The following is a 144,179-nucleotide window of genomic DNA, read 5'->3' on the forward strand; positions in this document are numbered from 1 at the left end:
CCTCCCTCTTATCATGGAATGAGCTCCAAGAGGGAAGTAGAGACCCTTAAAGGGTTGTCAAAACACAATCAATTGATGTGCAACAACTCTTGACATAATAGACTCGGCATAACGTCCGACCGAGCCTGAGTAACTTATTCCTTTTCTTTATGTTGGTTGATCCAATTTTATGCAAATTTCATTAGCCTTGCCATTCTTTAATCCATTTGTCCAAAGTGATGATTAAGTTACTAAATGAGAAGAACGTAAAGCGAGAGGTACTCCTAAACATGAAAAATGGACTATGCCATTGATGGTGAACCTTCGTAGAGATGAAGCCATTGAGCATAGGTCTCTAGCTCATGCTTTGAATAACCATCAACTGGTTGAAATAACTCTCAAACAAAAGAAGAAAAGAAGAAAAGAGAGAGTTTGCAGAAATGAAGGCTAAATTGATTATTAAAATGAAAACCAAGCAAAGAGAAGCCATGGACAACACAATACAAGAAGATGTAAGGAATTTCAATACAACAAGCAAGGCATTCAAAGTACACACTAATTAAATTAATTAGGGAAGCCCCAAAACAACCCCTCATATGTAAAAATCAGTGGCTAAAAGTGTATGAAAAGAGCCTAAAAAGTTGAACAAGAAACAAAGGATACAATACTAGTGAACTAGAACAAGGAGGGGTGGCTAACCCCTCCACTTTTGAGACCTCAAACCATACTTTGTAGCCTTTTTAAAACTCTAAAAATCAGTTTAAAAGTCAAAGAAAAGAAGTGTAAAAAACAAAGGGTTGAGCTATTAAAGTAGGCACAAGTATGGTTGTTAATCCTCACCACCTTTGGTAGCTTATTCAAACCGAAGTTTCAACACTTGACATGGATTCAAAACAGCTCAATAACACAAGAAATAACTAAAAATGAAGTGAAATGAAAGCAAGAAATCAAGGTTACAAGATTATACCTCTTAAATTGAGTAAGCTTTGATTGTTGAGCAAACTCAATCCTAACACACTCTTAAGGTTGAATTATGATTCTCAAGGTTCAACCAAGACCCCAAGGTTAAGGTTTAAAAGTGTGTATGGTGTATGGATATTAGTCAAGAGAGATAGGTTTGCTCAAAAGTCACTTGTATAGGAGGAAGGAGCTCTCTCTTGTGTGTATAGGCTCTTTCGAAATTGTTCAACCCTCAAAATAGAGGTATAACCTCGTTTTTATAGAATTTTAGCAAAAAAGGTCAAAAATATCTTCAAAAAATGACAGTTGGCGAGCTCTCGCCCATAACAGAGTATATCGCCAGCAAGGCACGACCGGGCCCAAATGGCCATGGCCGGCTCCCAATAAGGCACGGCTGGGCCTCAATGCACTCCCCTGTTCCTCTGCTTCAAGCTCAGTGTAAGGTGGCCCAATGGTAAAAAATGAACCTCTGAGGTAAGAATAAGGCAAATAGGAAGGTTTGGGGATTATTTCAGGACTCGACCTTGGATTCCTTCGTCGAGAACTTCAATTACATAATGCAATTTTCATTATCGAGTGCGCCAGATCGAGCGCCTAAGTCTTACGGGTGGTCAAAAATAGGGTGTCTACATGCTCGAGTGATCAAATCATGGCTCGAGCAAAGAAACCAAATTCCTAGAACCTTAACCCTATAGAGCAGATTGCTTGAGCGATATAATGCTCTCTCCAGCGAAGAATGGCCCTCTTTCAGAATCTCAAACCGGTAAAGAGACCGCTCGAGCAAATGAAATACCACTCGACCATTAGACACAAAATACCGCTCGAGCGACCAAACCATGGCTCAAGCGAAGAACACCGCACTCCCAGAAGTTCAAACTTGTAACACAAATTTTGAAAGCAATGAAAGACCACTCGAGTGAACTCAACAACAAATAGACAGAAATTCTTTTGACACACTAACTCCCAACTTGTTCAAAGCACGACCAACAACCCCAAACAACCAATCCCAAATAACAAAAAGACAATGAGGAGTACCGGATCCCAGATCAAACAACCAACCCAAGCCATTATATAAGAACAATGAATGGCGCACTTTATACTAAACAGAGTCGCAAAGACCACTCAAGCACACAGTTTATCGCTTGAGCGGTGTGAGTAAAGGTGGTGCAAACATATAGGCCAACCGCTTGATCGCAACATCCACCGCTCGAGGTAAAACTTGTTTTCCAAAAGTTCAAACTACTTGTAGAGATATTGGATGAATCACTTCACCTCTCAAGCGCATAAATGATTGTTCTATCCCTATACATAATCAACAAAGTGGCAAACAAGTATGCTCAAGTCAAGATACGAAATGTCAGTACAAACTCTCTGCACAGGCACAACTTGGGTTGGACTTATGTCTAAACTCACATAACCTCACAGATACAATAAAGTGAATAAAAATACAACTAAATGGAGTTTTGTCCAACGGGATTGCGAACTGAATGGATGAATGCAAAAACCCGGAATTTTAATTATTATTTAATAAGGTGAATTAAAATTTTATTGTTCTTGTTATTAAGAAAAAAAAATTAATAAGTACATTTTGATCTTATAGTTGTTTTTATTTTAATTATTAGAGTGTATTTTAATTAAGTTTAAATTTTAAATAAATTTATGGAGTTCTAGAATAAAAATATGAAGTTTTAATAACGTATGTATAAAAAAAATGTACTAAATATAATTGATCAAATGTAATGTTATTTTAATTAGATTCATAAGATCAAATATAATGTTATTTTAATTATATTCATAAGGCAAGGTATTAGAAAACAAAATAAAATAATCAAGGAATGGTTTTTTGGGAATTTGTTATATAGATGATAAAGCCCTAGTTGTAAGTATGTTTTCTTTTCTTATTATTTCTTTTCCTTTCTAAGCAACCGTGAAAGGGGAGAGAGAGAGAGAGAGAGAGAGAGAGAGAGAGAGAGAGAGAGAGAGAGAGAGAGAGAAGCAGAGAAAGAAAGGAGAATCGTTGAAGAATTTTGAGGGAAAGGAACTCTCATAAATAAATAAATATTTTATGTATATTACTTTATGTATGTTGGTATGTCCCTGTCGTGGATTTTATTTGAGAGTTGGAGATGGTGCCAAGGAGAGGGGTCAATATTCATCTTATATTTATTATTCATTGTTGATGTTATTTGGTACATAGTACAACCACGAATAGAGGTGTAGGAAATATAACAAATGAATGAATTTTAAGTTGAAATTCTAACAGTATCTTAATTACATATTGAATTCCGTACTTAAATTTTCTTATAATTTTGGGCTGTCAAAATCCATATAAATTTATGCGTTCAAATCTCTCCAAAAAAACAAGTGTATAATAGTAAATTCGGAAGTGTTGTTCTATTTGGGTATAAATCTAAAAACAATCAAATCAGTGCCATTAGAACTGGTTACAAGTCTAGTTTTTTGTATTTTTGGCCTTGCTTTGATTGCTCGTGTATACTAAGAGAACCGTCAATTTATTTAAGGTATAGTAGAAAACGAACTGTTTGTACATAATTAATGGTAAATAATTCTTTTGATAAGAAAATCGAGTGAAATCAATTGGGTTTGAAACTTAGAATTTAGTAGTTGATATCTAGACGGTTTTGGAATTTTTCGAACGACATAGAGTGGGTTTTTAATTTTCAACAAATAGGAAAAAACCTGTTTAAAATTCTATTTTGACTGGAACACATGTCTTGGTTAATTTTGGACCTCGAAGAACATGAATTTAAGTATTATTTAAGAGTAACGGTGAGTTGGTTTGAGCCGTATTATTGTGCTTTTAGCTTGGGGTTACTCAGTTTGTAATTCATTTTAGTATTTTTGAGTTAGTAGTGACATGTAGTTTTCGTGCTTGGCTCAAGGCACTAGTTGGACTTTCACATTCGATTCGAGGATTATATTATTCCGTTTTCAAGTAAGTAGTTACATGCTACATACTTTTACAAATGTTTCCTTTCCCTAAAACAATTTGAAAAGTACATTGTTGTTCCGTGATCAAACAACCTTGGTTAAATTATTATTATATTATTCGAATTGAACTATTTTTAAAACATGTGTAAACTTGGCATACTAAAAACTATTTGTTATGGCCTCATGTTTATAATGGTGAACTATTATGGTTTGCGAAACTGAATTGTATTGATTATTGGGACCATCTATATATAAAAGTCCAGGGAATTTATTCCAGTGTGGGTGGTGACTCTAGCCACTAGGGAATAGATCCGGGTTGGGTTGTGGTGATTCTAGTGCTCAAAGATTGTAAGGAATAGACCTGGGCTAGGCTAGGTGGCCTTCAATCAGTTCGTCTTAGAGAAAAGGCCCGAGTTACCACCCCAAGGATGACTGTTGGTTCCATATTGGATCTAATGGGCTTATTGCCTTGAGAACTCTGTGGGATGTTACATGTTATTCTTTGTACCCAGATTTTGATAGTGATTCTACTGTTGTTTATTTGAAGTGGAGATTGTCCTTTGTTATGTTCTTGAGAGACATTGATATATTTTTTTTTATTAAACTATAGAACCTTGTTTTTGAATCAAATCATCTTTGTCAAAACAGTATTGTAGAGACCTCATTTTGACCGCCCTTAAGACTTGGGCACCTCAATCCGAACACTCGATGATGAAAGTTACTTTATGCAAATTCTTCGAATCTTCAGCAAAAGAATTCAGTTTTGAGCTTCAAACCCAAGCCTTCAACCCCATTTGGACCAAAACCTCTTTTTTTAGCCTGACCACTCAGTGAGCAGCGAGGCCAATTAACGAGCAGTGGGGCCAAACACAATTGGTAGGACAACCAATTAAATTGGCAGGACGACCAATTAATGAGTGGGTTGTACAAAATATTGGCCGGCCGGCCGGCCATGTTCAACTACAACAAATATTTTGAGACAGCTAGCTATTCCCATGACCATGCCTTGCACCAGTTGTCTCATTACAGATATTTTTGACGTGAGAAGGTGTTTTTTATAAATACAAGGTCTCCCCTACGAGTTTGGGGTTAGAAAATTTTGCCAAGAGCCAAAACTTGTCCGACACACTACCTCTCTCTCTTACATACACATACACTATGCATACACTTCCTAAGCCTAAACTTGAGGCCTCTTGCTAAATTCCTGAACAAAAATTTTAGCTCTTGAGAGTGTTCAACTTGTGGTTTGTGAACTAGAAGAGCATCCTTTATTTGAAAGAGGTAAAATTTGAGCTTTTATACTATCTTTCCCATCTCTTTTCTTTGCTTTTTCATATTGTTTTTTAGAGTTTATTTTGGCTGAAAAATGTGATTTTAAATCACAAAAAAAGGAGGGGTTAGCCACCCATCCTTAAGCTTGTTGGTTGTTTGAAACCTCTTGCTTTTAGCCTCTTTTTCCTCACCTCTTCCACCTCAAAAACTCAATTTCCAGCACTATTTTTGTGCTATTTCAGTGTTGTTTTGTGTGTTAAATAATGTTTTGAATATTTGTGGATGTGTTGTTGTAAGTCCTCATGGATGTAGCTTTCAATCCATTTGAGTTGACAGTCTTTTCTTCAACTTTTTTGTAGCTTTCTTTACATATCTACACCATTGTAATCACCTTTGCATAATCATCTCTACAGCCTCCCTCCATTCTTGTTTTATTTTGACTAAAGAGTTGTGTTTAACAAAAGATTGTTGTTCAAACGTAAGAAAAAGACTTTCCATGCTTAATGGTTTAATCTCTTCAGAGGTTCATTACCAAGGCATCACATCTCTCTCATGATAAGCACAATCTCTTGTTTGACGCCTCTCTTTATCACCGGTGCATTAATTCTAAGGGACTAACTTTCTAGTTTAGACCCTTGGAAATCATAAAGAAAGGTTTCATTATAGCTTGTTATCTTTCAGGTTTGACGTCGAATTCATTATCGCTCAGAAATGAGTTTGATTCCTCCTTTATAATTTCCCCCATGGAAAAGGCTTGAAAAGCTCATTTCTCAGGTTAAGTCAATGTTTGATACTCTTTATCGTTTTTTGGACTTAGTGGACGTAATTATGAAGAAAAGATAAGAAATGAAAAGGTAATGAAAAAGGGCTAACAAAATTGGAGTAAAAAAAAGGTGAAAAAGGTAATAAAATTGAGTTGGGTTCAATCGGACGTTATATTGAACCTATTATGTCTTGATTCATTGCATACTCTTTAGTGATGTTTAATGATTCAAGAAGCAATGTCTACCCCTTTCCTTGAGGTAACTCCATGATAAAGAGGATGTGTTGTTGTCTTTCATTTCCTTTTATTGAGCTTTTGTATTCTCAGTTCTAAGATCATCACGCAATTGCGACAATTGATGATTTGTGAACCAAATTTACTTCTCCCTTGATCATATTCATGATAGAGAAGGGCAGAGAGGATAAACATATCTTGGAAACACCTTGTTTTTTCTTTGTTTCAACTCTGTGGCAGCAGGGTAATTCGTAGAAAATAGTGGCAGGCCGGCAATAATTTTGTATGGCCGACCACTTTCCAAGGCCGGTCGACCACCTATTTTATACAAGCAGTGGCATTTTTGTGGTAGAACAGAGTAGAACCTGGAGCCGAAACAAAACAATTTTCTGACTACAAACAGAGCAGATTCTGGCATCGAACATAGAGGTTTCCAGGAGGATGTTCTCGATTGTGCACATGTGGTTCCTTGCTTCCCATTCCATTAAATTTGTGCTTTAATATTAGTATGCTATAATTAATTAGTTGGCTTCATTTGAATTTGTAATAATTAGTTAATTTAGTTTATTCAATTATATTATAATAATTAGTTTAATTCGGACATTCATTCGGACCCTCTTGTGCGAGGGCAAATTTGTAACACTTGTAATATTTTGTATGTCTTCCAACCCCCATTTCTTTCTCCCTTTTATTTATATGCTTGTCGTGGTAGCATCATATTTTTGGTTTCATATCATTACCATGTGTTGTATCCATTTTTGTATGCATTGGGTTCGGCTCATCATTCTAACATTGTTGTTTTCCTACTTAAATATGTGTGCTACCGCATGCTTTGAGTTGATCCATATGACATGATAAATAAGCTGAACCTAGTAGTTGCATTTTGTATGTGTTACCTTAGTCACTTTTTATATTAGGAGTATGCATTTTTCTAATTAATTTCCTTTCTTTTTGCTTGCTTTGGTTGAGTACTAGGTGAGCATTTCTTACTTTGGGCATATTGCATGTGTATTTCGTATTGCCATATGAAGCATTCTGCCATGAGGCTAAATGCTTATTTTGATAAGTCGGTTTGAATGCAGGTGGATTAAGGCAAATTTGCTTAAGTTTGAATGATTTTGATTAATGTATATATGTGCTTGTGTTTTCAAGTAGCACATATTCAAAACTCTTTTCAAATAAACATGAAATCAAGTCATTTCCAAAGCAAGTGAAATAGTATATACTTGTATGCCTCATATAGTAAGTTAGCATAATAATTAAGAACAACAACATAAAATGTACATAAAAATCATCTCATGATTAGTAGAGACCGATCTTTGATTGGGTGAGAGGGGTGTTCAATTCATGACCTTCCCCTCTCATGCCTAACTTCCCGAGCCAAGACACTTTGGTTAAGAAAGGCAAGTGGCCTTTGGCACGAGTCATAGGTTCCCTAGATTTTCCAAAAGTATTTAGGTGGCGATTCTAAAATCTGGCAATGCAGTCCATTTCTAGCCTCTTTGATGATAAATGGATTTTCTAAAATGTTGTCGGATTTGGACTCTGATTTGTTTAATCTATTTAACATTGCACTTGTGACAACCCCGACCTTCGGACTATTATATTATATTATTGTAATAAGTTTAAGTGCATGATAGTGTGTTCAATTGTGTGATTACGTGCTTAATTTTGTAGCTATCTGTTGTTACATGGAATATCTGTTCAAATTGACAACTTAGAGATGGAAATTGAGAGCCTAGACGGCTTCAGAAACTAAAATTGATTAGCGTAATAGACTAATTAGAATGTTTAGAATTTTATGGCAACTTCAATTGAAAATTGATTTGGATCAAAATAATTAAAATAAACTTATTGAATTAGTTAGAATTAAGCCTAGCTAATTAACCTTAATCATACTTGATTAGGCTAACTTAATTATATCCTATATGAGGCTCTAATTAGGCCTCGAGCTCATAGATACATGATTTGGCTGAGATATTGAGGAAGGGAGAGGAAGAACTCAACACTTTAGAGAGAGGAAGAGGAGATTTGAAGAGAATTGCCAGGATTTTAGTGAATTGAGCTATGCCAACACTTTTATTCAACACTAGGTATGGAATCCATCTTTAATTCTTGGAAATATTGCATGGAGAAGTCTAACTCAACTAATTCTAGCACTCTTTTGCATGTAATTTGGGAGATATGTGTTAGATTTCCATGAATTGGTTGAAAAATAGTTGAATTGTACACATGCATGGGCATTTTGAGTTAGAATTCGTGAAATTCATGCATGCATGGCATTTCTACAACTTAACTTGAAGGCTTTCTTATGTTTTCATACTTATCATGTTTGTTGATCAAGTTTTTAAAAGATATAAGAAGATATGATTCAATGTGATGCTTGCATGGTTCATGACATAGATTTTCAAGCATTGGGTTGTCAAATGGATCACGATTTTTGAGTAAATGATTTCAAATTGGGAGTGTTTTCAAGTTTTATAATGATTTTCCATGTTTTTGCACCAGAAATACAAGTTTTGGGGCTTTGGTTATCATTTTGAACTTCAAACACAGTTCTGGAAATCCCAGAATTTTGCTTGTCAGCTCGAGCGAGGAAAGCTTCACTCAAGCGTGAAAATCGAGCTCTCAGAAGTTTTATAAAATTTTATAGATCGCTCAAGCGACCAAAGTGGCGCTCGAACAAGGACCCTTTTTACGTAGTCTTCTGCTCGAGCGATCATTGAGCGGAAATTTCATGCAACCAGTACTTTTGCTAAGCTTGTAGACCGCTCGAGCGACAGAAGTTACACTCGAGTGACCACTTTTATTTTTGAACCCCCTGCTCAAGCGAAGAAAGTTGCGCTCGAGTGGAGACACTGTTTTCAGTAAATTTTGACTAACTTTTTTAAGTGCATATTTGCATTCTCATGCTATTCCAAGTGTTCTTAGGCACCATTTGGACTCACATAGTCATGAAACAAGCTAGAAACACATAAAGAGAATTGAATTAAAATGAAAATGGTGCTTCATTTGTGCTTTTGTTATATGTTTTGTTTAGGTGGACGTCTGAGGCTTAGTGACAACACAAACCACTATAAGTAATAACTTTATAAAGATATGTTCAAATTATCTTTACATTTGAAAAGGTTATTGCTATCGAAATGGATATGTGATTGATTGAATGAATTATTGAAACGATATGATAATTGATAGCATGGCCTATTGAAACGTTATTTTCTTATAATGAATGAATTTATGTTTTGAAATGGTTTTGTGGCATCCATTAAATGTAGGCCCTTGCTTGGGGGAAACAATACCATGGCTAGGCCCTTGCCTGGGGGAGACAAAACCATGGCTAGGCCCTTGTCTGGGGGAAACAATACCATGGCTAGGCCCTTGCCTGGGGGAGACAAAACCATGGCTAGGCCCTTGTCTGGGGGAAACAATACCATGGCTAGGCCCTTGCCTGGGGGAACAATACCATGGCTTTTGAATTGATTGACACACAAAAATCTCTAGTGTTAGACCGTTATGGTTCGTTGCCTTTGGAATGTTGTTACTTCATGGATGTACCACATAAAACGACATTGAAAGATCTTAATGATGAAATTAATGAATTTTGAGAATAAAAAATGAAATTTGGTTTGACAATATTATTGAGCTTCATTCATATAATCTCTTTATTCTGTTGTTACTCACTGGGCTCTAGCTCACTATTTATTTATATATATGTAGGTGGGCAAGCTGAACATCACGGTTAAGAAAGCCTCAAGTCTACCTGGGTCAGCCTTTCGAGGAGCTTCCAAGAGAAGTAACTGGGCTTAGTTGGAGCCATGCTAGTTGAACCCCTTTGCCTGATAAATGTTTTTGTATGTGTATTTTTGGGGTTTTGTAATATTATAAGATGTGGATGTTGAAACTAATATGGTGTGTATATATATATAAAGAGTGAATCTTTACTTATGATATGAAATCCTTTTCATGTATGCACGACTCAATGGAAAAATATTATGTTATTTTAGACTTCCGCTGAGCCCCGTATCTTATATTCAAGAGTCTATTTGTATGGAGGCCATAAGTAATCTATGATTACTGGCCGGTCATGACGCTAAACCTATAGGGGCGGGTTTGGGTCGTGACAGCACTTGTCAAACCAAATTCAGAATCACGGGAGTCTAAACTATAGGGCTATCGTATCCAAGGAGACTAAACCCCTCCGAGGAGCACGAAAAGCTACCTAAAGTTTTTTGCGACTTTACTGAGGATTTAGAGAACTTGACTTGAACTTCATGATGTGAACTTTTATCTACATATATATGTTCTTTGCATTGCATTTGCATGGTACTCATAAATCATTATGTTTTCCATCTACTATTCATGGATGACTTGTCGGAGGCTTGCCTAAAAAGCTTGCCAAAAGTCTGGCCGGTAGTGGGCTCTGCCATGTTGGAAACACAACCCTTAGATCTGGATTATCATCGTACCGCTTGATCCTTATTTCACTTCTCGATGTTAGGTGTGAGTGGTATATTAGGTAATCTTGCCAAGGCACCCCTTTTGACTAATTGGCCTAGCACATATGGTAAAGCTCTAGTGACTGTTCTGACATAGGATAGGATGCTCTCCCTATTTAGGATATTGTGAAACCACTTGTTTGAGTAGTAAAACCCTAGATCATGCCAAAGCTACAACAGGGAAACCCTAACCTCTCATAGGGGTGTTTTGAATGCTTTTGTGCAAAAATGTGAAATCTTTCACAATGTGCGATGTAATTCTTGAAGAGTCTTAATCTTGAGTGATTCCTTTCAAACTTGAATGTCATATCTGAATCAGAATTTGGGTCAAAATCTAGGGGTGTGTGTTTGATATTGTGGAAAAATATCAGAATCCGGACCAGGGCCAAAAATTGTATCTTGCTTTGTTTTGGCCAGCAAACCCGGTATCCCGATCTAATGGGGCATTTGTTTTTAATGCTAGGTTAGTTTTAGCCAAATAAGGAGTCGTACCCAGCTTAACAAAGGCCCAGTCCATCCAATCTTAGAAAAAAAAACCCACCACGCAAAGGCCCAGTCCATTTAATCCCTAAAAGAAAAGATCTATCCAATGCCAAAAGACCCATTCTAAAAAGCCCAATCCAGTCAAACCTATCTAGACTAATCAAATCCAAATACGTCAAGTGCAATCGGGTCAAAATCCTTGTTAGTCAGATCTTAGGTTACACCCATCCATTTCCCCAATTGCCAACTTAGCAGCCCCGTGATGGCACAGAGTCCAAAAGAAGTTATGGCCATGATAACGGCCTTTCAATAAACCATGGATACAGTAAACTAGAGAATTACCCTGTAGGATGAGACCATCACTGAAATGCATCACCCATCTAGGGTATCTACCACACATCCAGTCCTAGGCCCCTAGTCGAACTTGGACTCACCTCTGTCAGCTGAAGATTTGCAGGGTACAGATCCTTGAGAAGGGTTGGCTCAAGCTTGAGTTTTCAGACCCCAGGTGCAACCTAATGGAGGGCTTTTTTCCCTTGATATTAATGACCTTGACCCAACCTTGTTAAAAATTGCTAACCTTGAGAAGCAATTCAAAAAGGCACAGGAAATTAACTCCATTCTTGACATTGAGGATGAGTACACGGAGGCTACCGTAAGGCTTCCAGATAGATTCAAAATTCCATTTATTGATCGTTTCGACGGGTCTGGAGATCCTATGGTACATATCTGGCTTTTCTCAGACGTCTTGAAATTGATGGGTCAGACTAAGCCTCAAAAACTCTCTTTATATAGAAAAACCGTGTCAGGTATAGCAGCCACACGGTAAACCAACTTGGAGGATAAAGTGAAGCAGAACTAGGAAGCTTTGGCTGAGGCATTTGTCAATCAATATTCTTACAATACCCAAATTGAAATGACCACCCAAGAGCTTGAAACAACCCACCAGAATCCTAAAGAACCTATTGTGGAATTTGTTGCAAGGTGAAGAGCAAAGGCAACACAAATGACAAATCGACCTTCTTAGAGGGACCAAGTGCGGATAGTGGTGTAAAACCTTGAGCCTGATATGTTACAAAAATTAATAGTTGCTCCACTGTTCACTTTCAAAAATTTACATGAATTAGGGGTTCAGATTGAGAGCGCATTTAACAAAGGGATTATTCCTAGAACAAGGAGGGTTTTTTCTAGTAGCACTATTCCCCAACCCACTGAAATCAATATCGTTGCCAGCGATCCCAAAACTGCCGACCCTTTGCCAATACCAACCCACAAACAACTCGCCCAACCCGAGCTCAAACAGAACTTTCATTCCCTCCATATGAGCCTAACTAGCGCACTAAAAGTCTTGATGGAAAGAGGGTATCTCAAACCCCTTGATCCCTAACCTCTTCCTGACCCACTCTCTGCTAGACATAACCCCACCAAATACTGTGCGTATCATCAGCAACACGGTCATGGCACTGATCGTTGCTACCGCCTTCATCAGGAGGTTCAGAATCTCATCGACAACCAGATGATAACACCACCTCAGGAACCCAATGTTACCACTAACCCACTTCCTATCCACGACCAAGTACCTTCTATTCACCTTAACATCATCCATACACTACTTCTTAAATTTGACCCTAGTATATATATATATATATACCACTCCATCGCATTTCCCAGGCCAGAGGTACTCATTTTAAAAAATACTGATTTGTGCATGATTGATACACCTAATCTAGTTTGGATGCACTAAGGGCGCCAAATGGCCAAACCCACTACAGCTAAGATGTTGGGAATGATCGAAGACCTTCAAGGAATGGTGACAGATTTAACCTTTGGGGTTTCGACCTCGTCCTTTACCACACCTCATGCTAGGGATTTTGTACCAAAGAATTCTCCAATCTTGGGACAAGCTAAAAGTGGAATGGGCTAATCAAAAGCAAACAGGGCCGAAACAAGTAGCAAATGAGTCTGGGGTGACCATTGATCCTTGTACACATCTTCGATGGGTTGTCAAAGCTCTAAGGACTAAAAGTCTGAACAAATGGCAAGTCCTTGTAATTGTTGAAAGGGTTGTGGATGAAACTTTCATCGCTCAACACACTAATGCTCGATTGGGGGTTACTATGGATGAATTCAATGAGAAAAGCCAGGTTGCGTGTACTTTGAATCACAAGTTGGCAAAGAAGGGCATGTTAAATAATGAAAAAGGGATGCTTTACCAGAAACACCTATCCTAATTCCAGTCCCAAGCCCATGAATACCGAGCCAACACCTGCCAACCCATTTGCCAATATTTCTAACACTGATGCTTCATCTTCCCAAAAATGAACTTTTGCCCATTTCCATATGAGCTTAACATGTGCATTCAAGCTATTAATAGAGAAAGGATATCTCAAACTGCTCAATCCTCGACCTCTCCCTAATCCTCCCCTACTTAGACATGACCCTACCCAATATTGCACATTCCATCAGTAGTACGGTCACCATACTAACCTTTGCTTTTGCCTTCACCATGAAATTCGGGACTTGATTGACAACAAGGTCATCACCCCACCTGAAAATCCCAAAGCTATCAATAACCCTCCCCCCGAGCGCAATAGTATTGCTTAATTGAAGGCAAGTCTGGACCTTCCCGTGGGCAACTTGATGTTTTTTTAAATTCCACAAATGGACTTGGAGAGTGAAAACCCCCTTTGTCTCAAGTATATTGATTTTGTTTTGAGTTGTTTTCCGGTAAATAGTTGAGTTATGAGTTTTATTTTCCTTATCATTTCTTGCATCGTTGTGTAAGTTGAGTCCCTTCCTTTGAGTCACTCTTGTGTACCCTTAGGTCTTTGTTTTTCTAAATAAGAAAGCATGAGTCAAGATTTTGATCATTTTGTTGTGTCTACAGTAATGCATGTCTGAATTTGTAAAAATAGAAAAGCTTTAAATTTGTTTTTGAATGAGATTTCATTAATAAGCTCGTGTGTTGAGAAGGATCTCCCAAATGGTTCAAGTGAATTCTAAATTATCGCCGCAAAGTCCTTCACGAGTTCAAAATTTTAAGTTGTTTCTTTTGCATAACTTGCGAGGATAAGTTCAGAATTGTTTGTGGTATTCTACACTTTCCTGGGGATTCTCTTCACCTTTAGCTGATCATTTTGGCAAACACAAGACGGCTTTTTGACCTCACAATCATAGAATTTCTCCCCTTGGTGTTTTCATTACTTCAAAAAGAAATGGAAAAAAGAAACAAAAAAAAAGGAAAAAAGGAAAAGAAATCAATCATCAAGCCAGGGATATTCATTAGAATGAAATTCAATCAACTGTGAGGAAGGAAACTTTTATTGAATTCGAGGAGGCCAATGCGAAAAAGTACCACATTGCGAGAAGAACTAACTCTGAAAATGGAGCAAAAGAAAAGACAGACACACATAAGAGAATGGAGAACCAAGCTCAAATTAAGGTGAAACCAGTTCCAATATTGGGGTAAGGATGACTATTGATCAAATTCATTGCAAGTGTTGTAACGCTATCCTTGAGGGGCTCGCTAGGTTGAAAACCCGAAAGGGTGACCTAGGGAAAAGTTAGAGCATGAAAAGTAAGAAATCAAATAAATAGAGCTTGCAAGGTTGAAAACCCGAAAGGATGACTTTGGCAAAAGTTAGAGCACAAAAGGAGAATGTCAGCACCCTAGTGAACCTTAACGATGAACTACGTTGACCTGATTCTGATTCTTGGGATATGTAGACAACTTTATCTTGAAGTTTGGTCTCAACCACATCCATCTCATCCATCTCGACCCAACAACCTTGCCCAATTCATGTTGTCAGCCTCACATCAATCCATGAGCTACACCGATTGCTAGACATATACGTTGGGTAACAAAGAACTAGCTGAATCAACAAGTGGTGAAATTTTCAATACTTAAACTTATCAGTAGAATCTCTAACTTGAGCAAAAAAAGAATCGAAACTTGGGTTTTGCAAAATTGAGTTCTGAAGGGAACATAAGTAGTACTAGGGGCACTATGAATGATCAGTTGCTTTGAGTCTTTTTCTGCTTTTGGGTCAGTTATGAGTTCTATTGTGTCGTGCCCATGTTTTTGCCTCAGTCTGCACTCTTCATCGTGTCACCATAGCGTGTATATCGCTCAAGTTCAACAGAGTGGCATGGTCAAAATTCCACACACAAATGCTCGCTCCAAACTCAAAAACAAGTCCATGTGTGAAATTTACAAACAAACTGAGAGTGCCCATATAAGGGGCATCGCATTCATGATCATTGCAAACTATTTGTGAGGAATCCGTCTCTACTTTGGAGGAGACTGGAATAAGTTCTCAACATTCCAGGATAGAAGAGAAGTAGAAGCCTAATTGGTTGGCAATCATTCTAGGACTTGATGATCCCCATCACACATGCATGCATAATGTTAAAGAGGGTGGCTAGTGACTGGACACTAGGGGCAATTTTCTGTACATCTGATCGGACCATCAATTGAACAAAGGCGCATGAACCCAACCTTTCTCTCAATTCGCTCAGAGCCATTTGTCGAGCACTTTTCCTTTAATTATGGTAGTTTACCCCCATGATAATTCTGATATGATTCAGCTTTTGAAAGTTGTCTCCTTCCATTTCAAAACTCTCTTGGGTTTGCCATATTCTCTCTGATTAATACATGTGCTTTGGATTATGCATGCATGCTTATACACTCTGGCTGATTTGAATGGCATGATTGGTTGCTCTTGCTCTTGAGTTTATTTTGTACGCAATAACAGAGTTTCGTTGAGTTACCTTTCGTAGTGTTTTTTCCAGTTACATTTCAATAAGTTGTGGTAAGTTTCCCTACACTCATTCCATAAGATACACGATGCACTGTCTTGTGCACATACACAACATTGTCTTGTGCACCTTGCATTGCACTATTTTGTGCATTCACCTCCCATAGCACTATTTTGTGCATTCATCCCATAGCACTGTTTTGTGTACCTTGAATAGCACTGTTATGTGCACCCACATAGCACTGTTTTGTGCACCTCCATCGCACTGTTTTGTGGACTTGCATCGCACTCTCTTGTGCACCTACATAGCATTGTTTTGTGCATTCACCTGCATCACACTATCTTGTGCACCTATACATCACTGTTTTGCACATCCACCCCTATATAGCACTATTTTGTGCACCCATATTGCACTATTTTGTGCATTCAACCTACACAACATTGTTTTGTGCATTCACTTACATTGCACTATTTTGTGTATTCACCCTGCATCGCACTATTTTGTGCACCTGTATCACACCATCTTGTGCACCTCACCTGCACTGTCTTGTGCACTCTATACAACATTGTTTTCTGAACCTCACTCGCACTATTTTGTGCACCTCACCCGCACTGTCGTGTGCACTCACCGGATCTGAGAGACCTTAAATCCTCTAAAGGTGCAATTCCTTTGGTGTTTGTCATGCTCGAACGAATTCAAGCGGTCTGGTATAGCCACCTAATTGTGTTTGTAGTGAGTTCTAAGAAGACCAACTGAGACGATGGAAACTAGAGTTCGAATGGCTGAGGCCTAGAGCACAAAGGTTTGGAATTTCCAAGACTAAAGTCTGGTTTAAATACCCAGAGGTGTGGAGATTATTTCAAAACATCCTCGGCTTGAAATCTGTATGGCAGCCCCATAGGTTGAGGTAGCTTGTATGTGCCTCAATGCTAGATACTCAACCAACCTAGTCTGTCACCTTGTTGGAGAATAGGGAAAGTTGCAAACATAGCCAGGGACTCGTGGTTTGGAAGCGGAAGATGAAGGAAAAAGTCAAAACAAAAAGAAGAGGAAGATCCCTAATAGTATAAGGTGAGTCATCGCTGATTGCCGGGTACTTTCTAAAAGCGCCATTTCCCAGCTGCTACATCATACTATTATCTAGTAGCTCCATCGCATTGCATATAGCATCTATCGCATGCATCTACTAAACTATCCATTATACCCATTACTTCATACCATTTTATTACCTGCATTATTTCCATGTTAAGCATAGTTTGGCATGTGTTCAAACTTTTCATGTTAAAATATAGCTCTATGTGTGTACGTACCTATTCTGCAAGAATTGTGGTTTCAGGGTTTCGACACCTTTTCTGTTTAGACGTGGTTTGTTTTGTGTCAATGCTTTTTCTAGTTAAAACGTTGTTTGGCCTGCACCCCCTATCCATTTTATTCATTGCATCCATTACATCGTACTCTATCTTGTTGCATTCATCCTTTTCGCGTAAACATGTTTAGGATCATTATCATCCCATTGCATTGTTATTTCCCAGTACATCTTTCCCCAGCAGATCATTCCCCACTTATATCATACCACCCAATTACTTGTACTCTTTTTGCGAGAGGCATAGTTCTACATGTGTATGCACCTATTCTACAAGAATTGTGGTTTGAGGGTGTCGACACCTTTTCTATGTTAAACGTAGTTTGATTTGCATTTCCCCCTCCTTTATGATATTTATGTAGAAGGCACTGCTCGTGGTTTGATTATTTCGTTACATTGTATATCATTTGCATTGTTTCATTACATTGTGTATCATTTGTATCTTGCCCCTGAACTACGCTGGTTTGATTCCTTGCAAAGGGATACGTAGGCAACTTTCGAGTTCAACCAACTGCATCTAAGTTGTATTTGTTTTCCCAAGTCTTACGGCCATGTCAAAATGGGTCATCTTTGGACTTTGACATTCACTCATGTCATTTTATGACAACAAGCACTATCAAAGAGGGGCAACTATAGACACTGCATTTTGACCGCCCTTAAGACTTTGGCCCCAAAATCTGAACACTCGATGTTGAAAGTTACATTATGCAAATTGTTTGAATCTTCAGTAAAAGAATTCGGTTCGAGCTTCAAACCGAAGCCTTTCACCCCATTTGGACGAAACCCTTTTTTTAGCCTAACAACTCAGTGAGCAGCGAGGCCAGAAACAATTGGCAGGCAGGCTAATTAATTGGTAGGCTAGCCAATTAATGAGTAGGCCATACAAAATATTAGTCAACCAGCCATGTTCAGGGACAACAGATATTTTGAGACAGCCAGCTGACCCCATGACCATGCCTTGCACCAACTGTCTCATCACAGATATTTCCGATGTGAGAAGGTGCTTTTCTATAAATACAAGGTCTCCCCTAAGGGTTTGGGGTTAGAAAATTTTACCAAGAGCCAAAAATTGTCCAACACACTACCTCTCTCCCTTGTAATATACATACACTATACATACACTTCCTAAGCCTAAACTTGAGGCTTGTTGCTAAATTCTTGAACACAAATTTCCGCTCTTGAGAGTGTTTAACTTGCAGTTTGTGAACTAAAAGAGCATCCTCTATTTGAAAGAGGAATACTTTGAGCTTTTATACAATCTTTCCCATCTCTTTTCTTTGCTTTTCCATACTGTTTTTCAGAGTTTATGTTAGCTCAAAAAAGGGGACATGTTAGCCATCATTCCTTAAGCTTGTTGGTTGTTTGAAACCTCTTGGCTTTACCTCTTTTCCCTCACATTTTGCACCTTAAAACTCAATTTTTAGAACTATTTTTGTGTTGTTTCAGTGCTTTTTGTGTGTTAAATAATGTTTTGAATATTGTGGATGTGTTGTTGTAAGTCCTCATGGAGGTACCTATCAATCCATTTGAGTTGATAGTCTTTTCTTCAACTTTTTTGTAGCTTTCTTTACATATCTACACCATTGTAATCACCTTTGCATAATCATCTCTGCAGCCTCCCTCCATTCTTTGTTTATTTTGATTAAAGAGTTGTGTTTAACAAAAGATTGTTGTTCAAATGTAAGAAAAAGACTTTCCATGCTTAATGGTTTAATCTCTTTGGAGGTTCATTACCAAGGCATCACATCTCTCTCATGATAAGCACAATCTCTTGTTTGACACCTCTCTTTATCACCGGTACATTACTTCTAAGGGACTAACTTTCTAGTTTAGACCCTTGGAAATCATAAAGGAAGGTTTCATTATAGCTTGTTATCTTAGTTGACGTAATTTTGAAGAAAAGATAAGAAATGGAAAGGTAATGAAAAAAGGCTAATAAAATTGGGGTAAAAAAGAAGTGAAAAAGGTAATAAAATTGAGTTGGGTTCAATCGGACGTTATATTGAACCTGTTGCGTCTTGACTCATTGCATACTCTTTAGTGATGTTTAATGATTCAAGAAGCAATGTCTACCCCATCCCTTGAGGTAACTCCATGATAGGGAGGACGTGTTGTTGGTCTTTCATTGCCTTTTATTGAGCTTTTGTCTTATCAGTTCTAAGATCATCACGCAATTACGACAATTGATGATTTGTGAACCGAATCTACTTCTCCATTGATCATCTTCATGATTGGGAAGGGAAGGGAGGATAGACATCTCCTGAAAATACTCTATTTTTGCTTTGTTTTAACTCTGTGGTAGTAGGGTAATCTGCAGAAAATAATGGCCGGCCATCATTTTGTACAGCCGACCACTTTCCAAGGCCGGCCGGCCACCTATTTTGTACAGGCAGTGGAATTCTTGTGGCAGAACAAAGTAAAACCTGGGACCAAAATAGAACTATTTTTTGACTGCAAACAGAGCAGATTCTGATAGCAAATAGAGAGGTTTCCGGGAGGATGTTCTCGGCTGCGCACCTATGGCTTCTCGCTTCCCATTCCATTAAATTATTGCTTTAATATTAGTATGTTGTAATTAATTAGTTGGTTTCATTTGAATTTGTAATAATTAGTTAATTTAGCTTATTCAATTATGTTTTCATAATTAGTTTAATTCGGACCCTCGTGTGCGAGGGCAAATTCGTAGCACTTATAATATTTTGTATGTCCTCCAACCCCCATTTATTTCTCCATTTTATTTATATGCTTATCATGCTAGCATCATATTTTTGGTTTCATATCATTACCATGTGTTGTATCCATTTTTGCATGCATTAGGTTCAGCTTATCATTCTAACATTGTTGTTTTCCTATTTACTTGAATACGTGTGCTACCACATGTTTTGAGTTGATTCATATGACATGATAAATAAGCCAAACCTAGTAGTTGCATTTTGTATGTGTTGTATAAGTCACTTTGCATATTAGGAGCATGCATTTTTCTAATTATTTTCCTTTCTTTTGGCTTGCCTTGGTTGAGTACTAGTTGAGCATTTCTTACTTTAGCATATTGCATGTGTGTTTCGTATTTCCATATCAAGCATGCTACCATGAGGCTAAATGCTTGTTTGATATATCTCTTTGAATGTTGGTGGATTAAGGCTAATTTGCTTAAGTTGGAATGATTTTAATTAATGTATATATGAGCTGGTGTTTTCAGGTAGCACATATTCCAAACTCTTTTCAAACAAACATGAAATCAAGTAATAAGCAAGCGAAATAGTCTATACTTGTATGCCTCACATAGTGAGTTAGCATAATAATCAAGAACAAGAGCATATAACGTACATAAATATCATATCATGATTAGTAGAGGCCGATCTTTGATCGAGTGAGGGGGTGCTCAATTCATGACCTTTCCCTCATATACCTAAGTTCCCGAGCCAAAACACTTTGGTTATGACAGGCAAGTGGCCTTTGGCACGAGTCACAGGTTTCCTAAATTTTTCAAAAATATTTAGGTGGCGACTCTGAATACTGGAAATGCAGTCTATTTCTGGCATCTTTGATGATAAATGGATTTTCTAAAAATTTCCCAGAGTGGACTTGCATTGGTTTAATCTATTTCACATTGTACTTGTGAAACCAAATTCAAAACTACGAGAGTCTGAACTGTAGGGCTATCGTATTCGAGGAGACTAAACCCCTCCGAGGAGCACCAAAAGGAAGCTACAATTATGTTAATCTAGTTTATGATATATCTATTTCTATATATATATATATATATATCTTATTTTGGAACTGAACCTTGTTTTGAAAATATATTTATTATATATGTTTCTACTCACTAAGCTATCAATTGACTTAGTTGTTAAATATTTTTAGATGAGAGAAAGACTTAGAGTGGACTCGTGGCTCAACGGGGACTCTATCTTATGGACGTCTAGGACATTCATTCATTATTTTTAGATTATTATGACAATTTTGTGCATACTTTTTTGCTTGAGATTCATTAAGATTATTTTGTTATATGGGTTGTTTGTGTCCCACTGGTTATATGGATGGTATTGACTAGGGTTGGTTTTTGTCGTTTATACTTATGACATGTCACTGGATTGAGTTTTGATTTATTTATTACTAGACTATTGTTACATTTATTCTATATGATTGTGGATTCGTGTTTAGGCTCATGTGCGGCTTGGGCTAAGGTCCTATGGGTCATGGCAGGTCATGCCGGGATTTAGGGTTTGACAATTGTGATATCAGAGCTGTAGTTTATTAAGTTACATATTTTGTATTTCTTAATTTAGATGAGGTCCGAGTCCTTACTGTCTTTAGAAGTAAGTAGTTGAATTAGTTTTGTTTAAACTTCTATTAAGCCTTTCTTGATTTCATTGGGAAGTTTAAGAGATGGCACCTAGAAAGAGAAATGTGAATGCTCTTGCAACAAGTTAACTAGCGTGTAACCATGGATTTCCCCCTGCTCCAATTCCTTCTTCAGTAGTGCCAACTATTGCTCCAGCTGCGAGTATTGTTCCCCTTGCAACTTTTAGGTTGAGGGGTCAAGCAGAACATTGGTGCACATGGTGAAGTTTTAATATGAGGGTAGAGAAACAAAGTTAGTATGGGGTAAGTTTCTAGAACTATTTAATGAGAAATACTTCCCTGAAGTGGTACAAAGGCAGAAACAACTAGAGTTTCTCAATTTGAAGCAGAATGACATGACAGTGGCTTTGTATGAAGCCAATTTTGTGGAGCTATCACGGTATGCTCCATATCAGGTAGCCTCATAAGAAGATAGAGTAATGCTGTTTAAGAATGGTTTGCGGTCAGAGATCTATGCAAAGGTAACTATATTAGAGATGAAAACATTATCAACATTGGTAGGCAAGGCATTACTAGCTACAAAAGGAGTAGAAGAGAAAAACAAAGCCGTGGAAGAGAAAACCAATGAATCACAAAACAAGAGGCTTAGGGAGGAGAGACAAGTAGAGTAGTGTGACAGTGGTAGCAGTCCTAACAAGAAGCCTTACATCCGCTGTCAGGCTAGCAATGGCATGAGACAACAAAACCAGAGAATTTGTGATAGATGTGGTAGGTCACACTTTGTAAGGTATAATTATGATGGCTCAGCCCGAGTGTGTTACAAGTGTGGAAAGCCTGGGCATCTCTCTGCACAGTGTAGGTCCAAAGAAATGAGAGGTCAGTCATCAACACAGCCATTTCTGGGATAAGGGCAAAGATGACCTTTTTATAGTGGTTGATCTAACCAGAAACAGAATAATGGAAGATGTGGGACTACTCAAGGTCAGGCATCTGGGAATAGGACTCAAAAAAAGAAGCCAGTAGCTACTTAGGGACGTGTTTATGCTCTCACCGAAGAAGAGGCTGAGGTGGCGCCATCTATGGTGTAAGGTACACTTTTTGTATCATCTATTCCTGCTGGAGTTTTATTTGATTCAGGATCTACACAATTCTTTTGTTGCACCTAGATTTTTATGTTGTTTAACAATTCCTCGTGAGCCTTTGGATGCATGTATTGCTGTGTCTACTCTATTATGATAAACGATAGTGTTGGTAGATTTTTGTATATCTTGTGAGGTAGAGTTGGATGGTAGGATTTTTCTAATGGATTTGATTTCCTTAGAGATAAAAGATTTTGATGCAATTTTTGGGATGGTTTGGTTGACGAAGCACTATGCCTCAGCTGATTGTTTTAGGAAAGGGGTAGTTTTTACTATACTAGGACAACCTAAGTTTTGTTTTTAATTTTTTTTTTAAAAAAATTCAAGGAGACTAAAAAGGGTCTTCTATCTATTTTATCTCTTCCATTTAGGCTAATCGAATGTTGAGGAAAGGGTGTCAGGGTTACTTAGCTTGTGTGGTTAGCACCGAAAAGTCCGAGTAGAAGTTAGAGGTGTTGCACGTCGTAAGGGAATATGTTGACGTTTTTCTAGAGGATCTACTTAGTCTTCCTCATGACCGTGAGGTAGAATTTTCCATTAACTTGGTCCCCAATACAGCACCTGTCTCTAAAGCGCCCTATAGAATAACATCGTTGAAGTTGAGGGAGTTACATACTCAGTTATAGGAATTGTTATACAAAGGTTTTATTAGGCCCAATGTTTCACCTTAGAGAGCACCTGTGTTGTTTGTGAAGAAGAATGATGGATCTATGAGGTTGTGTACTGACTATAGAGAACTGAACAAAGTCACTGTAAAGAATAGATACCTTTTGTCACGCATTGATGACCTATTTCATCAATCATAGGGAGTTCAGGTATTCTCTACGATTGACCCTAGGTTAGGCTATCACCAGTTAAAGGTGATGGAGGAGGATGTTCTAAGGCAGTTTTTAGGACTCGTTATGGGCATTTTGAGTTCTTGGTGATGCCTTTTGGTCTCACAAATGCACCAGCTGCATTCATGGATTTGATGAACAGAGTTTTTAAACCCCAACTGGATAAATTTGTGGTGGTGTTTATTGATGACATCTTAATTTATTCAAGGAGTAAAGAGAAGCATGAGCAATATTTGAGGGTAGTACTTTAGATCCTTAGGGAGAAAAGATTGTACGCAAAATTTAAGAAGTGTCAATTCTGGTTGAGTAGATCAGTTTTGGGTCATGTGGGGAGTAAAGATAGGGCATTTGTGGATAGCATGAAAGTGACAACAATTGTTGATTGGTCACGACCTACTTTGGTGACAAAGGTAAGCATTTTTCTAGGGCTTGCTGCATATTACAGATGCTTTGTGTACGAATTTTCCTGTATTACCTTGCCACTTACAAATCTCATCAAGAAATGGGTAAAGTTTGAGTGGAATGATGATTATGAGTGTAGTTTCCAAGAGTTGAAACAGAGATTGCTATCAGCTCTAATCCTTGCCTTGCCTACAGATAGGGGTGATTTTGTGATTTATAGTGTTGCTTCATGACAGGGTTTAAGATGTGTATGTATGCAGCATGGGAAGGTGATTGCTTATGCATCACGACAGCTGAAGATACATAAGAGAAATTACCCCATGAATGACTTGGATTTGGTAGCAGTGATTTTTGCTCCTAAGATCTGGAGACATTATTTATATGGAGAGTCATGTGAGATTTACACTGATCATAAAAGTTTGAAGTATATTTTCACACAAAAGGAGTTGAATTTGAGGCAAAGAAGATGACTTGAGTTGCTAAAAGATTATGATGTAAACATTTTGTATCAGCAGGGAAAGGCAAATGTGGGGAAAGATGCCTTAATTAGGAAAGTCACAGTTGGAGATGTAGCTTCTTTGTCTATTGAGAGGTGTTTGGTAGAAGACATGAGACATTTCAGGCTTCACCTAGTGATAGTGCTTATTGTAGTCAATTGAAGTTTAGCCGACCTTGAGGGAAAGAATTCGTTTAGCTCAAGAGATTGACCCTAGTGTGAGCGTATTAAAGGAGAGATGGCAGAGGGTAAGCATGTAGACTTTGTGGTTAGTGATGATCGACTGCTTAGATTCTGTAGCCGAGTCTGTCTTCCTGCTGGTGATGATTTGAGGTAGGAGATTATGACAGCCGTACATAGTTCAAGTTATAACATTAATCCTGGTGGCACCAAGATGTATCGGGATCTTCATGAACATTTTTGTTGAAATGGCATGGAGAAAGATATTGCAGAATTTGTGGCTCAATCTTTGATGTGTCAACAAGTTAATGTAGAACATCAGAAACCTGTAGGGAAACTACAACCGTTACTTATACCAGAGTGGAAGTAGGATCATATGACCATGGACCTTGTGTATGGATTACCTCGTACCAATAATAATCATGATGTAATTTGGATGATTGTTGATGGATTGATAAAGTTAGCTTTATTGTTGTATGGATGAACTATTCTCCAGCTCGATTTGCACAGTTGTATGTGAATGAGATTGTTACATTGCATGGTGCGCCTATGTCGATAGTGTCAAATCAGTACCCTCTTTTTGTATCTAAGTTTTGGGGTGCGTTACAGTCAACTATGGGTACTCAGTTAAATTTTGGTTTAGCTTATCACCCTCACACAGATGGGAAATCGAAGATGATTATTCAAACCCTTGAAGATATGTTGAGGGCTTGTACTTTGGAGTGGAAGGGTAATTGGGGTGATTATTCGCCGCTCATGGAGTTTGCTTATAATAATAACTATCATTCTAGTTTGTGAATAGCTCCTTTTGAGGCCTTGTATGGGAGGAAGTGTAGATCTCCTTTGTGTTGGTATGAGGTTGGTGAGAGGCAACTATTGGGACCTGACTTGGTGAAAAATGCTACATGGAAGATTGCTACCATTAGAGCAAGATTGTCGACTGCTCAGAGTAGACATAAATGTTATGCTGATCATCATAGGAGTGGTTTGGAGTTCCATGTAGGGGATATGGTATTCTTGAAAGTGTCACCATGGAAGGGAGTCATCGGGTTCAGAAAGAAAGGGAAGTTGAATCGTAGATACATTAGACCATTTGATGTATTGTAGAAGATTGGTGAGGTTGCTTATGGCTTTACACCCTAGGTTGGCCGGAGTGCATAATGTGTTTCTTGTGTCTATACTGAAGAAATATGTACATAATCCATCGCATGTGATAGAGTATGAGCCACTTCAGATTAGAGAGGATTTTTCGTATGAGGAGATGCATGTTCAGATATTGGATTCAAAAGAGAAGATGTTGTGTACAAAAGCTATTAAATTGATTAAGATACTGTGGTGTAATCATCTAGTTGAAGAGGCGACTTGAGAACGCGAGGACGAGATGCACGAGAAGTACCGACACCTATTCTTATGACTAATTCAAGTTAGTTTCTGGGATGATACTTTGTTTTTTTTTTAGGGAAAAGAATGTAACGTATATTTTGATCTTATAGTTGTACTTTATTTTAATTATTGGAGTCTATTTTAATTAAGTTTAAATTTTAAATAAATTTGTGATGCAGGTCTATAATGTGAATATAAGATTTTAATAATATATGTATAAAAAAAGGTGTACTACAGATAATTGATCAAATAATGTTATTTTAATTAAATTCATAAGGCAAGGTATTATAAAACAAAATAAAATAATTAAAGAGTGGTTCTTTGGGAATTTGTTATATAGATGATAAAATTCTAGTTGTAAATATTTTATTTTCTTATTATTTATTTTCGTCTCCAAGCAGTTGTGAGAGGGGAGAGAGATACAAAAGCAGAAAAGGGGAGGAGAATCATTGAAGAAATCTGAGGGAAAGGAACTCTCATAAATAAGTAAATATTTTATATATATTACTTTATGTATGTGGTATGTCCCTGCCGTAGATTGACTTTGAGAGTTGGAGATGGTGCCAAGGAGAGGGGTCAATATTCATCTTATATTTAATATTCATTTTTGATGTTATTTGCTACATAGTACAACCACGAATAGAGGTGTAGGAAATATATCAAACGAATGAATTTTAAGTTGAAATTTTAATGGTAGCATAATTACATATTGAATTTCATACTAGATTTTTTTTTTTGTAATTTTGGGGAGTCAAAATCCATATAAATTGATGCGTTCAAGTCTGTCCAAAAAAACTAGTGTATAGTAGTAAATTCGGAAGTGTCGTTGCCTTTGGATATAAATCTGAAAATTATCAAACTAGTGTCATTAGAACCGGTTTTTTTTTTGGGTGAGTAATTAGAACTGGTTACGAGTCTAGTTTCTTACATTTTTGGCCTTGCGTTGATTGCTCATGTATATTAAGAGAACCATCAATTTATTTAAAGTAATGCAGAAAACAACCTGTTTGTACATAATTAATGGTAAATAATTCTTTTGAGAAGCAAATCGAGTGAAACCAATTGGGTTTGAAAGTTAGGATATAGTAGTTCATATTTGGAGGGTTTTGGAATTTTTCAAACGGCATAGAGTAGGTTTTTAATTTTCAAATTTAGCGAATAGATTGGAAAAGTCTGTTTAAAATTCTATTTTATCTCAAAGCGTCATTTAATTAAGTTTCGACTGGAACTCATGTCTTGGTTAATTTTGGACCTTGAAGAACATGAATTTAAGTAATATTTAAAAGTAACAGTGAGTTAGGTTGAGTCGTGTTAGTGCGCTTTAGCTTGGGGTTACTTAGTTTATAATTCATTTTAGTATTTTTGAGTTAGCAGTGACGTGTTGTTTTCGTAATTGGTTCAAGTCACTAGTTGGACTTTCTTATTCGGTTTGATGCTTGTATTATTCTGTTATTAGGAGAGTAGTTGCATGCTACGTGTTTTTATAAATGTTCCATTTCCCTAAAACTATTTGAAAAGTAAATTGTTGTTTTGTGACCAAACAACCTTGGTTAAATTATTATTATATTATTAGAATTGGGATATTTCTAAAACATGTGTAAACTTGGCATACTGTAAACTATTTATTATGGTCTCATGTTTATAATGGTGAACTACCAAGGTTTGCAAAATTGAATTGTATTGATTATTGGGACCATATATATATATATATATAATGTTAGATATTGGGCACCCATGTGGCATGACCCATGAACCTTTTGAGCCTTATCCATGTAAGTTTCAATTTGAATTCAAAACTTATTTGGATAACCACTCATGATATCTATATCATATCAACTGAATGGATAGATTGATATATATGGTTATATATATGATTATGTATTTATCTAATATATTGAATCACATACGTGATGTGGTTTTTACCCATAACCTTTTTTCCCAGACTCTATCTCTAACTCTCTCCTATATAAAAACGATCCAGCCTCTGCACTGTGACTTGTCTGGGTGATACTCATATTGTATATCACTCCACTGCTGGGAGTTAGTTGTTTGCATTTATGGAAGCATGTGATTTACCCACAAGATTCTTCTCTTCAAGTTCTATCACCTAAGGTATGATCTGATAATTTTTACCCGCTGCGTTATACTTGTTTTACATTGGTATCAGAGCAAATATGGGTATTTTCGTGCTTATTTTTATGCATTAAAATGTGTGTATAATTTTATATAAATATATATACACGATATATGCATGAAAATTAACAAAGGAGGAAGATAAAGTGCAGGGTTTCTACACTTCCACTCTCATTAGATTGAGAATGTGAAACACCTCACTTTTATGTTCACTAAATGTCATTTTTTGAGACCATAAATGTTTTTATTTTGAAAAATGGACTCCGGCAGTACCGAAATTGGACCAGAAAACACCCTGGAAGGCGGCGCATGGGCCGCACGCTCGTCACCGACGGGTACGCGCTGTCACATGCTCCCACGCGCTGTTATGCGCTTCCACGCGCTGTCACGCTTTGCCATGCGCTTTCGCGTCATCCACGCGCGCGACTTGCGCCATTCCACGCGCGCGTTAGCCACGAGCCGTTCCGTTTTCCGCACCGGCTTGGTTGGTTTGACGGCTGAGGGTAAGGGTCTGTTTGTTTTTTTTTTTTTAAATCCAGAATTGCGTGAAATGGTCATAAGTAATTCGTTATAGCTTTGTTTTAAGCGTGGATGGGACTGTTAGACTCAGAATTAAATTTTCTATCTTTTGTAAAATTTTCAAAATTTTATGAAAATAAAAAATATTTTTCTTGAAATAATAATTCATTATTTCTGCTTTAAAATGCATCTGGTGTTGCATGATTAAGTTTCCGGGGCTGAATTTTTTATTGTAGACTATTGTTATGGTTTACTATTTACTAGTATGATTGTTGCATTTTATCAGATTCTGGAATATTTATTTATGATTTCATGTGTGTTTATTAATTATTTAAAATTTTAGAAAATACCAGAAAATTTCAAAAGTGATACACTTTCTGTTATGGCATAATGTAAATATTAAATACAGTTTATTGCTGTTTTTTGCCTAGAATTTCTAATATGTTGTGATTCGAATAGCATGATCATTTTTGTTATTTGTTTAAATTCCACTATTAATTGTAACATAGCATGAGTTGATTGTGAATCTACATTGTGATGCTATTGTATGGAATTAGAATATTTTATCATGCTTTTAGACATGCCATAATCAGTGGGAGGTTGTTCGGTTTAGAGAAATCTTTGTAGATTTACTCCCCAAAACTAATATTTTGCGCATAAATTAAATTAAATTTTGGATAATTGTCACCTGTGGCGCAAGAAATGATTACGAGCATAGCGGATTTTTGATCTTGCGACTTGTGTAATATTGTCACTGTTTAATTTAGATTTTTGTGGCAAAATTATATTATGCTAATCAAGTTAATCCCAATGCGAATTTCTCTCTAAATTGACTTAGCTTATGGAAGTTAATTTGGTTGACCTAGACTTAGTAAAGATGTTCAAATGTGAACAATGTAATCCTATTCTTTAGATGAGCAAAAGTCTTGAAGACTTTAGGTCAGAACTTAATTGGGTCAAAGTAAGGAAACATGACTCAAAGTCGTAGTAGTTTTGTTGCCTTGTTTGGCACAATAAAAACTAACGTGCGCTATGGTTAGCGGCACGCTACGTAGTTTTGGTTGGCGAGTTTTGGAGTTATGAAATTAGTATGCCCTCAATGGATCTGTATATGATCTTAACTATTGAGCTGTGCGGATTGACTTTGTAATTTGACTTGTAATGATGTTGCATCATTGGATGAAGTAACATTCAAGAGTCACGTCATCCAAGAAATGCGAGCTTAAATGAATTAGTCATTAAGTGTCAGATGAGTAGCCAGTATGAGCAGTGTTTTGGTCTCTATCCAACTGTTGGGAGTGGATGGAGCAAAATTTCATGCACTATAATAGTGTTCATTAAAGTATCACTTGAAGTTAAAAGATTAGCGCTTAGTAGCAGAAAAATCTATTAACACTAACTGAAGAGATTAGCGCCAAGTGGCTGCAAAATCTATTAGCATTGCCAACTTGTCTAAGTCTGGACACTTACTATTTCTACACTTGAGTGTGAGACATGAAGAGGTGTTTCTTTGTATGGTTCCTTAGCGAGACTAATGTTTTTGAATAACGTTTACCACTAGGTGCAAACGTTGCAGTATAGTAATGAAAAGGTCAAGGCCGACAAAGTTGTTATGACTCTAAGAGTTTAACGCATGGCTTATGAGAGCATTGTGTTGAATTAGACTCTTTAGCGTAATTCGCGCTTAAGTTACTTTGGGAGCTCTCATAGATTAATAGCCTATTTTCTCCTTCTTGTGGATAGTAGAATTGATTGCAAGTAACTATGAAGCGAGAAACAGAGATGGCAAGAGGAGCATCGTCATCTTTCAACTAGATGCAGTAAAGTGTATAGAGAATAAAATTGACTTGAAAGTGCAGGGGATTAGCACTTACTAGTTATACTTGCGACTTAGGCACACTTGATATCTCCATGACATCCTTTTATGATCTAGTGAATATGAATTAGTTGTGAGTCATGACCTAGTTGGGCCTAAACCTTTAAAACTTGTCTTCGAGAACTCACACATTAGGATGATTAGAATTAGTTTATGACGTTGGTCATGAACCGATGGCTTATTATACTTAATCACATTGATGAGAAGATGGCATGGATGGTTTGAGTAGGCGCTCTCGGGCCCACTCGCTTGTGACATCCTGCTCTCATATGAATGTGTAACTTTGTTCGCAATGGTTGCGCACAAGTAAGTAGGAAATTCGTAGAAGGTCATTTGTATTGGTGTATTTAGTCCACTATGATATTTGTGATTGGATATGTGTGAGGGTATGATAGCTAAGCCTCAATATCAACACATTTATAGATTACGATACGTATCTGAGTCAAGACTATTTGATCTCCCATAAGTCAAAAGTTATAAGATGATTTTTGACATTGCACATATGCGGTTGAGATCAATTAGATAACGACTTTTGTGCTTTTAGTTTTGACCAAGGTGGCAAGTATCTATTTGAGTTATTTTAGAAAACTCTGCGAAGAGAAATGGATGCTTAGAAAATTGATTATTCCTAGTCCTCAACAACACTATGATGTAGTAGAGATAAGGAATTAAGTATTGTTAATGTTAGGTGGATGATGGTGCAAAATGTTTCCCAATTGGGAATTGCACCAGTTTGTTGCCTATATCCTTGACTAAGTGCCCTCCATATCAGATTTTACACTCCATTTGAGTAATAGATAAGCGGAGAGCCATCTATGGGCGATCTGTAGCCGCTAAGCAGCTTATCTTTATTTTACTTCTCATAAGGTTGCGAAGTTAAGACCTAGGGTTCTATAGCGCATTATTGTATGCTGTCTTGTAAACACATAGGGTCATGTGGTGCATTATTGTATGCTGTCATGTAAACCCTCCGGGTCATGTGCATATAGGTAAGCAGCTTTGTGGTAGTGTAACTAAGTCACATAAAGTTTTCTTAGTAAAGGTGACGTGAATAGAGTTTTGGAACCCTATAAGATAGAGAATTCTAAGCATAGCGTTTTTATGTAGCCTAGTTGAGAATGGAAAGAAATTTCCAATATCCTAGGGCCAGTGGGAGCGATGTGCCTACTAATGGATTACTCCATTAGAGAAGAATACTCTACATTCTTAGTTGCGAGGTAGCAAATGTGAAAATTTTCCACATCATCACTGGATGATTGAGAGGGAAACATTCATGATTGCTCCGCAAGATGATAAAGAGCCTAAGATAATGCCAAAGGCTCTAGTCCCCTGTTTTTAGAAAGTGGATCAATGTTGCGCAGTTGAAGGCAAAGTCTTTGAGGATTAACCATTTCTATAATTTGGTTGACTTTCCATTAAGACACGAAACTGTTCCAAAGTTATGCACATTTTGGATAGTCATTGTTGAGGCATAAGGCTCATTAGATACCAAAAAGTCGCACCATTGAGAAAAGTGTAGACCATGAGAAGACTTCCTCCTGGGGAGTTGTAGACACCCCATTTTTGACCGTCCTCAAGACTTGGACGCCATCGTTTGAACACTCGATGATCATCCATGCATGTGTTCGTTTTGAGTTCCCGGAGGTCTCGGCCACGCGCCTTGCCTCAAGATCTCTCAACTTGTCTGTTTTGTGCTTGGTTGTAGACCAAGAACATGTGTTTTTTCTTTTGAAGGAAGAGGGTAGCTTTTTTTCCATCCCCTCAACCCATCGGCCAAGGCTTAAGGCCATCGGCCTTGTTTTCTTTCCATCGGCCAAAAGTGTTGACCGATTGGCACATTATTTGGTCGGCCGACACTTATGTTGGTCGATCAGCCATGTTTTCTGGCCGAACCTTGTTCATCTACTTTATGCAGATATTTTATGCCAACTATCATAGCTGGCATGCACAATTCACACCCTCCATACACGTGTATGGAGGGATTTGCACCTTTGCTTAGCTTGCTTAGGAAGCCTTGGAATTGAATTTCTATAAGAAGGGAGCTCCTCCTCCCTTCTGAGAGGTTTTCAAAAATAGGGTTAGAGAAGTTGTATCTATCTATCTCTATATTTCCATCTCTTTACATCTTTGTGTGTGTTTTTGTGCCCTAAAGGGTGTTTTGTTCTCACTATTGCACACAAACAGCTAGCAATACACCATCCTTGGTTGCTGAGGTGCTAGGGAGTTGGTGTTAGGGTTCTTGAGGTGATTTTGATTAGAGAAAGTCGCTGGAGTGGTGTTCTTGAAGAGGTTCTTCAAGGGTGAGCAAACTTGCTTTTAAACCCCTATTCTTACTGAAGCTTTTAGACCTTTTTGCTTATTGTTCTAAGCCTAGCTCTTAACTAATAAAAGTTCTGATTTTTTATCCTTTAGATCTTTGTTTAAGATCATTTTTTGGTTTAGGGTTGTTTACCCCCTCTTAGGCTTTGTTAGGCCTTGTTTTAGGCTATCCGATTTGCCCTTGTTTTAGGTTTTGCATGACCTTTCTACCACTGAAATCCAGAGGATTTTCAGTGGTGGAAAGGTGGTTTTGGAGTCCTACATAGGAGAGGGTCATCCTCTCTTCTTGTTGTCTTGTATGCTTGCATAAATGGCTTATGTTGGTACCATGTTTGTTAAGCTTGTCATAGCTTCATTTCAGCAAGTACTTGGTGTTACTTAGCCATGCTTTACCTTTGTCTAAGGTTGGTTTAGTGGCATCTTGCATGTACCATACACTTGTAGTGTAAATCACACACACTAGCTTTATTTGCTTCATGTTTGAGCATGTCTTTCTAGCCTATGTTGTGTCCATTTCAGCATGTTTTAGGCGATATTTTGCGATATCATACCTCTGTTTAGGCTTGGTTTGGTTAGTCTTTGCATGCTCCTTGCACTTGTAGTGCATTTCCATGATTTGGCCTAACATGCATCATGTTGTAACATGTCATTTTGGCATGATTTTGGCTCAACTCCATGAAGCTTTTAGCCTTCTTTTTATCATGCTCGAGCTCTGTTTAGCATCGTCTTGGTCATGCTTGCATTGTTTTGTATAGCTACCATGCAATCTAGCTTGTTAGCTTTGGGTGTTCAAGTCACTAGCATGCTTTACTTGGCTCATTTCAATGATTTGGCATCATTTGTAATGTTATTTCAGTCCATGTTTCTTGCTCATATACTTATAATTATCACTGCTTTAATGTTTTAAAGAGTTGATGTTTTATGCCTCATGATTGGACCATTGTGCATGCCTCCATGTTTAGGCCTCTAGGATGCCATTTCAATATGATTTTTAGGGTTATTTTGCCATGATATAACTCTAATTTTTATTTCTTAAATCATGCCATGTTCGATTTTGATAGGTGTAGTATAACACCCTTTTGTGGTCTTGCATGCCTCATGCTTTTGGCCCTTTATTCTAGCTTATTTTGGGTTTGGTCCTTGCATGTTTAAGGCTCATTTTGACATGATCTAGGACTGTTTTGGATTATACTTGCCATTTGCTTCATGTTTTGCATAGCCATGGTTTGAACCCCTTGGCTAACCTTGAGCCTTGAGTCTTCTTGCATCATTTTCTTGCTTTGTTTGATTGGTTTGTCACCTTTCCTAACATAATTTCAGAGCTTACCATGTTTGTCACATGCCCATATTTTTCTCCTTTTAAGTGCTCTTGAAAGTTGCCCTTTTATGCCTAGGTGATAGGCCGTTACATGTGCATGTTTGTATGTGCTTTTGTCCATTATTTCTTAGCATTTTGGCCACTGATTTGGGCATGGCCGAGGTCCTCCCATTTTAGTTTAAGTCCATCTTCGCATGTTGTTGCATGCTTGCCTTGTATGTTGTCGCATGCTTGTTGCAAACTAGTTCCATTGCATGTTGTTGCATGCTAGTCTTATTACATCATGCTTGCATGCTCGTTGCAAATTTTTCAAATTGCATGTTGTCACATGCTTGCTAATTAACATGTTGTTACATACTTGCCCCTTTGCATATTGTTATACGCTAGTTGCATTACAGGCATTGTTGTTAACATGCTCATGTTGCATTAGCTTTGTTTGCATACTTAGGTTGCATTGCATTGTGTGTGCATTCCCTTACCTCTTGATCAAGCATGATAGAGGTTGGGGCCCCTTGTGTGTTTTTGTGCATTTCATTCCATGTTGAATTGCACACTTGGCCTCTTTGGCTATTATGCATCGAAATGCGTGATTGATGGTCCGAGGGTCGAGAAATACACTCCTTTGAATCTCAAACATGATAAGGGGTGTGGTTGTGCAAGCATTGTCTTGCAAATGTATTGCCATGCTCTGTCTGTCCTCTATTGTAGCAAAAAAAGAATTCAGCAGGAAGAGATGGCTGATCGGCTATATTCAGTGCCGGTCGGCTAACAACATTTGGCCGAGAGCCTTATATTTGGTCGATGACCAATTTCCCATGGCCGATGGCCATATCTTTTGGCCGATAGCCTCTCAGCATGCCTACAAGGTGGTTCAGAAGTGTCACAGAAGTTGGCATAGTTTTCAGAGGCACAGAACAGTGCAAACTGAGGCAACATAAGGCATGGCAACGGATTTCCGAGCGAAGCCGACCGAGCATGCATTTGTCCCTCTTCTCGAGGCCTCTTTACTGTTTTTCATAGCTTAATTAATTTGTTAATTATTTAAGTGTTGTAATAATTAGTTGTAGCTAGTTATTCATTTGATTGTGTAATAATTAATTAGCTTGTTAGTTAGTTAATTATGTGGTTTGTATTATTCTTTCGATCTCTCTCTCGAGAGAGCCAATTGATGTAACAAGTGTGCGTGTGCGTGATGCATGTCTTCCAACCCCCATTTCTTTCTCCCTTTTACTTAACCACTTATGATGGTTAGTTTTAGGGCATACTTCATTTAGCATCCTTATGCTCGCATGTTTGCATCCATCCATTCAATTGTATTGCATGCACCGGGCTCTGTGCATCATACTAACCGCGTTGTATTTCAATCCCTATTTGAATACATGTATCGAATTGTCGCATCTCATAATGCCATCCTAGAATAGCAAAGCCTATTTCTAGCTGCATTTTGCCATCTTGACATGAATTAGGATCATGCATTGATTACTAACTAGTTCTTTGTTTTGGCTCGGAGTACACTGTAAGTGTTTATGCTTTAGCATCTTGCATTTGTGTGAGTGTTGACATGACAGCATGCTTACTATGAGGCTAATTGCTTGCTTAAAACTTGCAATCAATGCATGGTTCCAATTCAAATAACCCAACCTTCACCCATAGGCACTCAGGCAATTATATCACATAAGCACGTAGCCTCATGGTAAAGCATGCTATCATGGCAACACTCACATGCATGCAAGGATGCTAAAGCATGAAAACTTACCGAGTACTCCAAGCCAAAACAGAACCTAGTTAGTGAACATGCATGAATCCTAACTATGCTGAAATGCTTAACGCAACACATGCAAAAATGCAACCTAGATAGGCTCGGCTATTCTAAACATGGCATGTGAAATGCAACAGATAACATGTATTCAACTTGAAATTGAAATACCATGCAGTAAGTATGATGCGCCGAGCCCGGTGCATGCAATACAGATGAATGAATGCACGGATGCATAGCATAAGGTATGCTAATTTAAATATGCCCTAATGCTAACCATTGAAAGCAGGTAAATAAAAGGGAGAAAGAAGTCGGGGTTGGAAGATATGCACACACTCACACACGCTTATTTCACAATTGCCCTCGCTCGGAGGGTCCAAAAGAATAATACAGGCCAAATAATGAATCAACTATCCAAGCTAGTTAATTATTACAAAACTTCTAATTAATTAACAAATTAATTACAAAAATAGCCTAAATACGAAACTAAAGAGACCGCCGCAACTTTGCCTCGGAATGCGCGGATGATGCATGCTCGATTTTCCTTGCTCGGAAACCCATTACCATGCCACTATTGCCTCTGTTTGCACTATTCTGCACCTCTAAGGGATGTGAAAATTCTTGAGGCACCTCTGTACCATTCCCTGATCATTTTGGAATGCCATCGGCCAATGAAAAGCACCATCAACCATGTGAAAGTGATCATCGACCATAAATTAGGTCACCGGCTGGACTCTGAAGGTCGGACGGCACTGAAAGTCGCCGGCCGACCATTTATTCCTCCAGAATCTTGTTTTTGCTACAGCAGTGGACAGACAGTGCATGGCAAGGAAATTTCAACGCAATGTATGCATGGCCACACTCCCCATCATGTTATGGACTCAAGGGAGTGCGGCCCTTGGTACTCGGGCCACCAGTCACGCATTTCGATGCATGATGGCCAAAGGCACCAAGCTTGCAAATCAATGTAAATGCACGCAACAAAACAAATGAATGCCTCACGCCCTATCATGTTGAGATCAAGGGCATCAGCGACCGAGGTTTGAGACGTGTTTCGTCACTTTAAGTACGAACACATCTCATTCCTCATGCTTGGTTTGACACCCCAAACCAAGCAAAAATGTAATGCATGTATGCAATGTGGCTCAAGTATGCAACATGACTCAAATATGCAACATGAGGCTAAGTTAACAAAGCATGCCAAATGCGGTGCAACCTATCCTGCAAGTATGCAATGTGCCAAACATGCAACAATACGCGATGGAATTAGCATGTGACAACACACAATGAACCAAATATGCAACAAACATGCAACAAACATGTAATGGTGGGCTTAAACCGCAAAGGGCAGACCTCAGCCTTGCCTTTAACAGTGGCCAAAAGTGATGGAAATGATAGATAAATACTCATGCAAACATGTACACCAATGGGCCTAAAGCTAAGGCACAAAAGGTAACTTTCAAGAACACTCAAAAGATGATAAACGTGGACATTAGACCAACATGTTAAACTCTGAAAGTGTATAGAGGGTGATGCCAAATCAACCATGTTATGCAAGTAAGGCATGCAACAATGACCAAAACTTGAAGCCAACAAAGGGGTCCAAACCATAGCTATGTCAACCAAACCCCAAAGGACCAAAATGACTTAGAACAGTCCTAAGACACTCCAAAACAAGACTAAAGCATGCATAGATTATGGTTAAAACATGCTAAGAAATGGATGCAAAACAAAGGGGGATTTAAGGCCACAAAGAGGGCACTCTACTATAACCACCCCAACCACATATGGCATGGACTAATAAATGCAAAACAGAGTTTTAACATGCAAAAAGGAGCCCCAAAACCCACTGATATGGCAGCCCAAAGCCTCAAACACATAGGCATGCACAATGACTCATTTTAAGGCACAAAAGAGCATCTCTTCAAAGCATGGAAAGGATGATCAATGCGAGCATACAAGCATGGATTATGGACTGAAATAGCATGGAAAATGATTCCAAATCACTGAAACAACCCAACTAAAGCATGCTAATGACTCACACACTCAAGGCTCACAAGCCAAAATGCAAAGGGGCTATACAAAACATGGCAAACATGACTCTAAAGACCCAAAAAGCTTCATGGAGTCAAACCAAAATCATGCTAAAATGTCATCTCACAACATGATACATGTTAGGCCAATACATGAGATTACAAGGCAAGCATATAATGCATGAAATGGACCATCAAACCAACTAAAAATAGAGGTATAATATGACCAAATATCACCAAATACCTACTGAAATGATGATAAAAACAACTAAGCATGCATGCTACTCTTATGAGCCAAAAAACATAAGCAAAAGAGAGACAAAGGGAGAGGGGTGCCCTCCCCTATGCAAGACCTCAAAACCCCTTCTTCACCACTGAAAATCCTCTGGATTTTAGTGGTGAGAAGGCCAATACACGAAGGCTCCCGAAGCTCAACAAAGAAAGCACAAAAAGGGCCAAACAAGGCCTAAGAGGGGGTGGACGACCCCCAACACCAAAGTGACCTTCATGAAGTATCTTAAACACAAAAACAACAGAACTTTTATATGTTATACACAAATCTCAAAACAACATGCAAAGTAGGTTAAAAGCTAGTGCAAGAATGGCGAATATAAAGCGATAGTGCTCATCCTTGAAGAACACTTGAAGAACCAAAGCACCAACCCCCTTTTCTGATCAAAACCAACTCAAAAGCTCCAAGAACAACCTCTCAACACCTCAATAACCAAGGCAAGGTGTAACACTAGGTGTCTTAGTGCAAAATTAAGACCAAAACACACTTTTAGGCCCTCTAACCCACACAAATGAAGAGAGAGAGGGAGATATATAGAGAGAGGATGATATATATATTATATATCAGATGTATAAGTCTGATTTTGCTGAACCTCTTCAAAGGAGAGGGAGGGCCCTCCTATATAGACAAGGCAAAGGCCTAAACTTCCAAGAGAAACTAAACAAAAGGGGTCAAGGCTTCTTAAAGAAGCTAAGGCTAAGGGGCCAAGGCTTCCTAAGGAAGCTGAGACAGGGGTCCAAGCTTCTTGAGGAAGCTAAGACAAAGGTCCAAGCTTCCTCAAGAAGCTAGACCAAAAGGGTGCAAAGGGTGCAAATTCCTTCATACACCGTATGGAGGACAGGTCCGTGCACTCCAGCTGGCACAGCTGGCATACACAATGCCTGAAAAAGGCAAAAAGGAGGTATCGGCCAGAGAGAGAGACTATCGGCCAAATAAATGGCCAGCTGACCACTCAAAGAGTCGATACACCTAACAGAAGTGCCGATCGACCAAATATTTGGTCGGTAGCAGAAAAAGCAAGGCCGGTGGCTTCATGCCACGGCCGGTGGGTTTTAGGGGATGGCTAAGAAGCCACCTCCTACCCTCAGGTGCAAAAACAAACAAGTTCTTGGTCCACAACCAAGCACAAAACAGTCAAGTCGAGAGATCCAACGGCAAGGCGTGCAGCCGAGTCCTTCAGGATCTCAAAATGAACACGAACATGGATGATCACCGAGTGTTCGAACGGTGACGTCCGAGTCTTGAGGACGGTCAAAAATGGGGTGTCTACAGTTGTCCATCTTTGACAGAACTCGAAAGTCATAACAATGACGGGAGTGAGTGTCAAAGCCCAGAGACGACCCATTTTTGACATGGCCGAAGACTTTAGACAAAGCATACAAGCTGCAAACAAAGATATGCGCCTGACGGCAAGGGCAAAATGCAAGACAATGCACAAAGCCGAGCATAACTTATGATCATGCAAGGAAAGTTGTAATGAAGCAAATACATACAATAAATGCAACAGTTTAAGCAATCAAACACAAATCCAACTACATTACAATGTAGAAAGGATGTAAGAGAATTATGTGATTCTCCCTACATTTGACGTGGAGAATACAATACCTGTGCGGTTCGTCTGGTCGTGCCAGCTTCAAATGAACCGTACATACAATATCGTTCCTGTCCGGTTCGTCTGGTCATGCCAGCCTCAAATGAACCGTACATACAATATCGTGCCTGAAAAAGAAAAAGAACTTAACAGGTACAATATCGTTAGCAACATGCATAACAATGCAATCTGAAGTTGCGTGACAACGCAAGTGTAGGAGGGGCATGACAATGCAGGTGGGAGGGGTGCATAACAACGCAACCCGGGTGTGTGCATAACAATGCGATTTGAAACAAGCATAACAATGCTATAAAGGCACAAACACATATAAGTAAAGTACACGTGACAACGTGTACAATGTGTGGAGGCGAGGAAGAGTATACACATGTAAGTAAAGCACATGTGACAACATGTACAATGTGTAAAAATAAAGGAATTTGAAATATACACATGTAAGTAAAGGAATACAAGACAACGCATGCAATGTGTATAATGAGGAACTTGAAATGTACACATGTAAGTAAAACAATATGCGACAACGCATGCAATGTGTATAAAAGAAACTTGAAATGTACACATGTAAGTAAAGCATACGTGGAAACGTACGCAATGTGTATGGCAGGAATGAAATGTACGCATGTAAGTAAAGCACATGCGACGACATGTACAATGTGTGAAAATAAAGGAACTTGAAATGTACACATGTAAGTAAAGCAATACGCAACAACGCATGCAATGTGTATAAAAATTTGAACACATATAAGTAAAGCATAACGCGACAACGCATGCAATGTGTATAGGAACTTGAACACATATAAGTAAAGCATAACGCGACAATGCATACAATGTGTATAGAAGAAACTTGAACACATATAAGTAAAGCATAACGCGACAACGCATGCAATGTGTATAGGAACTTGAACACATATAAGTAAAGCATTACGCGACAATGCATGCAATGTGTATGGCAGGAATGAACACATGTAAGTAAAGCATGCGCGCTAACGCAAGCAATACGTTACCTCCTGAAAATATGCATGAACACATGTAACTAAAGCACACGTGAAAACGCATGCAATGTGTAAAGCAAGCAAGGTATGAACACATATAAGTAAAGTACACGCGAAAACGCATACAATGTGTAACCACCTGGGGGGGATGCATAAACACATATAAGTAAGCACACGCGGAAACGAATGCAATGTGTAAAGCAAGCAAGGTATGAACACATGTAAGTAAAGTACATGCGAAAACGTGTACAATGTGTAACCACCTGGGGGGGATGCATAAACACATATAAGTAAAGCACACGCGGAAAAGCATGCAATGTGTAAAGCAAGCAAGGTATGAACACATGTAAGTAAAGCACGCGCGGAAATGCATGCAATGTGTATAGCAGGAACAATGCAAAATGAAATGTGCATGACAATGCAAGGTAGGAAAATGCATGACAATGCATGTAATTGAAATGCATAACAATGCATGTAATTGAAATGCATAACAATGCAAAGTAAGGAGATGCATGACAATGCATGATAAGGGTAGATGTATGACAATGCAAACTGTGTACAATGCAATATTTACAATGATTGCATGACAATGCAAACTATGTACAATGCAACATTTACAATGAATGCAGTGGATGCAATGGATAAGGCATGCAGTCGAACCGTATCTTGCCTAGGAAAGGCATGGACACAAGCAAACCATGTTTAACACAGAAACGGTGTCGTCACCCACAACACTAGGTGCATACACATAATATCATAATTGTGCTTCAACGCGAAAAGTATGAGCACATACCAGACGAAGCTCAACATGGAAAGGCGCAAGCCGTAGATGGATAATGTAGCAAATGTATGCAATCTACAATGCAATATATACAATATGCATGTAATGTATGTATGTAAATGCAATATTTACAGTGATGCATGACAATGCATGGTAAGAAAATGCATGACAATGCATGTTTTTTTTTTTTGTTTTTTAAAATGCATGACAAGTGCATGATAATGCATGTTTGTTTTTTGTGTTTTTTTGTTTTGAAATCCATGGCAATGCAAATGAGACACGTATGACAATGCATGTGAATTCGAATGCGCGAATACGCATGTCGCTTCAAAAATGCATGTGAACTCGAATGCGCGACAACGCATGTCTTCTAAATGCATGACAATGCACATGAACTTGAATGCGCGACAACGCACGTCTTTCGAAATGTATGACAATGCAAATGAGCAGTGCATATCAATGCAAGTTGTGCGCGTTACAACGCATGTAGACATGCATAACAATGCAAGGGATGATGTGTGCTACAATGTATGCAAACATGCATAACAACGCAAGAGATGGCGTGCGCTACAATGCATGCAGACATGCATAACAATGCAACGTATTTGAAGTAGTTTCCAAACTTTCGCAAGATACAAAAAGGATATGAAAAGGATACACCTTGCACGTAATCGAGTGCTACGCAAAGAAGACACGGCCCGAGGTCAATATGAAGGCTGGTCAAGCTTCAAAAATGCAGTTTCTTGCACTGTGTTGAGCAAAGAAGGTCCCAAACCACATCAATGACCCCAAAAATGGTGTAGGAGGCTCACCGTCCATCAGGAGAGTCCACCGGCCATCCATTGGCCACAAAACAAGGCCATCGGCCAAATATTTGGCCGACCGGCCAAAAATGCCTGTATCGAGGCAGTTTTGACATTTCGGCACGGGTCTTTAAATATAGGGCTTCTAGCCCTATTTCTTCACTTGCCTCAAGCTTGAAAACTCTCACCCTTTCTCTCTAAGTGATTTTCCCACCTTCGATCCGTGCTTTTCCTTGGTTTTAGAGCCTTTTCGTCGTTCGATTCGCGAAATCCTCGCCGTTTCGAACATTTTGAACTGAACAAAATTTGTTTTCAGTGTCTCTTTCTTGATTTCTACCACTCAGGTTTGTTTCCCTCGAGTTTACCTCAATCTTTGTTCCCTTTTCGGACTCCGAGCTTTTCGCCCATTTTTCACCCTCCCGGGGTTGACTTTTTTAGTTGACTTTTCATATTCTCGCCCGATTTTCACATTTCTGGCCATTTTCACGCTACCCTTGAGACGTCAGACAATATTCCAGGCGGTGGGGCTCCCCTGGAGATGGATGTGGACCCAGAGGCCGAGCTCTTGCCTCTTCACATCCGACCGTTCGATCTGGCGGCCTACAGGCCGATGATTCACGTGTTGCCTCCTGACGGACTTTGCCAGTTCAGGAGTTTTGATAGGACTGTGCTGCCGGAGCTTCTTCTGTGCGAGCAAGTCACATTTGTCATACGGCGCTTTCGAGATACATTCTTCCCCGTTTCATTGTCTGCAAAGTAGAATACACAACTGCAATACTTGATTCTATCTTTTAAATGTTTGGCCCTGATACACCGATATACCATATGCTGTAGTCCACTGTGAACACACTTGCACCTGATATCTACTTGAAACTGAAAACGTGGACATACGCTGTATTTCACTGAACCACTCAAACACACACTGATACATCATATGCTGTAGTTCACTGTGAGCACACCGGCACTTGATATCTGCTTGAATCTGCACACGTGCACACACGCTGTATTTTCACTGAACCACACGAACATACTGATGCATCATACGCTGTAGTTCACCGTGAGCACACCGGCACCCGATGTTTGTTTGAATCTGAACACGTGCACACACGTTGTATTTTCACTGAACCACACGAACATACTGATACATCATACGCTGTAGTTCACTGTGATCACACCGGCACCCGATGTTCGTTTGAATCTGAACACGTGCACACACGCTGTATTTTCACTGAACCACACGAACATACCGATACATCATATGATGTAGTTCACTGTGAGCACACCGGCACCCGATGTTTGTTTGAATCTGAACACGTGCACACACGTTGTATTTTCACTGAACCACACGAACATACTGATACATCATGCGCTGTAGTTCACTGTGAGCACAGCGGCACCCGATGTTCGTTTGAATCTGAACACGTGCACACACGCTGTATTTTTTGTCAATTCTGAATGTTCTTCAAAACTATATATTTAACATTGCTTCGCAGCTGCGTGCTTTTGAATATAGCGAGATTCCCATGCCTTCCGGGGGTAGGGGAATGTTGTCGCCCGTGGATGGTACTTGGAGCTGCCTGACGCAGTCCGCCACATCGTCGACTAGGCCGGCTTCGGCACTTTCTGCAGGGGACTTTTGCGCCTTACTGCGAGCAGGCCTCTCCTTGCTGCTCTGGTGGAGAGGTGGTGGGACACCACCGATTCCTTCCACTTCTCTGCCACGGGAGACATGACGATGACTCCCTTCGACTTCTCGATGCTCACTGACATCGGGGTAGGGGGTGATCCGATCCCCTTTAACACAGATATGGATGAGTAGAAGGCCGCCCAGATGTACCTGCTTGGCGAGCTGCTACCTCTTGCCCGTCCAGGATTTGTCAGATATTCGTGGTTCGAGGACCACTTCAGGATTCAGCCAGCCTTGGCTGAGGAGGCACCGATGGCTCAGGAGGAGGTGGAGCAGTATGCACGCGGCTTCCTTATGTTTTTACTGGAGACGACTCTCTTCGCCAACCGGGCGAACACCGTGCCCCTCTGTCTGCTGAGCGCTTTAGTGGACGTCACACGGATTTGCCTTTACGACTGGGGTGGTGCCGGCTTGGCCACCCTTTACGGATACATGAGCTCATCCTCCCGTTGTAGCGGACAGTTGCTCGGAGGCTACTGGCGAGCTTGGGAGGTACATCTTCTTTTCTGTTTTACATTTCTGCTTTACATTTTCTGTACTCTGTACACTGCACACACTACGGTCTACTACACGCTGGTCATATACTGTACATACGACACACATATAATCTGCTTTACACACTGCACACATTGCACCATACACTTCATATACCGCACAATCTGCTGCCAACTGATTGTATACTATACACACTGCAAACATGCAATCTGCTTTACACTGACTGTATACTGCACGTACTGTACACTCTGCACAATGCACTGCACAATATACGGTTCTGCGATTTCTGCTTTATTCTGCATTCTGCTTTATCTAATAAGCATACTGGTATTTGCTCTGTTATACTGTAGTTGTGGGTCTATGCCTACTTCCCGAGGCTTGCCCCAGTGCCAGATGAGGAGACCCCCCTTGGCATTCCATTCTTTCGACGCTTCGATGTGAGATGCGTGCGGAGACCACGGAAGTCATTCATATTCTTCCGCCGATATTTTGATACCATCACCACCGCAGAGGTATTTTAGAATTTGCAGTTCATTTAAGCTTTGCTTTACATTATTCTTTCGATAACAGTAGATAATAAACTGCATATCATTTACAGATCACCTGGCAGCCTTGGGCTCCATTGCCAGCCGTAGTTCGGGAGCGGTATGCAGGCGCTGAGGAGTCCGCCCGATTCAGGCTTTTGTTTGAGGGCCCAGTCTGTCGGGCTTGGTACCTGGGCGAGCGCTTCCTGCGACAGACCTTGGGCTTGTCGGAGCAGATAGCCCCGGGTCCACCTCTTACCCACATGAGGGACACTGCGAGGTTCTCCCTTGAGCAGATGGCTGATTACACAATCGGCTGGGATGCGGAGGGCTTCAAGGGCGAGGGCGACTACACGGAGTACGTCCAGACCTATATCATGTAGGCTCCGAGTAGTGGCGGTCGAGCTGAGAGGGAGAGGCCAGCAGCGCCGGCAGCTAGAGCAGGAGCAGGAGCACCGAGGATGGCTCAGGCCTGTGGTAGGAGTGGGTCCCGGAGAGGATGGGGGGCTAGTAGGCCAGCACTACCCACGACGATGACATATAGAAGGCAGGGTGGAGAGACTTACCAGAGCCCCATCGCTCCCCCTCCGGCTGATCACGAGCTGGTTGGGTTCTACGACTTGCCTCTGGTATGTATTATTGCATTTTGTATTTTGCACCGTCATTTCATTTCATTTCGTTTGATATTCCGCAGAATACGGATGCTTCTAACACTTTTGCAGGCTTCCTCCGAGTACACTCGCCAGTCTTTGGAGTTAACCGCCTCCGTGATGGGGATGTTCCAGTGGAGCCTCGACCTGCTGGCCATTTACAGTGTCCCGGTACGTTCTTTCGACCACAATCTCAAACCCTTCATAATCTGATGCATTGAATTATCAACACAACACTTGATACATGGCCCTCACGGCGTTAATATGTTGTAACCCGCATACTGTTCATAGTGTTCATCACGGCCTTCATACACTGCACTTACACACTGTACTCTGCACTGACACACTGCTCATCGCATTCATACACGGCATTCTGCACTGATATACTGTTCACAGCATTTCGTACACCACACTCACACACTGTATTCGGTTCTGATATACTGGTCACGGCACTCATACACTGCACTCACACACTGTATTCTATATTTATACTCTGCTTTGTTGATGCATTTACCATTTTTCCTTTTCAGCCCCCATTCCAGATGTCGGCTGCAGGGGGGGCTCCCGCTGGACCTTCCGTGCCTGCCCGAGGGGGAGGGCGTGATGGCAGAGTATATCCCCGCACCAAAGCGGGGCGCACTCATGTTGGGAGTAGCTCTCGAGCACCTATCCCAGATGATGATGAGTCTGAGGCAGAGGCGGAGGTAGAGTCATCTGAGGAGGAGACTGGCGATGACTCGGACTCGGGCTCAGATGGCGGAGCCGACAACGATGCTCCTGGACCTTTGTCGAGGAAGAAGACGAGGACAGACCCTCATGCCTGAAACCACTTGGCACTGATCTAGACTTTTACTGCTCTTTTTTTTTGTGTTGTACTTTTTCTTTCGCTGGTAGCTTGAGCACACTGTACTGCCGCAGGAAGGTTTTATTTTCTTCAAAGCTATGTACTTGAAAAGATGATGAAATGAAACAAGCTTTTTGTCTGAAAAAGTGTTGCATTCGTACATTTCATACATTGCATCGCATTGTATTATATTACATAGCAATGTAAGTGAGATTGATCTGTTGTTTTAAAATTGGAACACTTGCATCGTAATAACCAGGTAATGAACCGGCCAACGACAAACAACTCATACAACCCACTGCTCATTTTGAACACTCAGCCCATAACACAGCGCTCGGTTTACTCGGCACACAGCCCATATACACAGCTTATACAACGCACTGTTTATTCTGAACACACAGCCCACAACAGCATATTGCTCATTCTGAATACACGGCTCATTCTGAGTGTACGGGGTGTGATGACTGAACTTACAAAAGTTGAAACACACTCAGATGCTCCAAATTTTTCCTCTCTTCTTTTGCTCCACAATCCGGAGTCCATATGTTTGCTGTTCTCACGTGACCTGGGTCAAACCCTAAGGTGTTTGAAAGAACTAATCTTGTTTTGCACAAATGTGGAGAATGGTACAACACTCTGAGCACAAAACGATTTTACTTGAAATTGAGAATATGAGTTCTCGACCAGGTATTGAGCCTACGACTGAACACAGTCCCCCTATGACTCAACAAAAGGTACACTACCTAAACACATCGAGACATGCTCGGAGCAGACTCAAAACAAGAGTTGAAGTAAACAAAACAAAAGACACGACACACAAACGTGTTACAAAGATAAGGGACCTCTCAGTTTGCGAGGAGCCAGTTTCTCCGGGTATTGTTTCCCACCCTTTCTCATTTGTGATTCTCACATCACTCGGCCCTCAGGCTCTATTTTTCTAAAAAAGCTCTTTTCTCACTTTTCTCTCAACGCACCTCTCTCTGTTCTTCAATCTCTCGTTTTTTTATCCCTCCCCTGAGTGGTTGATGGATAAACAAGAGGTTGTGGGTTCATGCCTAACACTGTTAGCTCGCAGCTACTTCTTCCGACGACGTCTAGTCGATGCTCCGGATGAGGGAGTGGAGTATCTTGATCCATTCCGACTCGTGCTTCGCACTTGGCTTGATTCCTCGTTACTCGGAGGGTGGGAGAGCTTTCAACCCTTTATAGACAGCTCCAGTTGTGCCCTTTCTGGCAAGTATGATGGCGATGGGGGAAAGACAGGAAGCCTGACTCAACTGTGCCCTTATTTCATCATTTTGACCATTTTTTGTTTTTGGCTTTCTACTAAAACAATTTTGACCAAAATGAGAGTTAGATTAACATACTTGTTCGATTTTTGATTTGAAAATCATGTAAGTCAGGCTATGAGGACTGAAAATTTTCTTTTTTTAGGGTCCAAGAAAATGGTCCAGTTTTGGAAAAGATGGAATATTTTTCGAGAAAATAGTCAACCTCAGTACAAATTCTCAAAAACTATTTTGGCAAATAGCCAGTGCTCAACGAGCATGAAACTTACTCTCGAAATGCACAACCTCGGATCCGAAGGGAAATTGCCCCTTGCCTGAAGAGAGCTGCATGGCAACAGAAAGTTACCCCTTGTTTGAATGGCGAGTCATGGCAACAAAAAGTTGCCCCTTGTCTGGATAACGCCGCAACATACTGTAAATAGTCCTCGTTAGTGATGATCGCAACTGAACTCTCGGATAAAGAGAAGACGAAGATGGTCAAAACCAATATATGGACACAGTCACTTTGAAAGTGTTGGTGGCTGGACTTCAGGATGAAGTTGCCTACGTATCCCAAACATGGGAATCAAGCCTTACGTAGTTCCGGTTAAGGTACACTCGTGTATTAACCCTCACCTTCTATGCTCTAACTTTTGCCAAGGCCGCCCTTCCGGATTTTCAACCTTGCGAGCTTTGTTTTTCTTCTCTTTTCAATTCTTTTATTTTCTGTATTTTCTTTTTTTTTTTGCATTTTTCTTTTTTTCATCTTTTCTTTTTCATTCTTTGCATTTTATTTCTTTTTTTTTTTTTGTTCTTTTTCTTCTTTTTCTTGCTCTAACTTTTGCTTGGGTCGCCTTTCCTGGTTGTCGGCCCAGCGAGCCTCTCTAGGGTAAAAGTGTAGCTTTGTCCATGCCAAATGGTTTTAGGACTTCGAAGCCATCTGAATGGTTACTGTTCGCTGATGCTGTAAAAGTCCATCCAAATGTTGTGGATAGGAACTCGGTTGTTCATCAACAATGATTTCTTCTTTCCTCCCTTCTGGGATTTGGTATTCTTGCCGATCTTCGTCGTGGACTCTTCGAGTGCATTCTCTGACGTCTTTTGCCCCTAGTTCCAGGGGTGCTTATGATCTGGCCATACAGGCCTTACATTGCAATTGGCCGTTTGAACATTCTGAATGCACGTTCAAGGTTTGAAAGCAAAAGGGTTGAATCTTGAGGCTGAGAGCGATCCTAGACTGCACAATCTCAAGAGCGATTCCATACCGGTCTTCACAAGACTACGCATAACATTTTTTGAAAATTTTTAAGAAAGCGACTAATCGCTCGCGCTGAAGACAGTGCGGAACCAATCTAGATCAAGCCAGGGTCCTTCTCAGTACTCACGTTAACAAACATGATTTCGTTCATTAAGGGCTTAGCATGCCTTTCTTTCTCTCAATTGATCAAAGTTTTGCAAAACCCGAGGAATTCCTTCCTCTTCATTTTCATCACCACAGTGTTTTTAAAAAAAGTTTTGGAAAACTTAGGTCATTACAATGACTTCAAGATGCAGAAGAGCAGGTGAGATGCACGGCCGTCCCATTCAAATCTTCTGGCACAACTAGCTCAAAGTAGCAGTAAGCATGGAAACATGATAGCCGCAGCTATTTCACTCAGATTTCCTGGTTGTAACTGGCTCTATAGCAGAGACAGACTCAGAAGAAAGCAAAAGGGTAATTAAAAAATAACGGTGCTCGAGGCAACAACCCCGGAATCACCTGACATTCTATATAATGGGACTGACTCGATACAACCAGACAGACCCTTAAGCAAAAAGACTGACTCAAGATAAAGAGACAGACTCAAAACAAAGACAGAGAACTGACTCGACACCCAAGCCAGAAATTACAAAAACTACATTCGCAAATGCTCAACCTAGTGCGTGCCAAACGCCACACCTAAAATACACTGAGTGCCGCTCGCAGGTGGTCCAACACCTGATCACATACTCGCGCTATCCTCGAAATCCAACAACCCGGTGGTGACAAACTTTGCCGAGCTTGGCGGGAGGATGACCTCATTGCTATCAAATCTTGCACTTCATGGCGAAGGCGAAAACAGTTGTCGGTGCTGTGACCGGTCTGCTGATGATACGCGCAGTATTGAGTAGCATCATGGCCAGCTGGAAGATGACTGGGGAGAGGCCGAGGCTCAAGAGGTTTGATATGACCCTTTTTCGCCAGGATTTGAAGTGCCTTAGACAAAGGCATGTAGAGGGCGTGAAAGACTCTGCGCCCTCGGGGCAGATACTTCGAAGTCTGTGGACCTTTGCTGGATGTACTCAAAAAAAGGATCGGCAGGTGCTGCCTTGGCTTTCTGATCTTTTCCCGCTGTAGGGCTGGGATTGGAAGGAACTGTTTTGGCATGACGGGGCCTATCCCGATTTTCTGCCTGGCTTGAACTGCCCTTGGTTGGAATGGGGAAAGCATCATCTACAGTTTTAGTCACAACTGCGAATACTTGCTGTTTATTGAACCCCCCAGCTTTTAAAGCCTCGACTGCCCACAGTAGTTGTTCAATGGGATCAGCGTCTGCCTTCATCTTATTCATGCCTCTAGCCTCAGCTTGATCGAGGGTTTGGGTTGCTATATCAGAGCGAAACCCGGTTGTTGTTGACACGTCATTGCTATTGCTTGAAACAACCTCAGGTTGGCTGAGCTCGATCACAATTCGCCCCAGTAGCGGGGGCTCCTGCGGTACCAAATTCCCAACGTATGACGTGGCTGGTGGTGGAGCCGACATCCCATAGGCCAGATCGGCCATAGATCTCTGGAGGTCGCCGATCATTCCCATTAACTCAAACGTGGTGGGTTCACGAGCTTGAAACATCTGGGGTTCCCAGATTGGGTGCGTGGCAGGCGACCTGGGTGGATGTGGTACTTCAACATTGGTCTCACTTTGCAGGGTGATTCCTTGGTCTAATGCGGCTATCATAACCACAATTTCTTCTGAACTTTGGGTCATCATAAGTCCGCTGAAATCGAACGGTGAGTGACGGATCAGATATCTGTCTTGCCTCAGTAAAGAAGAACACTGGCTATTCTAAACTAACTCTCTGAACTGAAAGAGAAAACACGCAACGTTTCAGCCTAATCAGAACAGACACAGGCATAGCTGAATAATTGTACTCTACTACTGATCACTGTTCCTCAAAATCACTGCCCCAAAATTGAATCGGATACCCACATATATAACTGATTCTCAAAAACACTGATACTGATGCCCTCGGGCCTGGTATTTGAACTTGCAAACTGACATGCGCATTCCCTGTAGAGATACACTCTAAAAGCATACAGCAAGTAAATAAGAGCCAAAACACCCCTATGTTGGGGTAGGGTTTCCCTGTCCTATTTTGTCAGGAGCTAGGGTTTCACTACGCACGCAACGGTTTCAAACAACCTATAATCGGGTAAGCAACCTGTTCTAGTTTGGAATGGTCACTGTGGATTCCGAATATGCTCTAGGTCGAATGGTCAAAAGGGTGCCCCGGTAACAACCGAGGTTTGTGTTCCCATCGTGGCAGAGCCGGTAACCGGTCAGCCTTATGGCACGCTTAACAAAGCAAGCCTCCGGCAAACCGTTCAGGAATAGCAGACGGCAAATGCGGTGACCTAGGCACACCAATGCACATGCAATGCAAAGAAACGCATAAGTGAAATCAAAACAAGATATCACGAGTTCGAGTCAAGCTCTCTAACTCCCCAGTAGAGTCGCCAGAAACTGTAGACGTCCCCGAACGTCCCAGGAGGAAATCCCCCGTTTTGTTCATTTGGGCTCACTACAGTTCGGACTCAATGTCACGGTCCTGTGTCTAATCTCACAGAGTGCAATGCAAGACCGATGAATCATCAAAGAGACCAAATCTGGCAAATCATTTTTGGAAAGAAGTGCAAAACATGGACTGCTTTGCCAGATACAGAGTCGCCACCTAAATATTTATTTTAAGAGAATTTAGGAAACCCCAACTCGTTGCCTAAGGCCACATGTCCATCATCACCAAAGTTGCCTCGGCTAGGGAACTTGGGTACGATTGGGGAAGGTCAGCTATGAGGACCCCCCGCTCGCCCGATCAAAGATCGGCATCTACTAACCATGATATCGAGTTTTGAAAACATTATATGCTCTTATTCCGGTTATTAGCCTAGATTTACTACATGATGCACACAGCATACAAGTATAGATTGGGTCGTTTAAGTTGGAACAAAGCATCTCATGTTTGTTTTTGAAAATAGTTTGCTACTCGCAAGTAGGCTAGAAATGCAGATTTTGCCACCCTCGGGTGGGTTTAGAAAACGCGGTTTTGCCACTTTTGAGTAGGCTTAAAACTCGCATTCAATGCATCGTTCCAATTCAAATAACCCAACCTTCACCCACAGGCACTCAGGCAGTTATATCATTTAAGCACGTAGCCTCATGGTAAAGCATGCTATCATGGCAACACTCACACACATGCAAGGATGCTAAAGCAAGAAAACTTACCGAGTACTCCAAGCCAAAACAGAAACTAGTTAGTGAACATGCATGAATCCTAACTATGCTGAAATGCTTAATGCAACACATGCAAAAATGCAACCCAGATAGGCTCGGCTATTCTAAACATGGCATGTGAAATGCAACAGATAACATGTATTCAACTTGGAATTGAAATACCATGCAGTTAGTATGATGCGCTAAGCCCGGTGTATGCAATACAGATGAATGAATGCACGTATGCATAGCATAAGGTATGCTAATTTAAACATGCCTAACACTAACCATTGAAAGTAGGTAAATAAAAGGGAGAAAGAGTGGGGGTTGGAAGACATACACACACTCACACACACTTATTACACAATTGCCCTCGCTCGGAGGGTTCGAAAGAATAATACAGGCCAAATAATGAATCAACTATCCTAGCTAGTTAATTATTACAAAACTTCTAATTAATTAACAAATTAATTGCAAAAACAACCTAAATATGAAACTAAAGAGACCGCCGCAGCCCTGCCTCGGAATGCGTGGATGATGTATGCTCGATTTGCCTTGCTCGGAAACCCGTTACCATGCCACTGTTGCCTCTCTTTGCACAGTTTTGCACCTCTGAGGGATGTGAAAATTCTTAAGGCACCTCTGAACCATTCCCTGATCATTTTGGAATGCCACCGGCCAATGAAAAGCACCATCGACCATGTAAATGTGATCATCGACCATAAATTGGGTCACCGACTGGACTCTGATGGTCGGTCGGCACTGAAAGTGGCCGGCCGGGCATTTATTCCTGCAGAATCTTGTTTTGCTGCAGCAGTGGATAGACAGTGCATGGCAAGGAAATTTCAAAGCAATGTATGCATGGCCACACTCCCCATCATGTTATGGACTCAAGGGAGTGCGACCCTTGGTACTCGGGCCACCAGTCACGCATTTCGATGCATGATGGCCAAAGGCACCAAGCTTGCAAATCAATGTAAATGCATGCAATAAAACAAATGAATGCCTCACACCCTATCATGTTGAGATCAAGGGCATCGGCGACCGAGGTTTGAGACGTGTTTCGTTACTTTAAGTACGAACACATCTCATTCCTCATGCTTGGTTTGACACCCCAAACCAAGCAAAAATGTAATGCATGTATGCAATGCGGCTCAAGTATGCAACATGACTCAAATATGCAACATGAGGCTAAGTTAACAAAGTATGCCAAATGCGGTGCAACCTATCCTGCAAGTATGCAATGTGCCAAACATGCAACAATACGCGATGGAATTAGCATGTGACAACACACAATGAACCAAATATGCAACAAACATGCAACAAACATGTAATGGTGGGCATAAACCGCAAAGGGCAGACCTCAGCCTTGCCTGTAACAGTGGCCAAAAATGATGGAAATGATAGATAAATACTCATGCAAACATGTACACCAATGGGCCTAAAGCTAAGGCACAAAAGGTAAATTTCAAGAACACTCCAAAGATGATAAACATGGACATTAGACCAACATGTTAAACTCTGAAAGTGTATAGAGGGTGATGCCAAATCAACCATGTTATGCAAGTAAGGCATGCAACAATAACCAAAACTTGAAGCCAACAAAGGGGTCCAAACCATAGCTATGTCAACCAAACCCCAAAGGACCAAAATGACTTAGAACAGTCCTAAGACACTCCAAAACAAGACTAAAGCATGCGTAGATCATAGTTAAAACATGCTAAGAAATGGATGCAAAACAAAGGGGGATTTAAGGCCACAAAGAGGGCACTCTACTATAACCACCCCAACCACATATGGCATGGACTAATCAATGCAAAATAGAGTTTTAACATGCAAAAAGGAGCCCCAAAACCCACTGATATGGCAGCCCAAAGCCTCAAACACATAGGCATGCACAATGACTCATTTTAAGGCACAAAAGAGCATCTCTTCAAAGCATGGAAAGGATGATGAATGCAAGCATACAAGCATGGATTATGGACTGAAATAGCATGGAAAGTGATTCCAAATCACTGAAACAACCCAACTAAAGCATGCTAATGACTCACACACTCAAGGCTCACATGCCAAAATGCAAAGGGGCTATACAAAACATGGCAAACATGACTCTAAAGACCCAAGACAGACCTTAAACATGATGAAATAGCACTAAAAGCTTCATGGTGTCAAACTAAAATCATGCTAAATTGTCATCTCACAACATGATACATGTTAGGCCAAAACATGAGATTACAAGGCAAGCATATAATGCATGAAATGGGCCATCGAACCAACTAAAAACAGATGTATAATATGACCAAATATCACCAAATACCTACTGAAATGATGCTAAAAACAACTAAGCATGCATGCTACTCTTATGAGCCAAAAACATAAGCAAAACAGAGACAAAGGGAGAGGGGTGTCCCTCCCCTATGCAAGACCTCGAAACCCCTTCTTCACCACTAAAAATCCTCTGGATTTCAGTGGTGTGAAGGCCAATACACAAAGGTTCCCAAAGCTCAACAAAGAAAGCACAAAATGGGCCAAACAAGGCCTAAGAGGGGGAGGACGACCCCCAACACCAAAGTGACCTTCATGAAGTATCTTAAACACAAAAAAATAGAACTTTTATATGTTATACACAAAGCTCAAAACAGCATGCAAAGTAGGTTAAAAGCTAGTGCAAGAATGGGGAATGTAAATCAATAGTGCTCACCCTTGAAGAACACTTGAAGAACCAAAACTCCAGCCCCCTTTTCTGATCAAAACCAACTCAAAAGCTCCAAGAACAACCTCTCAACACCTCAATAACCAAGGCAAGGTGTAACACTAGGTGTCTTAGTGCAAAATTAAGACCAAAACACACTTTTAGGCCCTCTAACCCACACAAATGAAGAGAGAGAGGGAGATATATATAGAGAGAGTGATATATATTATATATCAGATGTATAAGTCTGATTTTGCTGAACCTCTTCAAAGGAGAGGGAGGCCCTCTTATATAGACAAGGCAAAGGCCTAAACTTCCAAGAGAAGCTAAACAAAAGGGGTGAAGGCTTCTTAAAGAAGCTAAGGCTAAGGGGACAAGGCTTCCTGAGGAAGCTGAGACAGGGGTCCAAGCTTCTTGAGGAAGCTAAGAAAAAGGTCCAAGCTTCCTCAAGAAGCTAGACCAAAAGGGTGGAAAGGGTGCAAATTCCTCCATACACGTGTATGGAGGGCAGGTCCGTGCACTCCAGCTGGCATACAAAATGCCTGAAAAAGGCAAAAAGGAGGTATCGGCCAGAGAGAGAGAGACTATCGACCAAATAAATGGCTGGCCGACCACTCAAAGAGCCGATACACTTAACAGAAGTGCCGACCGACCAAATATTTGGTTAGTAGCAGAAAAAACAAGGCTGGTGGATTCATGCCACGGCCGGTGGGTTCTAGGGGATGGCTAACAAGCCACCTTCTACCCTCAGGTGCAAAAACAAAAAAGTTCTTGGTCCACAACCTAGCACAAAATAGTCAAGTCGAGAGATCCTAAGGCAAGGCGTGCAGCCGAGTCCTTCGGGATCTCAAAACGAACACGAACATGGATGATCACCGAGTGTTCAAACGGTGACGTCCGAGTCTTGAGGACGGTCAAAAATGGGGTGTCTACACTTATGTGATAGAAACTGCCTGAATGCTTGTGGGTGAAGGTTGGATTACTTGAATTGGAACAATTTATTGAAATTCTTCTTTTAGCCTACTTGCGAGTAGCAAACTTCAAACCATTTCCAAACAAACGGATGTGCAATGCTCTGTTCCAAATTAGGCGATCTAGTCTATACTTGTTTTGCTATGCGCATCACATATTAATTCTAGCTAATTAACCGGAATAAGAACGCATGTGTTTTCAAAAATTTAGTACCATGCTTAGTAGACGCCGATCTTTGATCGGGCGAGCGGGGGTGCTCATTGAATGACCTTCCCCAATCGTATCCAAGTTCCCGAGCCAAGGCAACTTTGGTGATGACGGACACGTGGCCTTAGGCACGAGTCAGGGTTTCCTAAATTCCCCCAAAATAAATATTTAGTTGGCGACTCTGTATCTGGCAAAGCAGTCCATGTTTGGAACTTCTTTACAAAAATCAATTTTTCAAAATAATTTGTCGGATTTGGACACTTTGGTGATTTATCCATCTCACATCGCAATTGTAAGATCAGATTAAGAACCGTGACATGAGTCCGAACTTGTAGTAGCTAGAGAGCAAATGAATTTCGCGCCTTTGCAGTGCGGAGCTCAGGAGTCCTCGGGCACGTCTACAGTTTCTGGCGACTCTGCTGGAGAGTTAGAGAACTTCACTCGAACTCATGATATCTTGTTTTGATTACACTTATCTGTTTCTTTGCATTGCATGTGCATTGGTGCGCCTAGGACACCATGTTTGCCGTATGCTATTCCTGAACAGTTTGCCGGAGGCTCGCTTTGAAAAGCGTGCCATAAGGCTGACCGGTTCTGGGCTCTGCCACGATGGGAACACAAACCCCGGTTTCTACCGGGGCACCCTTTTTGACGATTCGACCTAGTGCATATTCGTAATCCATAGTGACTATTCCAAACTAGGATAGGTTGCTTATCTGATTGTAGGTTTTTCGAAACCGCTGCATGCGTTGTGAAACCCCAGCTCCTGACAAAATAGGACAGGAAAACCCTACCCCAACATAGGGGTGTTTTGGCTTTCATTTGCTTGCTATGTGCTTTTTTAGTATGCCTCTACAGGAATGCATGTATCAGTTTGCAAGTCTGCGTATCAGGTCTCCGGGCATCAGTACTTTGAGGATCAGTTATATCTGCGGGTATCAGATTCAAATTTGGGGCAGTATTTTTGGGAACAGAAATCAGTGGTTGAGAACAGTTCATTCAGCTTGTGTTTTGCCAACTGTGTGTTTTCTTTATTTAAGCTGTTATGCAGTCCGTTTTTCTGTTCATTATTTCCTTATTATGCTTTATTTATCTTTTTGCAAGGTAGTTTAGCACCATTGATTCTGTCCAGGTAGATATCCCCCGAGCGCTTTGGGTTAGAGGTCGTAGACTTAATCGATCTGGGGATCTGATAGACGGAAAAGCAGTGTTCCATTCTTTACCCCCGGTTACTACACGGAGGTCAAAAAGGCGTAGTGTATCGGTACAACGGTCGTCAGATCAGTGGTCCAGCCCACCAGTGAACAGTCAGGCTGAGGTCTCAGTTTCTACTTCACGGATAGATATACCAGTTGTTCAGATAGATCAACACGATATGGCAGGTATATAGGAGATGATGCGTCAACTCTAGGAAAGTATGCGAACCATGCAGTAGGACGCTGCCCGTCAAGCAGAATTTTCCAAACAACAGGCCGAGGTCATTGCCCAACAGGTAGAGTTAATTGCCAGGCTAAAGCAACAAACTGGAGCATCTACTTCACAACAAGCTCCTCCCCCACCAAGAGTTCCAATACTCGGGGAGACAACACCCGTCCAGGATGATACGGACATTCCGACAGGACCGGCTCCGCCCCTGATCCTACCCCAGCTATCCAAAGCACCTACCAACCTACCGGATTCCCCTTTTGAGTTCGAGGTGGACCCCACAGTGTTAAAAGTGAGCAAGCTTGAAAAGCTGTTCAAGAAATCCCAGGGTGTGAAGTCCATTCCGGATATTGAGGATGGGTACACCGACTCGGCTGTAACGCTGCCGGACCGATTCAAGATGTCACACATAGATCGTTTCGATGGTTCTGGAGATCCTACGGTGCATTTGTGGCTGTTTTCAGATATCCTTAGGCCGATGGGCCTTTCCAGATTGCAGAAGCTTTCTTTGTTTGGTCAGAACCTGTCGAGTGTGGCGGCCATTTGGTTCACAAAATTGGAAGACTCCGTTAAGAGAAATTAGGAGGAGATGGCTGAGGACTTCATAGCTCAATATTCCTGTAATACACAGATCGAGGACACGACCCGTGATCTTGAGACAACTAGGCAAGAGTGGAGGAGAGCTTCTCCGATTTTGTGATCCGGTGGAGGGCCAAGGCCTCGATGATGACCATCAGGCCTGTTGACGACCATCAGGCCTGTTGATAAAGATCAGATTCGGATGGTTGTGCGCAACCTCCAGCCTAAACTTATGCAGAAGATGATCGTTGTCCCCCTTTCCACCTCTACAGATCTACATGAGATAGGGGTGCAGATCGAGGACACTATGAAACAGGGTCTGATTGACCAAGACAGAGAGCAGCCTAAGAGGGCATCCAATCGTAGTACAAATGCAGGCACTAGCAGTGCTGCAGCTACGAAATCTTCAGATGTGGGAATGGTCACCACCACTACCACCACGAGAACCCTTGCAGCTACACCATTCACCAGTGCATCCGGAAGTAGCTCACAAACAACCAAGTATTCACCCCGAGGCCAAAGAACCTTCACTCCACTATACATGCCTTTGTCCAAGGCTCTGGGGGTTTTGATCAGGAAAGGGCACTTGAAGGCCCTGGAGCCGCAGCTGTTACCAGATAAACTTCCTGCTTCCCATAACCCGGCCAAGTACTGTGCCTTTCACCAGCAGCATGGTCGTGACACCGACCAGTGCTTTCGATTGTGTCATGAGATTCAAGATCTCATTGATAACAGGGTGATCGTGCCTCTGGAGAAACCGAATGTCACAACCAACCCCCTCCCACCACATAACCAAGCTCCACCTCCCAAACGCATCAATTTGATCCAAGTCAAGGTTGTGTCATACGACCTTAGCGTATATGTCACCTTCTCTTTCCTACGCAAGCCGGAGGTGTTCATTCCTGACAGCACTGACTTGTGCATGTAGGACATCTCCCAAACCCGGCCTGAAACGGTGGTGGTGGCTATTGAAGATAGAATTGGGACGATTGCAGGGGCAGATCAGATTGATGATATAGAGCCTGAGGGGTCTGCGAGCTTCATGAACAACCCGAGCGGTTACATTATATCAGCAGGCCAGACTAGGCCGAGAGTGGAATTGCCAGTGGGGGCAGAAATCTGTGTAGTACGGGAATATGGACTTAATCAGGGACTGGATGACCTGGCAGAACTAGCGGAGGACATTACAAACCTTCAATTCTTCAACGAACAGGACTCAGGAGACGTTACTGTCAACTGGTTTGGTCTAGAAGGGTCAGCGGAGTCTACTGGGTGGCTTGACGATCAGCCAGATATTGTTGAACAATCTCAGCTAGAACAGGATCCATCAGGGACGGGGACATCAGTTATGGCCGGAAGGGCCGAAGAGCAGAGTGCATCGCCGGAGAGCACCGGTGTTAAGAATATTGCTCAGGATATGGGCAGTTTGGGAACAGAAGAAACTAAACAACAGGCTGTACTGAAGCAGTTTGAGCGGGAAAGGATCGAAGATTCTCAGAGAGCCAGAAAACTGAAGCCCCTGTGGGGACAGAACGTGCTGTGGACATAGGAACGCAAGGTGCTGTGGGCACAGGAATAGTTGTAACGGAGCCGGACTGGTGTCTGTCGGCTGCCGATGGCATGTGGTGGGAAGACTACGACCTATGTCTTGCCCATACCGATGAGGACTGGGGGAATAACCAGTCGGATGATACCTGGTACATTGCCGAAGTAGACCACATGACTAGGAGCGGGAGTTATTTCAAACCCCCGCACTTAGATCAATCGGAGGCGTTCGAAAAGGACAAGGAGGCGGAGAAGCAAAAAGAAAAAATGCTCAAAGAGAAGGCTGTGCTGAAATAGCTGAAGAAGATACAGGTAGATATCTCCATCTGGGGACTACTTATGGCTTCAAAAATACATAGACAAGTTGTCCTCTCTGCAATAGACAAGGCCAAACTTTCAATAGACACCACGGCCGAGCAACTGGTAGGATTGGTTTTTCTTGGAGGAGCTTCCCCGATGTTGACATTTTCTGACAAGGAACTGCCGCCTGAGGGCGCAAACCATAACAAACCTCTCTACATCTCTGGGGAATGCAGAGACAAGTGGGTACCGGTGGTTCTTGTCGATACAGGATCCGCTATTAACGTATGCCCATCGAGGACAGCATATGCAATCGGGTTGAAGCCTATGGACTTTGAGCTAACTGCCCAGGTGATAAGGGCCTATGATAATACTAGCAGAGAAGTGATGGGGACTGTGAAGATCTAGACATTGGTTGGTGCAGGACAACAGGAGATTGACTTTCATGTCTTGGGCGTTCCCGCAACCTTTAATTTACTTTTACGGTAGCCGTGGCTGCACCAGGTAAAGGCAATCTCTTCCACCCTGCATCAGATGTTGAAATACCCCCATGAGAAGGGGGTGGCTATAGTTTTTGGGAATTCGTCAATCCATCCGCCGCTAGAAGTGTCTACACCAGTTCTGGAAATCGAGCATGGCACGGAGGATATGTTCCTATCAGAATTTACCCTAGCCGAGGCCCGGGTCGTTCAGAGCATTTTGGCTGTTGATGAGGGGTTGTATGTCAGCGCACAGTCGGTGTACCTCACGAACAAGCTTCAGCACATCCCTGGGATGGGACTAGGAAAAAGTGGCCGGAAGGGCATTGCAGTATTGGCCGAAGTGTCGCACAACCCACATACCTTTGGCCTGGGTTATCTGCCCACCAAAGAGCATTGGGTAAGAAAGGGCAAAGAGATGGCTAGAAGAGCCAAAGCCAAACAGACCGACAGGCATTTTGATTTGATGCATTGGTCCATTAAGGGCACCCTGAACGGACGCTTCGTCCGGGAGGGGGAAGATTTTCCATTCTGTGACTTCCTAGAGCCATGGCTAAACGTAGAGAAGAGGCACTTGCCGGGATTTGAAATCTTCTTCGACTTGCAGATATCCGGGGATGATGTTACCGAGAAGCAGACAAACCCATTCCAAGAACACCGAGTTCGAAATGAGGGTAGCGCTGGATTGTCTACTATTAGATCCTCCGATCATGTATGAGTGCTTAGGGGATAATCTCTCAGTGTCTATGATTGGAAATGAAACAGTTACGAGCCTATCTTCAAGTATTTTGGATGCATCCATCGCACCCTCCCTCGTCTGGCAGTACGAGGAGGGATTCTTATCGAGAAGCACCGGGTTAGGTAGTGAGCCGGAATCTAATTCCACCGAGTCTGTAGAGTCAAAATCAGGTTCCAGCTCGTCTGAGTCTGAGTCCGGTATTCCTGGGAGTGATAACCCAGATGCCACAGTCTTGTCCAGGTCGTCTTTTTCTTTCTCTTTTGAGTCTGTTGTAACAGAGGAATCAGATGGACTGGATGAAGTACTTAATGAGAATTGTGCGGCTGTGGCCTTCGATTACTTTTTTGTACCCTTGATTTATTACATTAATTTAGAATTTCAAAACTTCGATGAAAATGACCAGAGAGAAATTCCTTCGATTTTGAAATATTTGCTAGAACAAGAGCAGGAGAGGTTTGTAAAACCGCTGGTTGATGAAATCACCCAAATTAATGTTGGTACTGGGAAGGACCCGTGGCTAGTCTAGATCGGGTCCACATTGTCTTCGGAGGAGCGCGAGCGCTTAGTCACTTTATTAAAAGATTTCAAAGATGTTTTTGCAAGGTCCTACGAAGACATGCCTGGAATCGATCCTGAGATTGTACAGCACCGGATCCCTCTTGACCCAGAGGCCCGACCTGTCAAACAAAACTCAGAAGGATCTGCCCAGACTGGGCTATCAAGATCAAAGAAGAGGTTACCAAGAAAATTGACGCAGGGTTCCTGCTGGTATCTGAATACCCAACTTGGTTGGCTAACATAGTTCCAGTGCCGAAGAAGGATGACAGAATTCGGGTATGTGTGGACTTCAGGGGTTTGAACAAAGCTAGTCCGAAGGACGACTTGCCTCTGCTGCATATCGATGAGTTAGTGGACTTCACTGCGGGGCATGCATTGCTCTCATTCATGGATGGCTTTTCAGGCTACAATAAGATTGTGATGGCACCCGAAGACCGAGAGAAGACTGCTTTTACCACCCCGTGGGGGACCTATTGTTATAGGGTGATGCCATTTGGGCTGAAGAATGCTGGAGCTACGTATCAACGGGCCGTGACCACAATATTGCATGACATGATCCACAAAGAGGTTGAGGTGTACATAGACGACATGATTGTCAAGTCCAAGGAAAGAGAGGGCCACTACATCGCCTTGCAAAAGTTCTTCCAACGGATCAAAGAATTTCGGTTGCGGCTAAATCCTCAGAAGTGTACGTTTGGTGTTACAGCAGGAAAAATGCTGGGGTTCTTGATTACACAGAGAGGTATCGAAGTCGACCCTTCCAAAATCAAGGCCCTCTTAGAAATGCCACCACCAAGGACTGAAAAGGAGGTGCGAGGCTTTCTGGGTAAAGTGCAATTCATATGACGGTTTATTTCTAAATTAACCTTGACTTGTAAACCACTCTTTGGTCTCCTGAAGAAAGGAACGAAGTTGCAATGGGACGGCCGATGCCAAGTTACTTTTGAACAGATCAAGCAATACTTACAGAACCCACCCGTGTTGTCACCGCCTGAGCCGGGGAAATCGTTGATTTTGTATCTTTCAGTGACTGAAACTACAATGGGCTGCATGCTTTCACAAGAGTTTGAGAACAAAGTGGAGAGAGCTATCTACTACCTGAGCAAGAAGATGCTAGGTTATGAGACCCGCTACACTCTGCTGGAGAAGGCTTGTTTGGCCTTGGTATGGGCTGCCAGGAAGCTGCGGCACTACCTGTTAGCTCACTCTGTAATGTTGGTTTCGAGATTAGATCCCATCAAGTATCTCTTCGAGAAACCTGCACTTACGGGTAGGCTAGCCCATTGGTTGCTTCTGCTTTCTGAATTCGATCTGAAATATGTGACGCGCAAGTCAGTAAAGGGGAGAGCGGTAGCAGAGTTCCTAGCTGATCACCTAGTGGAAGGGGATGAAGCAGTTGAGTACCTATTCCCAGACGAGGCTATTCTACTTGTTAAAGACGAAACTTGGATGATGTACTTTGACGGAGCATCAAACCAATACGGGTATGGGATAGGTGTGTTGGTGATAGCACCCGATAATTCCAGCATACCCCTAGCATTCAAACTCCATTTCAAAGTCTCAAACAATGAAGCAGAATACGAGGCATGCATTGCCGGTTTAGAAGCCGCCCTAGAACTAGGGGCAAAATGGTTGGATGTCATCAGCAACTCGAACCTTGTTGTATCTCAAGCTAAAGGAGATTGGAAAGTCAAAGAAGAAAAAATGAGAATTTACGACCAGACCTTGGATTTGCTGATTCCTCGGTTTGAGAAGCTGAACTTTGCTCATCTGTTAAGAGAAAATAACAGGTTCGTAGATTCACTAGCAACTCTATCTTCTATGATAGACATCCCCTTTGTAGTCCGGATGCATCCGATCATCATTGACCAGAAATTTGTGCTTGCCTACTAGTTGATTGCTGCTATAGATGAGGTTCAAGATGAGAACCCCTGGTATTACGATGTTTGAAACTTCTTGGAAAAAGAGACGTATCCACCACGGGCAAATGCCAAAGATAAAAGGGCAATTCAAAGAATGACTGCTCAGTTCATCATCTGTGGGGGTAAACTGTACAAGAGAGGTCATCTTGGGATGCATAAGCTGTGTGTTGATGCTGAAGAGTCCAAGCCCCTGATGGAGGCCATCCATGGAGAAGAGTGCGGAGTGCACATGAACGGGGTGATGCTACCCCGAAAGATCTTTAGATAGGGTTGCTACTGGTCCACCATGGAGGAGGATTGTATTGGCTTTGTCCGGTGATGCCACAAATGCCAAATCCTTGCAAACCGCATGAACATTCCGCCGTCGAAGCTGTACAACATGACTTCGCCATGGCCATTTTCAGTCTAGGGGATTGATGTGATTGGAGCTGTCACTCCGAAGGGGTCCAATGGGCATGAGTTCATTTTGGTCGCGATAGACTATTTTACAAAGTGGGTTGAGGCCCTGTCTTATGTGGTATTGAAGGCTTCGCATGTTGCTAAGTTCATCAGAAACAACATCATCTGTCGCTACGGGGTCCCGAATGAGATCATTTCAGATAATGGTTCCCACTTCGAGAAGGAAGTGATCGACTTGTTGGATAGTTACAACGTGGCTTTTCACAAGGCATCTACATATCGGCCGCAAACCAACGGAGCAGTTGAGGCCGCCAACAAGAACATCATGCACATATTACAGAAAATGGTGGAAACCTACCGAGACTGGCTGGATAAGTTACCATTTACTCTGTGGGGCTACTGGACTTCAATTCGAACTTCTACTGGGGCGACTCCGTATTCCTTGGTTTATGGAATGGAGGTTGTTCTACCTATCGAAATTGAGGTTCCGTCACTATGAGTATTGGCTGAGTATCAGATAGCTGAGGTAGAATGGCAGCAAAGCAGGTTTGAAGAACTCATGTTGTTTGATGAAAGAAGGCTGAAAGCATTGTACCATGTTCAGGGTTATCAACGACAAATTGCTAGGGCTTTCAACAAGAAGGTTAAGTCCAGGAATTTGAAAGAAGGAGATTTGGTGCTCAAAGACAACCGAGCTCCTATCCACGACCCTAGGGGCAAGTTCAGACCCAATTGGACTGGTCATTACATCATCAAGTCTATTTGGTCAGGCGGAGCTGTTGTTCTGATGGACCTAGGTGGCCTAGAGTTCTCCCAACCAATCAACGTGGACAAGTTGAAGAAATATTTTCCTTGAGTGGCTCGCTTGGCCGAAAACCCGAAAGGGCAACCTAGGCAAAAGTTAGAGCATAGAAAATTTGAAATTATAAAAACTGAGCTCGCAAGGTTGAAAACCCGCAAAGGGTGGCCTTGGCAAAAGTTAGAGCGTAAAAGGTGAGGGTTAATACACGAGTGAACCTGAGCCGAGCCTCGTAAGGCTTGATTCCCATCTTTGGGATACGTAGGCAACTTCATCTTGAAGTCTAGCCATAAACACTTCCCTGATCAACTTTGTCCATGTGATCATGTTTGGTCATCTTTGTCTATTCAGCATTCAAGAGCTCGGTTGTAATCTCCAGTGCAGTGCTACTCAGACTAGGGAGAACTTTCCAGTTGTTGGAATCTGGGGTTGTGCATCTCAGTGACAGATCTCAGGCGTGTCTAGTTCTGATCCATATCGAAAATGGTTTTGAAAAGTTTTAATAAAAGTTGATTTTACTCAAATTAATCTTTCTACAGCTTAGACCATTTTTGGACCAAACGAAAAAAATTTAGTACCCACAACCTTCAATGTTATTGATTTCAATACAGAGTTCTCCTGCTCTTGAAAACAAATTGAAGTTGTTTTTCATTACATTCAAAAAGAAAACTTGAAAGTTCTGATTAAAGCAAATAAATCTGGGGCATAGTCAGGTGTCCCTGCGTCCCCTCCCATAGCTGGTCGAAGCCTCTAATGCCAAGGTGGGCCCTACCTATGCCTCTTCATTGAGCCAATCTATGCACTCATCAGAGAGGGTGCAGCTGAAAGTGGGAGCGAGGGCCAGAAGCTCTCTCGTCCTCCATGTTGTGGCATACCAAGCTAGTTGCGCGCCTTGGACTGAAAATGTAGCACGGTACTCAATCCTCTCTTCTAGGCAAGTCTAATCATGTCCGAACTGGTGCCGGAACCGAAACGGGAAATAAAACACGCAGTGTGTCAGGCCAATCAACTGGATCCCGGGCTGGCGAGTCATGCTATAGCTCATCGCCGGTAGATTAAGCCAGGGCCAGCACCAAGCAATATGGTATGCGGACAAACTACACATCCAGTCATACCACCAGTGCTCATTCGGAGCATCGAGTAGACGTCGCTGGGAGAAATAGCTGCGAGCTGAATACGCTGAACATGCATCCACCACTCTCAATTTGTCCATCAACCATACCTAGAGAGGGATGAAAAATGAGAGATTAAAGAATAGAGAGGTGTATGTTGAGAGAAAAATTGAGTAGAGGGTTTTGAGAGAAAAACGAGCCTGAGGGCCGAGTGATGTGAGCAGTATATGTGAGAAGGGGTGGGAAACATTACCAGTAGTAGTAGTGGATTCCCCGCAAACCTAGCCGTCTCCCGGCGATGAAAAGCGTCCAAGCCCATCAATGTTTCGACTAGCATCATGGCGATGCAACTCTTACCCTCTCTTAAGCCCTCGGCGACTTCAATCAAACGAGTGCTAAACCCACCGAAGCTTGGGGCAAGTAAGAAATGAGACAGCATGCACCAGCAAAGTGCATGTCGCCGATAACCCTGCCAATGATGGTCGCCACGATCACCGGCATCAGAAAATCGACAAACCAAGCTCGGAATGTCCAGCTCTCCGTCGTGAATCAATGACTGAGCGTCGTGCAAAGTAAGGCCGCACATCCGTCCTAGAGCTTGGACGTGGCCAAACCGGAGTTGAGGCAAGATTTCTTCATTGCACTCGAATTCCATTGAAGCCTGGAAATCCTCGAAAGTGGGACACATCTCTTGTCTGCCAAAGCTAAAGACGTGTGTTACCGGATTTCAAAACCTTGCCGCGGCATATAGGAATGGAAAACGCAGTGGGGTGCGACCCAGCGTGAATAGTGCATTTATGCCAAGGCCCCAGAAATTTAGCCTTTCCGAGCCATCCAAGTTGCCGATCTAAGTTGTGAGATTTTGGACAAGAAATTTTACATTTGGTGCAAATCAGAGCTGAAATGAGGAAAATTACGAAGCTGAGGCTTTTGTAGAAGATAAGGTGTTGAGTGGAAGACATGTGTCAACATTCTGGAGGTTCTTGCCATTTTTTGCCAATCGGCAAAAAAAGTGCCGACCGACCATCTTTTTTGGCCGATCGGCTATAAATGTTGGCCGATAGCCATTTCTTGTGGCCGGTGGCCTTTCCTTTTGGCTGATGGCCTCTCCCCATGTTCTATGAGCAGTTTATGTGTTGAACATGCTGAGAATTTGTGATTGGTTCCACTTCTAATGTTTTCTGGTAATGATTTTGCAAAGTCGCGCCTGTCTTACTTCAATTTGTTTATCGAGCTGTTGTACATTTGTTTATCGAGTTGTATTTCGTATTCTTTAAGTCTTTGTTTTGCTTATCGAGTTGTAATTACACTTGGTTAGCTTGTCGAGTTCTTTGTTTTGCTTATCGATTTGCTTTGTCGTTAGTTGGTTCACTACTTGATTGATGCAATTCAAGCGTTTGGTAAATCTCATTTACATTGTGATGTAATGCGATGCGATGCGATGCGATACATAAAATGTACAAATGTAACACTTTTTTAACAAAATAGCTGTTTCATTTCATCATATGTCTTTTGCAAAAGTACATAGTTTGGAAGAAAGTAAAACCTGCCTGAGGCAATACAATGTGCTTTAAACTACTAGCAAAAAATGGAGAAAAGCAACAAAATGTTTGAACAAAGCAGAAAAGAAAAGTAGCAAATGTCTGGGTCAACATCAATGGTCTCGAGTGTAGAAGTCGGTTCTGGTCCTCTTCCTGGACGAGGGTCTAGGATCACCACCACCAATTCCGTGGTCTGAATCTGAGCTATCTCCAGCCTCACCATGAGAAGACTCTGCCTCTGCATCAGAATCATCGGGGGAGGGCTCTCGCGAACTGCTCTCAACACGGGTGCGCCTGTGCCTGCCTCGGCTCTGGATAGTCATCCCCCGCCTGACTCCCCCTCCTCCTCGAGCAGGTACAGAAGGCCCTGCTGGAGCACCTCCTGTAGCCGGAATCTGAAATGGGCCTTGAAAAGAACAGCGGGCGAATGCATCAATCAAACTATACAGAGTCAGGTATGAATACCGAATGCAGTGTATGAGTATAGTGTATGAATGCCGGGAGCAATGCTGCGAGCAGTGTGTGAATGCCGTGAGCAATATGAGAGTTACAGTGTATCAGTGCCGTGAGTGCTGTGTATCAGTGTTGTATTGATAGTACGATGCGTCAGATCATGCATGGAACAGAATATGCAAAGTTTCGGGACTAAGTTTGAAAGAACTTACCGGGATCCCGTAGATGGTGAGCAGGTCGATGCTCCGCTACAGCATCCCCATCACGGAAGCCGTCAGCTCCAGAGACTGTCTAGTATACTCGATAGAAGCCTGCAAAAGTGTTGAAATCATTAGTATTTTGCGGGATATCAAATCAAATGAAATGACTGCATAGAATGAAAAGTATAGCAGTACATACCGGGGTCGAGCCGCCAACTCCAACAATCTCGTGATCAGCCGGAGAAGAAGAGATGGGTATCTAGTACATCTCCACACCCTGCCCTCGGCAGGTCATGGTGGTGGGCAGCTCTTGCCACTTGACTCCCTGTCCTCTCCGGGACCCACTCTTGCTACGGGCCTGAGGTGCCCTCAATACTCCTACTCCTGTCGCTGGCACTGCAGGTCTCTCTCTCTTAGCTCGGCGAGCACCGGTTGGAGGCCGCATTAGGTAGGCCTGGATGAACTTGGTGTAGTCGCCCTCGTCTCTAAAGGGCTCCGACTCCCAGCCGATCGTGTAGTCCGTTATCTCCTCTCGGGTGTATCTCTCAGTGTGCCTCGTGTGGGTAGGAGGCGACGCCGGACCTATCTGCTCTGGTAAGCCAAGGGTTTGGCACAAGAAGCGCTCCCCCAAGTACCATGCCCGATAGACCGGGCCCTCCAATAGAATCCAGAATCCGGCAGTCTCCTGAGCACCTACATATTGGTCCCTCACCGCGTCTGGCAACGGAGCCCAGGGCTGCCAGGTAATCTGCAAATGACAAGATATACAGTTTGTTATCTACTGTTGAAAGTACCATGTAAAGCGAAGCTTAAATGAACTCTAAAGTTTGAAATACCTCTGCGGCGGTGATGGTGTCGAAATATCGGCGGAAGAACACGAAGGACTCCCGTGGCCTCCGCTCGCACCTCACATCGAAGCGGTGAGAGAACGGAACGCCAAGTGGGGGTCTCCACATCCGGTACTGGAGCCAACCTAGGAAAGTAGGCATACACCCATAACTACAGAGTGTAACAGGGCAAATATGAGTATGCTTATCAGATAAAGCAGAATGCAGAATAAACCATAAATTAGAGAATAATGTGCAGTATACAGGCAGTGTAAAGTAGAGTACAGTGTTCAGCCAGTGTAAAGCAGATTACATATGCAGTGCGTGTGGTATACAGAAAGTGTAAAGCAAAATTGTAAAACAAAAAGGGAAGCTGTACCTCCCAGGCTTGCCAGTAGCCTCCAAGCAGGTGTCCGCTGCGGCGGGAAGATGAGCTCATATATCCATAGAGAGTGGTCAAGCCTGCGCCACCCGAGTCGTAGCGGCGGATCTTGGTCACGTCCACCAGTGTGCTTAGTATGTATAGGGTGACAGTGTTCGCCCGGTCGGTGAAGAGTGTGGTCCCTAGCAGGAACATGATGAAGCCGCGGTTGTATTGCTCCGCCTCCTCTCGGGTCATGGGCGCCTGAATCCGGAAGCGGTCCTCGAACCATGAGTACCTCACGAACCCTGGCCGGCTAAGAGGTGGCTGAGCGCCGAGCAAGTGTAGCTGGGCGACATCCCACTCGTCCATATCTGTATCAAAAGGGATCGGATCACCCCCTACCCCGATGCTGGTGAGCATCGAGAAGTCGAAGAGAGTCATCGTCATCTCCTCGGCAGTAGAAAGGTGGAAGGAGTCGGTGGTGTCCCACCACCTCTCCACCAATGCAGCAAGAAGGGGCCTACTCGCAGTGAGGCGCGAGAGTCCTATGTAGAAAGTCCCAAAGCCAGCCTGGTCGACAATATGACGGACCGCGTCAGGCAGCTCCATATACCAACCTCGGGTGATAGTGTTCCCATACCCCCAGAAGGCATGGGAATCTCCCTGTGTTCAAAACAAACAGTTGTGAAGCAATGTTTGAAATACAGTGTTGAATGCACTTAGAATTGATGAAAATGTAGTGTGTGTGCATGTGTTCAAGTCTACGTAGATACTGGGTGCATATGTGCTCATGGTAAACTACACATACGATGTATCAGTGTGTTTGGGTTATTCAATTGAAAATGCAGTGTGTGTGCATGTGTTTGAGTCTACACAGATATCGGGTGTGGGTGTGCTTACGATGAACTACAGCATATGATATATCAGTGTATCTGGGTTAAGCAGTTAAAGAACAGAATCGACTATTGCAGTTGTATGTTCTACATTACAGAAAATGAAACAAAGAAGGGGTGTACCTCAACGGTGCCGTAAGATAGATGTGACTCTGGCTCGCGTAGCAAAAGCTCCAGTGGCGCACCCCGCGCATAGCTCCTGAAGTGACGGATGCTATCGGGAGGCAGCACATGTATCGCCGGCCTGTAGGTCGCGGGGTCAAATGGTCGGATGCGAAGAGGTAGGAGCGCGACCTCAGGGTCCACATCCATCTCCGGGGGACTCCCACCTCATGGAATGTCATCTGCTATCTCAAGAAGAGTGGGAAAATGGCCGAGGATGCGAAAAACAAGCAAGAATGCGAAAAGTCAGCCCAAAAGTCAACCCCGAGAGGGTAAAAAATGGGAGAAAAGGTCAGAGTGTGGAAAAGGCGCAAAGATGAAGGTAAACTCGGGGGAAACAAACCCCAAGTGGTGGAAACCGAGAAAAGCACACCGAAACAGAGTTTTGTTTGGTTCAACGTATGCGAAACGGGAAGGGTTTCGCGAATCGAACGATGGAAAAGGCTCGAAAACGAGAGAAAAATACGGATCGAAGGAAGGAAAATCACGTAGGGAGAGAGAGAAAGGATTTTCGAGCTAGGGTGAAGTGAGAATATAAGGTTTAGAACCTTATATTTAAAGACTCGAAGCAAAATGACAAAATTGCCTCGAAACTGCCATTTTTGGACGGTCGACCAAATTGTTAGCCGATCAATTTGGCCGATGAGCTTATTTTGTGGCCGGTGGATGGCCGATGGACTTTCCTTGCGATAAATGCACCTGCAACACCCTTGTTTGGTTTAGTAATGTTGTTTGGGACCTTCATTTCTCAAGGCAGTGCAAGAAAGTAGACTTTCGAAGCTCAACCGGCCTTCATGTTGACCTCGAATCGCGCCTTCGTAGTGCGGCACTTGATACGTACGAGGTGTATCCTTTTTTGTATCCTTTTGTCTCTTATAAGATTCGGAAATTGCTTTAAATACGTTGCATTACAATGTTTTGTCGTGTTTCTAATGAGCGCGCATTTGGTTATACGTCATTTCACTCTTGCATTGTTATGCACATCTCTTATGCATGGTAGCGCACACCATGCTTGCATTGTTATGCACATATCATATGCATTGTCGCGCACGCTATGCTTGCATTGTCATGCACATCCCTTAGGTCGCATTGTCTTGTGCCCCTCCATCCGCGTTGTTTCGCATATCTCATTTGCATCATCATACATGTTATTATGTTACATGCATTATCATGCATTTCTGTACGTGCATTGTCATGCACATCTCACTTGCATTGACACGCATTTCAGTGCATGCATTGTCATGCATTTCAATACATGCATTGTCATGCACGCGTCATTTGTATTGTCACGCATTTCCTCATTTGCATTGTCATGCACATCTCATTTGCATTGTCATGCATTTCCTCATCTGCATTGTCATGCACATCTCATTTGCATTGTCATGCATTTCCTCATTCGCATTGGCGTACACATCTCATTTGCATTGTCATACATGCGTTGTCTCACACGTCATTTGCATTGTCATGCATTTCCTTACCTCGCATTGTCATGCACGCCTCTTTCGTATTGTCTTGCATTTTCATATAACTGGCATTGTCTTGCTTGTTATTTGCATTGTTTTGCATACCCTTATAACTGGCATTGTCTTGCTCGTTATTTGCGTTATCTTGCATACCCCTTATAACTGGCATTGTTTTGCTCGTTATTTGCATTGTTTTGCATACTCTTATAACTGGCATTATGTTGCTCGTTATGTGCATTGTCTTGCACCCCCTATAATTGGCATTGTCTTGCTCATTATGTGCATTGTCTTGCACCCCCTACTAACTTGTGCATTGTCTTGCACACCTGACTAACTTGTGCATTGTCTTGCACACCTGACTAACTTGTGCATTGTTTTGCACCCTACTAACTTGTGCATTGTCTTGCACACCCTGCTAACTTATGCATTGTCTTGCACTCTCCCTCTAACTTGTGCATTGTTTTGCACCCTACTAACTTGTGCATTGTCTTGCACCCCTACTAACTTGTGCATTGTCTTGCACCCCCTCTAACTTATGCATTGTTTTGCACCCTACTAACTTGTGCATTGTCTTACACTTCCCCTCTAACTTGTGCATTGTCTTGCACAATCCCACTAACTTGTACATTGTCTTGCACCCCCTACTAACTTGCATTGTTTTGCAATCTATCTAACTTGCATTGTTTTGCAACGTATCTAACTTGCATTATTTTACAAACCCATCTAACTTGCATTGTTTTGAAAACCCATCTAACTTGCATTGTTTCGCAAACCCATCTAATTTGCGTTGTTTCGCGTACCCCTTTAACTTACACTGTTACGTTTGTTACTTACATTGTTATGTACATCTTATCTTGCGTTATCTCGCATGTTCTACCTGCATTGTTATGCACACTTCACTTACGATGCCGCGCAGTTTTAAATTGCATTGTTATGCATGTTTTTAACGGTATTGCACCTGTTAAGTTTCTTTTTTTTTGTAGGCACGATATTGTATATACGGTTCATTTGAGGCTGGCGCGACCAGACAAACCGGACAGGTATGGTACATTCTCCGCGTGAGGCGTAGCGAGAATTGAATAACTCTCTTACATCCTTTCTGCATGTAATGTAGTTTGGTCCGAATTCGCTTGCTTAAAACTGTTGCATGTTATGCTTCATTACAGCTCCCTTTGCATGATCATAAGTTATGTTTGGCATCGTTGTAGACGTCCCCGAACGCCCCAGGAGGGAATCCCGTTTTGTTCATTTGGGGCTCACTACAGTTCAGGACTCAATGTCATGGTCCTGTATCTAATCTCGCGGAGTGCAATGCAAGACCGATGAATCATCAAAGAGTCCAAATCTGGCAAATCGTTTCGAAAAACTAATTTTTAGAAAAAAGTGCCAAACATGGACTGCTTTGCCAGATACAGAGTCGCCACCTAAATATTTTATTTTGGGAGAATTTAGGAAACCCTAACTCATGCCTAAGGCCACGTGTCTGTCATCACCCAAGTTGCCTCGGCTAGGGAACTTGGGTACGATTGGGGAAGGTCAGCTATGAGCACTCCCGCTCGCCCGATCCGAAGATCGGCCTGTACTAAGCATGATATCGAGTTTTGAAAACATTATGCGTTCTTATTTCGGTTATTAGCCTAGAATTACTTTGTGATACGCACAACATACAAGTATAGACTAGATTGCCCAAGTTGGAACAAAGCATCGCATATCCGTTTGTTTTTGAAAATGGTTTGAAATTTGCTACTCACAAGTAGGCTAAAACACGGGTTTCAACAAATTATTCCAATTCAAGCAACCCAACCTTCACCCACAGGCATTCAGGCAGTTATATCACATAAGCAATTAGCCTCATGGCAAGCATGCTGTGATGTTAACACATACACATATGCAAGATGCTAAAGCATAAACACTCACAGTGTACTCCGAGCCAAAACAAGAAACTAGTTAGTAATCATGCATGATCCTAGTTTATGTTAAGATGGCTAATGCAACGTATGCAAAATGCAACTAAGATAAGCTCAGCTATCCTAAGAATGGCATATGAGGTGCGACAATCCAATACATGTATTCAACTTGGAATTGAAATACAATGCAGTTAGCATGATGCGCCGAGCCCGATGCATGCAATACAGATGAATGATGCAAACATGCTGTCATAAATTATGCTAATTGAAACGTGCCCTAAAACTAACCACTGAAAATAGGTACGTAAAAGGGAGAAAGAAGTGGGGGTTAGAAGACATGCACACACTCACGCACGCTTATTACAACATTGCCCTCTCTGGGAGGGTCCGAATAAATAATACAAACCAAATAAATAATTAAATACTCTAGCTAATTAAATATTACAAAATTCTAATTAATTAACAAATTAATTACAAAAGGAGGTGGCCGCAGCCCTGCCTCGGAATGATTGGACGATGCATGTTCGATTTGCCTCGCTCGGAAACCCGTTGCCATGCCACATGTTGCCTCTGTTTACACTGTTCTGCACCTCTGAGAACTGCACAAGTCCCAAGGATGCTTCTGAACCATCTTCTGAGCACTGTGGAAGGTCACCGGCCAAAAGGGAAGGCCACCGGCCATTGGAAAATGGTCATCAGCCATAAGTGGAGCTCTCGGCCAACAATACATGGCCGGCCGGCACTGAAGATGGCCGATCGGCCATCTCTCCCTGCAGAATCCTGTTTTGCTGCAGTAGAGGGCAAACAGAGCATGGCAATGCATTTTCAAAGCAATGTATGCACAACCACCTTCCCTATGATGTTTAAGACTCAAGGGAGTGTAGTCCTCGACCCTCGGACCATCAATCACGCATTTCAATGCATGATGGCCAAAGAAGCCAAGTGTGCAACTCGATATAGAATGAAATGCACAAAACACATAAAGGGCCTCAACCTCTATCATGATTGATCAAGAGACAAGGGATGCACACACAATGCAATGCAACCTAGGCAAGCATGCAAATAATTCAACTGTGCAACAAATATAATGCAACATAAGCATGTTAACATGCAATATGCAATTGGCATACAACCAAAACATGTGGACATGTATAGCATGCAACAACATGCAAAATGAAACAAGCATGCAACAACATGGTGAGATGGACTTACACTAACATGGGTAGCTCTCAAGCATGCCAAAATCAGTGTGCAAATGTGTTGGGATGGTGGCTCGGAATGGACAAAGATGAAGCTCATTCAATGGTCCATAAATGAGGCATACAAGCACAACTCTCAAACGCATTTAAAGAGTGATAAATGCATGTGCATGACCATAAAACATGGACTGAAATTACACTACAAATGATGCCAAATCATTGAAATAGGCCAAGTAATGCATACTAAATCACTCAATACACAAAGCTTACAAGCAAGATTGAACCAAAGCTATGCAAAGCAAGTCATGGGTGACCAAGACAACCAAAATCAGACCTCAAGCATACCAAAACATGGATAAATTATTCTTGAAGTGAAGCCAAAAGCATGCTAAAAAGTCATGTCACAACATGACGCATGTTAGGCTATTTCATGGGATTGCATGGCAAGTGTATGGAGCATGCAAGGGCTAACCAAACTAAACCTAAACAAAGGTATGACATGATAAAATAAGCCTAAGAACATGCTGAAATGGACACAACATAGGCTAAAATGAGATGCTACTTCAAGGAGCATACAAAGCTAGTGTTTGTGAGTTACACTACAAGTGTATGAGGCATGCAAGGGCCAACCAAACCAAGTAAAAATAGATCTAAGGCATGTTAAAACTACACCAAAAATCTACTAAGATGGCCCAAAAACAAGCTAGAAACACATGCTCAAACATGAGACATACAAGACTAGTTTGCAAAATTTACACTACAAGTATATAAACCATGCATGGAATGACCAAGATAGGCAAAAACAGTGGCATGTGATAGAAAAATAACCACAAAAACCAGCTAAGACATGGCCAACATGAACTTAACAAAGGTGCTCACATATGAGGCAAATATGACAAGTATTGAAGACAACAAGGAGAGGGGATGGCTCTCTCCTTCTTAGGACCTCAAAACACCACCCCCACCACTGAAATCCCTTTGGATTTTAGTGGTGAGAAGGCCAATACAAGGTGGTCCCAAAGCTCACAAAAAAGGCACAAAAATGAGGCCAAACAAGGCCTAAGAGAGGGTAAACAACCCCAAACACAAAAGTGATCTTAAACAAACTTCAAAAGCATACACAAACAAAACTTTTATTAGTTATAAGTTAAGCTCAAAATAGCATGCAAGATAGGCTAAAAGTGTGTGCAAAAATGGGGAATAAAGAGGGTAGTTCTCACCCTTGATGCACAGCTGCAAAACCAGCAGGTTCTTGGACCAAGAACCAACTCTTTAACCTCTGAAAATGACCTCCAAGAACCTTAGATGAATGGTGGAGGTGTGTGGCTATGAGTTGTGGTGTAATAGGCCAAGAACTAGACACTTTCTAAGCCAAAATTATAGAGACAAAGAGAGATATATGCTTCTTGCCTTAAACAAAATTTTGAAACCTCTTTAAAGGAGAGGGAGGCCCTCTCTTATAGAGAAACAAGAGGGTTCAAGCTTCTTAAAGAAGCTAAAAAGGGTCAAGATTCTTGGAGAAGCTAAAGAGGTTCAAGCTTCTTGGAGAAGCTAAAGAGGTTCAAGCTTCTTCAAGGAGCTAAAACAAAGGTTCAAGCTTCCTCAAGAAGCTTAAAAGAAGGGTTCAAAAGGTTCAAGCTTCCTCAAGAAGCTAAAACAAAGGGTGTAAATCCTCCTTACACGTGTATGGAGGGCAGGGTCTGTGCCACCTGGCACCAAATATCTGCCTAAAGCAGATGAACAGGGTTTGGCCAGCAGAAAAGGCCGATCGACCAACATAAAGGGCCAGCCGACTAAATACATTGCCGACCGGCCATCACTTTTGGCCGGTAGCAATAAAATAGGGCCGGTGGCCTCAGGCCATGGCCGATGATGTGTGGGGATAGCCAACAAGCCATTTACCGCCCTCAGGTGCAAAGACCACAAGTCCTTGGTCCAACCAAGCACAAAACAAATAAGTCGAGAGATCTTGAGGCAAGGCACGCGACCGAGACCTCCGAGAACTCAAGACGAACACAAACATGGATGATCATCGAGTGTTCAAACGATGACGTCCAAGTCTTGAGGACGGTGAAAAGTAGGGTGTCTATAGTTGCCCCTCTTTGACAGAACTCGAAAGTCATAACAATGATGGAAGTGAATGTCAAAGCCTAGAGACGACCCATTTTTGACAAGGCCGAAGACTTGGACAAAGCATACAAGCTACATATAAAGATATGCACCCGAAGGCCGGGGCAAAATGCATGAACAATGCACAAAGCCGAGCATAACTTATGATCATGCAAAGGATGCTGTAATGAAGCAAATCATGCAACAATTTTAAGAAAACATATACAAACCAAACTACATTTCATGCAGAAAGGATGTAAGGAAATTATACAATTCTTACTGCATCTCACGCGGAGAATACAATACCTGTCCGGTTTGTCTGGTCGTGCCAGCTTCAAATGAACCGTACATACAATATTGTGCCTGAAAGAGGAAGAAACTTAACTGGTACAATATCGTTAGCAACATGCATAGTAACGCAAGTGAAAAGTGCGTGACAACGCAAGCAAAGTGTGGATGCATGACAATACAACCTAAGGGTGACACATAACAATGCGGGTTGGATGCAAGATGATATGCAATGCATTTGAGATGATCAAACCACAAGCAGTATAAAACCATGAAAATATCATAAAGGGATGGAGATGCAAAAATCAAACTACATCTGACGTAGAAATGGTGCCAACGCCCTCAACACTAGGCGCGCACATATAATCTCATAACTATGCGTTTTGTAGATAAAACAAGTAATTGGGTGGCATGATATAAGTGAGGAATGACCCGCTGAGGAAAGATCGTGATCCTAAATGCTGGATGAAACACACTACACTACAATGCAATGAATGCAATGGATAAGGTGCGCGGCCAAACCGTACTTTGCTTAGGAAAGGCATGGACACAAACAATCCACGTTTAACACGGAAACAGTGCCATCACCCTCAATACTAGGTGAGTACACATAATATCATAACCGTGCTTCAACGTGAAAGGTATGGGCACATACTAGACCGAGCTCAACATGGAAAGGCGCAAGTGATAGATGGAGGTGGTGCAGTGAATGCATGCAATATGTGCTATGTACAATGCAATATACATACTAGCTAAAATGCAGTGGATGCAGTGGATAAGGCGCGCGGCCAAACCAAATTTTTTCTAGGAAAGGCATGGACACAAACAAACCACGTTTAACACAGAAATTGTGCCGTCACCCTCAACACTAGGTGCGTACACATAATATCATAACCATGTTTCAACGCGAAAAGTATATGCACATACCAGACCAAGCTCAACATGGAAAGGCGCAAGTCATAGATGGATAATGCAGTAAATGCATGCAAACTACAATGCAATGTACAATGCAAGTGGAGGCGAAACATGCGTGTCGACGCAAGTGAAGAATTCATGACAATGCAGGTGGAAGCAAAACATGCGTGTCAACGCAAGTGAAGAGTGCATGACGATACAGGTGGAAGCGAAACATGCGTGTGGACGCAAGTGAAGAATGCATGACAATGCAGGTGGAAGCGAAACATGCGTGTCGACGCAAGTGAAGAATGCATGACAATGCAGGTGAAAGCGAAACATTCGTGTTAACTCAAGTGAAGAATGTATGACAATGCAGGTGGAAGCGAAACATGCGTGTCGACGCAAGTGAAGAATGCATGACAATGCAGGTGGAAGCGAAACATGCGTGTCGACGCAAGTGAAGAATGCACGACAATGCAGGTGGAAGTGCACTACAATGCAATATATATTCTATATGCAGTGAATGCATGTAATGTATGCTATGTACAATGTAATAAACATACTAAATGATGTAGTAGTTAGGAAGCCAAGATACCTTACAGGGGCAATTGGCAATGACCTACCTCATGCTGCTGGAGATCTTTTGCTTCTTCTTGGTTGAACCACAGGTACTACTTTTCTCCCTAGCTATGGTCGTAGCTTTCCCTATTCTTCAACAGGGTGACAAACTAGGTTGATTCAGTATCCAAAATTGAGACGCATATGCATGCTATCTCAATCTATAGGGTTGCCATATAGATTTCAAGCCGATGATATACCCCTGGGTATTTAAACCAGACTTTAGCCTCGGAAATTCTGAACCTTTGCGTTCTAGGCGTAAGCCATTCAAACTCTAGTTTCCCCCGTCTCAGTTGGTCCCCTAGGAACTCACCGCAAACACAGGCAGGTGGCTATACCAGACCACTGGGAGTCGTTCGGGCACGACAAACACCAAAGGAATTGCACCTTTAGAGGATTTAAGGTCTCCTAGACCAGAGAATACACAAGACAGTACGAATGAAGATGCATGATTTAAGGTCTCCTAGACCAGAGGGTGCACAAGACAGTGCGAATAATGCAATGCACTAACACGTGCAGGTAAGGTGCGCAAGATAGCGTGATAAAATGCAATGCACAAAACAGTGCGATGCGCAAAAGAGCACAATTGAAATGCAATGCACAAAATAGTGCGATTAAGGTGCGCAAGATAGCGCCAAAATAGCGCGAAATGAAATGCATGCAAAATGAAATGAAATGCACAAAACAGTGCGATGGAGGTGCGCAAGAGAGTGCGAGTGATAAATTGCACAAAATAGTGCGATGCGCTAGACAGCGCGATGAGTTAGACAATGCGAGTGCATAAGACAGTGCGAATGCACAAGATAGTGCGATGCGCTAGATAGCGCGAGTACACAAGATAGTGCGAATGCACAAGATAGTGCGATGGAGGTGTGCAAGAGAGCGCGAGTGATAAATTGCACAAAACAGTGCTGTGCGCTAGACAGCGCGATGCATTAGACAACGCAAGTACATAAGACAGTGCGAATTAGATACAAAGTGTAAGTGCACAAGATAGTGCGATAAAATGCACGTTCTATGCAAGTAAGGTGCATAACAATGTGGGTGGAAGGGTGCATAACAATGCAAGATAGATGGGCATAATAATGCAAGTAACGAGCATAACAATGCTAGATAGATGTGCATAACAATGCAACGAATGGTGTGCGTAACAATGCGAGAAATGGTGTGCATAACAATGCGACGAATGTGCAACTTCAAAAGCGTGTTTGAAACAAAATGCCAAATAAGGAAATACAAGCCTTAATGAGACCAAATCCAAACGCGACCTCTGATTTACCTCTCGGAGGGGTTTGTAACACACTCCGCTTGAAAAAGGTAGACCCAGTTTATATTGGCAAGAGATAACATCTGCTGCTACTTTAATTGCCATTCTGACTTGAAGCAGGCTTAAGCTTTGGGTTGAGATACACTCATACTTCGGAGCACTGACAAGGCCTGAAGAGGTACATCCGGAGTACAATCACGGCATGTACCGAAGTCGAAACATACTAAAATGCTCTGATTTTCCTTCTTTTCTTTTGCTTCGCAGTCTGGAACTCATATAGCTTCAGATAGGTCCTGGTTTTACTGTTCTCATATGACCTGGGTTGAACCCTGCGGTTTTTGAAAGAACAAAATCTTGTTTTGCACAAATATGGAGAACGACACGGCACTCTGAGCACAAAACGATTTTTTTGAAATTAAGAAATGAGTTCACAATCAGGTATTGAGCCTACAACTGAACACAGCGCATAATGGCTCAACAAAGAAAAACAAGAGGTAAACAACCTAAACACATCGAGAAACACTCGAAACGACTCAAAACAAGAATCAAGACAAAACAAAAGACACGACACTCAGACGTGCACAGGGAGCCTGTTTCTCCGGGTATTGTTTCCCACCCTTTCTCATTTGTGATCCTCACATCACTCGGCCATCAGGCTCTGTTTTTCTCTCAAAACCCTTTCCTCGCTTTTCCTCTCAGCTCACATCTCTCTATTCTTTAATCTCTCATTTTTTATCCCTTCCCTGGGTGGTTGATGGATAAACAAGAAATTGCGAAATCTTGCCCCTAGCATGCTGCTAGATTCTCTTTCTTCCGCTCACAGCCAGTGAGTTCCTCCCACGGAGGGGTTGCACTAAGATGGGGTGTGTAGCGAATTTGCAGCTGACATCGGTTGATGATGCTTTGCTGGGGAGTTTGGACGTGATCAGATCTGTCTAGATGAGGAAGTGGAATATCTTGATCTATTCCAGTTCGTGCTTCATACTTGGCTTGATACCTCGTTGCTTGGAGGATGTGAGAGCTTTTTACCCTTTTGCGGTCAGCTTCAGTGGTGCCCTTTTCTGGCGAATACGGTGCCCTTTCTGGCAAGTAGAGTGCCCTTTCTGGCAAGTGCGTTGATAAAGGGGAAAAGACATAACACCTAACTCAACTATGCCCCTAGTTCATCATTTTGACCATAACTTGTTTTTGGCTTTCTACTAAAACAATTTTGACCAAAATGAGAGTTAGATTAACATGCTTGTTCAATTTTCTGATTTGAAATCATGCAAGTTAGGCTATGAGCACTGAAAATTTTCCTTTTTTGGGTCCAAGAAACGGTCCAGTTTTGGAAAAATGGGATAATTTTCAAGAGAATCAGTCAACCTCAGTAAAAATTCTCAAAAACGATTTTGGCAAACAGCCACTGCTCAACGAGCACAGAACTTACTCTTGAGATGCACAACCTCAAATCGGAAGGAAAACTGCCCCTTGTCTGAAGGACACTGCATGGCAACGGAAAGTTGCCCCTTGTTTGAATGGCATCGCAGCGCATTGAATGGCAACGGAAAGTTGCCCCTTGTTTTAATGGCACCACAGTGCATTGTAGTCAGTCATCAGAGTGACGAACACAACCAAACTCTTGGATACAGATAAGGCAAAGATGGTCAAATCCATTACATGGACATAATCAATTTGGAAGCGTTTGTGGCTGGACTTCAGGATGAAGTTGCCTACGTATCCCAAACATGCGAATCAAGCCTTATGTAGTTCCGGTTAAGGTACACTCGGGTATTAACCTCTCCTTTTGCGCTCTAACTTTTGCCAAGGTCGCCATTTTTAGGTTTTCAACCTTGCGAGCTTTGTTCTTCTTTTCTTTTCATTTCTTTTTTCATTTTCTTGTTCTTTGTTCAGAATTTTTCATTTCATTTTTTTTCACTTTTCTTTTTCTTTTTTTTTTCTTTTTTTTTTCTTTTTTTTTCTTGCTCTAACTTTTGCCTGGGTCGCCCTTCCGAGTTTTCGGCCCAGCGAGCCTCTCAAGGGTAAAAGTGTAGCTTTGTCCATATCAAATGGTTTTGAGATCATGAAGTCATCTGAATCCAGGAGAACAACTGATGTTCACTGATGATGTAGGAGTTCATCCAATGGGGGCTGAATTTGCCCCTAGTGTTGTGGATAAGAACTCAGTTGTCCTTCAGCACAAACTTTCTTCTTTCCCCCCTTCTGGGATTTGGCATTCTTGCTGATCTTCATTGGTTTGCAGAATGATCCATCTTCGGCTCTTCGAGCGTATCGGACATTTTTCGCCCTAGTTCTCGGGGTGCTTCTGATCTAGCTTTGCAAGCTTCTTTTGATAAGATCTGATCTTCCTGATCTTTTCTTGCCCCTAGTTCCTGGGCTGCTTTAAATCTGGCCACGCAGGCTTCACATTATGGTTGACCTTTGAACTTTCTGAGTCCGAGTTCGAGGTTTGAAAGCATGGGGTCGAGTCTTGAAGCTTAGAGCAATCCTAAGCTGCACAATCTCAAGAGCGATTCCACATAGGTCTTCGCAAGACAGCGAAAAAACATTTTTTTTGAAATCTTTTAGGAAAGCGGCTAATCGCTCGCGTGGAAGACGATGTAGAACCAATCTGGATCAAACCAGGATCCTTCTCAGTACTCACACTAACAAGCATCATCTCATACATTAAGGGCTTAGCACGCCTCTCTTTCTCTCAATTTGATCAAGTTTTGCAAAACCCGAGGAATTCCTTCCTCTTCGTTTTCAATACATTGTTCAAAAAGGTTTTGAAAAACTTGGGCCAATGCAATGACTTGAAGGCACAGAAGAGCAGGTGAAATGCACTACCGTTTCATTCAAGATTCTGGCACAACTGGCGCAAGGCAGAAGCAAACACGAGAATGTGAAAATTACTACTGTTTCATTCAGATCTTCTGGTGTAACTGTCTTCAAGACAGAAACAGACTCAAAAGAAATGACGAAAACAAAACAAAATAGTGATATCCGAAGAACAACCCCGGAATCACCCAACTTCTATACAACAGGACTGACTCGAACAACAAGACAGACCCAACTGACTCAGTATGAAAAGACTGACTCTATACAACGGGACAGACTCAACAGGACTGACTCGATACAACAAGACAGACTCAATACCCAAGTCAGAAAGTAGAATAAACAGCATTCGCAAATGCTCAAAATAGTTCGTGTCATCCATCACATCTGGAGTAAACTGAGCACCGACAGCAAGTGGTTCATCCCTTGATCACATAACAACACAGGTCCAGAGTACTCGAGGGATATCAGATCCTTCTGGAGCTATGGTTCCAAGACTACTTAGCAAGAGAGAAAACAGACAGCACCTCAGCCTGATTTTACTAAAACAGATATGAGCAAAGCTGAATGACCGTGCTCTCTACTGAATTCTGCCCAAAATTCTGCCTGTAAACGGATACCCTCAGGTAAAACTGATTCCACCAAATACTGATGCCCGCGGGGCTGATACTCAAACTTGCGAACTGATACATGCATTCCCTGTAGAGACACACTCTAAAAGCACATAGCAAGCAAGTAAGAGCCAAAACACCCCTAGGTTGGGGTAGGGTTTCCCTGTCCTATGTTGTCAGGAGCTAGGGTTTCACTATGCACGCAGCGGTTTCAAACAACCTAGAATCGGGTAAGCAACCTGTCCTAGTTTGGAATAGTCACTATGGATTCCGAATATGCACTAGGTCGAATGGTCAAAAAGGGTGCCCCGGTAAAAACTGGGGTTTGTGTTCCCATCATGGCAGAGCCTATAACCGGTCAGCCTTATGGCACGCTTCATAAAGCGAGCCTCCGGCAAACTGTTCAGGAATAGCAGACGACAAGCACGGTGTCCTAGGCGCACTAATGCAAATGCCAAACATGGACTGCTTTGCCAGATACAAAGTCGCCACCTAAATATTTTATTTTGGGAGAATTTAGGAAACCCTGACTCGTGCCTAAGGCCACGTGTCCATCATCACCAAAGTTGCCTCGGTTCGGGAACTTGGGTACGATTGGGGAAGGTCAGCTATGAGCACCCCCGCTCGCCCGATCCGAAGATCGGCCTGTACTAAGCATGATATCGAGTTTTGAAAACATTATGCGCTCTTGTTCCGGTTATTAGCCTAGAATTACTTTGTGATACGCACAACATACAAGTATAGACTAGATTGCCCAAGTTCGAACAAAGCATCGCATATCCGTTTGTTTTTGAAAATGGTTTGAAATTTGCTACTCGCAAGTAGGCTAAAACACGGGTTTCAACGAATTATTCCAATTCAAGCAACCCAACCTTCACCCACAGGCATTCAGGCAGTTATATCGCATAAGCAATTAGCATCATGGCAAGCATGCTGTGATGTTAACACTTACACATATGCAAGATGCTAAAGCATAAACACTCACAGTGTACTTCGAGCCAAAACAAGAAAGTAGTTAGTAATCATGCATGATCGTAGTTCAAGTTAAGATGGCTAATGCAACGCATGCAAAATGCAACTAAGATAGGCTCGGCTATCCTAAGAATGCCATATGAGGTGCGACAATCCAATACATGTATTCAACTTGGAATTGAAATACAATGCAGTTAGCATGATGCGCCGAGCCCGGTGCATGCAATACAAATGAATCATGCTATCATAAGTACGCTAATTGAAACGTGCCCTAAAACTAACCATTGGAAGCAGGTACGTAAAAGGGAGAAGGAAGTGGGGGTTAGAAGACATGCACACACTCACGCACGCTTATTACAACATTGCCCTCTCTTGGAGGGTCCGAATAAATAATACAAACCAAATAAATAATTAACTACTCTAGCTAATTAAATATTACAAAATTCTAAGTAATTAACAAATTAATTACAAAAGGAGGTGGCCGCAGCCCTAGCTCAGAATGATGGGACGATGCATGCTCGATTCGCCTCGCTCGGAAACCCGTTGCCATGCAAGATGTTGCCTCTGTTTACACTGTTCTGCCCCTCTGAGAACTGTACAAGTCCCAAGGATGCTTCTGAACCACATTCTGAGCACTGTGGAAGGTCACCGGCCAAAAGGAAAGGCCACCGGTCATTGGAAAATGGTCATCCGCCATAAGTGGAGCTCTCGGCCAACAATACATGGCTAGCCGGTACTGAAGATGGCCGATCGGCCATCTCTTCCTGCAGAATCCTGTTTTGCTGCAGCAGAGGGCAAACAGAGCATGGCAATGTATTTTCAAAGCAATGTATGCACAACCACCCTCCCTATCATGTTTAAGACTCAAGGGAGTGTAGTCCTCGACCCTCGGACCGTCAATCACGCATTTCAATGCATGATGGCCAAAGAAGCCAAGTGTACAACTCGATATGGAATGAAATGCACGAAACACATAAAGGGCCTCAACATCTATCATGATTGATCAAGAGGCAAGGGATGCACACACAATGCAATGCAACCTAGGCAAGCAAGCAAGCATGCAAGTAACTCAAGTGTGCAACAAATCTAATGCAACATGAGCATGTTAACGTGCAATATACAATAGGCATACAACCTAAGCATGTGGACATGTATAGCATGCAACAACATGCAAAATGAAACAAGCATGCAACAACATGGTGAGACGGACTTACACTAACATGGGTAGCTCTCAAGCATGCCAAAATCAGTGTCCAAATGTGTTGGGATGGTGGCTCGGAATGCACAAAGATGAAGCTCATGCAATGGTCCATAAATGAGGCATGCAAGCACAACTCTCAAACGCATTTAAAGAGTGATAAATGCATGTGCATGACCGTGAAACAGTGACTGAAATTACACCACAAATGATGCCAAATCATTGAAATAGGCCAAGTAATGCATACTAAATAACTCAATACACAAAGCTTACAAGCAAGATTGAACCAAAGCTATGCAAAACAAGACATGGGTGACCAAGACAACCAAAATCAGACCTCAAGCATACCAAAACATAGAAAAAATCTTCTTGAAGTCAAGCCAAAAGCATGCTAAAAAGACATGTCAAAACATGACGCATGTTAGGCAATTTCATGGGATTGCATGGCAAGTGTATGGAGCATGCAAGGGCTAACCAAGCCAAACCTAAACAAAGGTATGACATGATAAAATAAGCCTAAGAACATGCTAAAATGGACACAACATAGGCTAAAATGAGATGCTACTTCAAGGAGCATACAAAGCTAGTGTGTGTGATTTACTCTACAAGTGTATGAGGCATGCAAGGGCCAACCAAACCAAGCAAAAATAGATCTAAGGCATGTTAAAACTACACCAAAAATCTACTGAGATGGCCCAAAAACAAGCTAGGAACACATGCTCAAACATGAGACATACAAGACTAGTTTGCAAAATTTACACTACAAGTGTATAAACCATGCATGGGATGACCAAGATAGGCAAAACAATGGCATGTGATAGAAAAATAACCACAAATACCAGCTAAGACATGGCCAACATGAACTTAACAAAGGTGCTCACATATGAGGCAAATATGACAAGTATTGAAGACAACAAGGAGAGGGGATGACCCTCTCCTTCTTAGGACCTCAAAACACCACCCCCACCACTGAAATCCATCTAGATTTCTGTGGTGAGAAGGCCAATACATGGTGGTCCCAAAGCTCACAAAAAAGGCACAAAAATGAGGCCCAACGAGGCCTAAGAGGGGGTAAACAACCCCAAACACAAAAGTGATCTAAAAAAACTTCAAAAGCATGTAAAAGCAGAACTTTTATCAGTTATAAGTTAAGCTCAAAACAGCATGCAAGATAGGCTAAAAGTGTGTGCAAAAATGGGGAATAAAGAGGGTAGTTCTCACCCTTGATGCACAGCTGCAAAACCAGCAGGTTCTTGGACCAAGAACCAACTCTTTAACCTTTGAAAATGACCTCCAAGAACCTTAGATGAATGGTGGAGGTGTGTGGCTATGAGGTGTGGTGTAATAGGCCAAGAACTAGACACTTTCTAAGCCTAAATTATAGAGACGGAGAGAGATATATGCTTCTTGCCTTAAACAAATTTTTGGAACCTCTCTAAAGGAGAGGGAGGCCCTCTCTCATAGAGAAACAAGAGGGTTCAAGCTTCTTCAAGAAGCTACAAAGGGTCAAGCTTCCTGGAGAAGCTAAAGAGGTTCAAGCTTCTTGGAGAAGCTAAAGATGTTCAAGCTTCTTCAAGAAGCTAAAACAAAGGTTCAAAAGGTTCAATCTTCCTCAAGAAGCTTAAAACAAGGGTTTAAAAGGTTCAAGCTTCCTCAAGAAGCTTAAAACAAGGGTTCAAAAGGTTCAAGCATCCTCAAAAAGCTAAAACAAAGGGTGCAAATACTCCATACACGTGTATGGAGGGCAAGGTCTGTGCCACCTGGCACTAAATATCTGCATAAAGCAGATGAACAGGGTTCGGCCAGCAAAAAAGGCCAATGGACCAACACAAAGGACCGGCCGACTAAATACATTGCCGACCGGCCATCACTTTTGGCCGGTAGCAATAAAACAGGGCCGGTGGCCTCAGGCCATGGCTGGTGATGTGTGGGGATAGCCCAACAAGCCATTTCCCGCCCTCAGGTGCAAAGACCACAAGTCCTTGGTTCAACCAAGCACAAAACAAGTAAGTCGAGAGATCTTTAGGCAAGGCGCGCGACCGAGACCTCCGAGAACTCAAGACGAACACGAACATGGATGATCATCGAGTGTTCAAACGATGACATCCAAGTCTTAAGGATGGTCAAAAATGGGGTGTCTACAACCGTGCATGTCATTTGCATTTTGCCCCTGCCTTCGGGCACATATCTTTGTTATCTTGTATGCGTGTCTAAGTCTTCGGCCTCGTCAAAAATGGGTCGTCTCTAGGCTTTGACATTCACTCCTGTCATCTTTATGACTGTCGAGTTCTGTCAAAGAGGGGCAACTGTAGACACCCCATTTTTGACCGTCCTCAAGACTTGGACGTCATCGTTCGAACGCTCGATGATCATCCATGCCTGTGTTCGTTTTGAGTTCTCGGAGGTCTCGGCCACGCACCTTGCCTGAAAATCTCTCAACTTGTCTGTTTTGTGCTTGGTTGTGGACCAAGCACTTGTGTTTTTGCTTCTGAAGGAAGAGGGTGGCTTTTTTGCCATCTCCTCAACCCATTGGCCAAGGCTTGAGGCCATCGGCCTTGTTTTCTTTCCATCGGCCAAAAGTGTTGGCCGATCGGCACATTATTTGGTCGGCCGACACTTATGTTGGTCGATCGGCCATGTTTTCTGGCCGAACCCTGTTCATCTGCTTTATGCAGATATTTTATGCCAGTTGTCACAGCTGGCCTGCACAATTATAGAGGGATTTTCACCTTTACTTAGCTTGCTTAGGAAGCCTTGGAATTGGATTTCTATAAGAAGGGAGCTCCTCCTCCCTTTTCAGAGGTTCTGGAAAATAGGGTTAGAGAAGTTGTATCTATCTATCTCTATATTTCCCTCTCTTTACATCTTTATGTGTGTTTTTGTGTTCTAAAGGGTGTTTGTTCTCACTATTGCACACAAACAGCTAGCAATACACCATCCTTGGTTACTGAGGTACTGGGGAGTTGGTGTTAGGGTTCTTGAGGTGATTTTGATCAGAGAAAGTTGTTGGAGTGGTGTTCTTGAAGAGGTTTTTCAAGGGTGAGCAAACTTGCTTTTAAACCCCATTCTTGCTCAAGCTTTTAGACCTTTTTTTATATTGTTCTAAGCCTAGCTCTTAACTGATAAAACTTTTGATTTTTGATGCTTTAGATCTTTGTTCAAGATCATTTTTTGGTTTAGGGTTGTTTACCCCCTCTTAGGCCTTGTTAGGCCTTGTTTTAGGCCATCCCTTTTGGCCCTTGTTTTAGGTTTTGCATGACCTTTCTACCACAGAAATCCAGAGAATTTTCAATGGTGGAAACGTGGTTTTGGAGTCCTAAATAGGAGAGGGTCCCCTCTCCTTGTGGTCTTGTATGCTTGCATAAATGGCTTATGTTGGTAGCATGTTTGTTAAGCTTGTCTTAAATTCATTTCAGCAAGTACTTGGTGTATCTTTGCCATGCTTTACCTTTGTCGAAGGTTGGTTTAGTGGCATCTTGCATGTACCATACACTTGTAGTGTAAATCACACACACTAGCTTTATATGCTTCATGTTTGAGCATGTCTTTCTAGCCTATGTTGTGTCCATTTCAGCATGTTTTAGGGGATATTTTTCCATATCATACCACTGTTTAGGTTTGGTTTGGTAAGCCTTTGCATGCTCCTCGCACTTGTAGTGCATTTCTATGATTTGGCCTAACATGCATCATGTTGTAACATGTCATTTTGGCATGATTTTGGCTCAACTCCATGAAGCTTTTAGCATTTTTTTATCATGCCGGAGCTCTGTTTTGCATCGTCTTGGTCATGCTTGCATTGTTTTGTATAGCTACCATGCAATCTAGCTTGTTAGCTTTGGGTGTTCAAGTCACTAGCATGCTTTACTTGGCTCATTTCAATGATTTGGCATCATTAGTAATGTAATTTCTGTCCATGTTTCATGCTCATGTACTTGTAATTATCACTCCTTTAATGTTTTAAAGAGTTGATGTTTTATGGCTCATGATTGGACCATTGTGCATGCCTCCATGTTTAGGCCTCTAGGATGCCATTTCAATATGATTTTTAGGGTTATTTTTCCATGATATAACTCTGATTTTCATTGCTTAAATCATGCCATGTTCGGTTTTGATAGGTGTAGTGTAACACCCCTTTTGTGGCCTTGCATTCCTCATGCTTTTGGCCTTCGTTCTAGCTTATTTTGGCTTTGGTCCTTGCATGTTTTAGGCTCATTTTGACATGATCTAGGACTGTTTTGGATTATACTTGCCATTTGCTTCATGTTTTGCAAAGCCATGGTTTGAACCCCTTGGCTAACCTTGAGCCTTGAGTCTTCTTGCATGATTTACTTGCTTTGTTTGATTGGTTTGGCACCGTTCCTACCATAATTTCAGAGCTTACCATGTTTGTCACATGCCCATATTTTTCTCCTTTTAAGTGCTCTTGAAAGTTGCCCTTTTATGCCTAGGTGATAGGTCGTTACATGTGCATGTTTGTATGTGCTTTTGTCCATTATTTCTTAGCATTTTGGCCATTGATTTGGGCATGGCCGAGGTCCTTCCATTTTGGTTTAAGTCCATCTTCGCATGTTGTTGCATACTTGCCTTGTATGTTGTCGCATGGTTGTTGCATACTAGTTCCATTACATGTTGTTGCATGCTAGTCCTATTACATCATGCTTGCATGCTCATTGCATGCTTGTCAAATTGCATGTTGTCACATGCTTGCTAATTAACATGTTGTTACATGCTTGCCCCTTTGCATATTGTTATATGCTAGTTGCATTACATGGCATTGTTGTTAACATGCTCATGTTGCATTAGCTTTGCTTGCATACTTAGGTTGCATTGCATTGTGTGTGCATTCCCTTGCCTCTTGATCAAGCATGAGAGAGGTTGGGGCCCCTTGTGTGTTTTTGTGCATTTCATTCTGTATTGAATTGCACACTTGGCCACTTTGGCCATCATGCATCGAAATGCGTGATTGATGGTCCGAGGGTCGAGAACTACACTCCTTTGAATATCAAACATGATAAGGGGTGTGGTTGTGCAAACATTGTCTTGCAAATGTATTGCCATGCTCTGTCTGTCCTCTGTTGTAGCAAAAAAAGAATTCAGCTGGAAGAGATAGCCGATCGACTATATTCAGTGCTGGTCGGCTAACAACATTTGGCCGAGAGCCTTATATTTGGTCGATAACCAATTTCCCATGGCCGATGGCCGTATCTTTTGGCCGATGGCCTCTCAGCATGCCCACAAGGTGGTTCAGAAGTGTCACAGAAGTTGGCACAGTTTTCAGAGGCACAGAGCAGTGCAAACAGAGGCAACATGAGGCATGGCAACAGATTTCCGAGCGAAGCCGACCTTGCATGCATTTGTCCCTCTTCTCGAGGCCTCTTTACTGTTTTTTGTAGCTTAATTAATTTGTTAATTATTTAAGTGTTGTAATAATTAGTTGTAGCTAGTTATTCATTTGATTATGTAATAATTAGTTAGCTTGTTAGTTAGTTAATTAGGTGGTTTGTATTATTCTTTCGGTCTCTCCCTCGAGAGAGCCAATTGATGTAATAAGTGTGTGTGTGTGTGATGCATGTCTTCCAACCCCATTTCTTTCTCCCTTTTACTTAACCACTTATGATGGTTAGTTTTAGGGCATACTTCATTTAGCATCCTTATGCTCGCATGTTTGCGTCCATCCCTTCGTTTATATTGCATGCACCGGGCTCGACTCATCATACTAACTGCATTGTATTTCAATCCCTACTTGAATACATGTATCGAATTGTCGCATCTCATAATGCCATCTTTGAATAGCCGAGCCTATTTGTAGCTGCATTTTTCCTGTGTTGCATTAGCCATCTTGACATGAATTAGGATCATGCATTGATTACTAACTAGTTCTTTGTTTTGGCTCGGAGTACACTGTAAGTGTTTATGCTTTAGCATCTTGCATGTGTGTGAGTGTTGACATGACAGCATGCTTGCTATGAGGCAAATTGATTCTTAAAACTCGCATTAAACGCATCGTTCCAATTCAAATAACCCAACCTTCACCCACCGGCACTCAGGCAGTTATATCACATAAGCACGTCTACAAGAGTGAGGTTATTTTGACTTAGGCTATGATTGACATAAGTTCGGAATATTGATTTTTGGACATTGTGACCCAACTTTTTCGTTGGAGAATTGGATAAGTAGATCCGTAGGGATTTACCTTCTGCTTTTATGGTGAAAAGTTAGGAGCGCAAAAAGGTTGCTAGTTCCAATAAATCTTTTACATCCTAAAACAGTTATCCAAATAGTGGTTCTTAGATTTCGTCAAGCCATGATAGGCCAACGATGATCGATGAAGACCACTGAGGCATGAGCAATGGTCCGAAAGAAGTTTTTCCTTACTTAGTCATTATGAGCCAGGAATTTATATGGTTGTCGCCACCTAGGGTGGGCAGTCCTCTGTTTTAGATATGATGGACATGGGTGATGTAATTTATATGCTTGGATGTACGATCCTTAGGGATTATTTTGGGAGAATTCCCGGTTTGTCTTTGATTACTTACATAAGGAATATCCTAGAATGATTCTAGATGCAAAATTACAAACCCATTGACTTACCTATCGGTAACAGTCAGAGCCTTAGCTATTGAGTGAATCCTCGAATTGTCTTTGGGAGAAACAAATGACCTATATTCCTTGATCTTTTTTTTTTTGTTGTGGGAGCCTAAAGTACGCTATGTGGGCGTATTCGGCATGATAAGTGTTATCTTTGATAAATGGTCAACTGAGTTGTTTAGACATTGACCTTGCTCATTAGATTATGGATAGAATGCTTTAGTAGTAGTATATAAATTTGCCCCTTGTAAGATTCAATGTGCTAGTCGGGCGCATCTTGAATGGAAGCAGATTGGTCACCAAAATATCTTTAGAGAGGTTATTGCGCAGGAGGTAGTGATCTTGAATCACTTCATGTGAGGTGCACATGGTGAATTCTGTTGTATATACTTATCGCAAGAGGTGTTGATAAGGCTTATGTTTGGAATCTAGAATTGCGCAAGCTGTGGTCGTGTTTTTTTTTAAAAAATTGATAACTTATTTGTTGTGAGATATGGGATGTTGACACTATTATGGTTTGTGTCATAATGATTAGCATGTGATGATGTCAGCAGGTAAGATTGGCTCATTCACACGGGCAAACGCCCTTGGCGGTTGGGAGCGAGCAAGGATGAGACTAGTGGTTTATTTTTATTTGGAGCCAAGAGAGGCTCAACTTATCCACTATGTATGTCGCCTTGGTTATAACCAAGATGAGGTCGTGATAAGGACCAAACATGGATATTAGTACCCACTTTCCATGTTGTGCCAGTTATGATTAGCCAGATGTGAGATCTTATTTGGCGCCTGGAAGGCGAGCAAACAGAGAATTTGGGTTAGGCGGTAGAAAGCGACTAGACTAATATCTGTATGGTGTGTCGAGTATGACGTCACTCTTTTTGGAAGAGTTACTCCACTATAACATGTATTCATACTACATGTGCTTTACGACCGAGTAATGAGGTGAGAGAATGGATCCCTGTTTCCTTACCGTGTGTGTCTTACGTGTCATTATTGATATGACTTTCATTTATATACCCTTTTATGACTTTTGACTATGTCATAAGGTAAGGGGTTGATGTTCTGCTGCTTTGGTATGTTGCCTGCGGTCATGTATGATTCGGCCTTAAGGGACATCACTGGGAAAGCAATCAATCCTAAACTAAATGGCATGAGGGCAAAGAGAAGATCTAGTATTACACCACTGTTGTATATTCATTGCCGGCAACTCACATCGCTCTGTATGAGAGGCGGATTGAGTGTGAATATATTGCAAGAGTTGTGAGGGTCAAACATGCTCTTTTGAGGGATTAGATATGTTTTTTGGACCAGTGTAATTAGATTGGTCTGAGGTATATGAGATACTATTTCTATTCTTTTTGGGTTAATGTCTCTATGCTGGCTCATTTTAAGTTTCTAGTATAGAGCTCCCACATGCAGGTGTTTCTCAACGGTCGCACGATGCATTAGCTAGTATGAGATTGTTCATTTTTTTGGGGAGAGATTGAGATAGAGATGTGGAAGTGTCATGCCAACTCTTGTGCGAGTGGGAGATGTTAGAAATTGGGAGCCCATTGTGGCATGACCCATGAACCTTTTGAACCTTATCCATGTAAGTTTGAATTTGAATTCAAAACCTATTTGGATAACCACTCATGATATCTATATCTATCATATCAACTGATATGGATAGATTGATATATATGGTTATATATCTGAGTATGTATTTATCTAATACATTAAATCAGATATGTGATGTGGTTTTTACCCATAACCTTTTTTCCCAGACTCTCTCTCTAACTCTCTCCCATACAAGAACGATCCAGCCTCTGCACTGTGACTTGTGTGAGTGATACTCATATTATAATATCACTCCACTGCGAAGAGTTGGTTGTTTGCATTTATGGAAGCACGTGATTTACCCACAAGATTCTTCGCTTCAGGTTCTATCACCTAAGATATGATCTGATAATTTTTACCCGCTGCATTATACTTGTTTTACAGAAAAGTTCAGTAAAATTTATTCCACTGTGGGTGGTAACTCTGGCTGCTAGGGAATAAATCCGGGTTGGGCTCTGATGATTCTAGTGTTCAATGATTGTAAGGAACAGACCTGGGCCAGGATAGGTGACCTTCAATCTATCCATCTGAGAGAAAAGACCCGGGTTGCCACCCCGAGGATGACTATTGGATCCAATGGGCTTATTGCCTTGAGAACTCTGTAGCATGTTCATTGTTATTCTTGGTACCCAGATTATGACAATGATTTTACTATTGTTTATTTTAAATGGAGATTGTCTTTTGTTATGTTCTTGGGAGATGTTGATATATATATATATATACATATTTTTTATTAAACTAAGGAACCTTGTTTTTTAATCAGATCATCTTAGTCAAAATGGTATGCCAATCTGGTTTCTGTTATACATATATATTATTTTGGAACTGAACCCTGTTTTGAAACTGTATGTACTATTTGTGCTTCTACTCACTGAATATCAGCTGACTTGGCTGTTAAACATTTTCAGGTGAGAGGACTTAGATTGGACTCATGGCTCAACAAGGGCTCTATCTTATGGACCTCTAGGACATTCATTTATTATTTTTAGATTATTATGACAATTTTGTGCATATTTTTTGGTTGAGATTCATTTAGGATTATTTTGTTATGTGAATTGTTTGTGTCCCACTGGTTATATAGATGGGGTTGGTTTTGGCTGTTTATATTTGTGACATGTTACTCGATTGAGTTTTGATTTATTTATTGTTGGACTTTTGTTACATTTATTCTATGTGATTATGGATTCATGTTTAGCTGACATGTGCTTTGGGTTATGGTCCTGTGTGCCATAGCTGATCATGCCTGGATTTGGGGTGTGACAGGCACAACTCGGATTGGATTTGCATCTAAACTCTCATAACCTCACAGAAACAATAGAGCAAATAAAAATACAACAGAATGGAGTTTTCTCCAATGGGATTGCCAATTACAAAAAGCTAACATAACTAAATACCCAATAAGGTATAATAAAAAAATTAATATCACAATTAGTCATAACCAAGCGATTACAATTGCTCATAACTAGACACCATAAATGTCATAATTGAGACATATGGTACATAGAATTTCCCTAAAAAAATTAGAACATGTATGATTTTTAAAATAGACTTTATTTTTTGAAGATAAATATGATATATTTAATGTATAATTTACACACAAAGACTTGAAAAATAAAAGTAAATCGTTGAAATGAAACTTGGGACGGCTTGGACTGCATGTGTTTTCAAATGATCAATCTCAATCGATTATTCATTTTCTTTTCTACATTATTGGAATTCCTCAAAAGTTGTGAAAAAGCATTAGTAAAATACCACCCAATTATGTTGAATTGCTATTTATTTTTTGCATAATATATGGAAAAGTCCCTCTTTTGAAAATTATGCCATTGAATGTTGATTAAAGTTAGCCGCCCCAGAAATTGAATGTTGAATGTTGACAATTATGCAATTGAATATTGCACGTTCAATTGAATGAATTTATCTCCTCCAGAATAATATGAAGAATAAAAAGAGATTGAAATGCAAAGAGTCCACAAATTGTATCCAATTCACACCTACCAAGAAGCACAAAACAAGTCATTTCACTTATCATCTGCAAAGGTGCAATTCAATATCTTGAGCTCTTTCTTATTCTCTTCTTTTCTTGTTTTTGTTAAAAGTTTAACATTGCCATGGACACAATTACTCTCACTAAACCCATCAACGACCCTGAAAGTATAATCTCAAGCAACAATGCTTTTCAATTAGGTTTTTTCTGCCGTGTTAATACTACCAATCACTATGTCGGTATTTGGTACAACAACATCCCTGTGACAACTCTAGTATGGGTAGCTAATAGAGATAAGCCTTTAATAGATTCATCTGGTACTTTGATAATATCCAAAGATGGCGACCTAGTGGTTTTGAATGGGAAAAATAGGATTGTTTGGTCATCTAATGTTTCAAATTCTATGGTGAATTCAAGTGCCTGCTTGTTAGACTCTGGGAAACTCGTTTTGGTAGATAACTCAAATGGAATGACAATATGGGGGAGTTTCCAATGCCCTTCAGATGTGTTATTAAAGAATATGACACTTAGTAGTGAGGGACGTATCGGTAAGAACATATTGTTGAAATCATGGAAAATCCCTTCTGATCCATCTGTTGGAAGCTTCTCTATCACCATTAATCTTTTGACCATTCTAGAAGTCTTTGTATGGAATGGCAGCCTTCCATATTGGCGCAGTGGTCCTTGGAATGGTCAGATCTTTAACGGACTTCCAAATATGACTTCACTGTATGGTAATGGTTTTAATATGGTAGATAACAATGAAGGAACTGTATCTCTGCCTTTCACAGGTAGAGATGGTTTGGACTCAAGGGAAGCAAGAACTTGAAGTTCACTAGTTATCTACAGAAGCTGACTGCGGTGTTTATAGGAAGCGCGGGCCATTTGGAAACTGCAATTCAAAGGACTCACCAATTTGTTCCTATTTGAGAGGTTTTGAACCAAATCGCATAGATGAATGGAATAATGGAAATTTTACTGGCGGGTGTGTAAGGAGGACAAATTTGCAATGTGAGAGGAACGATAGTAGTAGCCAAGAGAGTAAAAAGGCGGGTTTTTTATGCTGATGACAATGAAAATGCCAGTGTTTCTAGGGTTATCATCGGTTTTACTTAATGATTGCGAAAACCGGTGTTTGAAGAATCGTTCGGGCACCGCTAATGCATATTATGAGGGAATTGGTTGCATGTTATGGAGTGGAAGCTTAATTGACATACAAAAACTTTCCAATAATGGGGCAGATCTTTATATTCACGTGGCATATTCAGAGCTCGGTAATATATTGCCTATCCATATTCTTGTGATATCTATTATATGTTTGACCAAATGGTCATTGTAAGGGTCTGATACAAGTGTAATCAATTGGACCCATGGTCATTCTACCAAGTTATGATATGTTCTATTCTGTACATCTGATATATGTTAAACCATAGGTCATTCTATCTTGTATTGGACCAGAGGTCGTTCCGTTATGTAATGAATATGATATGGAAATGATTATAATTAAGCATTGGAATTCATTCATGAAACCTTTTACTTTGATGTTATTCACTGAGCTCTTGTTCACTCTTATGTATATGTATTTATAGGTGAGCAGCGGGATGTCCAGCCTTCGAGATGTTTGAAGATTACCCAAGTTTTGAGATGTCAACCATAGATTGCCTCACAGATGAGGCTTTTGTTATCTTTTGTTTTTGTTGGTTATGTTTGACCATGTTTTGTTTACAAGAATTATAATTTTTGCAAGTTGATGAATTGAACTCTTACGAGTAAGTCTTTGAGTATGTAATCAAGAGTGAATGTATAATAAATGTATATTATGTTTTGAAATTCTGTTTGAGGCTGTAGGTAATCTCATGATTACTGGCCGGTTATGATCCAAACTTTTAGGGGCGGGTTCGAGTCATGACAGGGCAGTAATCTACTCTCTCCAATTAATAGCATGAATATGGGTATTAATCTACCCTTACTAACATAGAGATTATTGTTGGTTTCCATTTATTTCTTGGGCTTGAATTTATTCCAACCTCAATTTCTATTTCATTTGATAAATCGTTGTAAATATCATCTTGTATATAGCTCTCTGTTTTGTTAAATAAGGTTAAGGCCTATCTATTCCTTTCTTGAATATCTTTGCAAGAGGAAGAGGTAGAAAGGATGAGCACCCCTTTGGAAGATGTTTTTTGGTTTTATTGCATAAAATAGAGTTTCCCTCGAATGTTATATATGGTCGGATTTCTATTCCTTTGTATGGATTATTTTTATATACAACCAGATAGTTTCTCTAGGTAGAATAAGGCAGTTTATGGGGGGTGCTCTCCTGGGCAATTGTGACTGCTTTTATACTTTGTTTTCAATTTTGTTCTGATTTGTTAAATTTAGCCTCCATTTAGCTAAATCAATTCACTGTTGTAATATTTTTTAACCCCACATCTTTATTCATTGATTGTTGCAACAACTTCCAACCACACGTCTTTCTATCCCTTTTATTTATATTCCTTCCATGTATGAAAATAAACATCAAGTTTATGATATATACATATATATATATATCTTATTTTCGAACTGAACCATGTTTTGAAAATATATTTACTATCTATGTTTCTACTCACTGAACTATCAACTGACTTAGTTGTTAAATATTTTCAGGTGAGAGAAAGACTTAGAGTGGACTCGTGGCTCAATGGGGACTCTATCTTATGGACGTCTAGGACGTTCATTTATTATTTTTAGATTATTATGACAATTTGGTGGATACTTTTTGGTTGAGATTCATTTAGGATTATTTTGTTATATGGGTTGTTTGTGTCCCACTGGTTATATGGATGGTATTGACTAGGGTTGGTTTTGGCCATTTATACTTGTGACATGTCACTGGATTAAGTTTTGATTTATTTATTACTAGACTATTGTTACATTTATTCTATATGATTATGGATTCGTGTTTAGGCTCATGTATGCCTTGGGCTAAGGTCCTATGGGTCATGGCAGGTCACACCTGGATTTGGGGTTTGACAATTGTGGTATCAGAGCTATAGTTTATTAAGTTACATATTTTGCATTTCATAATTTAGACGAGGTCCGAGTCCTTAGTGTCTTTAGAAGTAAGTGGTTGAATTAGTTTTGTTTAAACTTCTGTTAAGAATTTCTTGATTTCATTGTAAAGTTCAAGAGATGGCACCGAGAAAGAGAAATGTGAATGCTCTTGCAACTAATTAACTAGCGTGTAACCATGGATTTCCCCTTGCTCCTATTCCTTCTTCAGTAGCGCCAACTATTGCTCCAGCTACGGGGTATTGTTCCCCTTACTACACCATCTGTTGCTTCAGTTTCCCATGTAGTAGCAGGAGTTGTTCCTGCTACACCAACCGCATAGGTTTTATAGTCATTACTAGGATTACTAAACAATGATACAGTCCCACAGCCATCAGCTCCATCAACCTTAAGTTTGGATAGAGGTTCCTTATTTGATAGGTTTAGGAAGGTAAAACCTCTAAAATTTTCTAAAGCAGTGGACCCTACCGAGGCAGAGACATGGGTATTGAGATAGAGAAAATATTTGATGTTCTGGGTTGTTTAGTAGACCAGAAGGTAGCCTTTGTAACTTTTAGGTTGAGGGGTCAAGTAGAGCATAGGTGTCATATGGTGAAGTTTTAATATGAGGGTAGAGAAGCAAAGTCAGTATGGGGTAAGTTTCTAGAACTATTTATTGAGAAATACTTCCCTGAAGCGGTACAAAGGTAGAAACAACTAGAGTTTCTCAATTTGAAGCAGAATGACATGACAATGGCTTAGTATGAAGCCAATTTTGTGGACTTGTCGCAATATGCTCCATATCAGGTAGCCATATAAGAAGATAGAGTAATGCTATTTGAGAATGGCTTGTGGTCAGAGATCCATGCAAAGGTAGCTATATTAGAGATGAAGACATTATCAACATTGGTAGGCAAGGCATTACTAGCTGGAAAAGGAGAAGAAGACGAAAACAAAGCTGATGAACAGAAAGCCGATGAACCACAGAACAAGAGGCTTAGGGAGAAGAGACAAGTAGAGCAGCGTGGTAGTGGTAGCAATCTTAACAAGAAGCCTTACATCCGCAGTCAGGCTAGCAATGGCATGAGACAACAGAACCAGAGAATTTGTGATAGATGTGGTAGGTCATATTTTGTAAGGTATAATTATGATGGCTCAGCCCTAATGTGTTACAAGTGTGGCAAGCCTGGGCATCTCTCTGCACAGTGTAGGTCCAAAGAAATGAGAGGTCAGTCATCAACACAGTCATTTCTGGGATAAGGTCAAAGATGACCAATTTATAGTGGTTGATGTAATCAGAAACAGAATAATGGCAAATGTGGGACTACTCAAGGTCAGGCATCTGGGAATGTGACTAAAAAAAAAGAAGCCAATAGCTACTTTGGAGCGTGTTTATGCTCTCACCAAAGAAGAGGTTGAGGTGGCGCCATCTATGGTGCAAGGTACACTTTTTGTATCATCTATTCCTGCTGGAGTTTTATTTGATTCAGGATCTACACAATTCTTTTGTTGTACCTAGATTTCTACGTTGTTTAATAATTCCTCATGAGCCTTTGGATGCATGTATTGTTTTGTCAACTCTATTAGGAGAAATGATACTGTTGAGAGATTTTTGTAGATCTTGTGAGGTAAAGTTGGATGGTAGGCTTTTCGAATGGATTTGATTTCCTTAGAGATGAAAGATTTTGATGTTATTTTTGGGATGGATAGGTTGACGAAGCACTATGCCTCAGCTGATTGTTTTAGGAAGGGGGTAGTTTTTGCTATACCAGGATATGCTATGTTTTATTTTTAATTTTTTTTTTTAAATTTTCAGGGAGACAGAAAAGGGTCTTCTATCTGTTTTATCTTTTCCATTTAGGCTAATCGAATGTTGAGGAAAGGGTGTCAGGGTTACTTAGCTTGTGTTCTTAGCACCGAAAAGTCAGAGAAGAAGTTAGAGGTGTTGCACGTGGTAAGGGAATATGTTGACATTTTTCCAGAGGATCTACCTGGTCTTTCGCATGACTGTGAGGTAGAATTTTCCATTAACTTGGTCCCCAATACAACACTTATCTCTAAAGCACCCTATAGAATAGCATCATTGAAGTTGAGGGAGTTACATACTCAATTATAGGAATTGTTAGACAAAGGTTCTATTAGGCTTAGTGTTTCACCTTAGGGAGCACCTATGTTGTTTGTAAAGAAGAATGATGGATCTATGAGGTTGTGTATTGACTATAGAGAACTGAACAAAGTCACAGTGAAGAATAGGTACCTTTTGTCATGCATTGATAACCTATTTGATCAATTATAGAGAGCTCGGGTATTCTCTGAGATTGACCCTAGGTTAGGCTATCACCAATTAAAAGTGATGGAGGAGGATGTTCCTAAGACAGCTTTTAGGGCTCGTTATGGGCATTTTGAGTTCTTGGTGATGCCTTTTGGTTTTACAAATGCACCAGCCTCATTCATGGATTTGATGAATAGAGTTTTTAAACCCCAACTAAATAAATTTGTGGTGGTGTTTATTGATGACATCCTAATTTATTCAAGGAGTAAGGAGGAGCATGAGCAATATTTCAGGGTAGTACTTCAGATCCTTAGGGAGAAAAGATTGTATGCAAAATTTATTAAGTGTGAATTCTGGTTGAGCAGATCATTTTTGGGTCATGTGGTGAGTAAAGATGGGGCATTTGTGGATAGCACGAAAGTGACAGCAATTGTTGATTGGCCACAACCTACTTCTGTGACAGAGGTATGCATTTTTCTGGGGCTTGCTGCACAATACAGATGCTTTGTGGAAGGATTTTCCTAAATTACCTTGCCACTTACAAATCTTATCAAGAAATGGGTACAGTTTGAGTGGAATGACGATTGTGAGCGTAGTTTCTAAGAGTTTAAACATAAATTGCTATCAACTCTAATCATTGCCTTGCGTACAGATGGGGGTGATTTTGTGATTTATGGTGATGCTTCACTACAGGGGCTAAGATGTGTACGTATGCAGCATGGGAAGGTGATTGCTTATGCATCATGATAGCTAAAGATACATGAGAGAAACTACCCCATGAATGACTTGGATTTGGTAGCAGTGATTTTTGCTCTTAAGATCTTGAGACATTATTTATAAGGAGAGTCATGTGAGATTTACACTGATCATAAAAGTTTGAAGTATATTTTCACACAAAAGGAGTTGAATTTGAGGCAAAGAAGATGACTTGAGTTGCTAAAAGATTATGTATAGACACCCCATTTTTGACCGCCCTTAAGACTTGGGCGCTACTAATGGTTTACCGGGTGGTGAAAGATGTGCAGGGCAAAAGGTTTAATTTCTTCAGCAAGAGGAGAGTCAGATCCTAACCTCACACCCCATTTTGGAATAAAACTATTTTGAATGGTTTTTAAACTTTAAAACCCTCTCTTTCAAAATATTTTGAAACAAAGTTTCTACAATGATCCGAGGCTCGCATTTTGTTAAATGATGTGCTTTTCGGTAAACCGAGCAAGGACAAAGTGGAAATGAATGAAAGAGAGATGAACTCTTTGAAAAATCTTTTAAAAAACCTTGTTTAGGGGTTTGGAGTTGAAGAAAAGAGGAGAAGACGGAAGAAACCAAGTTGGGGAAAAAGGTGGGCGTGAACCGTTAAGAGAGACTCGGGTAACCCTCGCTAAATTGGGTCTATCCTTTTGTATACTTGGATTTAAGCTATGAGGCCACCACCATTGGAAAGAAGACTTCTGGGGCTTCATTTTTTACTGAAGAATCTCCTAAAGCCGAGTCCGGGTGGGAGCGATATGATTGGTTGAAGTTGGGCATCATTCCGGTTGGACCGAAACTGAGAAGCCTTCACTAAAAGAGCAATATCTCTTAACGCACATGGAATTTTGAGGTGATGCTGACAAATTTGGAAAGAAGACTTCCGGGGCTACAGTTTAGGCTCAAGAATGACCTGAAAAGGAGTCCAGATGAAGGAATTAGGCTTGCTTCAAGTCAGGGACTAGGGTTGATTTTTTCCAACGGCCACTATGGAGGTCCATCGGCCACAATTTGACCTCAGCAGCTATGGGTCGGCGAAAAGTGAACCTTATAGGCCAAAAATGATGGCCAGTCGGCACCAAAGATGGTCAGTCGGCTAGAAGTGTCCAAAACATAGATTTTTGACAGATATTTCTCCTCCAGCTATTTCCAGCAAGCTCCATCTGTCCTATAATCAGATATTTTCGACCTTGAGCTCATTTTTGCTATATATGAGGCTATATCTCTCATTTTCAAAGGGGGAACTTCTTGAACAAGTTTTAGGAGCCTCTCTCTCTAGAAAAGTTCTCTCTCTCTAGAAATTTCAAAGCAAAAGTTCAGCTTTTCACTCAAGCTTGCTCTCCCTCTTGACCTTGTGTGCATGCAAGAGGTATACTTGAAGATATACCTCACCTTTGCCTAGGCATCCTTGATCAAACTCAACAACCATTGGGCTGAGGTTCTTTGAGGATCATTTTGAGCTCCAAAAGCTGGTTTTAGCTTAGAGTTTGGACCCTTTTTGCTGCTGTGCTACAAGGGTAAGCACTTCTCCTATTTTGTATTTGTTTTGCACACTTACTTCACCACCTTTGCACACTACATTGGGGCTGTTTTTTGAGGTGGTGTTGAACTACAAAAACCTCTATTTTTCCTCTGGTTTTTCAGTCCTAAAAGTGTTGGTTTGTGCCTTGTTTGGCTAGGAGGTGTTTCCTCCATTTTGCTCCTTGACTTGTATAGCTTTTGAGCCATCTTCTAAGGCCTTTGAAAACAACTTTTTGTGGCCTTAGAACCACGAAAATCCAAAGGATTTTCAGTGGTAAAAAGCTTGTTTTGAGGTCCCAAATGGGAGGGGATAGCCTCCCCTTCTTGTCTCTCCATGCCATGCCTTGTTAGCTCTATAAATTAGCATCTTTTTGTGGCTTATGCTAGCTCTTTTCAAGCATGTTTTTGTGAATTTTTGGGCCTGCTCTAACTCTATTTTAAGCTGGTTTGGTTGTTTCTTGCATGCTCCATACACTTGTAGTGTAAATTTGCACACTAGCCTAACATGCATCATGTTTTTTTGACTATCATTCTAGCATGATTTTGGCTTGACTCTAAGAAGATTTTGGTCATGTTTTAGCATGCTCTAGGTCTGATTTATGTTATTTTGGTCATGCATGCCATGCTTTGTATAGCCATAGTGCATTTTAGCTCACTAGCCTTGAGTTTCCAAGCCACTAGCATGCATTGCTTGGGCTATTTGCATGATTTAGTATCATTTGGAATGATATTTCAGAGCATGTTTCATTGCCATCCACTCACATGTTTCACTTCTTCAATCCTTTGAAGGGCTCATGCTTTATGCCTTGAAAAAGAGTCCATGCGTATGCCATCTTGCCTAGGCTTTTGGACCATCATTTCAGTGTGTTTTGGGTCTTATTTTTCCATGATATAGCTCTATTTTTACTTGGTTAGAGCATCTCTCATTTGCTTTGTACACTTGTAGTGTAAGTCCTCTTTACTAGTCTTGCATGCCTAATGAGTGAGCTTGTTATTCTAACATGTTTTGACTTGGTATTAGCCCATTTTTGGTGTTAGTATGACATGCCATAACTCTGATTTTTTTTGGTTAAGTCATCACATGCTTGGCTTTGGTAGGTGCAGTGTAAACCTCCTTATTGGCCTTGCATACTCCATGTTTTGACCCGTCATGCTAGCTTGTTTTGGCTTTTCTCCATGCATGTTTTGTCATTGTTTTGGCATGCTCTAGGAATTTTTTGGGTTGTAATGGCCATATGACTCATGTTTTGTATAGCTATAGTGCAAATGCCTTGACTAGTCTTGAGTTTTAAGGTCCCTACCATGCTATACTTGTGATGTTTGCATGCCTTGGCATCATTCCATGCTTAATTTTAGGGCCTATAGTATTGTCATACATCCATGATTTTCACTCCTTGCTCATGCTTAAGAGTTGTTATCTTTATGTCTTGTTGGTGGACCATTACATGTGCATGCTTTTATGTGCATTTTATGACATCAATTCATCATTTTGGCCACTGATTTGGGCATGGCCGAGGTCCTCCCATTTTGGTTTAAGTCCATCTTCGCATGTTGTTGCATGCTTGCCTTGCATGTTGTCACATGTTTGCTGCATACTTAGTATATTACATGTTGTTGTATGTTAGTATATTGCATGTTGTTGCATGCTAACCCCATTGCATTTTGTTGCATGCCATGCTAGCTTACATGTTTAGGTTTTATGCCTATTGCATATTAGTTGTATGCTTGCTTCACATGTTGTTGCATGCTTTCTTGCATGCTTAGGTTGCATTGCATTGAGTGTGCATTCCCTTGCCTCTTGATCAATCATGATAGAGGCTGGGGCCCCTTATGTGTTTTATGCATTTCATTCCAAATTGAATTGCACACTTGGCCTCTTTGACCATCATGCATTGAAATGCGTGATTGGTGGTCCGAGGGTCGAGAACCATACTCCCTTGAGCTCATGACATGATAGAGAGGGTGGTTGTGCACACATTGTCTTGAAAATGCATCTATATGCTCTGTTTGTCCTCTGCTGCAGCAAAACAGCATTTTGCAGGAAGGTATGGTCGACCGACCATGTTCAGTGCCGATCGTCAACAAACATTTGGCCAAGAGCCTTATCATTGGTCGATGGCACCATTCCCTTGGCCGAATGACTCTCAGCATGTCCCCAAGGTGGTTCAGAATTGTCACAGAAGTTGGCATAGTTTTCAGAGGTCTAAAACAGTGCAAATAGAGACAACATGTGGCATGGCAACAGGTTTCCGAGCGAAGCTGTCCGAGCATGCATGCATCCCTCTTCTCGAGGCCTCTTTACTGCTTTTGTAATTTAATTAATTTATTTAATTAGTTAAAGTTTCGTAATAATTAATTAGCTTGTTAGTTAGTTAATTAGGTGGCTTGTATTATTTATTCAGACCCTCCGTCGAGAGGGCGAATTTTGTAATACGTGTGTGTGCGTGTGTGCATGTCTTCGAACCACACGTCTTTCTCCCATTTACTTACCTACTTTTGTTGGTTAGTTTTAGGTCATTTTTTAATTAGCATACTTATGCTTTGCATGTTTGCATCCATTCATTTGTCTAGCATACTTATGCCTGCATGTTTGCATCCATTCATCTATCTTACATGCACCAGGCTCGGCGCATCATACTAACTGCATTGTATTTCAATTTCAAGTTGAATACATGTATCAATTGCTATATCTTATATGCCATTTTAGAATAGCTGAGCCTATTTCTATTTGCATTTTGCATGCGTTGCATTAGCCATCTCAACATAGCTAGGATCATGCATTTGATTACTACCTAGCTTCTGTTTTGGCTCAGAGTACTAGGTATGCTTTTATGCTTTAGCATCTTGCATGTGTGCGGGTATTACCATGAAAGCATGCTTGCCATGAGGCTAACTGCTTAAGTGTTTAACTGCCTGAATGTCTGTGGGTGAAGGTTGGATTACTTGAATTGGAACACTTCATTGAAATCCATGTTTTAGCCTACTTACGAGTAGCAAACTTCAAACTATTTCCAAACGAACGGATATGCGATGCTTTGTTCCAAATTAGGCTATCTAGTCTATACTTGTTTTGCTGTGCGCATCACATAGTAATTCAAGCTAATTAACCGGAATAAGAACACATGTGTTTTCAAAAACTAGATATCATGTTTAGTAGTGGCCGATATTTGATCGGGCGAGCGGGGGTGCTCATAGCTGACCTTCTCCAATCGTACCCAAGTTCCTGAGCCGAGGTAACTTTGGTGATGACGGACACATGGCCTTAGGCAACGAGTTAGGGTTTCCTAAATCCCCCTAAAAATAAAATATTTAGGTGGTGACTCTGTATCTGGCAAAGCAGTCCGTGTTTGGCACTTCTTTCTTAAAAATCAGTTTTCCAAAACGATTTGTCGGATTTGGACTCTTTGGTGATTTATCGATCTTGCATTGCACTTTGCAAGACTAGATTCAGAACCGTGACATTTGAGTCTGAACTGTAGCACTGAAGCCCTAGGGCGCATCTACATTATGATCTAAACATTTTGTATCAGCAGGGGAAGGCAAATGTGGGAGAAGATGCCTTGATTAGGAAAGTCACAGTTGGAGATGTAGCTTCTTTGTCTATTGAGATGTGTTTGGTGGAAGACATGAGACATTTGAGGCTTGAGGTTGTTACACCTAGCGATAAGGCTTCTTATAGTCAATTGACAGTTTAGCCGACCTTGAGGGAACGATTTCGTTTAACTCAAGAGATTGACCCTAGTGTAAGCGTATTAAAGGAGAGATGGCAGAGGGTAACCATGTAGACTTTGTGGTTAGTGGTGATCGGCTGCTTAGATTCCGTAGCCAAGTTTGTGTTCCTGCTGATGATGATTTGAGGAAGGAGATTATGATGGAGGTACATAGTTCTAGTTATAGCATTCATCCTGGTGGCACCAAGATGTATCGGGATCTTCATGAATATTTTTGGTGAAAAGTTATGAAGAAAGATATTGCAGAATTTGTGGCTCAATCTTTGATGTGTCAACAAGTTCATGTAGAACATCATAAACCTATAGGGAAACTACAACCCTTACTTATACAAGAGTGGAAGTAGGATCATATTACCATGGACCTTGTGTGTGGATTGCTTCGTACCAATAATAATCATGATGTAATTTGGGTGATTGTTGATAGACTAACAAAGTCAGCTCATTTTATTGTTGTATGGATGAACTATTCTCTAGCTCGATTTGCACAGTTGTATGTAAATGAGATTGTTACATTGCATGGTGCACCTATGTCGATAGTGTCAGATCAATACCCTCTTTTTGTATCTAAGTTTTGGGGTGCGTTACAGTTAGCTATGGGTACTTAGTTAAATTTTGGTTTAGCTTATCATCCTCAGACAGATGGGCAATCGAAGATGACTATTCAAACCCTTAAAGATATGTTGAGGGCTTGTACTTTGGAGTGGAAGGGTAATTGGGATAATTATTTTCCGCTCATGGAGTTTGCTTATAATAATAGCTATCATTCTAGTTTGTAAATAGCTCCTTTTGAGGCCTTGTATGGGAGGAAGTGTAGATCTCCTTGGTGTTGGTATGAGGTTGGTGAGAGGCAACTATTGGGACCTGACTTGGTGGAAGATGCTATACGGAAGATTGCTACCATTAGAGAAAGATTGTCGATTGCTCATAGTAGACATAAAAGTTATGTTGATCATCATATGAGAGGTTTGGATTTCCATGTAGGGGATATGGTATTCTTGAAAGTGTCACCATGGAAGGGAGTCATCGGGTTCGGAAAGAAAGGGAAGTTGAGTTGTAGATACATTGGACTATTTGAGGTATTGGAGAAGATTGGTAAGGTTTCTTATGGCTTTACACCCTAGGTTGGCAGGAGTGCATAATGTGTTTCATGTGTCTATACTGAAGAAATATGTGCATAATCCATCGTATGTGATAGAATATGATCCACTTCAAATTAGAGAGGATTTTTCGTGTGAGAAGGTGCATGTTCAGATATTGGATTCAAAAGAGAAGATGTTGCGTACAAAAGCTATTAAATTGATTAAGATACTGTGGTGTAATCATCTAGTTGAAGAGGCAACTTGAGAATGGAAGGGCAAGGTGCACGAGAAGTACCAACACCTATTCTTATGACTTATTCAAGTTAGTTTCAAGGGCAATACTTTCTTTTTAGGGGGGAGAATGTAAAATGTAAAACCCGAAATTTTAATTACTATTTAATTAATTGAATTAAAATTTTATTATTATTGTTATCAAGAAAAAAAAGAAGATAACTTAATAAGTATATTTTGATCGTATAGTTGTATTTTATTTTAATTATTGGAGTTTATTTTAATTAAGTTTAAATTTTAAATAAATTTATGATGTAGGTCTATAATGCAAATATAAGATTTTAATAATATATGTATAAAAAAAGGTGTACTAAAGATAATTGATCAAATAATTTTATTTTAATTAAATTCATAAGGAAAGGTATTAGAAAACAAAATAAAATAATTAAGGAGTAGTTTTCTGGGAATTTGTTATATAGATGGTAAAATTCTATTTGTAAATATTTTATGTTCTCATTATTTATTTTCCTCTCCAAGCAGCAGTGAGAGGGGGGAGAGATAGAGAAGTAGAAAAGGGGAGGAGTATCATTGAAGAAATCTGAGGGAAAGGAACTCTCATAAGTAAGTAAATATTTTATGTATATTATTTTATGTATGTTGGTATGTCCCTACCATGGATTGACTTTGAGAGTTGGAGATGGTGCCAAGGAGAGGGGTCAATATTCATCTTATATTTAATATTCATTGTTGATGTTAATTGCTACATAGTACAACCACGAATATAGGTGTTGGAAATATATCAAATGAATGAATTTTAAGTTGAAATTTTAACAGCAGCTTAATTACATATTGAATTTCATAAAAGAATTTTCTTATAATTTTGGGGAGTCAAAATCCATATAAATTGATGCGTTCAAATCTGTCCAAAAAAACTAGTGTATAGCAGTAAATTCGGAAGTGTTGTTCTCTTTGGATATAAATCTGAAAATTATCAAACCAGTGTCATTAGAACCGGTTTTTTTTTTTTTTTGGGTGAGTAATTAGAACTGGTTACGAGTCTAGTTTCTTATATTTTTGGCCTTGCGCTGATTGCTCGTGTATATTAAGAGAACCGTCAATTTATTTAAAGTACTGCAGAAAACGGCCTGTTTGTACATAATTAATGGTAAATAATTCTTTTGATAAGAAAATCGAGTGAAACCAATTGGGTTTGAAAGTTAGGATATAGTAGTTCATATCTGGACGGTTTTTTCAATTTTTCAAATGGCATAGAGTGGGTTTTAATTTTCAAATTTAGCGAATAGATTTGAAAAACCTATTTAAAATTCGATTTTATCTCAAAGCGTCATTTAATTAAGTTTCGACTGGAACCCATGTCCTGGTTAATTTTGGACCTTGAAGAACATGAATTTAAGTATTATTTAAGAGTAACGGTGAGTTGGGTTGAGTCGTGTTAGTGTGCTTTAGCTTGGGGTTCATTTTAGTATTTTTGAGTTAGCAGTGACGGGTTGTTTTCGTACTTGGTTCAAGCCACTAGTTGAACTTTCTTATTCTGTTTGAGGATTATATTATTCTGTTATTAGGTGAGCAGTTGCATGCTACTTGTTTTTATAAATGTTCCCTTTCCCTAAAACTATTTGAAAAGTAAATTGTTGTTTCGTGACCAAACAACCTTGGTGAAATTATTATTATATTATTGGAACTGGGCTACTTCTAAAACATGTGTAAACTTGGCATACTATAAACTATTTATTATGGTCTCATGTTTATAATGGTGAACTATCATGGTTTGCAAAGCTGAATTGTATTGATTATTGGGACCATATATATATAAAAGTTCGTGAAATTTATTCCACTATGGGTGGTAACTCTTGCTACTAGGGAATAGATCGGGTTGGGTTGCGATGATTCTAGTGCTCAACGATTATAAGGAACATACCTGGGCTGGGATAGGTGACCTTCAATCGGTTCGTCATAGAGAAAAGACCCGGGTTACCACCTCAAGGATGACTATTCGTTCGATATTGGATCCAACGGGCTTATTACCTTAAGAACTCTGTAGCATGTTACATGTTATTCTCGGTACCGAGATTATGATAGTTATTTTACTATTGTTTATTTTAAATGGAGATTGTCTTTTGTTATGTTCTTGAGAGACATTGGTATTTCTTTTTTATTAAACTACGAAACCTTGTTTTTTAATCAGATCATCTTAGTCAAAACGGTATGCCAATCTAGTTTCTGTTACATATATATATATATATATATTATTTTGGAACTGAACCCTATTTTGAAACTGTATGCACTATTTGTGCTTCTACTCACTGAATATCAGCTGACTTGGTTGTTAAACATTTTCAGGTGAGAGAAGGACTTAGAGTGGACTCGTGGCTCAACAGGGGCTTTATCTTATGGACCTCTAGGACATTCATTTATTATTTTTAGATTATTATGACAATTTTGTTCATACTTTTTGGTTGAGATTCATTTAGGATTATTTTGTTATGTGAATTGTTTGTGTCCCACAGGTTATATGGATGGTATTGATTGGGGTTGGTTTTCGCCGTTTATACTTGTGACATGCTACTCAATTAAGTTTTGATTTATTTATTACTGGACTATTGTTACATTTATTCTATGTGATTATGGATTCATGTTTAGCTTACATGTGCTTTAGGATTTGGGGTATGACAAGCACAACTCGGATTGGATTCGCATCTAAACTCTCATAACCTCACAGATACAATAGAGCAAATAAAAATACAACTGAATGGATTTTTGTCCAATAGGATTGCCAATTACAAAGACCTAACATAACTAAATACCCAATAAGGTATATGAAAAAATTAATATCACAATTAGTCATAACCAAGTGATTACAATTGCTCATAATTAGACACCATAAATGTCATAATTGACACATATGCTACTTAGAATTTCCCTAAAAAAATTGGAGCATGTATGATTTTTAAAATAGACTTTATTTTTTGAAGATAAATATGATAAGATCATATTATTGTAGTTAGTCAATATGATATATTTCATGTATAATTTACACACATAGACTTGCAAAATAAAAGTAAATCATTGAAGTGGAACTTAAAGATCAATCTCAATCGACTATTCATTTTCTTTTCTCCAGTGTTGGAATTCTTCAAAAGTTGTGAAAAAGCATTAGTAAAATACCACCCAACTATGTTGAATTGCTGTTTATTTTTTGCATAATATATGAAAAAGTCTCTCTTTTGACAATTACACAATTGAATGTTGAATGAAGTTAGCCGCCCCCAGAAATTGAATGTTGAATGTTGACAATTATGCAGCTGGATGTTGACAATTGTGCAATTGAATATTGAATGTTCAATTGAATGAATTTATCTCCTCCAGAATAATATGAAGAATAAAAAGAGATTGAAATGCAAAGAGTCCACAAATGTATCGAATTCATACCCACCAAGAAGCACAAAGCAAGTCATGACACTTATCATCCGCAAAGGTGCAATTCAATATCTTGAGCTCTTTCTTATTCTCTTCTTTTCCTGTTTTTGTTACAAGTTTAACATTGCTATAGACACAATTACTCTCACTCAACCCATCAATGACCCTGAAAGTATAATCTCAAGCAACAATGCTTTTCAATTGGGTTTTTTCAGCCCCGTTAATACTACCAATCGCTATGTCGGTATTTGGTACAACAACATCCCTGTGACGACTGTGGTATGGGTAGCTAATCGAGATAGGCCTTTAATAGATTCTTCTGGGACTTTGATGATATCCAAAGATGGAAACCTAGTGGTTTTGAATGGGAAAAACGAGATTGTTTGGTCATCTAATGTTTCAAATTCTACAGTGAATTCAAGTGCCCGCTTGCTAGACTCTGGGAATCTTGTTTTGGCAGATAACTCAAATGGAATGACAATATGGGGGAGTTTCCAATACCCTTCAGATGTATTATTAAAGAACATGACACTTAGTAGTGAGAGAAGTACTGGTAAGAACATATTGTTGAAATCATGGAAAAGCCCTTCTGATCCATCTATAGGAAGCTTCTCTGTCGGCATTAATCTTTTAACCATTCCAGAAGTCTTTGTATGGAATGGTAGCCTTCCGTATTGGCGCAGTGGTCCTTCGAACGGTCAGATCTTTAACGGACGTCCAGATATGACTTCACTATATACATATGAAAGTCAATCTATGTTAATATACATTTTCTTGAATCACGAAGGATCTCTGATGGAGATGGTTTGGACTGAAGGGAAGCAAGAACCCGAAGTTCACTGGTCATCTACAGAAACTGATTGCGGTGTTTATGGGAAGTGCGGGCCATTTGGAAGCTGCAATGCAAAGGACTCACCAATTTGTTCTTGTTTGAGAGGTTTTGAACCAAATCGCATAGATGAATGGAATAGTGGAAATTTTACTGGCGGGTGTGTAAGGAGGACAAATTTGCAGTGTGAGAGGAACGATAGTAGTAGCCAAGAGAGTAAAAAAGACGGGTTTTTGATGCTGACGACAATGAAAGTGCCAGCGTTTCCAGGGTTGTCATCGGTTCTAGCTAATGATTGCGAAAACCAATGTTTGAAGAATTGTTCGTGCACCGCTTATGCATATTATGAGGGAATTGGTTGCATGTTATGGAGTGGAAGCTTAATTGACATACAAAAAATTGCCAGTACTGGGGCAGATCTTTACATTCGCGTGGCATATTCAGAGCTCGGTAATATATTGCCTATCCATATTCTTGTGCTTAAACTCAACCCTTTGTAGTCAATTCAAGAAATGTTAGTACTATATTAGTAACTTGGTGATCTTAGAGAAAAGAAAAAGAAGAAAGATAAGTAATTTTGTGGTCCATTTTATTTGCACTACTTTGATGTTTGTTCTATTTTACAGATAAAAAGAGGGACTTGAAGCTAGTCATTGTGATTTCAGTGATCATAGGGTCAATAATCAGTTTCATCTGCGCATACTTCATATGGATAGTGTTCGTTAAACAAAGAGGTACAACTAATTTAATCAATCTGAATCAGAAATTAAGAAAACGTTTTCTTCTATTATGCAGTAGCCAACCAAGAACTATTTTTTGAATCAACATTGAAAACGAATAGCAACGAGATGCTAACATTTATGAAACTGTCTCCAGAATATTCAACTAAAGTGTTGTTTGAAGATAATTTGAACCAAGTTGAACTTGAAGAACTACCCCTCTTCAAGTTTGAGAAACTTGTAATTGCAACTAACGAATTTAACTGGACCAACAAGCTTGGACAGGGTGGTTTTGGTCCGGTGTACAAGGTAATAACGACTGTTCACGCTAATCTTGTTGTTTCATCGACAAGTGAAATAATTTGGTTTCTGTTTTAGGGGAAATTACCGGATGGACAAGAAATAGCAGTGAAAAGACTTTCAAGGACCTCTGAACAAGGGCTCGAGGAGTTCGTGAATGAAGTTGTGATGATTTCTAAACTGCAACACCGTAATCTAGTTAGACTTCTTGGATGTTGTGTCGAAGCAAACGAAAAGATGTTGGTCTATGAATACATGCCAAATAAAAGCTTGGATGCATTTCTCTTTGGTTAGTACACGAAAAAGCTCTTAACAAGTTGTTGCTTTCGCTAGATAACTCCTTATCTTAACTATCTAAACTTACTGTTTTACCAAAATCAGAACTTTTGTCTCAAAAGCAATTTCATTTGTCTTTTTCTCCCACTTATACTTTCTTTCGAACGATATTCTTTTAGATCCACAAAAACAGAAGCTCCTAAATTGGAGTAAACGCTTCGACATCATTGAAGGGATAGGCAGAGGCCTTCTCTACCTTCATAGGGATTCTAGATTAAGGATTATTCATCGAGATTTAAAGGCAAGTAACATTTTGTTGGATGAAGAGCTAAACCCTAAAATTTCAGATTTTGGAATGGCAAGGATTTTTTGTGGCAATGAACATCAAGCCAATACGAGAAGGGTTGTTGGAACATAGTTAGTACATGTTTCTTTCTCCAAAAACTCTTCATTCTTTCAATGTGAAACCTCTTCTTTCTTTTGGGATTAATTTAATGCAATAAAATCAATTTTAACTTGATACAGTGGCTATATGTCTCCGGAATATGCAATGCAAGGGAGTTTTTCGGAGAAATCAGATGTATTCAGCTTTGGTGTATTGTTACTAGAGGTTGTAAGTGGAAGACGGAACACTAGTTTTTATGATAATGAGCAATCTTTGAGCCTTCTAGGATATGTAAGTCCACTTGATTCAATTGTATTTCCTAGTTCTCTAATACTCCAAGGTTTATTCATTATCGAGATCTAACTTTAGCATGCCATACTGCTGTTAAAATTTCAGACTTGGAAATTATGGAATGAAGATAACATTGTGACTTTAATAGATCCAATGATATCTTATCAAGACTTCAGATTGGAGATTTTGAGATGCGTACATGTTGGACTACTGTGTGTACAAGAATTTGCAAACGAAAGGCCTACCATATCCACGGTTCTTTCTATGTTAAATAGTGAAATTTCATATCTTCCAACGCCAAAGCAACCTACATTTACTCAAACACCAAGTCTGTCTGCAGAACAAGGCCAGAGTAGATGTTCTAAGAATGAACTTACTATTACAATTGTTGATGGCCGGTAACATCTTAGATGTCGAGATGATTATTTTTATTTTTTCCAATTTCATGTACATAAGGACTTATGATTGTAACCCACTTGCATCAAGTGGTTTACTGATACACCTATCCACAACTATTTTTGCTATTCTATTAGCGCTTATTGGACAAACAATTACAATTCAAATCTTTGTGTGAACACTTCTACTTTAAGATTTGTTTTTTCTTAATTGGAATTTATACGGTGTTGAATGAAGCTGGCTCATAAACATGTGGGAAAAATGATTAATCTTATTAGTTGAATGACTTTCAGCACCACCACACCCTCGTTCATAGAGTATTTATTTAATTAACATGAGGTATACACACAGAAAAAAGAATTAATGCAAACATTAATTATATATTTAGTTGTGTTCATTTAATAATTTTTCATTTTTAATTTTTGAAGTCAATACGAAATTAGGTAATTGACTTGATACAGAAGTTGGGTGAATATAAAATATAACATATAATAAAATGAGGAAAAGAATGTGAGAACTCGAATATACAAATAAAATAAATAATTAGATAATAATAATTTTACAAATCTCAAATATTTTATTGTGAATCTTTAAGTGCGAATTAAATATTATTGGAGGGTCTTTTAATTAATTTTAAACTTAAAATAAATTTATGGTGAAAGTATTTAATTTAGAGGCAATATTTATTATTTTAAAAAAAAATAGAGGGTAAGTTAGTAAGTATATTTTGTTATATTAATAGTTATATTTTATTTAAATTAATGGGTTACAAAATAAAATAATATAAAGAGATAATAATTTAGAGCCTTCTTGTTTAGATATGTAAAGTAAGCCTAGGTTTCCTAATAGAATATATAACAGCAGCCATAGCAGCCTTGGGGAGAGAGAGGTTGAGAGAAAAGAAGAAAAAAAAGGGTTGCAAACAAGGAGTAACTTTTGGGTGTATGGTAGGTCTCTATCTTTCTTCTTCTCTTTGTTTTTGTTCTTTATCCTTACTCTATTATTATTTGGTTCATTGATGGAGAGGTTGTAGGTTTATGTATTTTGTATATATATATATACTGTTAAGAAATCTGAGGAGTTAAATTCATGTATAAGGAATGGGTGTAATTCTTAGTCCAAAAATTCTGCACAGAATCAAAAACTTTAAAAACCAAAAAACCATATCAAACGGACGAATTTTGACCTGAAATTTTTACAGTAGATTAATTACCTCTTGAATTTCATATCTGACTTTTCTCATAATTTTTGGGAGTAAAAACCCATATAAACTGATGCGTTTAAATCTATTCAGGAAACGGGTTTTAAACAGTAAGTTCAGGAGTGTTGTTCTCTTTGGGTATAAATCCAAAAATTATCAAATCAATGTCATTAGAACCGGTTACGAGTCTAGTTTCGTACTTTTTTGGCCTAGCATTGATTTCTCATCTATACTGAGAGAGCCATTAATTTCTTTAAAGTGCTGCAGAAAATAACATGTTTAGATATAATTAATTGTAGATAATTAATTTGATAAGAAAATCAAGTGAAACCATTTGGGTTTGAAACTTAGGATATATTAGTTGATATCTAGAGGGTTTTAGAATTTTTCGAACAACGTGGAGTGGGTTTTTAATTTTCAAAATTAACGAATAGATTGGGAAAACTTGTTTAAAACTCTGCTTTATCTTAAAGTTACTTTTAGTTAAGTTTCGGTCGGAACCCGTGTCTTGGGTAGTTTTAAACCTTGAAGAACATGAACTTAGGTATTATTTAAGAGTAACGGTGAGTGGGGTTGAGCTGTGTTAGTGCGCTTTAGCGTGGGATACTTATTTTATTATTCTTTAGCATTTTAAATTAGTAGTGACGTGTAGTCTTCATACTTGGTTCAGTGCACTAGTTGGACTTTCATACTCTATTCGAGGGTTTCATTATTCCGTTTCCAGGTGAGTAGTTGCATGCTACATATTTTTATAAATGTTTACCTACCCTGAACTGTTGGAAAATTTAATTGTTGTTTCAGGACTAAACTGTTTTAATAAATTATTATATTATTAATGGAATCAAATTATTTTTGAAACATGTGTGAACTTGGCATACTGTAAAGTATTTTTTTTTTTTTTGGTCTCATGTTTATAATGGTGAACTACCATGTTTTGCGAAACTGATGTGTATTGATTATTGGGACCATCTGTATATTTTAGTCCAGGGGAATTATTCCGCTGTGTGTGGTGACTCTGGCCACTAGGGAACTGATCCAGGTTGGGCCGTGATGACTATAGTGCTCAATGATTGTAAGGAAAAGACCTAGGTTAGGCTAGGTGACCTTCAATCGGATCGTCTTAGAGAAAAGGCTCGGGTTGCCACCTTGAGGATGACTCTTAGTTCGGTATTTGATCCAATGGGGCTTATAGGCTTGAGAATTGTGTGGCATGTTACTTATTATTCTTGGTACCCAGAAAATTATTGGTGTTCATATTGTAATCTGTTTTAAGTGAAAAATGTCATTTATTATGTTTTCGAGAGACATGTGTATTTTAATTGTTGAATTGTGGAACCTTTTTTTTTTGAAACAGATTGCCTTTACCAAACTGTATGCCAATCTAGTTTCTGTGATATATATCTTATTTTGGAATTGAACCTTGTTTTCAAAACTATATTTACTATCCATGTTGCTACTCATTGAGCTATCGGCTGACCTAGTTGGTTATCATTTCCAGGTGTTAGAATGACTTAGAGTGAACTCATGGCGTAGTGGGGACTCAATTGCATGGACCTCTAAGACATTCATTTATTTTGTTTTAGCTTGTTATGTCGGGTTTTGTGCATACTTTGTGGTTGGTTTTACCATTTATACTTGTGACTTGTCATTGGATTGAGTTTTGATTTATTTATTTATGGGCTATCATTACATTTACTCTTCATGATTTTGGGTTCATGTTTAGGCTTACGTGTGCCTTTGGTGAGTCCCGGTGGGCCATGGCCAGTCATGCCTAGATTTGGGGTGTGACACCCATGTTCATAGAGTCCAAATAATTAATGTTATTAGTTGAATGACTTTCAGCACTACCACACCCTTGTTCATAGAGTATTTATTTAATTAACATGAGGTATACACAGAAAAAAGAATTAATGCAAACATTAATTATATATTTAGTTGTGTTCATTTAATAATTTTTCATTTTTAATTTTTGAAGTCAATAAGAAATTAGGTAATTGACTTGATACAGAAGTTGGGTGAATATAAAATATAACATATAAAAAAATTAGGAAAAGAAAAAGAAAAAACGTGAATTGTTATCTGCATTGACATTCACAGATAGAGACTGCTAAAAATTAAAACTCTAATAAATTTAAGTAATGCACAAGAAATTTGTTGTTTATGGTCAATTCTTCGCGTTCATACTTAACTAATGACAGCTAGCTTCAGTGTGAATTTAACTGTGCCTCAAGTGACAACTTATAAAGTTGGAAAGAGGCAGAGAACTTGAGTTTAAACTATAGTTTTCTAAATTTATGCATTAGATTACAAGAGAACTGTAAAATGGTATCTCATTGTAAGACCTTAATTTAAACAGAAAATGTATATAATTCACATGTTGAATTATCTGCTGTGATGTCTCAAATATAAGTTGACTTAATTTTTAGTAGTTTTTTTTAGGCAATCAACTCATTTTAATACTTCAAGAGAGAGGAAATAATATTTTATGAGGTTAGAAAAAGAATAACCTATCTTAGGATATAGAAGTTCCTGCCCTAGCTAGATATTTGAAGAAATGAAGTTGACTTTGTCACATTGAATCATCCAAATTGCATTTCTTCCAGTAACCATGTCAAAATTAGTTTCATGCCATTTTGGTAATTAAGCTAGCTTTGGAGATGCTACTATAGAAAGTATTTTATGTAACCGACATACCATGTGGTTGAGTTGACGTTGAAAATCCTAAGTAATTCGTGATTAGATCAAGATTAAAATATTCCAAATCCCAATTATTCAAAACACACAATCTAAATATTTAGATTGGTTTGCATGCATTTATAATGAACACAATATATTAAAGCAATATTATGAACTTTTTCTTTCATGTTAGTGAATGAACCAAGTAATTGAATGTTTAATGTTAATGCATCTAAAATATGTGGATCACGTAAACTAAGTGTAAAATCAGGAAAACAATTAAAATGTACTGGACCTTTGTGAAGACCAGTTTCCATCATTCCCATTAAACTATCATTATAATCAAGAAAACGAGCAACTCGTAAACATAATAAAACAGAGGTATTTTTGCCGACCATGGTTAATGGATTAACACCAACTTGAATTAAACCAATATGCATAAAATTGTAACCATTATTTAAATGTCGTTTAATTAAATTAGCATCAAATAATCGACAAGTTTCGCGGGGCTTTTCTAAAGCATAAACTTGTTCAATAGTTTTAACATGCAGAGTAATTTTAAAAACATTCTGTATAAAAGTAGTTTCATAAATTTCTTTAATTGGCAATTTAGGTATATTCCATCCTTCATCAATTTTATCATTTTGTATTTCAACATCTTCTTCATTTATTACTAATCCTTGATTTGATATTGAGGGCAAAGTTGTTGACCTAGAACTGGCTGATGAGTTACTTCTAAATAATCGATTCATTGTTTTATTTAATTAATCCGTTTTACAGATACCTTAATACATACCCTATTCTAGTCATGTTATCACAGACCAAAATGGTTTGAGTACAGACCCTATTCGGGAGACCCCTATGTCCTACACTGCCTAACCTTAAGGACTTACTCTGGACAGGGAATGAGAGTGGGTGACTTAAACCAGGTGGATAAACACAGACCGATCTCGTGGGTGATTAAGATGAACTGAAAACTGGATTAATCAAATAAACAACAGAATTGATTAATCGGAAGCAACAAAGTAGTTAGAAACAGAATACAACATAACTTGGCTTTGATACCAAAAGGGTGGAAGCAGTAAGCAAAATGAAGAACATGGATTACGAAATCAAATAAGATCAAAATTGCATACCAAGATTGGAAAGCACATAATTAAACCATTTAATAAAACTTTGTAATTAAATACAGAAAATAACTTACAATTACAATTGTAAGTTATTGTGGTCAAAAAGGGTGGAAGCAGTAATCACTTACGAAAGTGATTTAGATTGTTGTTTTTCTGAACAAACAATAAATCGACACAAACGATTTTTACATGAAAAACCACAATTGAAGAACCCTCAATTGTAATAAAAAATCACGGGCGAAATGCCACTAATCAATCCACTACTGAAGAAAGAAAGATGACAAAGATAATACACAAATTACCCAACTCAGTCAATTTGTCTTCACATCTTCTGTAATTCTATCACCAAGCCTTCGTCTCGGAACTGATCAATCTGAAGTTGAATCCAACACTCCACTTGTCGAATCAACGACTACGTACAGAATCAAACTCCTTTGAAACTCTATGTTTGAATCTTCAGAATCCACCGAAGATTAACACTCTTGTATGTATTTGAACAATCTCCTTGATATGTGCTTCTCAATTCATGAGTTGAATACTCATTCAATTTTATCAAGGAAAACTCACCAAAAAATCTCCAGAAGAAAACCTTAGAAAACCTCAAAGTAGATCTGAAGAAGTAATCCTAATTTATGGAGAAAACCAACTACTTATAGTAATCCGGATTTTGAAGCTCGCTCGAGTGAAGCTTCTCTCGCTCGAGCGAGAAGCTTATCTCGCGTGATTTCCATAAGTGCCTTCGCTCGAGCCACGAAGTCTTCGCTCGAGCGAGAAATCAACTCTTTCAGGTTTTGATGTAGACGCAGTTCTTCGCTCAAGCCACAAAGTCTTCGCTCAAGCGCACATTAATCTCTTTCAGGTTTTAAGCCAGACGCAGTCCTTCGCTGGAGCGAGGACTACTTTGCTCGAGTAAGGAAGACAAAACAAGGAGGAAATTTACAACACTATCAAACAAAGTTGCTCGCGGGATTTGACAAGACTAAGGGACCTAACAATCTCCCTTTTTGTCAATACCCGGACAAAACTTTCTAACATAATTTCCTAACCAAACAACAACTAAACAATCCAACTAAAAAAAAAAAACCAGGAAAAAAAACAACTCGCAAACCAATCTTGACGGAAAATTAGCCTGCACAAAATAAACTTGGAGAGATGTGTTATGCAACATAATAGCCATCAAGACATCATATAACTCATAAACAAAAACTAATCCATTAATCTGCAACTAATCCATTAATCTGCAACTGATCCATTAATCTGCAAAGAAACATCATGAGTATGTAAAAACATATATCCAATAATAACCATACAAGATCCTGCCTGCAATACCATGAGTATCCAAAGCAACAAAAACATACTCCCCTTTTTTGGCTGGGAGTGACAAAAAAAATAGTCATAGATGCCTGCAAATAAAACTGTCCAAGAGAATAAACCGAAACTGTCCAAGTAAAGACAACTGTCCAAAAAGTAGTAAAAAACTAAGACTCGGGTGGAGGTGGCTGCTGTATCTGAAGAAGCGAGAGGATTTGTGCAAGCATGGTACTCTGCGCATCAAGTCTGCTATCAAGGGCATCGAGGCGTCCATCCAAAAGATCAAGGTGACGAGTAACAGTCTGCTCAAAGTGCTGGAGCTGACCACGAAAGGAGCGAGGTCGCATCTCAGGTGGATCAGAGACACCAGCAGTGGCTGCCTCAAACTCCTCCTCCTCTGCAAGGGGATCATCATCACCTGTACTAGAACTTCCAACCCCCGACACACTCCCCCAAACATGGGCCTGACTCTGGGAGACAGTCAACTTAGTAATTGGTTTGATGGGGTGTGCAAACTCATCATCATCAGAAACAGGAATATCAAGAGACGTGAGAAAACGAGTAAACAAACACCCATAAGGAAGCCCAAAAGATTTCCTACCCTCAAAGACTCCAATCATTTTGGAAACAATCATTTCTGAAAGATCAATAGGAAGTCGATGATGAATACAATACAAAACATAACCTTGGTCCTGAGTAATATGCGAGGAATGGGTGGTGACATGAATATTAGCACACACTATGATATTTAGAAGACAGAACCGAGGAAGCAACTCATTTTGCTGAATGAGTGCCCCCGGCGGGCCAACTCCGGTCAACACCACATAACTCAGAAGCAACATGATCAAAATCAACACCTGACCGAGTAAGAAATGGGAAATGACAAGCACCAACGTCAGGAAGACCAAAAAACTGCCGAAACACATCCCCAGTGATAACGAGTGTCTTCTTCGTCACCCAAGTGTTAAAGGATGGCGAAATTTCTTTATGAATGGCATGGATATTGCAATAGAATTCCCGGACAAGACTCAAATTCTGTGGCCCCGAAAAATGCAACACTTGATCTCCGCCTAAGGAATCAAATAAAGACCGAATGGGAAGAACCTCAAAGGCATTGGGGAGGACATTTCGCTCTAAATGGACTTTACGAGATACAAAGGACTCTCTAAACAACTTAGATTTTTCTTTGGACGGGAATTTATCAGTGTTGAAAGGGGGACGGGAAATAGTGCTTTTACAACGCTTGAATGACTCCGCCATGTCTAAACAAACCACAACCCACATAAGCAAACCACACCCAATAACGGTAACAGAAAACCCCCAAATCCAAACCAAACACTATAGAAAAACACTATTAGTTCAAGAATGGGAGAAACATAAGCAGAAAAAAAAAAATAGCATGCTATGAAAATGAGAAGCAACAGACTAATCAATGGACGCAGACCACAAATGAAGCATGAAAATGTTAAACACTAAATAAACAATCTAGTCCAGTAGAAACAGAACGCAGCAATGTAGGGAAACCAGTAATGTATATAAACATCAATGCATGGAACAAGATAGAGAAAACATATTACAATCTCACAATGGGAATATATGTATATGTAAATGAAATTCCCAAGGTGAAACGCTAACAAAAAAATCCCAATCTCACAATGGCAATAGATGTATATGTAAATGAAATCTCTAATGTTAAACTAGAAAAAATCCCGAATGTTAAACCCTAACAAAAAAGGATGCGAAACCGTGAACCCTAGATGCAAGATAGACTCGAAAACATGAGGAAATAACCAAAAGTAACAATGGTGAACCCTAGATGTATAACAGAGCAAAGGCACAACCACCTTACAATCGGAGCAAAAAAAAAATAAATGGAAAAGAAAACTTACCAAACAATGGAAACTGCACAATAGGAAACGGAGAAGCCCGAAAACCAAGAGAGTAACCTCAGACGAGACCAGCAATGGACAACTCAGAAACCCTAGAGGAGAGAGAGAGAGAGAGAGATATTATACGAAAGACGGAGGGAAAAAATGAACTTAAAAGACACCCCTTCAGAATTTGAACCACGACAGGTCGCTCGAGCGAGGACAGTAATTCGTAAGGGGTCGCTCGAGCCAAGAGCTGGTAGCTCGAGCCAAAAACACACGCTCTCAGGTCTATTGCAGAAGCAGATGCATGCCTGAGCTAGGACTCCTTCGCTCGAGCTAAGAAGAGAAAAAAAACAAAAATAATTTTTTTTATTTTTTATTTTTTAAAACAAAAAAGACAAGATGCTCAATATCATGAAGTGAGACCGGGAACACAAGAAGATGATCACATTTAGGCAAAATTAAGACTAAGATGAAATAATCTGAACATCATGAAACCTGTAAATTTGCAATTTTGAAAAACGACACTGGTAATCATGAGCAAAGAAGATAAAATATTATCAGTGAGCATAAGCTACATGAGAATGTACAACTCAAAATCCAACATGAGATCTCACAAAATAAAGTGTGTGTATGCAATCCATGAGAGTCCACTAAGCTAGAGTTAATCCTCGTAGTGATCGGATGGCTGGACCTCCGGCAAGAGTAATTGAACGTCACAGAGAAAAATCAAACCACTAGGAATCACGGGATATTTGTTGAGTAAATACGGAGGCTCCCCCTCAATTAATGAGTCCCTTTTTTATTTATTTATTTATTTATTTTTTCTTGTGGGCACTCACTGGTGGCATTCACTCTCATGAGTATGGAAACCAAACCAGAAAATAATGAAATTAGAAAGGATGGCCTGGTTGGTGCCTCTGTGGTAGCCTTTTCCTAATGCCTGGACTTCAAAGAACTGAGGGAGAAACCGTGGAAGTGAAGAATGATGGTAGATGGTTAAGAGACTCAACATCACCCATGATATACTAGTATAGGTCAATTCCACTGTAAAAGTACAAGAAACACTGTTAGTGGTCCATAGAGAACATTGATCACTTGTGCGGAAACCCCTTCAACAATTTATCTCAAGTATGTGTACAGAATGAGAACATGAGGTTAATGAGCACAGGCATTCAAAATGAGCTATGAATAGAGAACAATGTGATCTTGTAAGCATCATGAGTAGTGTGCATATTGAAGATATATGCAAGCAAAATAGAAATCAATGACTATCAGATTATAGCATCTAAGCACACATAAAGCCAAACACTCACACCTACTGAAGGAACAAGTAACACTCTAGTGATCGAGCATGACACCCAAGGTCTTTCTAAGGAACTCAAACTGAAGAAGATCAAGGGGTTTTGTAAAGATATTAGCTTTTTGATGCTCAGTGGGAACATGCCCAAGAACAACACGGCCCTCTTCCACTAACTCTCGAATAAAATGATGACGAATGTCAATGTGTTTCGTGCAAGAGTGTTGGACAGGATTTTTTGAAATGTTTATGGCACTTGTGTTATCACAGAAAAGTGTGAGAGTGTTCTGTTCTATCCCATAATCATGAAGCATTTGCTTCATCCACAGCATTTGTGCACAACAACTCCCTGCAGCAATGTACTCAGCCTTAGCAGTCGAAAGAGAGATGGCATTTTTCTTTTTACTATGCCAGGAAACCAGATTATTACCAAGGTAAAAACACCCCCCAAATGTACTTTTTCTATCATCAGCACACCCTGCCCAGTCGGCATCAGAAAAATCAGTAATTTCAGCTGTAGAATCAGTAGAAAACCAAACCCCATACCCCAATGTCCCATTAACATATTTGATGATGCGTTTGACCGCAAGAAGGTGAGACTCTTTAGGACTGGCTTGGTAACGGGCACAAATACCAACACTGAAGGAAATATCAGGACGACTGGCTGTGAGATATAAAAGACTCCCTATCATACTCCTATAAAGGGTAGGATCTACATCAATACCAGAGGAGTCTTTAGAAAGGTGAAGACTGGTGCTCATGGGAGTACGTGCATGTTTGGCAGACTCAAGACCAAACTTTGACACAAAATTCTTGGCATACTTAGACTGAGAAACAAACATACTTAAAGGAGACTGTTTAATTTGAAGACCCAAGAAATAAGACAACTCTCCCATCATGCTCATCTCAAACTCATGTGTCATGAAATCAGAAAAGTATTTCACAAGATGATCAGCAGTGGATCCAAACACAATATCATCAACATAAATCTGCCTCTAGGGATTAGTTGTTGATCCTCCAAATACAAGATAACTCAGGTCCAAATGAGCTAGGCTGAATAAGAGATACCCTGAATCAAAAATAAAATAAAATAAAACTTATTTTCAATTTGGTCAAGTGATTCGATCCCATTTAAAAATGTGATTGAAATATATTGTTAACTTCATTAATCTTAATTTTTTGCAAGAATATTCTATTGGATGAATCTGTAACGCCCCGATATTTTAACCCATTTTATAATTACCAATCATTTATTAATTTCCAATTTCATAATGTGAAGAGTAAAAGAAAATTAATTAAAGTGCAGTTATTTCACAAGTCCAATGTTTATCTCTTCTCATTAGAATTCTCATAGAGGTTACATTTCAACTTTAAATCAATAGTGTTCAAAATAATAATACATCATAGTTCAAGAAATAAAATAAATACAACAAAATGCCTAAAGAGGGCTTACACCTTTCAAAGCTATGGCCTTGATTACACATAAGTGGAATTCAATCCTAAACACATAAGCTCAATAGCTGTGAGCACATGGAACATCAAAATGAGCCCTCATGCTTCATTCAAAACATCTCCACCACTTGTCACTTTGGCGAAGTCACACCATGAAGTCCTAAAAGTTTTGTTACATTTCGGGTGAGCTAATGCCTAGTAGGATTACTATTAACAGAGTATATAAATTATTGAAATGCATATAATCATGCTATGCATATGCCATGATAAAATGCATATTTCTCTCTTTTAATATCAATGATGTTCAATGCACAATTTTCATTTAAAATCTCATTACCAATAATGGGGCGGTAAATATGCAATGACATCCCAAGTAAGAGCCATGACACCATATATATAAATATATATTTGTATACTAAAAATATTCCCACATTCGCCAACTTTAAAAATAGCAGGGCGACAAAAATCTTTTCCCTTCCATATTTGTCGACTCCTAAAATAGTAGGCTCTTGGACACCCAAAAAATCTTGATTTTCCACATTGCCAACTCTTGAAACGGTAGGCTCATAGACAACTAGAAACTATTTCCCACATTCGTTTGGCAATAAACTCAAGACTGGGCAATTGGGGACCTTGACTCCTCAAGGGGGTGCCAATACAATACTCATCACATTTCCAAAACCTGACTCAATTACCCAAAGATACGTAATTTATCCCCTTTCAACATCTTCCAAAAATCCAAGAGATTGAATAAAAAATCATGTAACCGAAATCATAAAAAATGCAACATGACGCATTGGTTTGTAAATATCTCAATTTACCTATGGTTCATTCAATGCCTCAATAAAGAAATAATATAGCCTATAATCAAAAGATTTCTAATTTCCACAATCTCAACAACATCTCATTTCCTTCATTTCCATATAGAATTCCAAAACAACTCAAGAGTCAACCTTTATACACATTTCTACTCAATATCATCTCAAATTTATGATTCAAAGTCCAATTGAATAAAATTTTATCTTTTGAAAAAAATTTAAAAGTTAGGGTTTGGGCAAAATTAGTGCTTTATCCCTTATTAATGTTTCCAAAGAAACTACTCATCATCAACATCCATAATCATCAAAAGTTATTCCAAATCCCCCAAAAATTTGAGTAAAATGTTGTTTAAATGTATCAAACTCATTTATTCCAAATCTCCCAAAATTTGTGTATGTGGTATCTAAGAAAATACCACATACACATCTCAAACCATATATATACTAAGTTAACAGTACCCCTACCTCAAAGAAGAGTACTAGAACATGAAGAACCAACAAGAAACCTTAATGAAAATGCGATGCAATCGATAAAATGGTTGATCTTCACTTCCTTTTTACTTTTGATACAAGATCTAGGATGAACTCTTGAAGAAAATGGGCGAAATCAAGGGTTTAGGGTTAGGGTTTCACGGACAAGAGAAGAGAGAGAGAGAGAGAGAGAGAGAGAGAGGAAAGGAAAAGAACAAGTGAGAAAAGTGAGAGAATTTTAATAGGCTGGACCCGAGCAGACCGCTCAAGCGCTCACTCTTGCTCTCAAGCAAAGAAAGAAGGCTCCCAGAATCTTAGGCGTGAGGAGCAGATTGCTCGAGTGCTCACTCTTGCGTGTGAGTGAACTGAGATTTGTTGGACAGACGCAGCCTCATAGAATCAGTTTCTAAGGCACTCATTGCACATCAACCTTATTTCCAATTGTAACCATTTAAGTAAATGTTTCATTTACTTAAGTTTACAATGTAATAAGGAAACACCCCGCATTTGGATTCGAAGAAAAATACAAAAAAATAAAAATCCAATTAAATCAAAAAGTAATTCTTCCAGTTTTAGTACAAAAATAATTTTCCGATTAAAATTTCTAAGTTTGATGTTAAAGTAAAGGGGTTAATACTTCGTCGAAACATTCTATAAAATCAAATTAGATTATTTAATATATAAAGAACAATTACTGCCAAAAAATTATTTTCAAAATCGTAAGTTTTGAAAAATCCAATTTCCACACTTAGAAAATTTTGGGGCTTAGTCCAATTATGAGTAAAAACCTTTTTTAATGCAACTATCTCCATACGAAAAGGAAATGAGGGTCGACTTTCAACTCGTGCCGTTACAATCTCCCCCACTTAGAAAATTTCATCACCAAAATTTAGTCAGCTTAAAATTCAAGGGTCGGCAATGTTAAAATAAATAACCATAGGACTAACGTTCGTTGATTAATCATAACCAGTTGATGGTCAACAATGGGCTTGAAAGGAAAAAGTCTCCCCAACACAAGAGTTTCACACGATCAACAAGAAATGTAACGCCCTCAAAATAAACCCAATAAATCATACATTCTTGACATGGTTAGACATAATTGAATAAAGCATAATTACATTTCACCATAGTATTCATTACAAAATGTATTACATGTTGACAACAAAAGTAAATGCACTGCGGGCTTACAACTTTCCAAGCCAACACTTGGTTACAAAAAGGAGAGTACTAACTCAAAACACAAAATAAGCCCTTGGCTTGATATACATGTAATACAAGAATGTATTCACAAAAGATGTCCCAGCCACTAAGCCTCTCAAGTTACGTCCTTGGAGGTGGCATGTTACCTGTGCCTGAAAATGATGTCCCATATAGGATAAGCCAACGCCCAGTAGAGATATGCTAAACATATTATGAGCAATAACTAAAACATTAGCATTTGATAAATGTTTAACTCACATAAATCAATTCATAACCCATTTCAATTACATGGCAAATGGTTCCATGTTTCATTCCATTTTCCATTTCTTATCCAATTTCTCAATTCATAACTATGGCTCAGAACCTGGCCAAACAATTTAAATGAGATTACATCTCATATCAACAATACTTCCATTTCAATTGATATAACAACTCAAATTAAACGCTTCATACTTCACAGTAGATACACATAATTGTTGTATCAATCTCAAACAAAACACTTTCGTACTTCATATATGATACACAGATTTGTTGTGCCAATACTTCAATAGATACACATATTTGCTGTATCGATAGAGTCCATCCCCTATCTACTCCCAAACAATATCCGGTTTAGGAGTCCATCCCCTATCTTCCCCTAAACCGTGGAGTACATCCCTTATCTCCTCCCACACAATACAATGTATATAAACACATATCATATACACAATCAATCAATACATAAATTTGATGTATTATTCCAACCGTCATATTCGATGACATATTCAATTGATTAGTTTTAGTTCGCCTAATCATCATGCATTGTCTATAACAATCAAGACTATCCTTCACCGATAGCGCAAAGCAGTTATTTCTAAACAGATAATAAATGCATCAACAGATAAAATTATCAATGTTTTCAAAGGTGAGTGATTAATGAATCCAACTCCACCATTCTATCTCATAATGAGCCAATTACATTATTTCCAACTCAATTTCATGTTTCCATAATAAATGTCATTAATTACACTAATGACCTAAATATACCCAAACATGGCATTTTTCCCCTTTTCTCAATATTGACCCAAAGGTCCAAATATTATCAACAACATCAATAACCTCCCTTTTTCGACCCAAAACACATATGTTTGAATCAAAGAACAAAACCCCTCTTTCCAAGATAACACATTACAAACCCTAACTTCCCAAATCAAACCATCTATACAAATAGCTCAATATCTATGTTGAAGCACATAAGAATGAGTAGGAATCCCTACCTCAAGAGATGAAACCCAAAGGAGATGACGAAGAAATCCCGAAGTGCTCCAAATCAAGAAATTTTCGGATTGATACAAAGCCCACAACAAGCTCTACACTTTTTGTAAAGGCTCAAGGGTGGGAGATCACTCAAGCTAGATCAATCCCTAGAGAGAAGGTATATTCTAGAGAGAGGAGCTGTCAAAAGAGGGTTTAGAAAGGTAAGAGAGAGAATGGAAATGTGAGAAGTGATTCAAAATCACCCAGCTACCATCTGATATACGACTAGTCCGCTTCAGCGGAGAATAGGACGCTCGAGCGTCAAGCACAAAAAACTGAACCCACTGGAGCGCAAAAATGCCCGCTCGAGCGCCAAGACACAACTGCAAAACACACCCGCTCGAGCGCAAAAGAAAAGCCGCTCGAGCGTAGATTACACTCCTCCAGTACTTTTACAGACATTGAATACCCGCTCGAGCGCCAAGGTACCCGCTCGAGTGTGAAGAAATACGCTCGAGCGTGAAAAACACATCTGCAGAAGTTTTGCAGAGGTTCAAAATGCTGAAAGTGTGCAAACTCCGCTCGAGCGCACAAGGACCCGCTCGAGCGGATCACCAAAACTCTGGGCAACAAGCATGGAGACTTAGGCTCAGCCAACCTGTAACAAACTTGCCCAACACATTCCAAAACTCAAATATAAGGAATTAAAGGATGAGAACAAGACATATACAACAACCAACTCCACGGAACCTAAGTCCGGAATACTGTTAAACAATGAAGGAAAAACCGGGATCGCTATTAGAAACAATTTACAAACAACAATCATAACATTGACACTCCCACGAATGAAGCTAAGGTGACATAATAAGTTAAGGATAAAACCACTTTGAACGGAATTATAACTACTACTCTAGAATTTAATTTGAAATAAAGAATAACTTTCACATTTTGGTCCCAATATATGAGTAACAACACTAGATGGTGAGTCTTTCCTCTAACTTATTTATGAAATTGGAAGTCAAAAAGGTCTCATTAGCACACCTAAAACTACTCACGTCTCAACCGCATTCAAACACAAAGGGACAACCTTGGGTCACTCAACAACCAAAACCTCCAGAGATAACTCTCTCACATCATACTAGGAAGTCCTCAACCGACTCCTATAAGGAAGGGAAATGGTTCTCTAAGAAATTTTTCCCACCGATATAGCCTTCTAGAGGAACAAGTCTCAATAAAACCAATGTACTATGAACTTGACAGTCAACAACACTGCTAGCAACTCATACTCACATATTACCCAATACAAACACATTCATAATTAAAAAAAAAATTTAAAAAAAAATAAAGAAAAAGTTCTTCACTTTTGAGAGGAAAAAGAATCCATTTTCCTGTATAAAACTTTCTAAAAATTGTTTTAGATATACACTAGATGCCAATAAAAGACAGAATTTGTAAAACATAGGTGTAAAAAAGAAATTTTGAAAGTGAGGGTTTTGTAAAAATAAATAAATAAATAAATAAATAATAAAATTTGTAAAAAAAAGTTAAAGTTTACACATGATATGGCTCAATACTTCTCAACACAACTATTCCCCACTCAAACTTTAGGTATAATTATAATAATAGACTTTCAATTCGGTAAACAAATTCTTAAGCAATAGAGAAATTTTTGTTTGTAACTCTCTCAGAGCATTTCAACCGTGACCCTTTTACCGCTACTATACAATCCTTCAACTACCCGTTACAAGGTTCAAGCTCACAGACAACAATTTTTCGTAACTACCCCCGATCTTGGGGATCATATGTGTCCAACCAGAAACAATCACCAAACAATTAGCATAATTTGTCACTCCCGTGACACCCACACTAAACAAGCAATTCTCATTCATATCCTTCATTCCCATGATTAAAGCAATTCTTGAGGCGACTCTTTGTCAACCTCTTATAATGCCACAACAATCATTAACACACCACATAAGGAAAATCATCTAAACTTACATCGTCTACTTATACTTGCATAACAAAATATACTCCTTTAAATAAACACCATACCGCTAATCCTTAAATCATAACCCCATATCTTAATTCAATGGTGAGTTACACCTCCTATCTAGGCAAAAACTTCCCAACTAACTACAAGTGGGCAATTTCAAAGATAATAGCTATATCTGGAATTTAAATTACCTCAACTGATCAAACGTAGGGAAACGGTTAATTACCTCAAAATCCAAACTATTTTCATTTACTGCGAGTCAAATACACAAGGATGATCCGAAATCTCTGAAATCTCCATGTTGGATTAACACTAGTGATCCGAAATCTCCCCACACCCACAGTGCATGAAAACCAAGACCAAGTCTCTAAGTCAACCATTAAGAAAGAATTTCTTACCCAAAAATTACAATTACTTGTACTCACCGGCGACTAACTTAGCATAAGAAATTAATGAAAGGCAATCAAAAACTAAAGTCAACCTCATACTTCCAACCGCAAGACCATTACGCCCCAATCACTTAACAACCTTATCAAAATGAGAACAATGATTTAACTCTCTTAACTAACTAGGTCACAATACCGTGCTACTAATAACTACCAACTTAACCAGACACATAAGACTAAAGGAGTCTAGGAAAGGCTACCCCAACTAATTTTCATATTAATAGACAACTCCGTCTAGCACCATTTACCGCATCACTCCGACGCTGGAATTGAAAGGCAAGGATATAGGTTCGCACACTTAATACTTGTTATGTTCCCAAAAAAGAAATAAAAAATCCTAAGGTTTCATCCGCCAAAAAGGAGCAAGTACATTCAGGTCTCGCATGTTCCAAAACAACTCTCTAAGACTAAAGGTAATAGTAAACACTCACTACAAAGATTCAACAAGGTATACTCAAAGCTACATTAGAACCAACATAATAGTTAGGTAGGATGGTAAGGGTCAAAAAGTTTCTAGGCATCATCAATTCAGGGTATTTGTCAGCCACCTACTAGCAAACACATGTGCACAATTATGCCACAACTTAGTAATGTGGTAAATCAAGGTTCTTACTTTAGTAAATTTCCTCACCCTAAGGTTTACAAAACTATAATAAGGTCATTTCCCTCTTCACTAAACAACTCATACTCCTATATGCAACTATTTCAACATAATATAACACAAAATGCCATCATCGCTCAAGGGTAAAATAGAGGAGTTAATTTCAACACTAATCACACAATTCACATAGTCACAACTCACACCCAACTCATTTACGAACACATGCATACTTCTAACCCTCACAAAATTTAAGATCATACCCTGAAACAATTATAGAAGATGAATACTACTTATTTTTAAATCGAATGCTCTATACTGAACTTGTTGACATAGTTTATCCCCGGTGAATGGAGCGAACTGGTCCAAGCTCCTCAAGCCCAAGCCCAAATGATCGAGCCCAACGGATACCCTGCAAACAAGTTCAACGGGGAACGGGGTAGTCCCCCAGTGAGCCCTCCGATGATCAAGTTAGGAAGAGAAGTAGAGTATGTGGGAGAAAATTAGAGATAGAAAGCTTAACCTTTTTCTTGTCTACAACGTTCGCTTATATCCTTTGGCAATCATTTCGTTGTCCCTTCCGACCTGCTCTCCTTGCCGAAAGCCTATGCTGTAGCTTACCTTGCTCAGGGAAAGGGGGTCCTGTTCCGGCGGAGAGGTGTTGTCGTAATAAATGCTGTGATGGGCTGCATTAATGGTGATGTGCAGTGGCAATAACTTTGCAGATCTTTGTCTGCTGATGTGGTTCGTCCTTCTCTTGCCGTGTGTTTGAATGTCATTGGCTCTTTATGCCATGTTGGACTCCAGCTGTCCTGGACCTCGTCGGCTGGGTTATGCACTGGGCTTCAAGTGATGGGCCATAGGTGATTCATGGCCTTTATGGGCTTATACATGTCAGAACTCAAAGGTGTTATTAAACTTGTATGTCGATGACACGAATATCCATTATACCCATAGTGGAATGAAAGTCACTACACTAAATATTTGTGACTACCACTCTCGCCTACAAGGTAATCATTAAGGTAAGGAACAAGGACTCAAGTTGATTTCCATTTCAAACACCCAAATCACATAGTCAAGATACACCAATCTAACTCAAATGCTCACCTACGGTTTCCACCTTCTAAATTTCTGACTTACGATAAAGAACGACCGTAAGGTCTGTCATCAATTCCTCTCAACAAGTCCAACACAACTTCCCAAGAAGATCCCAAATTCTAATTACATCCTGAAGTTTTGAATCACTTAACGTCAACTTTTCTTGGGTCATAATAGTCTCACATGTCAACTCCAAAGTTCATGTTCAAGATATATATATATATATAATAAGGAAGGACAATTCTAAGTTTACTAATTCGCCATCTCCTTCATACTCCGCTCTAACAATCAACTCAAACATGACTGCTTCCTCTTTTCAAGAAATTTGATCTAATTTACGAGTTCCGACATCCACATTTCAAAAATTTACTCGTAAGAAATCCAAGTCATCATTAAAGTCTCAACCGGACCATGCTGTACTCGTTAAGTTTAATCTCTATCTCACTCTATTTACAAGGCTCTTCATAATAACAAATCGTTTACCATACGATCCAATCTTTACTATTTTAATGGTCACAATTACTTCTCATGAACTTACAGAGTAAAAAACTTGACAATTTTATATCAATTCGTACAATCATGCTCTCGCGCAACTATACGGCATACCTTGCTAGGAAAGGTGGTGGTAGCAAGTTAAATGCCCGAACATCTTCCCCCATTTCGGGTCACATGTGTCCTGACATCCTACGAGAAAGTAGAGACAGGATTTAACTCAATTAAATACTCCACATATGAGTTACACCTATGCTTATACACATATGTAAAACACACAAGGTAAATCACATAAGCATATAAAGCACATACGGATCACCCTCCTAAGATATCAACTAGTCCCACAGCACTCAAGACTTCTGAGTGGAAAAAAACATTGATCAGGTGCCTTTCCAAAAGGATTTCAATGAATGCAATAGGCGTAAGTTGTATCCTAGAAGCTTAACCCCATACCCACATAGTCATGCAAACACACAAAGCATGCAAAACACATAAGCATCCCATCCTAGCCTTGTAAACCTATTGGGACAAACGTCACTTCCCATGAACTCAAGCTATTCAAACCTGGTTAGCTCTAATACCAAGCTGTGACACCCTAATATTTTAACCCATTTTATAATTATTGATCCTTTATTAATTTCCAATTTCGTAACATGAAGTAAGAGTTAAAGAAAATTAATTAAGGTATAATCAATTCGCAAGTTTAGTGTTTTACTCTTCTCATTAGAATTCTTATAGAGGTTACATTTCAACTTTACAACAGTAGTGTTCAAAATAATAATAAATTATAGTTCAAGAAATAAAAGAAATACAAAAAAATGCCCAAAGACGGCTTACACATTTCAATGCTATGGCCTTGATTACACATAAGTGGAAATCAATCCTAAACACATAAGCTCAATAACTGTGAACACATCGAATATCAAAATGAGCCCTCATGCTCCATTCAAAACATCTCCAACACATGTCACTTAGGTGGAGTCACATCATCAAGTCTTGAAAGTTTTGTTACATTTGGGGTGAGCTAATGCCTAGTAGGATTACTATTAACTGAGTATATAAATTATTGAAATGCATATGATCATGCTATGCATATGCCATGATAAAATCCATAGTTTTCTCTTTTAAAATTAATGATGTTCAATGCACAATTTCCATTTAAAATCTTATTATCAATAATGGGGCAGTAAATACACAATGAAGTCCCAAGCAAGAGCCGCAACACTATATATATATATGTGTGTGTGTGTGTGTGTGTGTGTGTACTGGAAATATTCCCACATTCGCCGACTCTAAAAACAACAGGGTGATGGGCACCCAAAAATCATTTCGCTTCTATAGTTGCCGACTTTTGAAATGGCGGGATTGTGGACACCCCAAAATCATGTTTTTTTACATTTGCCGACTCGTGAGATAGAGGACTCGAGGACACCCAAAAACCTTTTCCTATATTCGTCCGGCGATAAGCTCAAGACAGGGCAATTAGGAACGTTGACTCCCCGCACAGGTACCAGTACAATATTCATCACATTTTCAAAACCCGGCTCAACTATTCGGACCCATATTCTATTTACCCCCTTTCAACATCTTCCAAAAATCCAAGAGATTGAATAATAATCATGTAACCAAAATCATGAAAAATACAACCTGATGCATGAGTTTGTAAATGTCTCAATTTATCTATGGTTCATTCAATCCCTCAATAAAGAATTAACACAGCCAATAATGAAAAGATTTCCAATTTCCACATTCTTAACAATATCCCATTTTCTTCATTTCCATATAAAATTTCAAAACAACTCAAGAGTCAACCTTTATATACATTTCTACTCAATATCATTTCAAATTAATGATTCAAAGTCCAATTGAATAAAACTTTATCGTTTGAAGAAAATTAAAAAGTTAGGGTTTGGGCAAAATTAGGGTTTTCCCCCTCATTTTTGTTTCCAAAGCAAATATTCATCATCAACATCCATAATCATCAAAAGTTATTCCAAATCCCCCAAACAATTTGAGTAAAACGCCATTTAAATGCATCAAAACTCATTTACTTCAACATAATAATCTCATACATAAATATATCTAAGAAAATACCAAATACACATCTCAAACCATAGCTATACTAAGTTAAGAGTGCCCCTACCTCAAGGAAGTGTACTAGAAGATGAAGACCCAACAAGAAACCTCGATGAAAATGCAATCCAATCGATAAAATGGTTGATCTTCACTTCCCCTTCGCTTTTGATAAAAGATCTAGGATGAACTTTTGAAGAAAATAAGTGAAATCAAGGGTTTAGGGTTAAGGTTTCACGGATAAGAATAGAGAGAGAGGAAAGGAAAAGAAAATGTGAGAAAAGTGGAGCAAAAAAAGACATTTAATTGGTTGGCCCCAAACAGACTGCTCGAGCTCGAGCTCTTGTGCTCAAGCGAAGAAAGAAGGCTCCTAGAATCTCTAGCGTGAGGAGTAGATTGCTCGTTGTAGACACCCCATTTTTGACCGTCCTCAAGACTTGGACGTCACCGTTTGAACACTCGGTGATCATCCATGTTTATGTTGGTCCTGAGTTCTCGGAGGTCTCGGCCATGCGCCTTGCCTCAAGAGCTCTCGACTTGCCTGTTTTGTGTTTGGTTTTGCACCAAACACTTGTTGTTTTGCTTCTGATGGTGGGAAATGGCTCGTTGGCTATCCCCACACCTCACCGGCCATGGCTTGAGGCCACCGGCCCTGTTTTGTTGCTACCGGCCATTGGCAATAGCCGGTCGGCACTCTGTATGGTCGGTCGACCATTGTTTTGATCAATTTGTCATTTTTGGCTGACCGATCACTGTTCATCTGCTTTTGGCAGATATTTTATGCCAGTTGTGATAGCTGGCATCCACTTTGCACCCCCTCCATACACGTGTCTAGAGAGATTTCACTCTTGCTTAGCTTGTTTTGTAAGCTTTGCAAGAGTGAATCTCTATAAAGGGAGGGCTTCTCCTCCCTTCTCAAAGGTTTCAAAAAAGTTCTAGAGCTCTGAGATTAGGGTTAGAGGATTGTGTATCTATTCTATCTCTATATCTCATTTTCCTTCCATTTTGTATGTGTTTAAGGTGTTTTTGTTTATAGTTTTGCATGCAAACACCTAGTGCTACACTTTCCTTTAGCTACTGAGGTACTAAGGAGTTATTTTCAGAGTTTTCAAGTTGATCTAAGCTTGGAGAGGCTGCTGGAGCATTGTCCTTGAAAGAGGTCTTCAAGGGTAAGAACTTTACCCCTTTATTCCCCATTTTGCATAGGCTTTTAGCCATCCTTGCATCTGTTTTTAAGCTTAGTATATAACTAGTAAGAGTTCTTTTTTTACTTGCTTTGGATAGTTGTTTAAGGTCTCTTTGAGGTTTGGGGTGTTTTGACCCCTCTTAGGCCTTGTTTGGCCTCATTTTTTTGCACTTTTGGTGAGCTCCGCGACCACCATGTGTTGGCCTCCTCACCACTGAAATCCAGAAGGATTTTAGTGGTGGGGATGTTGTTTTGAGGTCCTAAGAAGGAGAGGGCCATCCCCTCTCCTTGTTGTCTTCAATACTTGCCATTTTAGCCTCATGTGTGAGCACCTTTCTTGAGATCATGTTGACCATGTCTTAAGTAGTATTTGTGCTTATTTTTCCATGATATAGCACTGTTTTTAGTTGGTTTAGACACATCCATGCATGCTTTGTATACTTGCCTTGTAATGCCATGAAATTGCCTTAACATGCTTTGTGCTTTGAGCCTTGTTTTTAGCATGATTTCGGCTTAGCTTTGTGAAGCTTTTATGCATGTTTTGATGTGCTTGAGGTCTAATTTTGGTCATTGGGTCATCCATGACTTGCTTTGTATAGCTATCATGCAATCCCCGTTTGTAGGCTTTGAGTATTGGATCCTCTAGCAAGCTTTACTTGCACCATTTCAGTGGTTTGGAACCACTTATCTTGTCATTTCAGTCCATATAGCATGCTTGTATACTTGCATTTATGGCTCCTTTGATGCTTCAAGAGGTTTGTGTTTTATGCTCCATGTTTGGGTCATCATGCATGCCTTTAGACTTAGGCCATTTAGATGCCATCTAGGTGTGTCTTTGACCTTGTTTTGGTCTGCTTTAGGACTATTTTGAGTCCCCTCGTCCCTTTGATGCTTGCCTGGTACGGACATGGTTTAAGCCCCTTTGATAGCTTTGAGCCTTGAACCTTGCTTGCATGCTTTGATTGTTTTGTTTAGTTGGTTTGGCACCATCCTCAACATGATTTTCAGAGTTTATCATGCTTGCCTTTTGTCCATGTTTGTCCCCTTTTAAATGTGCTTAAAAGTTCCCCTTCTATGCTTAAGTATTGGACCTTGTTTGCATACATGTTTGTATGTACATTTGTTTTCATGTGCTTAGCATATTAGCCACTGTTTTGGGCTTAAAAGTTACTCCTTCATGCTCAAGTTTCAGACCATGTGTGCATGAATGCTTGTGCGTACATTTGCCTTGCATGTTGCCACATACTTGGTCTATTGGCACGTTGTTGCATGTTCAAGTGGTGTTGCATTTGGCATGCATCTTGTGCTAAGTTGCTTTACATGTTCCTATGCTAAGTTCCCTTCACATGTTGTTGCATGTTGGTCATTAGCATTATTGTTACATGTCTAGCATGCTTGTCTGCTTAGGTTGTGTGACTAGTGCTCATTACTTGCTTGCACGCTCATATTGCATACTTAGCTTGGATGCTTAGGTTGCATTTTGCATGCATGCCTTGCCTCTTGAATTGATTGTGATGGAGGTTGGGCCTATTGTTTGTTTTGGTTTGCATTTCATTTGACACCAAAATGCACTACTTGATTTCTTGGGCCATCATGCATCAGAATGCGTGATTGGTGGCCCGAGGGTCGAGGGCCATCCTCCTTTGAGTCATGAATATGATAAGGAGTGTGGTGGTGCAAACATTTTCTTTGAAATGCATTGCCATGCCTTGTTTGCTCTCTGCTGCTGTCAAAACAGGATTCTGCAAGAAGATATGGTCGACCGACCATTCTCAGTGCTGGCCGACTAAATATCTTTCGCCGAGAGCCATACCAATGGTCGATGACCAGTTTCCCCTAGCCGGTGGTGTTTCTTCTTGGTCGGTGACCTTCCACAATGATTAGGAAGTGATTCTGGAGCATCATTGAGACTTGCACAATTTTCAGAGAAGCAGAGCTGGGTAAACAGAGGCAGCTTGTGCGTGGTGGTGGATTTCCGAGCGAAGCCGAGCACGCATGCATTGGACCCTTTTCCCGAGGTTGTTTCACTGCTTTATTGGCTTAGTTCATTTGCTTAACTAGTTAAGTGGTTTCTAACTATTTAATTAGCTTGTTAGTTAGTTAAATTTGTATTATTCTTTTGGTCCCTCTGTGAGAGGGCGAATTGTGTAATAAGTGTGCATGTGTGTGATGCATGTCTTCCAACCCCCACTTCTTTCTCCCTTTTACTCACATGCTTTTGATGGTTTGTATTAGGGCATATTTCAATTAGCATCCTTATGCTATCCATGTGTGCATTCATTCATTTGTATTGCATGCACCCAGCTCGGCACATCATACTAATCGCATAGTATTTCAAATCTAACTTGAATACATGTTATCTGTTGCACTTTACATGACATCTATAGATTTGTCGAGCCTATTCTAGCTGCATTTGGCCTACGATGCATTAGCCATCTTAACATGGACTTGGATCATACATTTGATTACTAACATGTTCTTTGTTTTGGCTTGGAGTACACTGTGAGTGTTTTATGCTTTAGCATCTCGCGTGTATGTGAACGTTAACATGAAAGCATGCTTGTCATGAGGCTAACTGCTTAGTTGATTTACTGCCTGAATGCCTGTGGGTGAAGGTTGGATTGTTTGAATTGGAATAATTCATTGAAATCCGTATTTTAGCCTACTTACGAGTAGCAAACCTCAAATCATTTCCAAACAACGGATATGTGATGCTTTGTTCCAAATAAGGCGATCTAGTCTATACTTTTGTGTTGTGCGCATCACATAGTAAGATTAGCTAATTAATCAGATTATGAATGCATAATGTTTTCAAAACTAGTTATCATGGTTAGTAGAGGCCGATCTTTGATCGGGCGAGTGGGGGTGCTCATGAAATGACCTTCCCCAATAGTACCGAAGTTCCTGAGCCGAGACAACTTTGGTGATGACGGACACGTGGCCCTAGGAAAACGAGTCAGGGTTTCCTAAATTCTCCCATAAAAAATATTTAGGTGGCGACTCTGTATCTGGCAAAGCAGTCCATGTTTGGCACTTCTTTCTAAAAATCAAATTTTCAAAAGGATTTGCCGGATTTGGACTCTTTGATGATTCATCGGTCTTGCGTTGCACTCTGCGAGATTAGATGCAGGATCGTGACTATTTGAGTCTGAACTATAGCATGAGGCCCACGGGTGCGTCTACAGTTTTTGGCGACTCTGCTAGGGAGTTTAGAGAGCTTGACTCGAACTCATGATATCTTGTTTTGATTACACTTATGTGTTTCTTTGCATTGCATTTGCATTGGTGCGCCTAGGACACCATGTTGGCCATCTGCTATTCCTGAACGGTTTGCCGGAGGCTGCGTGCCATTAGGCTGACCGGTTACGGGCTCTGCCACGATGGGAACACAAACCCCGGTTGTTACCGGGGCACCCTTTTGACTATTCGACCTAGTGCACATTCGTAATCCATAGTGACCATTCCAAGCTAGGACAGGTTGCTTACCCGATAAGTTGTTTGAAACCGCTACGTGCGTAGTGAAACCCTAGCTCCTGACAAAATAGGACAGGAAAACCCTACCCCAATATAGGGGTGTTTTGGCTCTCATTTACTTACTATATGTGCTTTCAGAGTGTATCTCTACAGGGGATGCACATATCAGTTTGCAAATCTGAGTACCAGGCTTGAGGGCATCAGTATCAGTATTTTTTGGGAATCAGTTATATCCGCGGGTATCACATTCGGTTTTTGGGGCAGTGATTTTGGGGAACAATAATCAGTAGTAGAGTACAGTTATTCAGCTATGCTTGTGTCTGTTCCGATTTGGGCTGAAATGCTGCGTGTCTTCTCTTTCAAGGTTCAGAGATTTAGTACAGAATAGCCAGCGTTCTCCCTCACTGAAGCAAGGCAGATATCTGATCAGTCAAGTCACCAGTCACATCACCTCCGTTCAGTTCAGCGGATTTATGATGTCACAGAATTCAGAGGAAGTTGTGGTCATGGCAGCCGTACTAAATCAAGGGATCATCTTACAGGGTGAGACCAATGTTGAGATATCACACCTGCCCAGGTCGCGCTGCTGCGCACCCGATCTGGGAACCCCAGATGTTTCAAGCTCGTGAACCCACCACGTTTAAGTTAATGGGAATGATCGGCGACCTCCAGAGATCTGTGGCCGATCTGGCCTATGGGATGTCGGCTCCACCACCAGCCATGTCATACGCCGGGAACTTCATGCCGCAGGAGCCCCCGCTACTGGGGCGAATTGTGATCGAGCTCAGCCAACCTGAGGTTGTTTCAAGCTATAGCAATGACGTGTCAACAACAACCGGGTTTCGTTCTGATGTAGCAACCTAAACCCTCGATCAAGCTGATGCTAGAGGCAAGAATAAGATGAAGGCAGGCACTGATCCCATTGAACAATTGCTGTGGGCAGTTGAGGCTTTGAAAGCCGGGGGGTTCAGTAAACAGCAAGTATTCGCAATTATGACTATGACCGTGGATGATGCTTTCCCCACTCCAACCGAGGGCAGTTCAAGCCAGGCGGAAAATCGGGAAAGACCCTGTCATGCTAGAACAGTTCCTTCCGCTCCTAACTCTGCACCCGGAAAAGATCAGAAAGCCAAGGCAGTGCTTGCCGACCCTTTCGCTAGTGCGTCTAGCAAGAATCCTCAGACTTCAAAGTACCTACCCCGAGGGTGCAGAGTTTTTCATGCTCTCTACATGCCTTTGTCTAAGGCACTTTAAATCCTGGAAGAAAAGGGTCATCTCAAACCTCTTAAGCCTCGGCCTCTCCCCACTCATCTTCCAGCGGACCATGATGCTACTCAATACTGCGCTTATCATCAGCAAACCGGTTACAGCACCGACAACTGTTTTCGTCTCCGCCATGAAGTGTAAGATTTGATTGACAATGAGGTCATCCTCCCGCCAGGCTCGGCAAAGTCTATCATCGTCGGGTTGTTGGATTTTGAGGATAGCGCGAGTATGTGATTAGGGGTTGGACCACCTGCAGGCGGCGCTCAGTGTATTTCAGATGTGGCGTTTGGCACGCACTATGTTGAGCATTTGCGAATGCAATTTTTTGTAATTTCTGGCTTTGGTGTCGAGCTAGTTCTCTGTTTTTGTTTTGAGTCTGTCTTTTTGCCTTGAGTCAGTCTTTTTGCTTAAGGGTCGGTCTTGTTGTATCGAGTTCGTCCCATTGTATAAAAATCAGGTGATTCCAAGGTTGTTGCCTCGGATATCATTATTTTGTTTTATAATTATCCGTTTGCTTTCTTTTGAGTCTGTCTCTGCTGTGGAGCCAGTTGCAACCAGGAAATCTGAATGAAACAGCTGCGGCTGTCATGTTTCCGTGCTTATTGCTACTTTGAGCTAGTTACGCCAGAGGATTTGAATGAAACTACAGTACATCTCACCTGCTCTTCTGCACCTCGAACTCATTGCATTGACCTAAGTTTTTTTTTTAAACACTGTGGTGATGAAAACAAAGAGGAAGGAATTCCTCGGGATTTACAAAACTTTAATCAATTGAGAGAAAGAAAGGCATGCTAAGCCCTTAATGAACGAGATCATGTTTGTTAACATAAGCACTGAGAAGGACCCTGGCTTGATCCAGATTGGTTCCACACTGTCTTCAGCGCGAGCGATTAGTCGCTTTCTTAAAAAAAAAAAATTCAAAAAATGTTTTGTACAGTCCTACGAAGACCTGTGTGGAATCGCTTTTGAGATTGTGCAGCCTAGGATCGCTCTCAGCCTCGAGACTCGCCCACTCCCCTTTACTTTCAAACCTTGAACGTGCATTCAGAATGTTCAAACGGCCAATTGCAATGAATGGCCTGTATGGCCAAATCAGAAGCACCCCTGGAACTAGGGGCAAAAGACGTCAGAGAATGCACTCGAAGAGTCCACAATGAAGATCGAAAAGAATGCCAAATCCCAGAAGGGAGGAAAAGAAGAAAGTATTGCTGAAGAACAACCGAGTTCCTATCCACAATACTGGGGGTAATTCAACCCCCATTGGATGGACTCCTACATCGTCAGCAAACAGCAGCCATTCTCCTGGATTCAGATGACTTCAGGATCTTAAAACCATTTGACATGGGTCAGCTACACTTTTACCCTTTGAGAGGCTCACTGGGCCGAAAACCCAAAGGGGCGACCCAAGCAAAAGTTAGAGCATAGGAAAGAAAAAAAATGCAAAGAAAAGATACAAAAAAAAAAAAGAGAAAAGAAGAAAAAATGAAGAAAATGAAAAGAAAAGATAAAAAAAAAAGAAAATGAAAAGAATTGAAAAGAAAAG

At 40.2% G+C, this 144,179-nt stretch overlaps 1 protein-coding gene and 1 pseudogene across 1 annotated transcript; both read left to right on the forward strand.

Annotated features, from left to right (window-relative positions):
- The first annotated feature begins 45,671 nt into the window (after nucleotides 1-45,671).
- On the forward strand, nucleotides 45,672-96,925 carry LOC145799878 (G-type lectin S-receptor-like serine/threonine-protein kinase At1g11300 pseudogene; annotated as a pseudogene).
- A 15,234-nt stretch (nucleotides 96,926-112,159) lies between these two features.
- Nucleotides 112,160-115,350, forward strand: LOC114288064 (G-type lectin S-receptor-like serine/threonine-protein kinase SD1-13). The gene is made up of 7 exons (XM_082889517.1): nucleotides 112,160-113,427; nucleotides 113,604-113,711; nucleotides 113,773-114,005; nucleotides 114,075-114,285; nucleotides 114,452-114,689; nucleotides 114,798-114,948; nucleotides 115,054-115,350. Exons 1-7 carry the CDS (start codon nucleotides 112,185-112,187, stop codon nucleotides 115,348-115,350), a joined length of 2,481 nt encoding a protein of 826 aa, XP_082745643.1. The 5' UTR covers nucleotides 112,160-112,184.
- The last annotated feature ends 28,829 nt before the right edge of the window (nucleotides 115,351-144,179 follow it).

This window comes from Camellia sinensis, chromosome 9, assembly GCF_055761805.1.
Source record: "Camellia sinensis isolate YWXY chromosome 9, ASM5576180v1, whole genome shotgun sequence".
NCBI lineage: Eukaryota > Viridiplantae > Streptophyta > Magnoliopsida > Ericales > Theaceae > Camellia > Camellia sinensis.

Excerpts from the sequence above, each read along its gene's own strand:
- LOC114288064 (XM_082889517.1), top strand. The coding sequence starts at position 112,185 with ATGACACTTATCATCCGCAAAGGTGCAATTCAATATCTTGAGCTCTTT. Across the intron at positions 114,690-114,797 it reads AGAAGGGTTGTTGGAACATA|TGGCTATATGTCTCCGGAAT; the intron begins GTTAGTACATGT and ends AACTTGATACAG. Across the intron at positions 114,949-115,053 it reads CTTTGAGCCTTCTAGGATAT|ACTTGGAAATTATGGAATGA; the intron begins GTAAGTCCACTT and ends TTAAAATTTCAG.